This window comes from Lithobates pipiens, unplaced genomic scaffold (genome assembly GCF_037356315.1).
Source record: "Lithobates pipiens isolate NorthernLeopardFrog02 unplaced genomic scaffold, aLitPip1_a1.2 Scaffold_25, whole genome shotgun sequence".
Classification (NCBI taxonomy): Eukaryota; Metazoa; Chordata; class Amphibia; order Anura; family Ranidae; genus Lithobates; species Lithobates pipiens.
Window position 1 is genome coordinate 87,029,266 of NW_027507787.1, and position 144,179 is coordinate 87,173,444.

The 144,179-nt window shown below is 46.5% G+C and overlaps 1 protein-coding gene across 1 annotated transcript; it reads left to right on the forward strand.

Moving 5' to 3' along the window:
* The first annotated feature begins 17,542 nt into the window (after nucleotides 1-17,542).
* LOC143929766 (membrane-spanning 4-domains subfamily A member 8-like) lies at nucleotides 17,543-117,630 on the forward strand. Its single transcript, XM_077453742.1, has 8 exons — nucleotides 17,543-17,805; nucleotides 19,355-19,446; nucleotides 51,316-51,611; nucleotides 62,444-62,554; nucleotides 62,643-62,699; nucleotides 90,543-90,677; nucleotides 93,454-93,573; nucleotides 117,487-117,630. The coding sequence occupies exons 1-8, from the start codon at nucleotides 17,543-17,545 to the stop codon at nucleotides 117,628-117,630; spliced, it is 1,218 nt and encodes a 405-aa protein (XP_077309868.1).
* Nucleotides 117,631-144,179: the final 26,549 nt, after the last annotated feature.

Sequence of the window (144,179 nt, forward strand, 5' to 3'; positions counted from 1 at the left end):
CCAACTAAGGGCTAAGGGCTACAGTGGGCTAATCAGCCAGCACAGCAGTCATGTGACCTTCCGGCTGATGTTAAAGGGGGACATTGGCCCCTCCCGCTGTAGCCCCATCAGACAAATAGAGCAGCTAGAGGTCACGTGACTTGACCTATGCATTCGGTAATTACCCCTTCCGTAAATATTCCCTTTTACTACCCATACCTATTACCATTCCCATTTTACCTTCCCCATTCCCAATAAATAGACCACACCGGAGTTTGGAGTATAAATTGGCCATAGCAGCCTTTTATTTAACCAAAACTTTAACCAAAATAAAATAAATAACTTTAATGTTATAATAGAAACATACTTATATATATTGCAACAGCAATTGCAACTCCCAGTCGTTTGGTCTTTGACGGTACCTCGGTTCCATTTAACGTTACCTTTTTCCCAAACCACTGTGGGACCAAAATTTTACCATACCAGGCCTCTGGCCGTTTAACAGCCCGGAGACAACCCCACCTTCCCGCAGTGTCACCAAACCCGTATCCCAGCCTACCCTTCTGCTGGGATACACCAAAAGGGGCACATACCACCTATGAGCCCCCCACACACTTCCATCACCTAATTTCCTTTACCCCGTCAAAGACCAAAGACACCGCCTTCCACTGCTATGACGACCTCCTCCACCGAACCTGCAAGAAAAAGGAAAACCCAACAACAACCTGAAATCCAAACAACAGAGCAACTTAACCTACAGGGGCGGGTGGGCGGGCAACTTCCAGCTTGTGACCCCACGCTTGCTGATGTAGCTCCTCCGCCTTCTTATATAGTGCTCTGCCCTCTCTTCTTCCTCTCCTGCCGCTCCACCCCTTCCTCGTTCTTCCCTAAAATTAACCCTATAGGGGCTACCTTGCATCTGTCATGCCAGCCCTGCACCTCCGTCCAGCCTGCGTTTCCCGGCCTCCCTTGACCTATGCATTCGGTAATTACCCCTTCCGTAAATATTCCCTTTTACTACCCATACCTATTACCATTCCCATTTTACCTTCCCCATTCCCAATAAATAGACCACACCGGAGTTTGGAGTATAAATTGGCCATAGCAGCCTTTTATTTAACCAAAACTTTAACCAAAATAAAATAAATAACTTTAATGTTATAATAGAAACATACTTATATATATTGCAACAGCAATTGCAACTCCCAGTCGTTTGGTCTTTGACGGTACCTCGGTTTCAATTAACGTTACCTTTTTCCCAAACCACTGCGGGACCAAAATTTTACCATACCAGGCCTCCGGCCGTTTAACAGCCCGGAGACAACCCCACTTTCCCGCAGTGTCACCAAACCCGTATCCCAGCCTACCCTTCCGCTGGGATACACCAAAAGGGGCACATACCACCTATGAGCCCCACACACACTTCCATCACCTAATTTCCTTTACCCCGTCAAAGACCAAAGACACCGCCACTGCCCACAAGGATGACCACCTTAGCCTTAAGGGCCCCTCCACACCCGCAGAGCCCGTTCAATCCCATCTTGCACCCCCAGGGTCCAAAGGTCAGTTCCCACCGCCGTGAGATGCACACCATCCCCCCTAAGGTACATGCCCACATTCACCTCCAACTCCGTGTGCCGTATCACCAATCCCCCATTCCGTGACACAAACCTCCCCAGGGCCTTATTAACCTTAATCCTAGCTTTATTGAGCCGAACCACAGAGCGAGCCATACGCCACGCGGTCCGTGCAACGATGTCTGACCAGATCACCACCATACTCGGAAAATCCCTCCGAAGCATGAGAAAATCCCGTTTGACGTCCGCAACGAGGTCCCTAGTGGACCGGACCCCTAAGTCGTTACCCCCCACATGCAACACCAACACATCCGGGGGCCTATCCAGTCTGGCGTACCGATGAATTTCCGGCACCACCCTGTTCCATTTCAGCCCAGGGATCCCCAACCACCTTATGCTCGTCTCCCCACGAGAAATTTCCAGCTGCCTTCCTTCCTTCTGGCCTGACATCCGCTCTCCTGGCACCCCAAAAAACGTAGGAGTGCCCCAATATCCAGACGAGGCGTTCGCGACCTCCATCTGAAAGGAAAAGACAAAATACTAAAGCAACTATGCAACACCCGTCCGTGTCCCCCAAAACATCCGCCCCCCCACCTGTAAAGCATGAACCAAAAAAAAACCGAACTCCACCTACATCAAATGTGGCCGCACATACGACCGAAACCTCCGCGATTCCCAGCGCCCAATCCTCTTGACCACAGCCTCATCCAACCCGCACCTGGCCGCCTCAGTGGCTGCCCCGATGCGGAAGGAGTGGGAGGCGAACTGCAAGCAATCCAAACCCCCCGCCTGCAAACACCTCCGAAACACGGCCACAAATTGAAATCGGGATAAAAAGGTCCCGTCCCTATGCACCAGCAAAGCGCCCACCCCGTGAGGCCTAACCCCCAGAAACTCCGAGACCACCCGCACCGGGCACAACCCCGATCCCGGCAAAGCAAACAACCATATGTCCACCCCTTTCCCCGTCTGATCCGTCTTGGACCTACGCAGCCGCAAACGCACCCTATCGGCCCCCAAGGTCACATCCTGACCCAACAGGCCCCCCCCAACGGTCTTCGCCGGACTAACCAACTCCCCCACCCGAAAAGCCCCAAAGAACGTCCAACGAAAAAGCCGCTCGGAACAACCACACCTCATAACTGGAAGTGCACTGTTCCCCCAATTGCTCGCAAATGACCTGCAGGACCTGGAAGGTCACCGGCCTCCTCATATCACTCCGCGGATTGCCCTTCTTGTACCCCTTGACCGCCTGCTTGACCCAAAAACCTTTTGTGTGATCCACCTCCCCACGCAACTTAAACCAAAAGGCCAGCGCCGCAAGCTTACGCTCAATCGAGGACACCGACCCCGCGCGTTCCATGACCTTAGAAACAAAGCACAACACCAACAGCCCCTGATCACCACCCCCACCCAGCTCAGCGTCCGCCAGCCGTGTAAAATCCAGCCAGTCCTTCCACACCTTACTGTATGCCGCCCAGGTCGCACTGCTCACCGACCTCCTGATCCATTCCGTGGCGATTCCAACGCAACTTCCCAGAGCCACCCCGGGCAGGGGATCCCCTCTCTCGCCGCCTCCGGAGCCAAAGCCCGAAACCTCTCCCACTGGAATCGAGATAAGGCATCAGCAACGTTATTGTCCACCCCCGGGATATGGACGGCATACAAAAATATGTTCGCCTGCAAACACTGCAGCACCAGGTGACGCAGCAGCCGGATCACCGGCTGCGAAGACGCCGACATCCGATTGATCACCTGCACCACTCCCATGTTGTCGCAGTGCAACCTGATCTTCAGATCCCGGCACGTCCCACCCCAGAGCTCCATTGCCAGCACCACCGGAAACAATTCCAGCAGCATCAGGTTCTTCGTATACCCCGCCTCCACCCACGACCAGGGCCAGGCCTCCGCGCTCCATTGTCCCTGAAAAAAGGCCCCATAGCCCGTGGACCCTGCCGCATCCGTCACCAATTCCACGTCAAAATTACTCACCGGCCCCTTCATCCACACCGACCGTCCATTGAAGCCTTCCAAAAATGTCTGCCAAATCCGCAAGTCCTCCCTAAGTTCCCTCGTTAACCAAATGAAGTGGGTCGGAACCTGCGTACCTGCCGTAGCCGCCGACAGCCGTCGGCAAAAAACCCGACCCATCGGAATGATCCGGCAAGCAAAATTCAACTTACCCAGGACCGACTGCAACTTCCTCAGTTGCACTTTCCTCACGCCGACCAACTCCCGCAGCACTCGTTTTAGTCCCTCGACTTTGTCTTCCGGCAAGCGGCATTCCATGACATCCGTGTCTATCTCAATGCCCAAAAAACTCAAAACCGTGGCAGGCCCCTCCGTTTTGTCGGCCGCCAACGGCACTCCAAAGCGTTCCGCAATGTGCTGCAACGTGGCCAAAAGGATCACACACACATGGGAAGACGGGGGGCCCACGACGAGAAAGTCATCCAGGTAATGAATCACAGACGCCCAGCCCGACACATCGCGCACCACCCATTCCAAGAATGAACTAAACAGTTCAAGCAAGGCACAGGACACGGAACAGCCCATGGGCAAGCACTGGTCCTGCCAACAACACCCCAAGAGCCAAAAGCTCTCCGGGTGCACTGGCAACAGCCGAAACGCCGCCTCGATGTCAGACTTCGCCATAAGGGCCCCTTTTCCGTAATGCCACACCCAGCCCACCGCCGCGTCAAACGACGTGTAAGACACCGTGCAGGCCTCTGGGTCTATGGCGTCGTTCACGGAACCCCCTTTCGGGAAGGACAGATGATGGATAAGCCGGAACTTGTTAGGCTCCTTCTTAGGCACCACCCCTAACGGAGACACCACCAAAACCGGCAACGGTTGTTCCACGAACGGGCCACACATCCTCCCTAATGAAACCTCCTTAGCCAATTTTTCGCTGACCACCCCCGGATGCCGCAAGACGGACCTCAAGTTCTTGGCCACCGAAGGAACTACTTGCAAGGAACACGGAATCCGAAAACCCACCGCAAACCCCTCCCCCAGCACCCGCGCAGCCCCCTTGTCCGGGTACCTATTTAGAAAAGGCCGCATCCTTTCCACCCTCACCGGGGTTGTCCCTCTTGAACGCAGGTTCCCCGGCACGCTTGCCCTTTTTAAAACAACGGGAGAGGGAGTGAGTGCCACCGCAACCGGAACACTCATGTTTAAATTGACAGGACCCCCCGAACTTGCAGGCCCCTTCGTTAAACTGCCAGCACACGCCCATTTTTTCCCGGCCGGAAGTCCAGAGGCGGGGGTTCCCCCGCCCCCCCCCCCTGAAAAAACTGCGAAGGCGTCCGCGCCGGCGCCATCAACCGCATCCAAAGGCTGATATCCTTGTGATCCCACCGAATATCAGGCCGCACTGCCCTCCGTTGCCTAAACTGCTCGTCGTAACGCAGCCAAGCCGTACCCCCATACACCCTATGCGCTTCCCCGATGGCGTCCATGTAACAAAACAGGGCCGAGCAATGCCCCGGCGCCGTCTCGCCAATCACGCTGGCCAGAATGGCAAATGCCTGCAGCCAATTAGGGAAAGTCCGCGGTATCAGCCGATACCGCCTCTTCTCCTCATCATCTTTCTTAGAGCTATCAGGCTTGACCCTATCCAAATTGAACTTCTCCAAGGAGAGCAACGAAAAGATCTCCACATACTCACCCTTCTTGATCTTGTCCCGTACCTCCTGCTTGAGATGCGCTCCCAATGGCCCTTCATAACAGACATAAACTTCACACTTAGCCGCGTCCGCAAGCCGAACCAAATCGACCCGAGCCGCGGCCTCCTTTGCCGCCATGTCGCCCCCCGTACTTACCGAGGATGCTCCAGCCACCGGCGCCTCCTGTTGCGAACTTACCTCCACCGCCACACTCCCGGACGCCTGCACCTGAAACCCCGATTGGGAGCCTAAACCCAGCGACCCGAATGCCGCCTGCCCCGGGCCCGCCCCAAACCCCGGCCCCTGTGAGGCCCCTCCCCGTGGGACACCCCGCCCCCTGGAAGGGAACTCAAACCCAACCCCGCCCCCAGGCCTCCTACCCAAGGCGCAACCTGTGGGGGTCCCCCGGAAGCCCCGTCAGCAAACCTTTGCAGCAGATCCTTCAAACCCCCCAACAACGCCTGCAACGAGTCCTGGGTCCCGCTGGAGGCAGGCAGGCCACCCGCCTCCAGTGGTACCGCCGCCGCGCCCCCAACCACCCCCCCGACATACACCCCAAAGCATCAGGCAAAGCATTAGTAGTAAAATTAAGCCCCTTACCTGGCTGCGTGGGTCCCCTCCCGTCACCCGTCCCTCCGGATGCTCCTGCAGCCTCCACCCGACCAAGGACCTCCTCTTCGGAACCCGACAGCTCTCCTTCGGAACGCACATCTGCCGTGGATAGCATAGGCGTAGCAGACCCTCTGGTCGCAGGGCGGCCCGGGGGAGCGTCAGCGGTGCTGGTAGATGCTCTGTCGTCGCCATAGGCCCGACCGTCCCTCCTGCCGAGCAAGGCGCCCGCACCGCGTCCCCGTGCGGGCCCCGTAGGCCTGTCCCCGTCCACCCTCACGGCTCCACTTCCGCTCCACTCCGACCTGCCCGCCGCGTCTGGTAGCTGACGTGCAGGTGTGGCACTGGGTCTCCTCCGCTGGGTCTCCCCCTGCGGCGGCAGCACCGCGGCAGCAAGGGGAACCGTGCTCCGTCCATCTCCTGACCGCGCCGGTGGGGAGGGGGTGACCTCTGGCTCCAACCCCCCGCTCCCCGTGCCCCGCCCACAAAGAGGATTCCGCCCGGAACCCCCCCGAGCCCCCGCTGAAGACCGTTTTGCGGGGGGGCCAGCGGGTCCGCTATCGGGCTCCTGTTAGGGCGCTGGACTCTGGTGGAGGGGCCAGGCGAGAAGCGCTGCGGCGGCCTGGACCGCCGAGCGCGTGGTGTGACATCCCCCCTTCCACAGGCCCCCCCGCCGCTTCCCGCGTAATGGCCGCCACCTGTGCCTGCAGCCAGTCCGTCCCGTGTGCTCCCGCCGCCGCACGGAGCCGCTCCAACAGTTCTGCCACGTTCCCCATAGCGCCCCAAGTCCAGGAATGACCCACCCGTGGAAAAAAACCCGCCCGCGATCACCGCCGCACAGCCCTGCGCCTGCACTCAGCGTCCTCACCGCAGGCCAACTTCCAGCTTGTGACCCCACGCTTGCTGCCGTAGCTCCTCCCCCTTCTTATATAGTGCTCCGCCCTCTCTTCTTCCTCTCCTGACGCTCCACCCCTTCCTCGTTCTTCCCTAAAATTAACCCTATAGGGGCTACCTTGCATCTGTCATGCCAGCCCTGCACCTCCGTCCAGCCTGCGTTTCCGGGCCTCCCTGGTCAGTAGAGATCAAAGATTAGGTATTTACAGGCATCAATAAAAAATAAAAAAAATGTACAGAGAGATTAATACAACAGAGGAACTAGCTATAATTGTTCTTTACAACCATTTTAAATCTCTTTTCCTCCTCCAGATGTAAAGAGTGCCCCCTTGTCCTCTGTGATGACTTTAAAGTGACAAACTCAACACCAAGTTCACTATATGGACCCCTTATGTATATATACACATGTTGATGTCCTTAATCGCCTCTTTTTAAGAGAGAATAAATTCAGTTCCTCCTATCTTTCCTCGTAGCTGAGCTCCTCCATGCCGCTTATCAGTTTGGTTGCCCTTCTCTGCAATTTCTCCAGTTCCCCGATATCCTTTTTGTGAACTGGTGCCCAAAACTAAACTGCATATTCAAGATGAGGTCTTGCTGATGATTTGTACAGGTATTTTTTTTCTCTCTCTCTCTCTCTCTCTCTCCCTCTCCCTCTCCCTCTCCCTCTCCCTCTCCCTCTCAATACAAGAAAGGACTTTGCTGGCTTTGGAAACCACAGCTTGGCATTGAATGTTATTATTGAGCTTATGATCTACCAAAACTCCCAGATCCTTCTCCACTGTTGACTTCCCCAGTTGTACTCCCCCTAATAGGTTTGATGCAGTCATATTCTTAGTCCCCAAATGCATAACTTTACATTTAACAACATTAAACGTAACTCCTTTGCTTATTGTATTGAATGAGCTCAAACTGATTTAATGGAGTTGCTCTTTGGGGGAGAAACAATATATAAAATTGGATCAAATATCATTTTTTATTTTCATAAGATCAGTTCATAAGTTTTAAACCTCAAGATTTGGACATATTTTATACTATTTACAGTATATCAAATTACTGTATCATGTAATATAACACAAAATTGACAAAAGGGACAGCACAGATGAATCTGCTTGCTTTCAGAAGCTTTATATGGAGTCTTATAAACAGAGAAAAAAAGAAAGGGGAGGAGTCACTACTTTTATCAGTTGCTGCTGGAGCTATTGAGCTCTATAAACAGGCTGTTTCAGGAACTCAGGTAAGACTAATCTGGAAATTGTGAAAAGAAGCCAAGAGCCCCATTTGTTGAATGAAGTGAGAATCATACAGAAGTTTAGTACTTCCTTTCCTGTTATTAGTGCATAGCTTAGTAACTTCATATTCTCTTCATTACAGGTTTACCTGTTAAAAAATGGAGCCATGGTCCCAGTTTTAGCCTCAGCCACCACCTCATCACCTCTGACACAATATCCGATTCCTTACATTGTCCAAGGAGATGTCAAGAATCAGCCAACAATCACAATCACCCAAAGTCCCTGATAGTCCCAGGTGGAACTGCACAGCCTTTTGCACATATTAAATTGTATAAAAAATAAAGTAGCAATACCTTTTCCTTTACACATTTTGTTGTACTCTCTTGTCTGCTGTTTGTCCTCTAGAAAGGTAAGTTTCTGTATGTGCAGAGAGTGAAAAGTGCAGATGTTTTGCAGCTTTAGATTGTTCTACTTTAATTAAAGGAATATACAAGTAAGGTTCATTTTTTTAAATGGGTTTAAAGTGGTTGTAAACCCTTACAAACCACTTTGGCCTACAGGTAAGCCTAGATTAAGGCTTACCTGTAGGTCCAAGAAATATCTCCTAAACCTATACGGTTTAGGAGATATTTGTCCGAAGACAGGCACCGCTGTCTACGGCGCATGCGCCGTAGACAGTGGCGCACAGGCGCACTGAGCGCGGCATTGTCAATGACGAAATTGCCGCGCGTCGGCTCCCGTGCGCATGCGCGGGAGTGACGTCATCGCGGCTTCGCCAAATGACAGCGGCGGAGCTGCAAGACCCCACCGAGAAGATGGATGCGCCGGACTACAGGGAACAGCGGTGACATTGCTGGCTCCTGTGTCAGGTAAGTGATACATAATGGACTACTATGCGATGCATAGTAGTCCATTATGCTTTGCCTTTGCAGGGAATGAAAGAGGAAGTAAACCCTGATGGGTTTACTTCCTCTTTAATTCATTAAATTTTAAAATTTTTTCCGTTTTTAAGGAGATTGCAAAATAATAAAATATGGTCAAAATGGAAAATAAAATACATTAAAAGTAACTGGTAAAGAAAAGAAAATAGTAATTAATTTGTCTAGTGACTGGATTGAATAGGAATCAAAGATTTATCTTGATGTGATCACTTTCCAGTGCCTTATTTAAGTGAATCTCAAGTTTGAGGCTATTTTTATTTGTAAACGAAAAATTTCTTCATTGTACAATCGTTTTGTGCGAATGGGGGCATACACTAATGTTATTAAGATATTTTCCCGCCACGTCAAATGTTTTTATTTATACAGAAATGAGTGAATCAGGAAAAGAATATATTATGGCCACCAGATGGATCATATTAACCACTTAACAACAATGTCATAGCCGAATGACTGCCCAATTGTGGCTCGATAACTCTGGGAGGGCGTACTATGATGTCCTCCCAGAATCGTGCTCCTGCAAGCCCCCTGGGATGCGCACCCGGGAATATCTGTGACCGCCGGGTCCGGAGGATCACGGTTAATGGCGATGATAGTGGCCATTTACAATATGATCGCTCCATCAAATGATGGAGCGATTACTTGTAAACAAGACGGCGCATGTCTGGCTTAGCTCTTCCCCTCTCCGTACCAATCGGTACAGTTTGAGATGAGAGGGGGATAGATCGGTTACAGCAGCGCTATGGGCGGCATCTGTTGTGTCCTCCGCTCTGCCTTGTGATAATTCCTGCAATCTGCCTTCTATACTCAGCCTCCCTTATTCATGCTCAGTCATTTCCATCCATACTCAGCCATCCTCATCAATCCACGGCTCATTTATGCCTCATTCATGCTCATCCATTCCACTACAGTGCCTCACAAAAGTGTAATAGGTAGTCAGATTTTAAATTTATGCCCATAGAACACCCCACTCATTATGCCTCAAAGATTATACGTTGGGGTGTTTTCTTTACAAAATTAGGTAATTTTTTGGGTGTTTCCATTTGCTGGTGCTCCAGGGACTTCAAAATTGCAAGAGGTAATGAGGAAATTATATGTGTATTTTATGTCCGTAAAACACCTGATGTTGCTCTCTGCACGGTGGGCCTCTGTATGTGGCCAGGCTGTGTAAAAGTCTCACACATGTGGTATCACTATACTCAGGAATAGTAGAATCTATTTTGGGGTGTAATTTGTGGTATTCATATGCTGTGTGTGAGAAATAACTAGTTAAAATGACAAATTTGTGGGGAAAAAAGAAAAAAAAATCTTAATTTTGCAAAGAATTGTGGGAAAAAATGACAACTTAAAAAAACTCATCATGCCTCTTACTAAATACCTTGCCAAAAAGGGGTAATTTGGGGGGTATTTGTACTTTCCTGGGTTGTTAGTGTCTCAAGAAATGAGATAGGCCATCGGTACATCGATCAATTTTCAGTGATTGGCACCATAAATTGTAGACTTTCACAAAGATCAAATAATGTACACCAATTTGGGTTATTTTTACCAAAGATATGTAGCGGTATATATTTAGTCCAATATTTATGAAGAAAAATGACTAATTAGCAAAATTTTATAACAGAAACAAAGAAAAATGTTTTTTTCTTTTACAGAATTTTCGAACTTTTTTAATTTATAGCGCAAAAGATAAAAACCCAGCGGTGATTAAATACCACCAAAAGAAAGCTCTATTTGTGTGAAAAAAAACGACAATTTTTTACAGTATGAGTACAGTGTTGCATGAGTAATTGTCATTCAAAATGTGAAAGCTAAAAATTGATCTGGTTAGGAAGGGGTTTTAAGTGCCCTATGGGTAAGTGGTTAAATAAGTATTAATTTTTTTATGATCATTATCTAGTGGTCATAATGTGGTATTTCCTTGAGCCACTCTATTCTGTATGAATAACATTTGACCTGGAGAGAAAATAGCCTAATAACATTTGTTTTTGCCACTATTTGCACAGAACAAATGTACATGCAGTTTCACAGGTCAAATATCTCTGAAAAGTTTTTTTTTTTTCCTTATAAATACACCCCTAAGTGTATGTAAATCCAAGCACTTAAACCTCATGTCATTTTTAATATGCTTAAAGTGGACCTTTAGTATTTCCATCTATTAAATCTTCTGCCCTTGTTGTTTTAACTTTGGATAGTAAAACATTTTTTTTTTCTGCCAATAAATACCTTATACTGCCCACTTCCACTTTCTTGTCTGGTCATTAGCCTAGGCTTATGGCATCATGTACAGCTCTATCTCTCTCTCACTCTCTTGAGAGTTTGCCAGAAAGGGAGGGGGGTGAGTCATAAGAGGGCCAACATAGGCATGTGCAGCCTATTGGATTAAGGTGTGCACCCCAAAACTCAAACACACACGTGTGTGGGTATATATATATGACATACAGACACACACTTTTAAATAAATGTAAACAAACATTTTGAAATGTGTTAAAACTATTTTTAATAATTCAATATATTTTACATCTTATGGCAGAGCTGGTCAGAGGGAGAAATTGGGGGTGAGAGAGGGGGGAGATGGGATCAGTTGGCAGTGGGGGGAAGGCATGGGATCAGTGGCAGTGCTGGAGGGGGGTGATCAGTGGCAGTGCTGGAGAGGGGGGGGTGTGATCAGTGGCAGTGCTGGAGAGGGGGGGTGATCAGTGGCAGTGCTGGGGGGGTGATCAGTGGCAGTGCTAGGGGGGTGATCAGTGGCAGTTCTGGAGGGGGGGGGGTGATAAGTGGCAGTGCTGGAGTGGGGGGTGATCAGTGGCAGTGCTAGGGTTTGATGGGATCAGTGGCAGTTGTGGTGGGGGTAATGGGATCAGTGGCAGTACTAGAGTGGGATTAGTGGCAGTGGTGGGGGGTTGGGGATCAGTGGCAGTGCTAGGGAATTGATGGGATCAGTGGCATTACTGGGGGGAATGGGATGAGTGACAAGGTTGGGGGGGATCATTGGCAGTGCTGGGGGTTGATGGGATTAGTGGCAGTGGTAGGGGGGATTTGTAGCAGTACTGGGGGGATGAGTGGCAGTGGAAGGGGGATCAGTAGCAATGCTGGGGGGAGATAGGATAAGTGGCAGTGTTAAGGGGCATGATAGCAGTAGCAGCAGTGGTGGAGGGGTGAGATCAGTGACAGTGCTTGGTGGGGGCGATAAGATGAGTTGGAGTGCTGGGGGGGCATGGGATCAGTGGCAGCAGTGGTTGGGGTTGGAATTAGTCGCAGTGCTGAGTGGGGGAGATAGGATGAGTGGCGGGGATGGGATCGGTGGCAGTGCTGGGTGGGGGATGGATGGGATCGGTGGCACTCACTTGGCTCTCAGTGTGGACTCCATGCTTGCTGCGTCTCCCCCCCAGGCAGGCCTATGAGGGCCAATGAGAGCCTCAGGGCTGCAGAGCTGGAGGTGTGCCTCTGTGTGTCTGTGTAAATCCAGGAAGTGAAGAGGCAGCAGCTTCAGCTGCCCACAGTTAAAATGGTTGCAGCCAGACTCAGTGGAGGGAGATTTCTGCAGCATATTTGGCAAGTATAGAATCACAGTATATATAAAATAATGTGCAAAGTGGTTGTAGGGAAGCCTCAGAATGGCAAAGATGTTTTTATTACAAATTATGTGAGCAGGGGTGTGGCTTGCCTTGGAAGAAGATGGCTGCTTAACTCCCGAGCTCCGTCTGGCCCGTGACCTGTAACTCCTGATACTGGGGGATCAACTCACCGTCTTACCGAATAATCATGGGAACTTCATCCCGCGGACATTCAGCGACTCGTTCACGCTCCCCGAGGGACCTAGGCACCCACACATCGCCAACTATCCCGGAGCTCTTCAGAGGCCAGGGATCTAATATGGCGGTTAGCTCTCCCGCCCATGGTCACATCGGGATCACCCTCACCCCTACAGACCAACCGCCAACATCAGGGGACAGTCGACTACCACAACACCAACACCCAAGTCTCCAAGACCTAAGAGCGGTGGCGACTGATATCAAAGATAAGCTCACGGCCGCCATCTCGGATCTCCGCCGCGAGCTACAAGTGATCTCTGGCCGAGTGCAGGCGGTGGAAACTCAGGCTTCTTTTCAACAACAGGCGATACACAGGACCGATCGCCGAGTGGATACCCACACTTTGCAACTCCGCGACCTCCAGCGTCATGTCGAGGACATTGACAACAGAGGCCGCAGGCACAATCTCAGAGTGCGAGGCCTGCCGGAATCGGTCGACCAGGACCAGCTAGTGCCTGCGGTCACCTCCCTTTTCAATCAAATTCTTAACAGACCTCCTCAACCAGTCATAGCGATGGAACGCATCCACAGAGCACTCCGTCCCAAGGGCAAGGATGCAGACCCACCTAGGGATATCATTTGCCATATTGACAACTTCACAATTAAAGAGGAAATCCTCAAGAAGGCTCGAGAACAAACACGTCTACTATATGAAGAACACACTATCCACATCTTTCAGGACTTATCGGCGATCACGTTAAGGCACAGGAGAGACCTGCGTCCATTACTGGAGCTGCTAAAGAGCAGAGAAATACGATACAGATGGAGATTTCCATTTGCTCTCCAAGCCTCTCACCAGGGACGCACTGCTACACTACGGGTCCCTGAGGAATTAGACCTATTTTGCCGTGCGTTAGACATACCGTTTATTGACTTACCGAACTGGTATGCAGATTTTCAGATCCCATTCCGCGGTAGTAGCGGCTCAGAGAATGACCATATGGAGACCCAGGCTTCCAACTATCGCAGGCGCAGATCTCCCTCCACTGGCAGACCGAGAACGGGACCACACATTAGACTTCCACCTCCGAGCCCGACTGCAGCACCGCTGCCACGAAGAGCACGCAGAGACCGATAAGAGGACGATTCCTACTCTGCTCCTCAAACTTATAACTATAGCTCTTTACCTTCCTTCCCTCGATATCGCTCCTACCTGCGATTGGAATTTTATTCCACGTTCTGGTCCCCCACTAAAAATGTGATGCTCCCTGACCATTGGACTAATCCGTTTTTGCTAGGTCATACCGGATCGGATCTAACATGAGGACTTCCACGGCTCGCAGAGACAGGCCTCCCTTGAGCCTAATCAGTCAGTCAACCTATTGGACCGTGAGCGCTAGTCCCTTCTTCTACGCCGGGCTTGACCCCTTCAGATTTCCATGCACTCCTCTTACCTCTCACAGACTTCATAGACAGTTCCCACGACGTTCCAGCATGCTGATACAGACCTTCCCTCTAGCACACTGCTGTGATGAAAGAGTCGTCCAGACCCGCCAAACCATCGAATGGATTGCTTCAACGAGCGGATACTAGGACCTCCGTTCTACCCTCCATTACCTTCTAAGATAAACCGCCGATACACTTATGTACCACGCTTTCAGATCCTAAAAGAGGGATCCGACGTCAGCGGCTCAATTCTGAACTGTAAAGTTGATACGACGACTGTTATGAGACTACTGATCCATTTTAGAGGATATATAAGTAGGTACTTAGATAAGCTATGTATATGGGGAATTGATTTTAATGGAATCAGTTAATTGTGCCTTCGATTATCTACCTAGATATCCCGGTCTGGTCCTATCCACCCTATGCTCCTCAGGCTGGCGCGACCCAGCGATTCCTTTCCCCGGAGGAGAAAACGGTACAGATGCACGGTGCAGTCCCGCCCACCTGCTGAGATAGGGAAGTCTGTCCGAACAGATGTGCGCTACTTCACGGGGCCTTAAATCTACCATTAAGCACCAATCGGTGGACGCAGCATGGAGAACCGATTACATATGTAACATCAATATCGCTAAATGTCAGGACACGTATGTTTCTCCTATTATGATGTCCTATTCGGCCCCTGGGGCCAGGAAATCTTGTTTATATATATATGGGGGGAAAAGCTGGATCACACTGGATCTAGCTAATCCCTCAGGAGTATTATCGAGGTTTCATCTTTACTTTTTCACCTGTCTACTGTTTTGAATTATTTTATTTTTTTCTCCTTTCTAGCGGCAGCTATATAGTTCCTACGATTACCTGTTGAACTGGTCTTAACGTGTGGTAACACTGTGTTTAAATTTCCTCTGTCTGCAGGGTCTATGGGTTATTAGTTTGATCACAGAATCTCTTCAGACAGACGTTATCTTTCCTGCTTGCAGTACCTCGCCTCCTCCTTTTAGACCGATTTATCTCGTCCCATCATACAACACCCATATTTAATAAACAGATCTTATTAACACCCCCCACCCATAACCTTCACATTAATAATAGTTTCAGTTCGGGTTACGGGCAAGGCGGATCGTTGCCCAACCTGACACTTCACCCAGGCAGAGTTATGCCGCGTACACACGAGCGGACTGTATGTTAGTTCGTCATACAATCCGACGGACAGTCCGTCATACTTTCGACTGAACGGACTTGACCACACACGGATGCACAAACAGTCCGTCGAAAGCTTGCGCGATGACATGTACAGCACGTACGACGGGACTAGAAATAGGAAGTCCAAGACACAGCAAAGCACCCTTCCGCCGTGTAAATCCTTTCTGGGCATGCGCCATTCTTAGTCCGTCGAACTAGCATACTGACGAGCGGATTGTCCGCTGAAACCAAAGTACGACGGACAGAATTTCGAAAAATCCGAAATTCTTAGTACGCCGGACTGCACGCTGAAAAAGTCCGCTGAAGCCCACACACGAGCGGATTGCCCGCTGAAATGTGTTTCGACGGACTAAGTACGCCATACAGTCCGCTCAAGTGTACGCGGCATTAGACTACCGGTTTCTATAGTGAATAACTGAGACCGATAGCCTCACACTTGACTTGCACTTTTAACATTTGATCATACTTACCTATTCTCCTGCCTTCTTCCATAGTTAAGTCAACCCCTCCGCAGTGGTACAAACACGCATCACAATACGTAATTTCTACTGCCACCACTGATTCTCTCTGGCTTCTGTACATAGGTGGCCCTCTCATTCCTTTAGTGGTTTTAGAGGACTCCCCAACGCCAGTTATTTTAGTACTCGACGCTATATAGTCGAAACCCTCCAGTATACCAGAACAGCTCTGCTCTTTCTCCTCCTATTTTCCCGGAATAGACGACAACAGCTCTTTCCCCCAACAACCTACCCTCACTATATACGATTATACTTGCGTAAGTAACAGACACGGTCCCCACAGATACTTTTCTACCCCCCAATACTTAACCTAAAGATGTCCCCTCACCAAGGTTCGACAGACCCTCTCAAGGCAAAAATTGTCTCACTTAATATTAAAGGCTTGAACATTCCAGAGAAACGGTCTAAACTCCTTCTTACCATGCACAGGAATAAAGCAGACATAATTTTACTTCAAGAAACCCATTTCAAGACGAACTCAATCCCGAAACTACGTGATCACCGCTACCCCACTACCTTTCATGCAACATCCCCCCTGACTAAATCGAAAGGAGTATAAATTCTTTTCCACAAAAATTGCCCCTTCCAACTTACTGATCAACTCATAGACATCAATGGCAGGTATATATTTCTCAAAGGCCAATATGCAGGCACAAAAATCACCCTGGTCAATATATATGCCCCAAATTCTCATCAAGTTACCTTCTTCGGAGATATAATAAACTCCCTAATCTCCTTTCAGGAAGGGATTGTGATTCTGGGAGGGGATTTCAATGTCCCTCTTAATCCTCTCCTTGATACATCCTCCGGCACCTCCTCTCTCCCATATAAAGCCCTAAAGTCTATTAAATCCTCCTTGAATACCGTTCTTCTACATGACACCTGGCGTACCTTAAACCCCGATTGTAAAGATTACACATATTATTCTGCCCCTCATAACAGATATTCACGCATTGACTTTTTATTCCTAACACAGAATGATCTTCCATTATTAAAACATGCATCCATTGACCCGATGGTCCTATTAGACCACCACCCAATCTCGATGACGCTGCAATTTCCTGAGACTAGAGCCCCCACTCCTATATGGAGACTTGACTCCTTGTTACTTACAGACCCATCTATTTCAGCGGAACTCACTGCCCATCTAAAACATTTCTTCATCGAAAACCGTGAATCAGACACTTCCCCTCTTAATAATTGGGCATCTCACAAATGTGTGATCAGTGGAACCCTTATAGCATTGGCAGCCAAACGCAACCGTGAAAGGAAAAAAGTATATTCAGATCTCCTAGCCCAGATTCGGAAACTTGAGGCGGCACACAAACATACCCAAGCTCTAACTACACTTCAGGAACTCACGAGAACCCGCTCGGAACTCCTTGAAATTTTGAACAAACAAACCCAACGTAAATATATACTATACAAAAAATCTTTCTACGAATACGGAAACAAAACTAGCAAACTACTGGCAAGGGCCCTCCAAGCCAAAAGAGCGTCCAACACTATCCATTCTTTAACCGACACATCTGGTAGACGGATTCATAAATCGGCAGATATAGCACGTCAATTTGTTCATTACTATACTAAACTTTACAACCTCCCCCCAATGACCTCCCCTAACGATCAATCCTCAAGAATTGACAAAATTAAGGAATTCCCCCAACAATACAGCCCCAACCCCATTTCGGATGACACTGCGCGAGAATTAGACACCCCCTTGACGATGGACGAAATTACTAATGCCCTCAAACAACTCAAACCAGGCAAGAGCCCAGGCCCAGATGGCCTCACTGTGGCCTATTATAAAACCTTCGCGGACATCCTCAAACCACATTTTCTCTCAGCATTGAAATCATTCACCGAACCTATCAACCCTCCCGCAGAATTTTTGCAAGCCCACATTACTGTCATACCAAAATCAGGCAAAGATCCTTCAGTGGTGACGAACTACAGACCTATCTCCTTACTAAATGTAGACCTTAAATGGTATGCGAAAACATTGGCTAATAGACTGCTACCACTTCTACCCCAGCTCATTGGTCTTGATCAAGTCGGATTCATTCCCGGCAGGGAAGCAAGGGACAATACCCTTAAAGCAATAAATGTGAGCCATTGGCTCTCTGTTTCCCAAACACCTGGTTTTATGCTGTCATTGGATGCGGAGAAGGCGTTCGACAGAGTGGCCTGGGACTACATGTCAGAAGTTCTCAAAGCTATACATCTACCCCCCAAAATGCTAAACCTAATACAAGCACTGTATTCAGTCCCAACTGCGCAGATTAGAGTGAACGGCCACCTGTCGGACGCCTTCTCCATATCGAATGGTACACGCCAAGGGTGCCCTTTGTCCCCCTTGATTTTCATACTAACACTGGAACCCCTTCTAAGACGACTTAGAGCTAACCCCGACATCAGAGGAATTGACATCAAGGACCACACTTACAAGGTAGCCGCTTTCGCAGACGATATTCTCCTCTTCCTGTCTGCCCCCCTCACCACCATCCCTAATCTACTTCAAGACTTTGCTAACTTTAAAATCCTTTCGAACCTACAAATCAACCTCGACAAATCTAGTGCCCTTAATATCACCCTACCCAAACCTCTATGTTCTCTCTGCCGCACCAACTTTCCCTTTCAATGGAAAGATAGATCCATCACATATTTAGGTGTTCAACTCCCAGCCTCACTATCAGATCTATACAACTTAAACTACAGCCCATTAATGCAGAAGATTTGTGCTGACTTCAAATCCTGGACCCCTGAACGATTCTCCTGGTTCGGTAGAATTGCAATCATTAAGATGAATATTCTCCCACGTATTTTGTATCTAATGCAAACTATTCCGATAAAACTCCCTTCGTCCTTTTTCACCACATACCGTAAATTGTGCACACTGTTCATATGGAACAAACGTCGCCCTCGTCTAAGTTTCCTTAAACTAACCACTCCAAAACTTCAATGAGGAACCAGCCTTCCTGATATTCGCAAATACCAGGTAGCATGTCACCTTACTCGGATAATCGACTGGCACGTTCATGCCTCGCTTAAAGATTGGGTACGTCTTGAACAATCATTTTCTCCCGACCCACTGACTTCCCTTCCCTGGCTTAGCTATCGATACCAATCACGAACACACAAAACTCATCCCCTGATAGGACCGACCCTACATTCACTCCATTGGGCTAGTGCCCACCACAAGATTTCCTCCGCAAATGGACCAATGACCCCCCTTAGAGGAAATCCAGATTTCGCCCCTGGCTTGCACCCATCCTTTCTGACAGCGGGATGGCCACACACTACAGTTAGAGCATCTCACTTCTTTTGTAATGATAAACTCTTATCCCGAGCAGAATTAGTAACTCTCACGTCCCATGAGGCCTTCCCTTTCTGGACATACCTGCATCTTCGTCATTTTCTACTCAACCACAAACTCAGACCGAATTGGTCCAGAGCCCTGTCAACCTTTGAAAAGCTATGCTCCACTGAGGAACCCCAACAGCACCTGATTTCACTCACTTAATCTCTCCTATTCCAGGGTTGTACTCAGTTGGACCTCCAAACACGACAAAAATGGGCTAACGACCTTCACACAAACATTACTGATACAGATTGGGAAAATATTTTCAGGTTTGTCCATAAGGGAACAGTCAACGTTCATACACAGGAAAACGCTTTCAAAATCGCTTCTAGATGGTACAATACGCCTCATAAACTCCACCTAATGAACTCCTCTAACACCCAGACATGTTGGAGGTACAATACGGAGGTGGGAACATTTATACACATTTGGTGGACGTGTCCAATTATACAACCTTACTGGTCAGAAGTGCACAAGACAATATCTATCGTCACCACCTACCAGTTGGATAAGTCTCCGGCCCAATTTTTACTACATCACTCAGATAAGCCCATTCGCCCCTATTACAAGTCTTTGGCTATGCACATGGTAAACGCTGCCAGAATATGCATTCCACATAAATGGCGTTCCCCTAACCCTCCAAACATGCGAGACTGGTTTAACCGCATCGATGCTACTATGGCAATGGAGGACCTAATACACCAAGCAAGAGACACCCCCATGAAATTTACAGCTACTTGGGCTTGTTGGATACATTTCAAGACCACAGACACCTATAAACACCTTACACAAGTCTGATCTCCCCAAAAGCTACAACGGACCACTTTCACACTATTTCATTCTTTGCCTGTGAGACGTCCCCTCCTACAAGATCTTAGATCTATCTGGACCCCTGTATGTTAACATCACGATACACATACCCGCTCCTCCCACAGACATCCTTGGATTCGATACCTCCCCGCACCTAAACACCCTCATCACTATTAGTCATCAATCCCTTGTGTCAACCCCTATGGTGCGTACACCCAGAGAAACTGAAATTAACCACTTTCAGACCGGACCATTTTGCTGGTCAATGACCAGAGGTCTTTTTACAATTTGGCACTGCGCTCCTTTAACTGGTAATTGCGCGGTCATGCAATGTTGTACCCAAACAAAATTTGCGTCCTTTTTTTCCCACAAATAGAGCTTTCTTTTAAAGGTATTTGACTGACTCTGCGATTTTTATTTTTTGCGATATAAACGTAAAAAGACCGCAAATTTTGAAAAAAAATGATATTTTCTACTTTTTGTTATTAGAAAAATCCAATAAACTCAATTTTAGTCATACATTTAGGCCAAAATGTATTCAGCCACATGTCTTTGGTAAAAAAAAAGTCAATAACTGTATATTTATTGGTTTGCGCAAAAGTTGTCACATCTACAAACTAAGGTACCGTATATACTCGAGTATAGGCCGACCCGAGTATAAGCCGAGGCCCCCAATTTACCCCCAAAAAACTGGGAAACCTATTGACTCGTGTATAAGCCGAGGGTGAGATATGCCTGTCCATCCCTGTGTGTGTGTCCATCCATCCATCCATCCCTGTGTGTGTGTGTGTCCATCCATCCCTGTGTGTGTGTGTCCATCCATCCATCCATCCATCCCTGTGTGTGTGTCCATCCATCCATCCATCCCTGTGTGTGTGTGTGTCCATCCATCCATCCATCCCTGTGTGTGTGTCCATCCATCCATCCATCCCTGTGTGTGTGTGTGTCCATCCGTGTGTGTGTGTGTGTGTGTGTGTGTGTGTGTGTGTGTGTGTGTGGCCTTGTGTGTCCAGCCTACCTGTGTCCTGAGCCTCCGTCCGGTCCCGAGCCTCCGTCCGGTCCCGTCCCGTCCCGAGCCTCCGTCCGGTCCCGTCCCGTCCCGAGCCTCCGTCCGGTCCCGTCCCGAGCCTCCATCCGGTCCCGTCCCGTCCCGTCCCGAGACTCCGTCCGGTCCCGTCCCGTCCCGAGCCGAGCCTCCGTCCGGTCCCGTCCCAGGATCACCGCTCTTCGTCGGCGCCCATTCCCCTGTTCAAATGCCGCGCCTCCCTGTCTGTGATAGGCGGAACACAATTTCCCAGCAGCCTGTGTTCCGCCTATCACGGACATCGTCTCATCCTCGTCCGTAGTACGAGGATGAGACGATGTCGGTGATAGGCGGAACACAGGCTGCTGGGAAATTCAGTGTTCCGCCTATCACAGGCGAAGGCGGAGCCGGAGGCGCGGCTTTTGAATTATAGAATGGCCGCTGTCTGTCTGCTCGACACGCTGATCGAGCAGGCAGACAGCGATGACTCGAGTATAAGCCGAGGGGGGCACTTTCAGCCTCAAAAAGAGGCTGAAAATCTCGGCTTATACTCGAGTATATACGGTACGTTTTCTGGAATTTACGTAGCTTTTAGTTTATGACTGCCTATCTCATTTCTTGAGGTGCTAAAATGGCAGGGCAGTACAAAACCCCCCCAAATGACCCCATTTTGGAAAGTAGATACCCTAAGGAAATTGATAAGAGGCATGTTGAGCCCATTGAATATTTAATTTTTTTGCCTCAAGCGATTGAATAATGACAAAAAAAAAAAATTTTTTTTTTTACACAAAGTTGTCACTAAATGATATATTGCTCACACATGCCATGGTTATATGTGGAATTGTACCCCAAAATACATTCTGCTGCTTCTCCTGAGTACGGGGATACCACATGTGGTCGACTTTTTGGAAGCCTAGCCCCGAAAGCCAAGCACCGCCTTCAGGATTTCTAAGGGCATACATTTGTAATTTCACTCCTCACTACCTATCACAGTTTTGAAGGCCATAAAATGCCAAGATGCGATCTGCAATGCGATCTGCAAACTCGGATCGCATGGTGTGAACACCCATGCGATCCGATTCTGCTGCGGACCAAAAAAAGGGTCCCGTGCGAATTTGCGGCGGGTGCGGCGCGAATTCAGCCATACTATCTGTATGGCTGAACTCAAATCGCACAGAGATCGGATGTGATTTGCACTGCAGTGCGGTGCGAATCGAATCCGTTCTCATAAACCGCTGCAATGTGAACCCAGCCTTAGTGACACTGGCGACGGGGGGTGATCACGGGGTTAAACCTTTATTGGGGGGGTTAGGGGTAGTGATGGCCGAACGGTTCGCCCGGCGGTCGTTTCGCGGCGAATTTCCGACATTCGCGGTCCGCACGTTCGAACGCCTTTTTCCGTCGTTCGCCGCGGCGGACTTACGTGTTTAATGTATACAAGAACTTTAACCTTTGGTGACACGTTTATCATGTGATACAGGACAGCCAATTGAGACATGACAGCACATGGACACTTGTACATTCCCCCTAACCTATAAATACACCCGATCCGGTGGCCATTTTACATTCTTTCTTCTGTTACGATAGGGACAGGTTCCTGTGTGGAGTAGGGAGAGATAAACCACTAGCTATTTGGTACACAAAAGTTCTTTTCAGGACTGGTATAGGTGTTAGGTGTTGATAGGTTTGCTGTGCTGCTGATTCTTGCAGCAGCCTGAGTGTCTTTTGTTAGTTTAGAGAAAGGGAAAGGACGGTGTATGCTACAGGGACAGCCAGATTAGTCTTTCATCATCATCATCATCATCATCATCATTAGCTGTTACTATCAAGGTCCACAAAAGAGCTGTTCCAGTAACCACTAATCGTTCTCTTTTTTTGCCAATTTGTATAGGGACAGGAAGGAAGCAGTGTTGTCAGGCAGTGAGGGTAATTTTAAAGACTTGCTGTTATTATTAGTTCCACAAAGGTTCTTTTCAGGACTGGTATCAGTGGTACAGTAATAGGCTTGTACATGTATAATATTCTTTCTTCCAAATATAGAAAGGATATTATACTTGACTGCTGCCCTTCTGCTGCAGTCTGCTAAACATTCACAACTCACTTGTTCCACAAAAGTTCTTATAAGGACTGGTAACTTGGTATAGGGTGCTACGGTACATAGGCTTGAGTGCGGTACAGTCTGCTGTTCTGTAAGGACCGCTATCGGTCCACAATAGATAGGGTTGACGTGCACCACTGCTGACCGCTGCCCTATACTGCAGCAGTCCTTCAGCGGTATAGGGACTGACGTACAGTCTGCTAATCACTAACACACAACCTGCTTGTTCCACAAAAGTTCTTATAAGGACTGGTAACTTGGTATAGGGTGCTACGGTACATAGGCTTGAGTGCGGTACAGTCTGCTGTTCTGTAAGGACCGCTATCGGTCCACAATAGATAGGGTTGACGTGCACCACTGCTGACCGCTGCCCTATACTGCAGCAGTCCTTCAGCGGTATAGGGACTGACGTACAGTCTGCTAAACACTAATACACAACCTGCTTGGTCCACAAAAGTTCTTATAAGGACTGGTAACTTGGTATAGGGTGCTACGGTACATAGGCTTGAGTGCGGTACAGTCTGCTGTTCTGTAAGGACCGCTATCGGTCCACAATAGATAGGGTTGACGTGCACCACTGCTGACCGCTGCCCTATACTGCAGCAGTCCTTCAGCGGTATAGGGACTGACGTACAGTCTGCTAAACACTAATACACAACCTGCTTGGTCCACAAAAGTTCTTATAAGGACTGGTAACTTGGTATAGGGTGCTACGGTACATAGGCTTGAGTGCGGTACAGTCTGCTGTTCTGTAAGGACCGCTATCGGTCCACAATAGATAGGGTTGACGTGCACCACTGCTGACCGCTCACCTATACTGCAGCAGTCCTTCAGCGGTATAGGGACTGACGTACAGTCTGCTAATCACTAACACACAACCTGCTTGTTCCACAAAAGTTCTTATAAGGACTGGTAACTTGGTATAGGGTGCTACGGTACATAGGCTTGAGTGCGGTACAGTCTGCTGTTCTGTAAGGACCGCTATCGGTCCACAATAGATAGGGTTGACGTGCACCACTGCTGACCGCTGCCCTATACTGCAGCAGTCCTTCAGCGGTATAGGGACTGACGTACAGTCTGCTAATCACTAACACACAACCTGCTTGTTCCACAAAAGTTCTTATAAGGACTGGTAACTTGGTATAGGGTGCTACGGTACATAGGCTTGAGTGCGGTACAGTCTGCTGTTCTGTAAGGACCGCTATCGGTCCACAATAGATAGGGTTGACGTGCACCACTGCTGACCGCTGCCCTATACTGCAGCAGTCCTTCAGCGGTATAGGGACTGACGTACAGTCTGCTAAACACTAATACACAACCTGCTTGGTCCACAAAAGTTCTTATAAGGACTGGTAACTTGGTATAGGGTGCTACGGTACATAGGCTTGAGTGCGGTACAGTCTGCTGTTCTGTAAGGACCGCTATCGGTCCACAATAGATAGGGTTGACGTGCACCACTGCTGACCGCTGCCCTATACTGCAGCAGTCCTTCAGCGGTATAGGGACTGACGTACAGTCTGCTAAACACTAATACACAACCTGCTTGGTCCACAAAAGTTCTTATAAGGACTGGTAACTTGGTATAGGGTGCTACGGTACATAGGCTTGAGTGCGGTACAGTCTGCTGTTCTGTAAGGACCGCTATCGGTCCACAATAGATAGGGTTGACGTGCACCACTGCTGACCGCTCACCTATACTGCAGCAGTCCTTCAGCGGTATAGGGACTGACGTACAGTCTGCTAATCACTAACACACAACCTGCTTGTTCCACAAAAGTTCTTATAAGGACTGGTAACTTGGTATAGGGTGCTACGGTACATAGGCTTGAGTGCGGTACAGTCTGCTGTTCTGTAAGGACCGCTATCGGTCCACAATAGATAGGGTTGACGTGCACCACTGCTGACCGCTGCCCTATACTGCAGCAGTCCTTCAGCGGTATAGGGACTGACGTACAGTCTGCTAAACACTAATACACAACCTGCTTGGTCCACAAAAGTTCTTATAAGGACTGGTAACTTGGTATAGGGTGCTACGGTACATAGGCTTGAGTGCGATACAGTCTGCTGTTCTGTAAGGACCGCTATCGGTCCACAATAGATAGGGTTGACGTGCACCACTGCTGACCGCTGCCCTATACTGCAGCAGTCCTTCAGCGGTATAGGGACTGACGTACAGTCTGCTAAACACTAATACACAACCTGCTTGGTCCACAAAAGTTCTTATAAGGACTGGTAACTTGGTATAGGGTGCTACGGTACATAGGCTTGAGTGCGGTACAGTCTGCTGTTCTGTAAGGACCGCTATCGGTCCACAATAGATAGGGTTGACGTGCACCACTGCTGACCGCTGCCCTATACTGCAGCAGTCCTTCAGCGGTATAGGGACTGACGTACAGTCTGCTAAACACTAATACACAACCTGCTTGGTCCACAAAAGTTCTTATAAGGACTGGTAACTTGGTATAGGGTGCTACGGTACATAGGCTTGAGTGCGGTACAGTCTGCTGTTCTGTAAGGACCGCTATAGGTCCACAATAGATAGGGTTGACGTGCACCACTGCTGACCGCTCACCTATACTGCAGCAGTCCTTCAGCGGTATAGGGACTAAGAGTTTTGTCACAGGGTCATTTAAAAAATGACATGCAGAGGAAGAGGCAGGCCCTTCCGCAGGGGTGGTAGGGGTAGGGCAGGAGCAACAGGCTTGAGCCAAAGTGGGAAGTTGCAGAAGGTGCGTTCAATTACTTTAAAGGATGCACCAGACTTGGTTGAGTGGCTCGCTCAGCCTTACTCTTCTGCACCCTCCTCATCCTCTCGATCTGCACCCTCTTCTTCACTCTCTGCTATGTGCACCCCCAAAGACACTACCACCAACAACACGACCACCACCACCACCACCACATACCTTCCGCTTGAGTCACTGGAATTATTTTCCGATCCATATCAAGAGGACATTTCTGATGCGCAGCCACTCTTGGTATTGGATCAGGAAGAGGAGGTAGCAACAAGCGCTACTCAGCAGTCTGACGCCAGTACCCAGATCAGCCCAAGGAGGAGGTTGGTCCCCGGTGTTGCTGCCTACTCTACTTATAGCGGTGGGGAAGGTGACGTTGATGATGACGTGTCTAGTGATGTCACGTGGGTGCCCACAAGAGAGGAAGAGGAGGGGAGTTCAGAGGGAGATATGGACCAGCAGATAGGGAGGAGAAGCAGCAATGACTTACATTGCACAGCAGGGACAAAGCAGACTGCAAATGTATCAGGAGCGAGTCATCGACCATGTACGGTCACATCTGGCGCTCCCAGGACACCGGCACATGGCTCCGCAGTGTGGGCTTTTTTTAACGTGTCCGCTGCTGACAATAGCGTTGCCATCTGCAATCTTTGCAGTCAACGCGTTAGTCGCGGTAAGCCCAATACTCACCTAGGGACGACCGCCTTAAGAAGGCACATGAGCAGCCATCACCGAGCCCAGTGGGAGCAACGGAACACACAAAGCCACACTGCAGGCTCTCACCGTCCAGCCTCGTCTTCTACTTCTCCTTCTCCTCTCTCCTCACAATTGTCCTCCACTCCACCTTCCATCACGCCAAGCTCACATTTTTCTGCAAAAAGGCAGGCTTCCGTGGGCCTAATGTTTGAGCGTAAAAAAATGATGACGCCGGATAACCCTCTTGCCCAACGGTTGGCGGCTGGCTTGTCAGAACTCATAGCCCGCCAACTACTGCCATATAAACTGGTGGACTCGGAGGCCTTTCGCAAATTTGTGGCCATTGGAACACCACAATGGAAGGTCCCAGGAAGGAAGTATTTCTCAGAGAAGGGCATCCCAGAGCTATATGGCCATGTTCAGCGGCAAGTGAATGTATCTCTGGCACACAGTGTCGGTGCCAAGATACATCTGACCACAGACACGTGGTCTAGCAAACACGGGCAGGGAAGGTATATCAGTTTTACTGCCCACTGGGTGAACCTTCTGACGGCCGTCAAGCATGTAACCCGTGGCACCCGTGTAGATTTGGTTTTACCGCCACGGATTGCATGCAGGCCTGACTCTTCTTCTCCTCCTCCTACTCCATCCTCCTCCCTCTCCTCCTCAGCTGCCTCCTCCTTTTCCGCTGCTAGCGTCTCTTCCACTGCACCGCCCAAGCTCCCCAGAACCTATTCCACATGCCAGGTGAGACGTTGCCATGCCGTGCTGCGTCTGTTGTGCCTGGAAGCAAAGAGCCACACTGGCCCGGCACTCCTTTCAGCTTTGCGTTCACAGGCAGATGAGTGGCTAACACCGCTCAATTTGACAGTTGGTAAAGTGGTGTGTGACAACGGTGCCAATCTGCTTAGCGCATTGAAACAGGGCAAAATCACGCACGTGCCGTGCATGGCACACGTCTTAAACTTGGTCGTGCAGCGATTCCTTGTCAAATACCCTGGGGTCCAGGACATCTTGCGGCAGGCAAGGAAAATCTCGGCCCATTTCAGAAGATCTTACACGGCCATGGCTCGCCTTGCTGACATTCAGCGGCGACACCATCTGCCGGTCAGACGTCTTATTTGCGATTGCCCGACGCGATGGAACTCAACCTTCTATATGCTTGATAGGCTGCTCCAGCAGAAACGTGCAGTTAACGTCTACCTGTATGAACTCTGCGAAAGAAACGGTTCTGGGGAGCTGGGTTTTTTTTCACCGCGCCAGTGGCTGCTCATGCGCGACACATGCAGACTTCTGCGGCCATTTGAGGAGATCACCAAACTGGTCAGTCGCAGCCATGGCGCCATCAGTGACATGGTACCTTATGCCTTCTTTCTGGAGCGTGCATTGCGTCGTGTCATTGATCAGGCTGTGGAGGAGCAGGAGCGGGAAGATGAGGAAGTCGCAATGCTGGATGAATTCCCAGGGGGGGCTACTCTATCTGAGACAAGTCAACAACAGGAGTCTGATGAGGAGTCAGAGGAGGATGGTGCCGGGGCGGATGAGCAGGAGCAAGAAGAGCATGCTTTAAACCTTTCTGGGATCCCTGTTGTGCGAGGATGGGGAGAGGAGAATGAAGAGGACGACATTATCCTGGATGATGAGCAGGAGCCAGGCCACCACACCGCTTCCACTTTAGTGCAAATGGGGGCCTTCATGCTCCAGTGTTTTAATAGGGACCCCCGTATAAAAAGCATGAGGGTCAAGGACCAGTACTGGGTGGCAACGTACTTAGACCCCCGGTACAAACACAAAATGGCGGAAATGTTACCGCCGTCGCAGAGGGCTGTCAGAATGCAGCACTTCCAGGCCTTGCTTCGAGAAATGCTGCATTCTGCTTTTGCGTGCGCTGGCAGAGGAGCAATTCCCACTCCCAGAGAAGGATTTGCGGGTACCAATCCAACAGCGCCTGCAAGAAGAGGCCGGTTTGAAGATGTGTTGGTGACTTCGGATATGAGGTCATTCTTTCAGCCGACCCATCGACAGGTGTCATCCGGATCCAGCATCAGGGAACGCCTAGACCGTCAGGTGTCCGACTACATTGGGTTAACGGCCGATGTGGACGCTCTGAGGAGTGATGAACCCCTAGACTACTGGGTGGGCAGGCTTGACCTCTGGCCAGAGCTTGCCCAATTTGCAATCGAACTGTTGGCTTGCCCCTCATCCAGTGTCCTGTCCGAAAGGACGTTCAGCGCAGCAGGGGGGATTGTGACCGATAAGCGTACTCGCCTAGCTCACCACAGTGTTAACTACCTCACATTTCTAAAAATGAATGAGGCATGGATCTCGGAGGAATTCAACACATGTGATCAGTAGACCATGTATATGTCTATAAACAATTTTTGGAATCAAGCACACAGACCTTCTTAATTCATTTGGCTCACTTCCCTGACCCAAAAAAGCACACCGTACTATATGCCCCTACCCTCCTCTTTGAAGAGGTTGAGCGGTGTCATATTTCTACTGGGGCTGCTTATTATGAGGGGTTCCCACCATCCCTGTGCTGTGCTGACTTCCTCCTGGGTGTTCTTATTATGAGGGGCTCCCACCATCCCTGTGCTGTGCTGACTTCCTCCTGGGGGTTCTTATTATGAGGGGATCACACCATCCCTGTGCTGTGCTGACTTCCTCCTGGGGCTGCTTACGGTGCTGCTGTCAGCGCTGTATGTCACGGAGCTGCTGTCAGCGCTGTATGTCACGGAGCTGCTGTCAGCGCTGTATGTCACGGAGCTGCTGTCAGCGCTGTATGTCACGGAGCTGCTGTCAGCGCTGTATGTCACGGAGCTGCTGTCAGCGCTGTATGTCACGGAGCTGCTGTCAGCGCTGTATGTCACGGAGCTGCTGTCAGCGCTGTATGTCACGGAGCTGCTGTCAGCGCTGTATGTCACGGTGCTGCTGTCAGCGCTGTATGTCACGGAGCTGCTGTCAGCGCTGTATGTCACGGAGCTGCTGTCAGCGCTGTATGTCACGGAGCTGCTGTCAGCGCTGTATGTCACGGAGCTGCTGTCAGCGCTGTATGTCACGGAGCTGCTGTCAGCGCTGTATGTCACGGTGCTGCTGTCAGCGCTGTATGTCACGGAGCTGCTGTCAGCGCTGTATGTCACGGAGCTGCTGTCAGCGCTGTATGTCACGGAGCTGCTGTCAGCGCTGTATGTCACGGAGCTGCTGTCAGCGCTGTATGTCACGGAGCTGCTGTCAGCGCTGTATGTCACGGTGCTGATGTCAGTGCTCTGTATTACGGTGCTGCTGTCAGTGCTCTGTATCTCCTGCACCCTCTTGTTTGCCTACCCTGGTCCCTGACCTTCCCTCTCCTCCATTGCCTTCATTAGCTCCATAGTCCTGAATTGTCAGAACAATTTCCCAAATAAAAAAAAAATGCTTGTAGTTATCGATCCCAAATTCACCTCATACATGTATTATGCTATTGTCCAGGTGGTGGGACTACGTGCTACCCCCTAATAATTACCCCGTGGCCGCAAATTCGACCTAAAGGTTTGCGAAATTCGCCTCCCATTGAAGTCAATGGAGCCCGCGGCGAACGGTCGTTTTCGCGAACGTTTGTGTCCGTTCGCGTTTCGCGTTCGCGAAACGTCCCGTCGGAAGTTCGTCCATCACTAGTTAGGGGGGTACATTAGAACTAAAGGGGGCTAACCCTAACTGCCCTAACAGTTATTACAGTCACAAATGACACCAATGCAAAAAAAAATAAAAAATGCAATTGGTGTCACTGTGACTGGGGGGGCAGGGGTAATTGGGGGGGTGATCGGGGGGTGAAGGGGGGGTGTGAATGTGCCTGGCATGTTCTACTGTGAAGTGTCGTGTTGGTGCAACTCACCGATCCTCTCTCCTCGGAGCCGGAACGAAAAATACCGACACGGAGGAGAGATTACATCACTTCCTCTCCTGTGTTTACATTACAGGAGAGGAAGTGATGCAATGCTTCACTTCCATTCGTCAGGAGCGATCGCGAGGGGGTGGCCATGAATGAATGGCCGCCCCCTCATCCCGGATCGCTCCTGCACGGATACCGACCGCCGCTGGCACCGGGGGGGGCCCGATCGGGCCCCCCACCCGCGGGAAGGCAGGGACGTACAGGTACGCCCATATGCCTGCCCGTGCCATTCTGTCGACGTATATCGTCGTGCGGAAAGTGGTTAATACACTACAGTCTATTCCCTAAAGTTCACGATACGAAGATATTTGGTTCGTTTTGTTTTGTTCTGTTTTGCCTTGTTATGTTTAAATACATACAGATTGCTGGTATACTTCCTTCCACCCAGGTTAAGAAAACTGATGAAAGTTTGTTTCTTTACGTAACTAATGAGCACAGGCCCTGTTTTATCTGTCTACATTATAGTCAAATAGACTTTTTAAGGTTACCTATTGTCTGTTAGCGGCTGCGTCCGCATATATTTGATACCAAATGTAACCCTAACAACTGTTACTGACTTTGTACTGTTTCATCTACTTGTTTCGGCTTACTATCTTCAATAAAAATGTATTTAATATACAAATTATGTGAGCAGACTGCAGTTCCTCTTTAAACTGAACTACAGGTATGTTCTTAATTGCATACTTGCATTAGTCCAGCTTGGACCAATGTAAGTATGCCATTTTCATGCCTGAGGTACTGATGTGGAAGCTGGCAATTGTTGTAGTAGCCTGAGCTACTACAGTAATTATTCTCTAAAGCCTATTCCACTGGATACTGGATACCAGCAGGGGTAACTTGTTCAGCATTTATTGCAAGGTGTGAAGAGGAGCTGCTCCATGCAGTGCCATGCAGCCATCTCTGGAGTGCATATACTGTATACAGTTAGTGGCTCCAAAGAGCAGCATTGAGAATTAACAAAGGATGACAAAAGCTTCATTAACCATACTGAGTTTACTACGTGCAATAGTGCATGAGCACATAATTTAGAGTTAGTTCACTTGGATGTTGTTTTCTAAAATGCAATATAGTAGGGAGCAATGTACAATAATTTAAAAAAGAATGCTTTTAGTTATATTTTAGTTTCAGATAGAGTGTAAATTGATGTTAACAATTGGTGTATAAAATGGCATCACCGACTGCCTACTTTCCAATGGAAATTTTGGCAGCACATGTGGTCACCTTCCCAAATCCAGAGAAACAGCCAACCACTAATTTTCACAATTTTCCCTGTTTAATTCCAATGTCAAAATATACATGTAATGGCTCTTAGACATCTTACCCACCTAAACAAACCAGATCAACTGGGCTTTATCAAAAGTAGGCAAGCATCCGATGCCACCAGAGGCTTACTTAGTCATTGTTATGACTAATTTCTGATTGGGACTCTAAAACAAAGTTAATACTGCAGCTGCAGGAACAGATTCACAGGACTCAATCTCTGTGTTTAAAATGTCAGTTCAGTGTTAAAATGTATTATTACATGTTATTTTATACATAGATAAGAGAGGGGTGGCGTGAGATGTTATTAAAAACAAACAGTGAAGCTAGTGAATAGTGATGGACGAACTTCCGACGGGACGTTTCGCGAACGCGAAACGCGAACGGACACAAACGTTCGCGAAAACGACCGTTCGCCGCGGGCTCCATTGACTTCAATGGGAGGCGAATTTCGCAAACCTTTAGGTCGAATTTGCGGCCACGGGGTAATTATTAGGGGGTAGCACGTAGTCCCACCACCTGGACAATAGCATAATACATGTATGAGGTGAATTTGGGATCGATAACTACAAGCATTTTTTTTTTATTTGGGAAATTGTTCTGACAATTCAGGACTATGGAGCTAATGAAGGCAATGGAGGAGAGGGAAGGTCAGGGACCAGGGTAGGCAAACAAGAGGGTGCAGGAGATACAGAGCACTGACAGCAGCACCGTAATACAGAGCACTGACATCAGCACCGTGACATACAGCGCTGACAGCAGCTCCGTGACATACAGCGCTGACAGCAGCTCCGTGACATACAGCGCTGACAGCAGCTCCGTGACATACAGCGCTGACAGCAGCTCCGTGACATACAGCGCTGACAGCAGCTCCGTGACATACAGCGCTGACAGCAGCACCGTGACATACAGCGCTGACAGCAGCTCCGTGACATACAGCGCTGACAGCAGCTCCGTGACATACAGCGCTGACAGCAGCTCCGTGACATACAGCACTGACAGCAGCTCCGTGACATACAGCGCTGACAGCAGCTCCGTGACATACAGCGCTGACAGCAGCACCGTGACATACAGCGCTGACAGCAGCTCCGTGACATACAGCGCTGACAGCAGCTCCGTGACATACAGCGCTGACAGCAGCTCCGTGACATACAGCGCTGACAGCAGCTCCGTGACATACAGCGCTGACAGCAGCTCCGTGACATACAGCGCTGACAGCAGCTCCGTGACATACAGCGCTGACAGCAGCTCCGTGACATACAGCGCTGACAGCAGCTCCGTGACATACAGCGCTGACAGCAGCTCCGTGACATACAGCGCTGACAGCAGCTCCGTGACATACAGCGCTGACAGCAGCACCGTAAGCAGCCCCAGGAGGAAGTCAGCACAGCACAGGGATGGTGTGATCCCCTCATAATAAGAACCCCCAGGAGGAAGTCAGCACAGCACAGGGATGGTGGGAGCCCCTCATAATAAGAACACCCAGGAGGAAGTCAGCACAGCACAGGGATGGTGGGAACCCCTCATAATAAGCAGCCCCAGTAGAAATATGACACCGCTCAACCTCTTCAAAGAGGAGGGTAGGGGCATATAGTACGGTGTGCTTTTTTGGGTCAGGGAAGTGAGCCAAATGAATTAAGAAGGTCTGTGTGCTTGATTCCAAAAATTGTTTATAGACATATACATGGTCTACTGATCACATGTGTTGAATTCCTCCGAGATCCATGCCTCATTCATTTTTAGAAATGTGAGGTAGTTAACACTGTGGTGAGCTAGGCGAGTACGCTTATCGGTCACAATCCCCCCTGCTGCGCTGAACGTCCTTTCGGACAGGACACTGGATGAGGGGCAAGCCAACAGTTCGATTGCAAATTGGGCAAGCTCTGGCCAGAGGTCAAGCCTGCCCACCCAGTAGTCTAGGGGTTCATCACTCCTCAGAGCGTCCACATCGGCCGTTAACCCAATGTAGTCGGACACCTGACGGTCTAGGCGTTCCCTGATGCTGGATCCGGATGACACCTGTCGATGGGTCGGCTGAAAGAATGACCTCATATCCGAAGTCACCAACACATCTTCAAACCGGCCTCTTCTTGCAGGCGCTGTTGGATTGGTACCCGCAAATCCTTCTCTGGGAGTGGGAATTGCTCCTCTGCCAGCGCACGCAAAAGCAGAATGCAGCATTTCTCGAAGCAAGGCCTGGAAGTGCTGCATTCTGACAGCCCTCTGCGACGGCGGTAACATTTCCGCCATTTTGTGTTTGTACCGGGGGTCTAAGTACGTTGCCACCCAGTACTGGTCCTTGACCCTCATGCTTTTTATACGGGGGTCCCTATTAAAACACTGGAGCATGAAGGCCCCCATTTGCACTAAAGTGGAAGCGGTGTGGTGGCCTGGCTCCTGCTCATCATCCAGGATAATGTCGTCCTCTTCATTCTCCTCTCCCCATCCTCGCACAACAGGGATCCCAGAAAGGTTTAAAGCATGCTCTTCTTGCTCCTGCTCATCCGCCCCGGCACCATCCTCCTCTGACTCCTCATCAGACTCCTGTTGTTGACTTGTCTCAGATAGAGTAGCCCCCCCTGGGAATTCATCCAGCATTGCGACTTCCTCATCTTCCCGCTCCTGCTCCTCCACAGCCTGATCAATGACACGACGCAATGCACGCTCCAGAAAGAAGGCATAAGGTACCATGTCACTGATGGCGCCATGGCTGCGACTGACCAGTTTGGTGATCTCCTCAAATGGCCGCAGAAGTCTGCATGTGTCGCGCATGAGCAGCCACTGGCGCGGTGAAAAAAAACCCAGCTCCCCAGAACCGTTTCTTTCGCAGAGTTCATACAGGTAGACGTTAACTGCACGTTTCTGCTGGAGCAGCCTATCAAGCATATAGAAGGTTGAGTTCCATCGCGTCGGGCAATCGCAAATAAGACGTCTGACCGGCAGATGGTGTCGCCGCTGAATGTCAGCAAGGCGAGCCATGGCCGTGTAAGATCTTCTGAAATGGGCCGAGATTTTCCTTGCCTGCCGCAAGATGTCCTGGACCCCAGGGTATTTGACAAGGAATCGCTGCACGACCAAGTTTAAGACGTGTGCCATGCACGGCACGTGCGTGATTTTGCCCTGTTTCAATGCGCTAAGCAGATTGGCACCGTTGTCACACACCACTTTACCAACTGTCAAATTGAGCGGTGTTAGCCACTCATCTGCCTGTGAACGCAAAGCTGAAAGGAGTGCCGGGCCAGTGTGGCTCTTTGCTTCCAGGCACAACAGACGCAGCACGGCATGGCAACGTCTCACCTGGCATGTGGAATAGGTTCTGGGGAGCTTGGGCGGTGCAGTGGAAGAGACGCTAGCAGCGGAAAAGGAGGAGGCAGCTGAGGAGGAGAGGGAGGAGGATGGAGTAGGAGGAGGAGAAGAAGAGTCAGGCCTGCATGCAATCCGTGGCGGTAAAACCAAATCTACACGGGTGCCACGGGTTACATGCTTGACGGCCGTCAGAAGGTTCACCCAGTGGGCAGTAAAACTGATATACCTTCCCTGCCCGTGTTTGCTAGACCACGTGTCTGTGGTCAGATGTATCTTGGCACCGACACTGTGTGCCAGAGATACATTCACTTGCCGCTGAACATGGCCATATAGCTCTGGGATGCCCTTCTCTGAGAAATACTTCCTTCCTGGGACCTTCCATTGTGGTGTTCCAATGGCCACAAATTTGCGAAAGGCCTCCGAGTCCACCAGTTTATATGGCAGTAGTTGGCGGGCTATGAGTTCTGACAAGCCAGCCGCCAACCGTTGGGCAAGAGGGTTATCCGGCGTCATCATTTTTTTACGCTCAAACATTAGGCCCACGGAAGCCTGCCTTTTTGCAGAAAAATGTGAGCTTGGCGTGATGGAAGGTGGAGTGGAGGACAATTGTGAGGAGAGAGGAGAAGGAGAAGTAGAAGACGAGGCTGGACGGTGAGAGCCTGCAGTGTGGCTTTGTGTGTTCCGTTGCTCCCACTGGGCTCGGTGATGGCTGCTCATGTGCCTTCTTAAGGCGGTCGTCCCTAGGTGAGTATTGGGCTTACCGCGACTAACGCGTTGACTGCAAAGATTGCAGATGGCAACGCTATTGTCAGCAGCGGACACGTTAAAAAAAGCCCACACTGCGGAGCCATGTGCCGGTGTCCTGGGAGCGCCAGATGTGACCGTACATGGTCGATGACTCGCTCCTGATACATTTGCAGTCTGCTTTGTCCCTGCTGTGCAATGTAAGTCATTGCTGCTTCTCCTCCCTATCTGCTGGTCCATATCTCCCTCTGAACTCCCCTCCTCTTCCTCTCTTGTGGGCACCCACGTGACATCACTAGACACGTCATCATCAACGTCACCTTCCCCACCGCTATAAGTAGAGTAGGCAGCAACACCGGGGACCAACCTCCTCCTTGGGCTGATCTGGGTACTGGCGTCAGACTGCTGAGTAGCGCTTGTTGCTACCTCCTCTTCCTGATCCAATACCAAGAGTGGCTGCGCATCAGAAATGTCCTCTTGATATGGATCGGAAAATAATTCCAGTGACTCAAGCGGAAGGTATGTGGTGGTGGTGGTGGTGGTCGTGTTGTTGGTGGTAGTGTCTTTGGGGGTGCACATAGCAGAGAGTGAAGAAGAGGGTGCAGATCGAGAGGATGAGGAGGGTGCAGAAGAGTAAGGCTGAGCGAGCCACTCAACCAAGTCTGGTGCATCCTTTAAAGTAATTGAACGCACCTTCTGCAACTTCCCACTTTGGCTCAAGCCTGTTGCTCCTGCCCTACCCCTACCACCCCTGCGGAAGGGCCTGCCTCTTCCTCTGCATGTCATTTTTTAAATGACCCTGTGACAAAACTCTTAGTCCCTATACCGCTGAAGGACTGCTGCAGTATAGGTGAGCGGTCAGCAGTGGTGCACGTCAACCCTATCTATTGTGGACCTATAGCGGTCCTTACAGAACAGCAGACTGTACCGCACTCAAGCCTATGTACCGTAGCACCCTATACCAAGTTACCAGTCCTTATAAGAACTTTTGTGGACCAAGCAGGTTGTGTATTAGTGTTTAGCAGACTGTACGTCAGTCCCTATACCGCTGAAGGACTGCTGCAGTATAGGGCAGCGGTCAGCAGTGGTGCACGTCAACCCTATCTATTGTGGACCGATAGCGGTCCTTACAGAACAGCAGACTGTACCGCACTCAAGCCTATGTACCGTAGCACCCTATACCAAGTTACCAGTCCTTATAAAAACTTTTGTGGACCAAGCAGGTTGTGTATTAGTGTTTAGCAGACTGTACGTCAGTCCCTATACCGCTGAAGGACTGCTGCAGTATAGGGCAGCGGTCAGCAGTGGTGCACGTCAACCCTATCTATTGTGGACCGATAGCGGTCCTTACAGAACAGCAGACTGTAACGCACTCAGGCCTATGTACCGTAGCACCCTATACCAAGTTACCAGTCCTTATAAAAACTTTTGTGGACCAAGCAGGTTGTGTGTTAGTGTTTAGCAGACTGTGCGTCAGTCCCTATACCGCTGAAGGACTGCTGCAGTATAGGGCAGCGGTCAGCAGTGGTGCACGTCAACCCTATCTATTGTGGACCGATAGCGGTCCTTACAGAACAGCAGACTGTACCGCACTCAAGCCTATGTACCGTAGCACCCTATACCAAGTTACCAGTCCTTATAAGAACTTTTGTGGAACAAGCAGGTTGTGTGTTAGTGATTAGCAGACTGTACGTCAGTCCCTATACCAATGAAGGACTGCTGCAGTATAGGGCAGCGGTCAGCAGTAGTGCACGGCAACCCTATGTATTGTGGACCGATAGCGGTCCTTACAGAACAGCAGACTGTACTGCACTCAGGCCTATGTACCGTAGCACCCTATACCAAGTTACCAGTCCTTATAAAAACTTTTGTGGACCAAGCAGGTTGTGTGTTAGTGTTTAGCAGACTGTGCGTCAGTCCCTATACCGCTGAAGGACTGCTGCAGTATAGGGCAGCGGTCAGCAGTAGTGCACGGCAACCCTATGTATTGTGGACCGATAGCGGTCCTTACAGAACAGCAGACTGTAACGCACTCAGGCCTATGTACCGTAGCACCCTATACCAAGTTACCAGTCCTTATAAGAACTTTTGTGGACCAAGCAGGTTGTGTGTTAGTGATTAGCAGACTGTACGTCAGTCCCTATACCAATGAAGGACTGCTGCAGTATAGGGCAGCGGTCAGCAGTAGTGCACGGCAACCCTATGTATTGTGGACCGATAGCGGTCCTTACAGAACAGCAGACTGTAACGCACTCAGGCCTATGTACCGTAGCACCCTATACCAAGTTACCAGTCCTTATAAAAACTTTTGTGGACCAAGCAGGTTGTGTGTTAGTGTTTAGCAGACTGTGCGTCAGTCCCTATACCGCTGAAGGACTGCTGCAGTATAGGGCAGCGGTCAGCAGTAGTGCACGGCAACCCTATGTATTGTGGACCGATAGCGGTCCTTACAGAACAGCAGACTGTAACGCACTCAGGCCTATGTACCGTAGCACCCTATACCAAGTTACCAGTCCTTATAAGAACTTTTGTGGACCAAGCAGGTTGTGTGTTAGTGATTAGCAGACTGTACGTCAGTCCCTATACCAATGAAGGACTGCTGCAGTATAGGGCAGCGGTCAGCAGTAGTGCACGGCAACCCTATGTATTGTGGACCGATAGCGGTCCTTACAGAACAGCAGACTGTAACGCACTCAGGCCTATGTACCGTAGCACCCTATACCAAGTTACCAGTCCTTATAAGAACTTTTGTGGAACAAGCAGGTTGTGTGTTAGTGATTAGCAGACTGTACGTCAGTCCCTATACCAATGAAGGACTGCTGCAGTATAGGGCAGCGGTCAGCAGTAGTGCACGGCAACCCTATGTATTGTGGACCGATAGCGGTCCTTACAGAACAGCAGACTGTAACGCACTCAGGCCTATGTACCGTAGCACCCTATACCAAGTTACCAGTCCTTATAAGAACTTTTGTGGAACAAGCAGGTTGTGTGTTAGTGATTAGCAGACTGTACGTCAGTCCCTATACCAATGAAGGACTGCTGCAGTATAGGGCAGCGGTCAGCAGTAGTGCACGGCAACCCTATGTATTGTGGACCGATAGCGGTCCTTACAGAACAGCAGACTGTAACGCACTCAGGCCTATGTACCGTAGCACCCTATACCAAGTTACCAGTCCTTATAAGAACTTTTGTGGACCAAGCAGGTTGTGTGTTAGTGATTAGCAGACTGTACGTCAGTCCCTATACCAATGAAGGACTGCTGCAGTATAGGGCAGCGGTCAGCAGTAGTGCACGGCAACCCTATGTATTGTGGACCGATAGCGGTCCTTACAGAACAGCAGACTGTACTGCACTCAGGCCTATGTACCGTAGCACCCTATACCAAGTTACCAGTCCTTATAAAAACTTTTGTGGACCAAGCAGGTTGTGTGTTAGTGTTTAGCAGACTGTGCGTCAGTCCCTATACCGCTGAAGGACTGCTGCAGTATAGGGCAGCGGTCAGCAGTAGTGCACGGCAACCCTATGTATTGTGGACCGATAGCGGTCCTTACAGAACAGCAGACTGTAACGCACTCAGGCCTATGTACCGTAGCACCCTATACCAAGTTACCAGTCCTTATAAGAACTTTTGTGGACCAAGCAGGTTGTGTGTTAGTGATTAGCAGACTGTACGTCAGTCCCTATACCAATGAAGGACTGCTGCAGTATAGGGCAGCGGTCAGCAGTAGTGCACGGCAACCCTATGTATTGTGGACCGATAGCGGTCCTTACAGAACAGCAGACTGTACCGCACCCAAGCCTATGTACCGTAGCACCCTAGACAGACCAAGTTACCAGTCCTGATAAAGAGCTTTGTGGAACAAGTGAGTTGTGAATGATTAGCAGACTGCAGCAGAAGGGCAGCAGTCAAGTATAATATTCTTTCTATATTTGGAAGAAAGAATATTATACGTGTACAAGCCTATTACCGTACCACTGATACCAGTCCTGAAAAGAACCTTTGTGGAACTAATAGTAACAGCAAGTCTTTAAAATTATCCTCACTGCCTGACACACTGCTTCCTGCCTGTCCCTATACAAATTGGCAAAAAAGAGTAGGCTGGAACGATTAGCTGGAACAGCTCTTTTGTGGACCTGATAGTAACAGCTAATGATGATGATGATGATGATGATGAAGAAAGACTAATCTGGCTGAGCTGTCCCTAAAATAGCAGCATACAGCGCTCTGTCCCTTTATCTAAACTGACAAAAGAAACTCAGGCTGCTGACCTAACACCTATACCAGTCCTGAAAAGAACTTTTGTGTACCAAATAGCTAGCGTTTTCTCTGTCCCTACTCCACACAGGATCCTTTCCCTACAGTGACAGAAGAAAGAATGTAAAATGGCCACCGGATCGGGTGTATTTATAGGTTAGGGGGAATGTCCAAGTGTCCATGAGCTGTCATGTCTCAATTGGTTGTCCTGTAACACATGATAAACGTGTCACGAAAGGTTAAAGTTCTTGTATACATTAAACACGTAAGTCCGCCGGGGCGAACGACGGAAAAAGGCGTTCGAACCCGCGGACGGCGAAAGTCGGAAATTCGCCGCGAAACGACCGCCGGGCGAACCGTTCGGCCATCACTACTAGTGAATAGAACAATTGCAAAAGTAAAACATTGAGAAGGGAGGGGGAGTAGAAAGCGTTTAGTAGGAGATGTGTCTGTGTGTTAGGTAAAGGTTACAGAACATATTTCAACAGTGAGAACAAAATGGAGTCTCTTGTGCTTAAATGAACAGTACAGTGAATGTCCATGTCATTTCCCTCCTTTTGTTTATTTGACACCATTCTTCTCTGCATTACATTCAGTCGATTGCTGATAACTCCTGTTACATTGGCGCAGAGAGACGGCTTCCAGTTCAGCTCTCTCCTAGTTTTCTCACAATAATGGGTTCATCAGGGCTGGTGGACCATTTGTTGTTACAGCGGGTAGTCACACAGAGGAATAGCCTGATGAGGAAGTAAATAACAAGTAGGAGAAATAGGAACATCACAATGTAAGCGCCTAGTTTCTGTAACCATGTTGCAATGCCATATAAAAAGTCACCAAAACCTCCCAAACCCTTAAAGGGGTTCCATCCATCTTTAGCAATATCTCTGGCCTTATTTTGTAGTTCTCTTATCTTAGAAAGATGCCCTTTAATAATGTCCCCATTATTAGAAATGTATATACAACAGTCAGTGTGAAATACCTTACACATCCCACCTTGAGCTGCAGTGAGATAATTTAGCGTCAATCTGTTGCTCTAATACTACTTTTTTAATCTGAGCCATTTCTTCACTTAATAAATCTATATCAGTGGTAGTAAGGTTAATAATCTCATCTACAATTCTAGTGAAATTATTAATTATTTTCATTGCTTCAATTCCCCATCTTGTCCAGGAAGGGAACCATGACCATGCCATGTCACCTTCAGTGAACAGCTCTCTTCTGAACACTAAAGGGTATTCCGGATTTTGATCTGGTCACACTGTATCTTTGCGAACAGCCAAAGCAGGTGCTAACTTCCCAATATAACATGTACCTGTAACATTAGTAGGAAGACAGGCGTAAGCTTTATTTCCACATATATAATATAACCCTCTACGTGTGGACGGTATGCCTGCTCCTAAAAACTAGACGCAATAACATGGAATCTCAGGTAACCGATATTTTCACATATTGGGAACTGTGAGCAATTTGTACTATAAAGGGTTCTATTTAGTTCTGGATCTGGGATATAATAATATTCACCATATTTTCCTCCATAAACTGTAATTTTTACTCCGGTGCAATCTGAATTGCCCAACCGTGTACATTTAGTGTTAAACGGGCATGTAACATTTAAACAAATCTGTGGAGTGCCTATCTGTTTTGAAACTATCAAAGTTACTGATCTGTGCTCATTAGCTGTGGAGACGATGTATGAGCCATTTATTCTGGTTCTGTTTAGATCAGTGAATTTGAGAGGCATTGCTATCATGGGTATTGTTCCTGTTTGGGGATTTAAGTGAGAACACACCCAGCAGTAACTAGCGTTGCTATGGGTTGCATACAACAGTTCTCACAAACAAAAAAAATGAATTAAATTTTTTTTTTAAATGATGATGTTTATTTTCTAAGGATATCATCACTTCAGGATTTTCTTGCAGTGACTGGCGTGAATCCAGGTCGGCTTTCCTTCCAACTTGACAGCGGAACCGGTTGTCAAAAGCACCAAATGTGGTCCATCAAATTTTGGTTCTAGCGGCTTTCTGACGTGTCGCTTAACCACCACCCAGTCACCTGGTTGGATTCTGTGAATACCTGAAAGAGAATCTGGGTCGGGGATAGATTTATAAACACCTTCCTGTATTTTATTCAATGTTATTTGCAAACTCTGAACATATTCTAACAGACTAGAGTGAGAAGCCTGCAACTATTGGGGAAAATATAGCCCTGTTTTGGGTGGCCCTCCAAATAAAATCTCATAGGGAGACAGCCCATGTGGTCGTTTAGGAGTAGTTCATATAGAATATAGGGCTAATAGCAAAGCTTCCACCCATCCTTTTCCTGTATTTTCTTTAATTTTTGCACATCTATTTTTCAAAACTCCATTACGTTCCCTCAACTTTACCACTACTTTGTGGATGATAAGGTGTATGGAAAGCTTGCTGTAAGTGAAGGGTTGTCTATTTCATTACTTCCCCAGTAAAATGGGTTCCTCTGTCACTCTCAATAGTTTCAGGAACTCCATATCTACAAACTATTTCATTCAAAATGTTCTTTGTTGTTGTTTTTGCATTTGTTTTAGCTACCGGCCAGCACTCGGGAGAACTTGAGAATATGTCAACACACACTAAAGCATACTCATAGGTGCCTATTCTGGGCATCTAAATGTAGTCTATTAGAATTCTTTGGAAAGGGAAATCTGGCTTAGGAGGAATTCTTTTGGGGAACATGGAGAGGCCTCCCTGCATTGTACATAGCACAAGTGAGACATGAAGCACAAAACCGGTCTGCAAATGCACTAAATCCGGGTGCTATCCAATAGCAGTCAGTAAGTGCCACAATCACGCCCTTAGCAAGATGACTGATGCCATGTGCCAGTTGTGCTAAAACTGGGTACAAACTCCTGGGTAGACACCACCTGTTGTCAGCGCTCCACAGGCCCTGCTGATTTTGGGTAGCATTACATTTGATCCACTTATCCTTCTCTTCGTTAGGGGCCTCGTTCTGCAACTGAATTAGAGTTTCTACATCCCACTGCTCTTGACATCTGTCCCCGCTACCTGGGCGACCCCTATAGTGGGTGTAACTCCAAATGCCATAAGGGCAGCATCCTTTGCCGCTGGGTCCACTAAAGCATTTCCTCTGGCTGTCAAATAGCCGCTCTATGAGTTTTGCACGTCTCACTGGCTTACCTGCACTAGTCAGTAAGTTCCGTGCTTTCCAAATAGGCCCAAAAACATGAGCTATTCCAAATGCATATCTGCTGTCAGTGGAAACATTTCCCCTTTGATTCTCTAGGAGATGACATGCTTTGACTACAGCACACAACTCCGCTTCCTGTGCTGACATCTGGGGTATCAATACTTCCTGGTGTAAAATGGTGTCTGTAGTAGTTACAGAAAACCCTGTGTGTGGCTGACCATCATCAGTGTAAAATCTGGAGCCATCTACAAATAAATGTGTGTCACAATCTGATAAAGGCTCATCTTTTGCTGGTGTGACAGAAGCCCTTTCTACCTCCATCAGAGCCATAAAATCATGAGAAAAACTCTCTGATTAAACATCAGTACCATTTGTTGCATCTTCCTCATCAATTATAGGAAGAAGAGTAGCTGGATTTAAAGTAACACATCATTTGATTGTTAAATTCGATGGGGCAAAAAGAGCAGACTGGTACTTGTCAAATCTACTGGCAGACACATGCTTGATTTTTAATTGATTCATGATTTTCTGTGCTGCATGTGGCATATACAGGATCAGAGCAGAATCTAGTACAAGCTCAGTTAGTTTTCCCAGTAGCAAAATGCAGGCTGCTATGGCTCGCATACAACTTTGATGACAGGGTCTAATGAGGCTGATACATACATCACAGGCCTCTGTTGGTCTCCATGTAGCTGGGTGAGTACACCGGCAGCAAATCCATTGTCTTCATGACAGAACAACGAGAAAGTCTTAGTATAGTCAGGAAGTCCAATTGTGGGAGCTTCAGACAAAATTTTAATAAGCTCCTTCATCTGCAATTCATTGTCCCATGTGAGCTTGAAAGGGTTTCTAGTGGTAGCATCATATAAAGGAGCCATAAGTTCTGATGCATTTGGAATCCAGTCCCTACAATATCCCACTAACCCCAGGAAGGCACATAGTTGCCATACATTTCTTGGCTTTTCAAATTTTTGTAGAGTTTTAACTCGATCTGGGGTTAGGTGACAGATTCCATGTGAAATGCAGTCACCCAAAAAGATCACTTTCTGTTGGCTAACTTTTGGGTATCATGGGGAAATTAAAAAAAGTGGCAGCAATCTGGGTGCAGGGGCACCGAAAAGAAAGCATTTGCAAGATCAATCAGTGTAAAGCAGGTGCTGGAGGCAGGTATTCCACTTTGTAGGGATTGGGGACGATCGGGGTATCTGCCTCAATTATATTGTTAATGGCTCTCAAATCATGCACCATGCGATATGTCACCTACCCACTCCTCTTGTCTTGCTTCTTTGCAATTGGGAACAGGGGTGTATTGCCTTGGGACTTAACTGAAAGCAGCAAGGGTTGTTGTACCAATTGAGTGATTTGATCCTTTACCCTCTCAGTCTGAGCAATACTCAGTGGGTACTGTTTAATATGTGGGGGATGGGCTCCTGGTTTATTTTTATCATGACTGGGGTGCAATCCAGCAGACCTACATCATATTTGCAGAGTGGAGTCTTGGATTAAAAATACTCCACAGGCAAAATGTAAAACTTCTCCTGACAGACTACTGACCACTTGGACTCCTATAGGAGTGTAGTCTATGTTTGCTAAAATTTGGTTCAAAATGTCAGCTCCCAAAAGATTGGTAGAAACTGTGTCTGAAACTAACACTTTAGTGACAATTTCTGTTTACTGTCCTTGACTGATTTTAAGTGGCTTGGACGCAACCAAATCAGTAGAGGTCCCAGTTAGGCCAACACCAGAGATACCATTTGTAGATAATAATCCTGGAGGTAAGTCCTCTATATTAAAAACACTTCAGCTTGCACCAGTATCTATTAAACAGGTTAATTCTGTTTCTCCTCCAGGATAGGGGAGTTCTTGTAAAAATACTTTTACTCTGGCCTTGGGACCATTGTCTCCCCTATTTAACATGATTGATACTGGCATTCCATTTTCCTATGCCTGATCCACTGATTTTGTCAGAGAACTGGGATTAGCATGAGGTGGCGTAAATATTTATCGTAACATTCGCACAACAGTCTTCTTAGGTTGTTTCTCAATTTAAACAGAGTTGCTGAATTTCGGCAGCCCCAGAATTCCAATTCGGAAGCTAGGCTGAGCTGTAGGAGTGTGGCCTCTAGGCATTTCTTGAGGCAGAAGTTCCTGGAAAACACTTGCCAATCTGAAGCCACATGGTTGGGCATTTAGAGTGGAGAGAGGCCAGCAGGTTTCTGAACATCAGGTATGATGTCCCAGTTTCAAAGAATCTAGAGTCCCTTTTCCATAGATGATATGAGGCGTGGCTTCCCCCAGCAGGCGACACTCAGTTTGGCTGGATATTTTCATTGGTATTCGATTTTATGATTCTGTAGCGTCTTAGTGATGGAATTCAAATTTCATTGCAGAGTTTATTGAGAAAGGTCTGGAAGGATCTGTAGATTAATGGCCTGGGTGGGTAGTTGATCCACGCAGCCACAGGTCTCCAAGAGCTTTTCTTTAACCTCTAAAAAAAAAAGCACATGTAAGAGGATATCTTGTGGTATCTTCGAAGGAAAGAAGGATGGTTTGGGGATTTGATGCACCCTGTCAATAATAAGATCAGTATATGTGAGGTTAGGTATAATAGGTCTTGGGCAAATTGGGGCAACTGTTGTACATGAATGGATGCTGGTATTCCTCAGATCTTTAAGTTGTTGCATTCGTCCGCGATTTTGGCTTTCAGTTTGGAAAATTCATCCTGATGGGATGCCTGAGAATCCACTAACACATTGAAGGAGGAAGTAAGATCACACATTTTATCCTCTATATGTCCCACTCTGTCCCCCAATTCTATTATATATGCATTACACTGGTGGAGATATGACATAAGATCAGATTGTAGGGAAGCATGAAGGGGCAGCAACATAGCTGTCAAAGAGGCAGTAAGAGACTAACTGCCCTGTAGTGGGGAATGCCACCATGGGATCAGGCTGCATGATGTCAGGCTATATTTTGTGCTGAGAATTGCTCACCTCCATCAATGGATTAACATCCGAGGCATTGTCAGGATCACTTTGGGGGTTGCTATTTGACCAGGCTGCGAGTAGATGGAGTGGATTGTCTGAACTGCATGATGTCTTTTGAAGGACACATGTCTGGCTTGCAGTCTGCTGGCTATGACGCTGGAGCATATACTAAAGTTTCAGGACTGGCTCATGCCGGGCGGTCTCTACCACAAATTGGTTGAGGTTTGGGGAGCATGGTGGGGAAAAAGCGAGAGTTTCTTCATCAATGCAGGGTCTTATTGGTGGTGCTGCATACTTCCAGGAAGAGAGGGAGTTCAGCTATCTAAGTGGCTGCAAATCAGGGCTGTAGAGTGCCTAAAGAAAGCTGTGGATGTGGATTAGCCCAGGAGCAGAGCAGAGCTCCAGAGTTAAAGAGGAACTGCAGTCTGCTCACATAATTTGTAATAAAAACATCTTTGCCATTCTGAAGCTTCCCTCCAACCACTTATTTTATATATACTGTACTGTGATTCTGTACTTGCCAAATATGCTGCAGAAATCTCCCTCCACTGAGTCTGGCTACAACCATTTTAACTGTGGGTAGCTGAAGCTGCTGCCTGTTCACTTTCTGGATTTACAAAGACAGAGGCCCACCTCCAGCCCTGCAGCTCTTATTTGCCATCTTATGACTCACTTCCTGGCAATCTCTCAAGACAGTTAAAGAGAGAGCTGTGCATGATGACATAAGCCTAGGCTTTTTACCAGACAAGAAACAAGAAGATTTAATAGATGGAAAGTTGAAAAAATGACTGCAGGTCTGCTTTAAGCAACCATTTCGTGAGCAGTCACCATGCCCCCCTCATTTTAGTTTTCTTTTTGAGTCTCCCATTAAAGCCACAGCAGTACCAAGGATAACACTCTCCAAGAGGATAGTCACATCCGCAGTAGAAACATGCCTTTGCGCAACATCATTTTATTTCCCAATTAAACCAGCTGCCAGCTCGATATTTAAAAAAAAAAAAAAGGTCAGGTAATATATAACTGGGCAGAGTAATAAAACAAAGTCAACAGAATCATCCAAGCATCAAAAGCAGCAATCATATAAAGAATACTTTTCCAGTCACCCAGCAATCAATAGGATCCACGGTTAAACTGTGAGTATATGGGTGCAATGCTGTTATATCTATTTTTATTCCGCTGGGTGAGTACACATTTATATCAATATTTATATTCACCATAGGTATGGAACTAAGAGATACATAAAGCCAGAACTATTTTTTTTCCAATGGATTAAGTAGGGAAGGATTTTTAGCCATCTACATCCCATTGGAAAAGATCTCTCTTCTCGTCTTTTGTCCTTTCGCTTGCAACAGAAAGGCAGTACACTGTAAATTTCTTTAAAGCGAGGGAAAAATTTGGAGAATTATGGGTTGGGCTCATCTCCATTGTGTGTGTGCCTTCCTAATTGGTCACAATACCTTGCATCCACTTATAGTTGCGCTCAGGGTGCTTTGCTGGTAAAAAAAAAAATCTGGTGTCTCACAGAAATGAAAGGATGCGGGCTTTACTGCACACCACTAACTCAACAGGTGGAGAAGAATGTGAACTGCCTCAGCCTTGAACTCCTCCCAAGCCACGGCCAGCTAAAGCATTTTGCCCCATCCATTGGGGGGCTTAGTCATGCAACAAACGGGTGAGGCTTAGGAGTTCCAACCTGATGACATTCACATTTCTCTCCACTTATTGAGCTAGTGGTGCAATGTCTATTATCTCTCATACCTCCCTAATTAGGTTAGGTCATTAATGGGGTAATGGTTAGGTATCTTGGTAGTAAATTGTCCCGAAGGCAGTGTAGGAGCCGCTGGAGGTTTGGGCATTGATGTGGAAGTTAGAAGGCACATATAATTGAAAAAAAAGGCTGTATCTGTTACAAAGTTCTTTGACCTATAAGGAGGTCAGTTACTTATATTTTTGTTGTTCTGTTTTGATAATGTTGAATGTCATTTTGTAAACCGTTTGTAATGTCTTGTTATTTATAATAAAAGGCTGCTATTGTCATTGTATGAAAATTCAATTTTACGGTTTACTATTTTTTTTACACAAATAGAGCTTTCTTTTGGTGGTATTTAATCACTACTGGGGTTTTTATTTGTTGCTAAACAAACCTGTAAAATAAAAAAATAAAAATTTAAATCATATTTCAGAGTTTGTTATACAATTTTGCAAACAGGTAATTTTTATCATTCATTGATATGCACTGATGAGGCGGCACTGGTGGGCACTGATAGGCACACTTAATGTGGCACTGATGGCCACTGATAAGAGGGCACTGATAGGTACCACTGATAAGATGGCATTGACATTGATGGGTCCTGATGGGTGACACTGATAGGTACCACTGATAAGATGGCATTGATGGGTCCTGATGGGTGACACTGATAGGCACCACTGATTGATGGCACTGATGGCCACTGGTAGGCGGCACTGTTGGTGGAACTGGCAGGTGGCACAGGTGGACAAGAAGGAGCTGGTGGCAGCTCTCCGTGATCAGGACTGATATCCCTCTCACGGCCGCCAGTGATCAGCTTTTTTTTTCTCCTCACGCTGGCATTACCGGCTCTGTTTACATCACATGATCAGCTGGCTGACAGCTGATCACGTGGCAAGAGGTCGAGATCGACCCCTTACTCTGATCTGTGATCCAGTCAGTCTCATAGACTTGCAGATCACAGGGTGCGCGCAGACTGCTCAGGCACAGGTCGACGTTAATAGACGTACTTCCGGCAAAGAAGGTCCGCCCTGTAGCCGTCATTGGGCTATAGTGCGGATCTGAACAGGTTAAACGTTTTTAATGGGTGGGAGACATTTTACTTAAAACAATTACCCATTTAACCACTTGGGATCCGCGCTATTGCAAAATGACGGCAATAGCGCGGACCCACATTTTCGGGACTACGTCTATTGACGTAGTCCCGGTTACGAGCGGCCTGCGCGCCCCCTGAGGGGCGCGCGCGGCGCGCTCTGTGATCGGCGAGTCCGTGAGACTCGCCTGATCACCGATCCGTGTAAGGGGTCGATCCCGACCCCTTATCACGTGATCAGCTGTCAGCCAATGACAGCTGATCATGTGATAAAACGGAGCCGGTAATCGGCTAGTATTCCTCCTCGCGCTGACAGCGCGAGGAGAAAAAAAAAAAGCCGATCGCCGGCGGCCGTGTTCGGGACATCAGTCCCGATCACGGCCAGCAATTTAAAAGGACACCTGCCCCCTGCCAGTGCCCACCTGCCACCCGCAGTGCCATCCTGAAATAAAGTAAGTGCCCCCCTGTCAGTGCCACCCAGCAGTGCCCATAGTGCCCACAGTGCCACCCAGCAGTGCCCACAGTGCCACCCAGCAGTGCCCACAGTGCCACCCACAGTGCCACCCAGCAGTGCCACCCACAGTGCCACCCAAAATCTGCCTCAGGTGCTGCACCCCAGTGCCGCCCATCAGTGCCCAGCAGTGCCGCCCATCAGTGCCCAGCAGTGCCGCCCATCAGTGCCCAGCAGTGCCACCTATCAGAGCCACCTATCAGTGCCACCTATCAGTGCCCATCAGTCCCACCTATCTGTGGTACCTATCAGTGCCCATCCGTGCCACCCATCCGTGCCACTTATCCGTGCCACCCATCCGTGCCATCTTATCTGTGCCCATCTTTGCCCATCAGTGCCGCCTTATCTGTGCCCATCGGTGCCGCCTTATCTGTGCCTATTAGTGCCGCCTTAACTATGCCTATCAGTGCCCACCAGTGCAGCCTATCAGTGCCCACCAATGCAGCCCATCAGTGCCCACCAATGCAGCCCATCAGTGCCCACCAATGCAGCCTATCAGTGCCGCCTAATCAGCGCACTTCAATGAAGGAGAAAAATGACCCGTTTGCAAAATTTTATAACAAACTATTAAAACATGATTTTTTTTTTATTTTTTTTGCATCTTTTTTTGTTTGTTTAGCAAAAAATAAAACTCCGAGCTGTAACTAAATACCACCAAAAGAAAGCTCTATTTGTGGGAAAAAAATGATAAAAAATTCATTTGGGTACAGTGTTGTATGACCGCGTAATTGTCACTCAAAGTGCATCAGCGCTGAAAGCTGAAAATTGGTCTGGGACTGAGGGGGGTTTAAGTGCCCAGTAAGCAAGTGGTTAAATTCAACACACTCCACAATATTAAAAAAACAACTTTTATTTCTTACCTCTATTTACCCCCCTTTTTTTTCCTTTTGTTTGCACCCATCCCGTTCCGTGACTGTCACCCAGGTAAATATGACATGTCAGTCTCCTCCTGGAGTTTTCCGTGATACTCATGTCACACATCCCAGGAGGCAACAGGTTCACAAACAGATTTACTTGATATCTCTCTCAGCTAGGAGAAAGAATAAAAAAAGACTGCACATGTGCAAGATCTTGCACCGTGTCAACAGGGGGCTGACTGCAAGTATTTAGAAGAGACAACGGGTCCCCATAATAGAGAAAATAATTGTAGAGAGGAATGAGACGTACGCTATAAGGGGAAATGCTGGATTTGATGGCCTTGTAAGTATATTTATTCTTCTTAATTTAGGGGGACATTTATCACTTCAGTGTTTTTTTTTTTCTACAAGTGGTGCAGGGTCAGCTTTTAGACCAACGATATATGTTGAATGATTGTTAACAAGAACCAAGAATGCAAATCTGTATGATACAGTAGCTGCTGAAATATTTACTCTGTGCTTGAACAGTTTTTATTAATGTCAAGCTAATCTGTTCATATTCCATTTTGTCTATTTTAACTGAAACAATTTACAGTAGTTCCTTTTTACCAACAACCATGTACTGTATACAGAGGATTGGCTTATTGGTGTTACATTAGACAGATTGCTTTAGCTGTGTTTAGATTGTTATGGGTTTTGAAGAAGCACTTTTGACAGTATGAACCACATCACCTCTCCTGCGTCCTGTGTATTTGTCTTGGTGGCTGCCATTTGACTTTTTTTGGAACAACTTACACCGGATCGTTTTTGGTGGTGTGCAGCCTCCTTTTCTTTTCACATTAGAGAGATTGCTTTAGCTGTGTTTGGATTGTTAGGCTAACTGTGGTCCTTTGTACATTTCCAGAGTTGTCAAGACATTTCCCCTTCATTATGACTTCACCAATTTCAGACAGTGTATTCAGTTATGAGGCTGTGCCAACCAACATCTCATCTCATGAACCCGTTCTGAGCACTTCAATTCCAAATCCCATGGAGATCGTCCAACCAGAGTCCAGTGTGTATAACGTCCCTCAAGGTCCTCCCACAGTGAATATGTTTGCTGCCTCTCCACAATGGAATATCAATGTTCCTTTGCCACAAATTCCACTTTCAACCACTTTTCATCAGACCTTTCTGAAAGGGAAGCCTTTTGCACTGGGTGTAAGTACTAAAGTCTTCATGAAGAGACCAACTTATATTATTCTATACTCTACTTTGCTCTGATTGCAGTTAAAGAGTGTGTATAAGGATGAATTAATAATTATAGGTTGAGATTTTATCTGACAATGGCCCTCATTCAAAATACAATGGGCAAACTATAAATTTACATACTGAATGTAATGAAGGCTGCCTATCACAGTAACACTAGACTCTCTTTTTCTCAATAGCCCTGCAACATTCTGTAAATACCTATTGACCCTGCCAGTAGAACAATTGATAGGGTGAAACTCTTTTCCTTCTGCTGTGAAATCATTGCAGTGTTGTCACCTTTGTTGCTCCAGAAGCTGCTTAGATGTTGACACCAGTGATAGCATTCCTAGGGTTGCCCACAGCCCTTTAGATTAACAGCACTTCTCTCTATTTGCTGAAGCTTAGTGAAGTTATATAAAAGCTTTACTCCCTCCCATCACCTCCAGCACTGCCTAAAAAAAGATGCAGGCGAAATCCAGCTTCAGTACTGCAATGTTTTAAAAAGGTTAATTATATTTCTTTTAGACATTTGATAATGCCATCTTGCCATAAAAATGCCTGTTTATCACTCTAATGCCCTGTACACACGGTCAGACTTTCCGACGGAAAATGTGCGATCGGATCTTGTTGTCGGAAAATCCGATCATGTGTGGGCACCATCTGACGTTTTCCTTCGCAATTTCTACACAAAGTTTGATCGTTTAAATTCCAATGGTATGTAGACAATTCCAACGGACAAAGTGCCACGCATGCTCAGAATAAATTACGAGACGAAAGCTATTGGCTACTGCCCTCTTTATAGTCCTGCCGTACACGTTCTATGTCACCACGTTCTGAACGCTTGGATTTTCCGACAACTTTGTGCAACCGTGTGTATGCAAGACAAGTTTGGGCCAAAATCCGTCTGAAAAATTCTGATGGATTTTGTCATCGGAATGTCCGACCGTGTGTACAGGGCATGAGAGGAAAAAACTTAATGCTTTAAACCTTTTTGCTGCCATTTGCAGTCATTTTTGCGTAGATGCTTAAAGAATAATTATACCCACTTCTCTCCAATATGCTCCACAGGAGGGAGTGCAAGCAACGGCAACCAAGGGGTTGGAGGGACGCACCTGTAGCGAAATTCAATGTGAATGTGCAATTAGCACTGCCTGCTCAATAATTGAATGAGCAGGCAACCCGGCTAAAATATTTGTTTATAAAATACCTAAATGTATCTACAGGTATTCAGCATGGAAAAAAAAAAAAATAATATACCAGGGAACCCTCTAACATGCGTGGAAAAAGGGAATAGTGCACAATAATGCCCACACACTAAAAAGATAGAACATGTGTGTAAGAGAAAATAAAATGTGAACCACGAAAGTGAAAATATGTGTTAAATGACAAAAAAGTGCACTAAAAAATAATTGGTGAAAGAGGTGAGTGGTCAGTGCATTCTTAAATAAAGAAGGGGAAAACAGAACCAGAGTAATGCCCTGTACACACGGTCGGACATTCTGACCACAAAATCTGTCGGATTTTTTCCGACGGATTTTGTCCTAAACTGGTGTTGCATACACATGGTTGGACAAAGTTGTCGGAAAATCCGATCGTTCGGAACGTGATGACGTTCATTTGTTCGTTGCGACAGGACTACGTTGAGGCTAGTATCCAATAGCTTTGATCTCGTAATTTGATCTGAGCAGGCGTGGCACTTTATCCGATCGGAATTCTCTACAAATGATCGGAAAAGGTCTGATCGGATTTTTTTGTCGGAAAATTTGAGATCCTGCTCTCAAATTTTTTCCGTCAGGAATTTCCAACAGAAAAAGTCAGATAGAGCCCACACACAATCGGATTTATCCGACAATATAATCTGATCGGACCTTTTCCGTCAGAATTTACCGACCATGTGTACAGGGCATAAGACTTGGCAATACTGGTTAACAACAAACTAATGGCACCAGCCAGTGTTTAGCTGCATAAGCCAACATTCTTGAGATGAATAAAAAGGGATACAAAGATGGGATGCCAATACAGTATTATGTCTGTATACAGGGTAAATTAGATACAAAAGGAATTTATTGAAATTAGGAAGCTGGTTTAAACCTTTGTAGGGTGAGAAATGGCCCTCACCTCACCTAAAAGGATATTGCATTTAAGCAAACCAGAACCTTCAAGTGGAAAAGTGGGATTAACAATAAAGTTACATAGTTAGTCAGACACACGTCCATCTAGTTCAACCAAAAAATGAGATATATATATATATATATATATATATATATATTCAGGTCCATAAATATTGGGACATCGACACAATTCTAATCTTTTTGGGTCTATACACCACCACAATGCATTTGAAATGAAACGAACAAGATTTGCTTTAACTGCAGACTTTGAGCTTTAATTTGAGGGTATTTACATCCAAATCAGGTGAACAGTGTCAGTTTAGTTGCCCTTCTCTGCACTTTCTCCAGTTCCCTGATATCCTTTTTGAGAAGTGGTGCCCAAAACTGAACTGCATATTCCAGATAAGGTCTTACTAATGATTTTTACAGGGACAAAATTATATCTCTCTCTCTGGAGTGAATACCTCTCCTAATACAAAAACTGACTTTGCTCGCTATGGAAACCGCAGCTTGACATTGCATGCTATTATTGAGCTTATAATCTACCAAAACCTCAGATCCTTCTCCACCATTGATTCTCCCAGTTGAACACCCCCAGTATGTATGATGCATGCATAATCTTAGCCCCTAAGTGCATAACTTTACCTTTATCAACATTAAACCTAATTTGCCATTTAGTTGCCCAATTAGACAGTGCATTATGGTTGGCTTGTACGTTGGAGACATCCTGTAAGGACGTTATTCCACTGCATGTCTTAGTTTCATCTGCAAAGACAGAAATTTTACTTTTAATCTCAGACCCTATATCATTTATAAAAGATATTAAAAAGTAAGGGTTCCAGCACTGAACCTTGGGGTACACCACTGATAACCTTAGACCATTCAGAGTATGAGTCATTAACCACTACTCTGTCTTTTAGCCAGTTTTATATATATACAAATTGATCTTTCCAGGCCTGTAGATTTTACCTTTACACATGAGCCATGTGTGAGGAACTGTGTCAAACGCTTTTGCAAAGTCCAGGTATACCACGTCCACAGCCACCCCTCTGTCCAAGGTTTTACTTACCTCCTCATAAAAAGAAATCAGGTTTGTTTGACAATTTCTGTCCTTCATGAATCCATGCTGTCTGTTGCTTAAAATATTTTTTTCCAACAAGAACTCGTCCACCAAGAATAGGGCTTCTAGAGCAAATGGGATTCTCTTTCTGCAGAATCAACAACCAGTAATCTAATTAAGGTAATTGGGCAGAGAGTAGCCAGCATATAGTATTAACCAGGAGTACTGTATATACATTGATGGAAAAAAGTATTTGACCCCCTGCTGATTTTGTACATTTGCCCACTGACAAAGAAATGATCAGTCTATAATTTGAATAGGTTTATTTTAACAGTAGATACAGAATAACAACAAAAATATCTAGAAAAACACATTTCAAAAAAATTATAAATTGATTTGCATTTTAATGTGTGAAATAAGTATTTGACCTGTTCACAAAACATGACTTAGTACTTGCTGGCAAAACACTTGTTGGCAATTACAGAGGTCAGCTGTTTCTTGTAGTTGGCCACCAGGTTTGCACACATCTCCGGAAGGATTTTGTCCCAATCCTCTTTGCAGATCCTCTCCAAGTCATTAAGGTTTTGAGGCTGATGTTTGGTAACTTGAACCTTCAGCTCCCTCCACATATTTTCTATGGGATTAAGGTCTGGAGACTGGCTAGGCCACTCCAGGACCTTAATTCGTTTCTTCTTGAGCCACTCATTTGTTGCCTTGGCCATGTGTTCTGCATCATTGTCATGCTGAAAGACCCATACATGATCCATTTATTATGCCTTGGCTGGGGGAAGGAGGTTTTTACCCAAGATTTCATGGTATATTGCCCTGTCCTTTGTCCCCTTTATGTGGTGAAGTTGTCCTGTCCCCTTAGCAGAAAAACATCCCTAAAGCATAATGTTTCCACCTCCATGTTTGACGGTGGGGATGGTGTTCTTGGGGTCATAGACAGCATCCCTCCTCCTCCAAACACGGCGAGTTGAGTTGATGCCAAAGGGCTTGATTTTGGTCCCACCGGACCACAACACTTCCTCCCAGTTCTTCTCTGATTCATTCAAATGTTCATTAGCAAGCTTCAGACAGGCCTGTACATGCACATTCTTGAGCAGAGGGACCTTGTGGGCGCTGCAGGGTTTCAGTACTTCATGGCATAGTGTGTTACCAATTGTTTTCTTGGTGAATATGGTCCCAGCTGCCTTGAGATCATTGACAAGCTTCTCCCGTGTAGTTCTGGGCTAATTCGACACTATTCTCATGATCATTGGAACTCCACGAGGTGAGATCTTGCATAGGGCCCCAGACCCAGGGAGATTGACGGTTATTTTGTGTTTCTTCCATTTGCTAATAATCACACCAACTGTTGTCACCATCTTACCAAGCTACTTGGCGATGATCTTGTAGTCCATTCCAACCTTGTGTAGGTCTACAATCTTGTCCCTTAGACAGCTCTTTGGTCTTGGCCATGGTGGAGAGATTGTAATCTGATTGATTGCTTCTGTGCGCAGGTGTCTTTTATGCAGGTAGCAAGCTGAGATTAGGAGCACTCCCTTTAAGAGAATGCGCCTAATCTCAGCTTGTTACCTGTATAGAACACACCTGGGAGCCAGAAATCTTGAAATGCAAGATTAAAATAAAATAAATAAATAAAATAATTAAAATAAATGCAAATTAATTAATATAACTTTTTTTAAATGTGTTTTTTCTGGATATTTTTGATGGTAGGTTTGTTTTAACAGTGAGAGACAGAATAACATTAAAATTATAGACGGATCCCATGCTGGTTTTGTTTGTTTACCCACTAACAAAAAAATTATCAAATACTTTTTCCCCTCAATGTGCTGTCTATGCACACCAGTATGATAATAATACAAGCCTTATATAAGAAAAGATTGTACATTGAATTGTACAATTGTATGTCCTTGTATTAAACAGGTGTTATCTTTAAAAGGACCCAACAGTCCTGGAGGAATTGTGCACATATACAGTGGTGTGAAAAAGTGTTTGCCCCCTTCCTCATTTCCTGTTCCTTTGCATGTTTGTCACACTTAAGTGTTTCGGAACATCAAACCAATTTAAACAATAGTCAAGGACAACACAAGTAAACACAAAATGCAATTTGTAAATGAAGGTGTTTATTATTAAAGGTGAAAAAAATTCCAAACCATCATGGCCCTGTGTGAAAAAGTGATTGCCCCCTAAACCTAATAACTGGTTGGGCCACCCTTAGCAGCAACAACTGCAACCAAGCGTTTGCGATAACGTGCAATGAGGCTTTTACAGCGTCCTGGAGGAAATTTGGCCCACTCATCTTTGCAGAATTGTCCTAATTCAGTTACATTAGAGGGTTTTCGAGCATGAACGGCCTTTTTAAGGTCATACCGCAACATCTCAATAGGATTCAGGTCAGGACTTTGGCTAGGCCACTCCAAAGTCTTCATTTTGTTTTTCTTCAGCCATTCGGTGGTTGACTTGCTGGTGTGTTTAGGATCATTGTCCTGCTGCAGAACCCAAGTTCGTTTCAGCTTGAGTACACGAACAGATGGTCGGACATTCTCCTTCAGGATCTCTTGGTAGACAGCAGAATTCATAGTTCCTTTTATCACGGCAAGTCTTCCAGGTCCTGAAGCAGCAAAACAGCCCCAGACCATCACACTACCACCACCATATTTTACTGTTGGCATAATGTTCCTTTTATGAAATGCAGTGTTCCTTCTACGCCAGATATACTTGGACACACACCTTCCAAAGAGTTCCACTTTTGTCTCATCGGTCCACAGAATGTTGTCCCAAAAGTCTTGGGGATCATCAAGATGTGTTGTGGAGAAATTGAGACGAGCTTTGATGTTCTTTTTGCTCAGCAGTGGTTTTCTCCTTGGAACTCTGCCATGCAGGCCATTTTTGCCCAGTCTTTTCCTGATGGTGGAGGCATGAACGCTGACCTTAACTGAGGCAAGTGAGGCCTGCAGTTCCTTGGACGTTGTTGTGGGGTCTTTTGTGACCTCTTGGATGAGTCGTCGCTGCGCTCTTGGGGTAATTTTGGGCGGCCGGCCACTCCTGGGAAGGTTCACCACTGTTCCATGTCTTCGCCATTTGTGGATAATGGCTCTCACTGTGGTTCGCTGGATTCCCAAAGCTTTGGAAATGGCTTTATAACCCTTTCCAGACTGATAGATCTCAATTACTTTCTTTCTCAATTGTTCCTGAATTTCTTTGGGTCTCGGCATGATATGTAGCTTTTAAGGATCTTCTGGTGGACCTTACTGTGTCAAGCAGCTCCTATTGAAGTGATGCCTTGATTGTGAACAGGTGTGGCAATAATCAGGCCTGGGTGTGGCTATAGAAATTGAACTCAGGTGTGGACAACCACAGTTATAGTATGTTTTAACAAGGGGGGCAATCACTTTTTCACACAGGGCCATGATGGTTTGGATTTTTTTTCACCTTTAATAATAAACACCTTCATTTACAAATTGCATTTTGTGTTTACTTGTGTTGTCCTTGACTATTGTTTAAATTGGTTTGATGTTCCGAAACACTTAAGTGTGACAAACATGCAAAGGAACAGGAAATGAGGAAAGGGGCAAACACTTTTTCACACCACTGTACTTGGGTATATATATTTATTAATCAAGATATTTCCAGATGAAAGTTGCAGCAAAGTTCAGGTGCAGGGTTCCCTGAGGAGGGCTGTAATGTGACACCCATCTAGGTGTCAAAGACCTGATGACAAGATCAGCAATGATGAGGTGATCATCTAGCCATTGTCCAACCAGTCTGGAACAAAGCTTCTCACCAGCAGAAATGGAGGTGTGGCACTAAAACGTAGTCAGCCTATTTACTCTATGTCTTAGCCCCTAGTAGCTTTGAATCTAATGTAAAACCGAACCTCTAACTACCTAATGGGCCGAATGCCTAAGCTGGCTCTAGCCTATGCTGGTTATTGAGCCCTGAGCTAAAACTAACTATAGAATCCAGAACCAGAAGGGACAGCGTTAACTAAAATACAAAGAGCTGCATTTAAACTTTATTGTAATAAACAGGTTCATGTACTAAGATTCATGCACAGTAGTGACAACATTGTGGCTCCAGCCAATCACAGTGCTGGAGCCGCGAACCCGAAGGTAACTCCAGTGGAAGAGGTCGGCTGTGTACTCAGAGTGCCGATTCAGGGCATTACTCTGAGATAAGTATTTCATAATGAGCTAGCATGCGATGCATACTAGCTCATTATGCCTTCGTCTTGCAGGGTTTGTTTTTTCAGAGGTTTACAGCCTCTTTAAGGACGTTTGGAGCATTTTCACTCATCACACATAGGGCAGCCCATCGGCCTGAATAGGCTGCCGTGCATGCAGCAATCGCCCCAAAGAAGCGTCAGATTTTTTTTTTTTTAGAGCGGAGCTTGGTGCGTTTTTTACTGTGATTTTTCATCTATCATAGTGGGAGCGAACGTTTTGTGGTTTGTTTTTCTGGCTACACGCATAGGGCAGTCTGTTGATTTCAATTGGCTGCACTACTTGTGGTTAATGGGACATTTTGTGGGTCGTGTGTTTTTTACTGGGCGCTTTGCAGCATTTGCCACTAGTTTTTTTCACATGGCAAAATGTGTGTTTGCTTCTATGTTTGGTGTGCCTTTAATAATGGCACTGAAAGCGCAACTAGTAATTTAGGTGTATAAAGATAGCCATACACTATACAATTTGATGTGGTGTGAATGGGGCCTGAAAGTGAAACTGGTGCGATAACACAAGAACAATTATACTCCATTCACATTTCTTTGCATTTCAGAAATGCGCTGCACCAAAAATCACAGTAAAAAACGCATCAAGCTCTGCTCTAAAAAAAAGTTTTTAAGCTTTTTGGGGTGATTGCTGTGTGTAGAGCAGTCCATTCAGGTGGATGAGCTGCCCTATCTGTAATGAGAGAACATGCTCCAAAACGCCTTCCCCCTTGCTAAAGAGATGTAGAGATGTGAACGAGGCTTGACAGCTGGGTGTTTCTGTCCACTCCCTCCTATGTACTTGTATAAAGATGGCCATACACTATGTAAAACAAGTACATGAATGCTATATTGGTACATAGAGGAGCTGGAATTTATAAAAAAAAAAAGTTAACAAAGGGGAACTTACCCTTTTAAAGAGGTCCCGCTGTGTAAGTCTATGAAGCATGGCTCCATAGACACACAGCCTTAGAGCACACAGACACTGTGTGTGACTCCATAGCAAATGGCTTACTATGGGGACACACAAAGAAGAGGAGGAGCCAGGAGCGCTGCCAAGGGACCTGGGAAGAGGAGGATCAGGGCCGCTCTGTGCAATACCACTGCACAGAGCAGGTGAGTAAAGCATGTTTGTTATTTTAATTAAAAACATTTTTTGAGTTTGTTTCACTGCAAATAAATCAAAATTAAAGTGTTACTAAAGTCCATGCAAACACCAGCTCACAGCAAACATGAAATTACAAGTGAACCAAACACCCAGTGGCAGAATACCTGACTAATAACTAACAAACAGAAGCCTAACAACTAACTATATACACTACATATCAAATAGGGAACACCGAAAAGTAGGGGAAAACTGGGAGGTGCAGGGAGCAGATGGGAAGGGGGAAACAACATTGGGATCAGCAACAAGAGGTATAAGGCAGGGTACAGGGTACAGGGCAAAAAGCAAGAGCAGGATCTAGGCAAACAAAATCTGGAAGCAACAAAACACTGGAGTGAGAGGCACTTAGTAAGAGAGGACATAAATACTCTCCCAGTAGCCAGCATCAGGTGGAAACTGATTAATGGGGTCTGCTGGCTGCTGTGAGACACCTGCTGGTGGACACTGGAGACACAGTGCCACCAGCATGTGATCCAAGTCCTGACAATGGGATAGTAAAGCTTCACAATCAAAAATATGTTAGGAAGCGAGTAATCTCCGTATTTGCAGGTGATACTAAGCTAAGCAGGGCAATAACTTCTCCGCAGGATGTGGAAACCTTGCAAAAAGATCTGAACAAATTAATGGGGTGAGCAACTACATGGCAAATGAGGTTTACTGTAGAAAAATGTAAAATAATACATTCGGGTGGCAACAATTTGAATGCAATCTATACACTGAGGGTAGAACCTCTGGGGGAATCTAGGATGGAAAGGAACCTGGAGGTCCTAGTAGATGATAGGCTCAGCAATGACATGCAAAGCAAACAGAATATTGGCATGCATTAAAAAGGGATCACCTCCAGAGATAAAACAGTAATTCTCCCGCTCTACAAGACTCTGGTCCGGCCGTACCTAGAGCATGCTATCCAGTTCTGGGCACCAGTCCTCAAGAAGGATGTACTGGAAATGAAGCGAGTACAAAGAATGGCAACAAACCTAATAAATGGTCTGGAGGACATTAGTTATGAGGAAAGGTTGCAAGCACTGAACTTATTCTCTCCGGAGAAGAGACGCTTGAGAGGGGATATGATTTCAATGTATAAATACCATACCGGTGACCCCACAATAGGGATAAAACTTTTTTGCAGAAGGGAGTTTAACAAGACACGTGACCACTCATTAAAATTAGAAGAAAAGTGGTTTACCTTAAACTACGTAGAGGCTTCTTTACTGTAAGAGCAGCAAAGATGTGGAATTCCCTTCCACAGGCAGTGGTCTCAGAGGGGAGCTACGATAGTTTCAAAAAACTATTAGATAAGTACCTGAACGACTGCAACATACAGGGATATACAATGTAATACTGACATAATTGGGTACATTTACTAAAACGGGTGCACTCAGGATCTGGTGCAGCTGTGCATGGTAGCCAATCAGCTTCTAACCTCAACTTGTTCAATTATACTTTGGCTATAAAACCTGGAAGCTGATTGGTTTCTATTCAGATTTTGCACTCTCCAGCTTTAGTAAATAACCCCCATAATCACACACATAGGATGGACTTGATCGACTTGTGTCTTTTTTTTCAACCTCACCTACTATATAACTATGGGGATTATTTACTAAAGGAAAATCCACTTTGCGCTGAAATTGCACTTGGAAGTAAAGTCGCTGTAGATCCAATGGGGACATGCAAGGAAAATAAAAAAACAGCATTTTAGCTTGCACATGATTGGATAATAAAATCAGCAGAGCTTCCACTCATTTCAGATCTACCCCTTAGATTTAGAGTGACTGCACTTCCAAGTGCACTTTCAGTGCAAATTAGATTTGCCTTTTGTAAATAACTCCCTATGTACCTATGTAGGCGAGTTAAAAGGAAACAGTAATGGGTAGTATTAATGAGGGTAAGGGCCGGTTCACACAGCGAGGCGATGCGAGGCGACACGACTCGCCTCGCTCCCGCAAGTCGCCCCCGTTCTGTACAATGGAACCGTTCTGAGAGGAGCGTCTCGAGTCGCTCCGACTCAGAAAAAAGGTTCCTGTACTACTTCTGGGCGACTTCGGGGGCGACTTGCATTGACTTCTATACAGAAGTCCTCTGCAAGTCGCCGCTGAGGTCCCCGCAGGTCGCGGCGAGGCAAGTCGGAGACGCCTCGCCGCGCCTCGCTGTGTGAACCGGCCCTTAATAGAAGTGAGTACATGTGACAAAAGTTAGCTGGAGCCTGATGTATATTGAATTACCTAAAAACAAGAATTGCCTTTTTTTCTGTAGGTGGTGCTGATTTGTGCGGGCACATTTAATGTGATCATGGGAATTGCCATGATCTTCTCTATTTTCAGACTTTCTCTGATAAGTGGAAACCCCTTTTGGGCAGCAGTGGCTGTAAGTATCACAGTTTTATTCAACTGGTTTAGAGTTTCAATGTTATAACTCAAATGTTTATTATTACATGTATGTATTTATTTTGTAGTATATCATTACAGGAATCATGACCCTTTCAGCTTACTCTAAGATATCCCTTTGTCGGGTATGTACAATTTTAACAATTTTTCAAAATGATCCCTTTAAGGCTCAATTCTAATTTATTTTATTTTTTTATAAACAAATTTTCCAAGGGCCTAGTGATGATTTTTAGAGGACCTCCACCTATATTTTTTTGCATGGTCCCCCATAAAATGAACACCAGATCCAAAGGGTTGGGTACAGATTTCCTAGGGAACTTAAAGCGGGAGTCCGCCGTTTTTTTTTTTTTTTTTTTAAAAGCCAGCAGCTACAAATACTGCAGCTGCTGACTTTTAAAATAATGACACTTACCCGCCCAGCGCGCCCGCGATGTCGGCACCCATAGCCGATCTCTCGATCGTCTCTCGGGTGCTGCCGCCGCCATCTTGGGTATGGGAATCAGGAAATGGAGCCTTGCGGCTTCATTTCCCGGTTCCCTACTGCGCATGTGCGAGTCGTGCTGCGCAATAAGGATGGTCCCCGCTGTCTCTGGGATCCGTGTGTTTCCCAGCAGGCAGCGGGGGACCTTCGGAAAGGGGCGTAGATTCTGCGGAAAGGGGCATAGCTTCTGCAGAATCTACGCCGGAAGTGGGTGCAGATACCTGTACTGTACAGGTACCTGCACCCCCCTCCCCCCTGAAAGGTGCCAATTGTGGCGCCGGAGGGGGGGAGGGTTCCAGGGTTCCAATGAGCGGAAGCTCCACTTTAGGGTGGACCTCCGCTTTAATGCATATTTTCTTTGTAAGGCCCCTTTCACACTGGGGCGGTGGGTGCATCGGCGGCACCATTCAGCCACTAGTGGGCCGCTAGTGGCCAAGAAAGGGTTAAAACCAATGCAAAGCGCTGCTGCAACGCTATGCAGGCGATGAATGGGCAGGAGCGGTGAAGGAGCGGTGTATATACCACTTCTTCACCGCTCCAAAGATGCTGCTTGCAGGAGATTTTTAAACCACTTCAGCCCCGGAGAATTTGGCTGGCCAACGACCAGAGCATTTTTTGCGATTCGGCACTGCGTTGCTTTAACTGACAATTGTGTGGTCGTGAGACATGGGTCCCAAACAAAATTGACGTCCTTTTTTCCCACAAATAGATGTTTTGGTGGTATTTATCACCTCTGCGGTTTTTATTTTTTGCGTTATAAACAAAAAAAAAAAATCAACAATTTAAAAAAAAAAACTATATTTTTAACTTTTTGCTATAATAAATATCCCCAAAAAATACATAATTTTTTTTCCTCAGTTTAGGCCGATACGTATTCTACATATTTTTGATAAAAAAAAAAAAAAATAGCAATAAGCGTTTATTGATTGGTTTGCACAAAAATTCTACAAAATAGGGGATTTATGGCATTTTTATTAATAATAAAAAAAATTTTTTACTAGTAATGGCAGCAATCAGTGATTTTTATCATGACTGTGACATTATAGCGGGCACATCGGACACTTTTGGTGCAATTTTGGGACCATTCACATTTATACAGCAATCAGTGCAATTAAAAATGCAATGATTACTGTGTAAATGTGACTGGCAGTGAAGGGGTTAACTAGGAGGGGGCGATGCAGAGGTTAAGTGTGTCTTAGGGAGTGATTCTAACTGTGGGGGGGGGGGGGGGGGGGATGGTCTGTGTGTGACACTACAATGATCACAGCTCCTGATTACAGGGAGCTGTGATCAGTGACAGTGTCACTAGGCAGAACCAGAAAATGCTAGTTTACATTAGCATTTCCCCGTTCTTCCTCTCCGTGAGACGATCGTGGGTATCCTCGTGGACTAAGAGTCCGTGGGACCCACGGTCGGAATCACAGACCTCGCGGTGGGCACGCTAGCCAAGCCCCGCGAGATCATTTTGCGCAGCGGAGCCAACCTGCCGTAGTAAAACTGTGGCGGCTGTTCTGCAACCGGCTAATGTCCTGCAAGCGCACCACTCCAGTGTGAAAGACTAGAAAAATAAAAAACAAATATGATACTAACACACACCCTAAAGAGTTAAACTACATATATTTTATTAGCTATAAAAAGTAACCGAGAAAAGTTCTCTCTACTGATACAAATTGCTTAGAGGATGAAGTTGTAGGAACCTTTGCATATGGTTACTAGGATGGTATCTGTGAGATTGTTTCCATCGGTATAATACACCTGACCAGTATGGAAACGAAGGTCCCAAAGATCTACATAACTTACCTAGTGTCTGATTCCATTTACACAGTCATATGTGATTACCAGAAATAAACAACAGACAATTAGACTTTTTTCCCCTTCTTCTCTATGAAGAGGAGGAATGCTTTGTACCATCTATTATATAGGTCTATTGTTTTGGGGAATTGGTTGACCACTGAAGAATAATTCCCTGTCACAGGCATTCTTTTTGTGGGTTTTATAGGATATTGTTGGTGGTGCCTTTTTGTATTTCTGCTTTTCATAGCTAATAACTATATGTAGTTTAACTCTTTAGGGTGTGTGTTAGTATCATATTTGTTGTTTTTCTTTTTCTAGTCAGTATTTTGTTGATTACACCCCCCACAATATAGTCGGTGAATACTACTTTTTGATACTAGAGGCAGGAGTCCCTATTTGCTCATATTTTGTTTCACACTGGAGAGACAGGAGCGGCGCTTTACAGGCGCTATGCAGGAGCTATTTTTAGCGCTGTAACGCCTGTAAGGCGCCTCAGTGTGAAAGAGGTCTTTGCATCAGTGCTGCTACAGCACTTTCTGTACATGACAGAGATTCACCCTTTCACAGGCAGGATTAGGGCTTCCCCTTGGCATGTTATTTGAAGGAATTTGATCTTAATACTTTACTTTAAACATTAAAAAAAAAAAAATCACTGCTTCAGGTTGAATACATTTTTTTTTATATATATTTCCCAGGACATTGTCAACCCCCTTTTTTAGCCCATATGAGGTTTTATTTTTATATATATATATATATATATATATATATATATATATATATATATATATATATATACTGTGACGATCTGAGGGGGGTGATTATGCTCAAGTATATAAATATTAGTGCGCTAAAAAACTAGGCTGATCAAACAATAATTTAAACAAAAGATTGTGTCTGTGCACTTTATATATTTGAGATATCTTTGTTATATTAATGCACGTGATCACTTTATTATTGATGGTATGAAATCCATATAATATACAATAGGTACATTTTTTGCACTTTATCGATTAAGATTACAGTGGTTGCATTTATATACGTGAAAACCTTATCATTGATTGTATGAAGCACACACACCATACAATATGGGATTTTTTACATTTTTTACATTTTTAGTTTACGTGGTTTTTTTATTTGACATCTTTTTTTTCTCATTAAGTGTGTATTTTTGTTGAAAGTGTATCTAAGGAATTTTTTGGCACTTTATATTTATATTTATTTTTATTTGTATGTTTTGCACAAAATTATGCACGAGAGCACTTTCTCATGGATATAAGAAAAGGGTATATCCCGTAAATTCATGTAAAGTGAAGACACAATATTGTGTTTAAATTATTGTTTGATCATCCTAGTTTTTTAGCGCACTAATATTTATATTTATTTACTTTGATTAGTGAGGGATCATTATCATTGGTGCAGCTATTTCTTCATATACTAGGTTTATTTATATCAGCGCTTGAGTACATTGGCGCCCACAGGTAGGGGCAAGGGGGGTCAAGTGCCCCCCCTGGAATCAGGGATCAGATCTTAAATTCAGCACAGTTGCGTCGCTATCGGGGTGCAGGCAGCCCTCACCCTGGTGCCACCCGCCAATGGGGTGACACAATCAAGGTGCTGTCAAGCCCCCCATTAGTGTAGTGGGACTTTGGCTCTTTTCCCTGCTCAGTCCAGCAGAGAGCTCTGCGGCATTGTGACAGGCGAGCTGCAGGCTGTCAGAGGTTTCCCCCGCTCGTCCCTCCTTTCTCCTGTCAGGGAGAAGAGATGGTGGCTCTCACCAGGTTCCCCGCCCAGCTTCCTGCCTGCTCCTTCCCTTCGGGAGAACTGAAGGCCAATCGAAGGAGACTAGGAGAGGAGAGCATCATGGGACCTGTAGTCCCAAAGATTGGCGGCCCCATTTTCCACAGGCAAGAGGCTACAGCTCTTTCAAGAGAGAGATTGAGAGACTGCAGCCTGGAAAAAAGCAGAGGGAGAGAGCGCTACAGGACAGAGAATGAGGAGTGTGCTGGGAGCGGAAGCCAGAGAGAGAGCCACACTGCCCAGTGCCACCAGAGAGAGAGCCACACTGCCCAGCGCCACCAGGGAGAGAGCCACACTGCCCAGCGCCACCAGGGAGAGAGCCACACTGCCCAGCGCCACCAGGGAGAGAGCCACACTGCCCAGCGCCACCAGGGAGTGAAAGGCTGAGCCACTACCAGGGTAATGACATACTAAACTATTGACCAGAGTCGCCCCTGAGGGGAACCAAGAGTGAGCGATCATCCAGCTGGAGGGATGACTGCTGTAGTTTCGCTGGGTCTGGTAAGAGGGCCTGTTGGCCGTTATACATTACTTATCCTAAGGACTGTACTCTGTCTGCAGACTCTGACCATGATAATGTGATAATAATAGGGGCTGTGCATGAGTGACCCTAAAATGATGCCCTCCCCCTAAAAAAAGTTCTGCGGACGCCCATGCTTGAGTATTTTGTATACTATATTAGGCTCAAGTGGTGTATGCGTTTTCAGGAACAGCGGTCAGTCCAGAAAGGGCGTGGCAGCCCAATTTTATTTAAACAAAACAAACTTCACAGAAAGTCTTCCCTCGTAGGGGGTTCCACCATCATTGTATAACAGAAAAATGTCAGCATCCTAGCTCACTCACTCTTACTTCCTCCCTCCTTCAAACTCCTTCCATCCTAGGTGAGCTTACTTGCTCACCCAGCTTGGTCGCGGGCCACATCTGCCTCCTGCAGACATACACGCTCAGACTCCTAGAGACCGCCTGTCTCTCTTTCACTGAGCCGTCTCCCCCTGAAAGCCCCCCCGACTCCTACACCAGACCACCTGCCTGTAGAGTGGCGCTGTTCCCAAGTGTGAGCCCTGAGCTCTCTTCTTGAGGGTAATAAAAACCCACCCCACAGGTGTGCAATTAGCATGCCTGCCTTTGCAAAAACCAGCCTGAAGGTGCTAATGTACACCATGACCTGGGGTCGCCCCTCCACAGTATAAATACTATATTATATATATATATATATATATATATATATATATATATATATATATATATATATATATATATATATATATATACACACATATACACACACACACATGCTACTGTGCAAACATTTTAGGCAGGTGTGAAAAAATGCTGTAAAATTAACCCCTTCTCAACCAGCCACCATAGTTGTACTGCAACAGATTGGCTCCCCTGGCAAACCGATGTAGTTGCACGTCGGGTCGCCTTTGGACCACAAGGGGGCGCATGCACACGCTGCGACACCGGAGCCAATATGCGTGCCCGGAGGTTGCCATGACTGCCGGGCACCCATGATCGGATCACTCCACACAGAGACAGAACAGAAATCTGTCAATGTACTAAGTATGAACAATGATCGCTCTCTTCATCCAGACAGTCCCCCCCCCCCCAGTTAGAATCACTCCCTAGGAAGCACAGTTAACTCCTAGATTGCCCCCTTGTGTTAACCCCTTCCCATCAAAGTTACATTTACACACTAATCAGTGCATTTTTATAGCAGTAATCGCTGTATAAATGGCAATGGTTCTACAAATGTGTCCGATCTGTCTGCCATAATGTAGCATTTCCGATAAAAATTGTTGATCACCGCCATTATTAATACAAAAATAAATAATAAAAATGCCATAAATCTTTCCCCTATTTTGTAGATGCTATAACTTTTGCACACACCAATCAATATACGCTTATTGCGATTTTTATTTCCAAAATATGTAGAATACATATCGGCTTAAACTGAGAAAAAAATGATCAAATACCAACAAAAGAAAGTTAAATTTGTGGGAAAAAAGGACATCAATTTTGTTTGGGTACAAAATCACACGACTGTGCAATTGTCAGTTAAAGCAATGCAGTGCCGTATCACAAAAACAGCATCAGTTCTTCTAAGTACACTTGCACACAGTTTCTGAAGGAACCAGGCAGGTAGGTTGTTCCAAACATCTTGGAGAACTGACCACATATCTTCTGTGGATGTAGGCTGCCTCAAATCCTTCTGTCTCTTCATACAATGTCAGAAAGGCTCTATGATGCTAGGATCAGGGCTCTGTGGGGGCCAAACCATCACTTCCAGGACTCCTTGTTCTTTTTTTCGCTGAAGATAGATCTTAAAGAGGAGGTCCAGGCTCCTTCAGAAAAAAATGAAAAGTCAGCAGCTAAAAAATACTCTAGAAATTGAACCATCAGAAGGACAGCGCATCAGAGAGACTCATAGGTTGATGTAAAAAGCATAAAGACAATTTATTAAATGAGAAAGATAAAAGACTCAATAAAGGACGTTTGATCCTCCTGGGATCTTGAAACCTTTACATCAGTCAATCACGACAATAAAACAACAGTTGCTTGATGACAAATTAGCCCTGGCATCTTCTATTCGTGACTTTGAGATGTTGGTGACTACAGGGCTGTGTTACCAATGTAGTCTATTGTGCACGTAGATAAAAGGACTGTGGGTGATTAACTTCCAGAGGCAGGGGGAACCAGTAGAGTTCATATACAAATGAAAATAAATGATTGGAACTGAGTTCCCAAAGTCACTCACTTTTATGAATGGCTGGACTGTAGGGCTGGGGCACCGTCATGCTGGGCTGGAGGAGTGGAAGAGAAAGGGTCAATCCTGCTTCCTGTGCTCCGGGACGGGGGTGCAGTAAGCGCTGGAGAATGTTGGTCCAAGTTGAACACAAGGTGGCGTCCACCTTGTGTATCGGAGAGGCTTGGAGCGCAGCGCTCCGCTTCGCTTGCCCGAGCGGTTTGCGGGTCACTATTGGTCACGTGGGAGGCTCCGTAGCGAGGGGGGTTACCATGCCAACCGGCCTGCTAACATGTTTCGCGCACATGCGCTTTATCAAAGCTGAGGCGGCGTGTGGCACACAACAGGATATATGGCATCGGGTTGTGTGGAGGGGCGGGGAGTGTCGGAGTAGATTAAGTTAACCCCTTTCGTGTCAATACATATGTTTAACTCGTAACTTATGGAGCGATCATATCTATTGATGTGTAGACTTAACGGAAACCGAAAGCAATGGATTTAGTTTCGATTGAGGTATTAAGTGGGTGAAAAGAAATATGTGGGGTGGGGAACAAAAGAGAGATAATTATGTGAAAAAAGGGGGATAATTATGTGAAAAAAAGGGGGGGGAGGGGGAATGTATATGGAAAATGTATATTGGATGTAGCGACATGTTTGAATAAAAGTTTTTAACACTATAAAACCTAAAAAATGTAAAAAATATAAAAATAAAAATGCAAATAAAAATAAAATGGAAATAGGAATGTATTTGGATATGGAAATGAAAAGAAAAAGGTGAGAATAAAAAATAATAATAATGATAAAAATACAAAAAATAATAAAAAAATATAGTAAAAAAATATATATAAAAAAAAATATAATAATAAATAAAAAATAAAAATAAAAAATATTATAATAAAAGGTAAATGGTAAATGATAAATGATGGATAATAAATAATAAGTAATAGATAATAAATGATAAATAAGATTAAGAATAATCAAAGTGGAATGTAGAATGTATATATACATGTGTATTCACTCATTCGGGTACCTGGTACAATGGGGAGGGGGGGGGAAGGGGGAAGGGGAAGGGGGGGGAGAGGGGAAATTTGGGGAGAAGGGGTTTGGGGGGGGGGGGGAAGGGGAAAAGGCAAGAGGGGGAAAAAAGGAGAGGGGGGAAGGGAAGGGGGTCATGCTCTAGGTGCTGCCCTGTAGATGATACAATTTGTTGGGCAAGTTCGTGTGTTAATGGGGGATAATGCATTGGTGATGGTGATGGGTTGAAAATAACAGGCAGTGGGTTATGTTTATGTCTAACAGATGTGTATCAGGAGGTTATGCTAAGGATATCGATATCTTCGTTGAGGCCTTGTGGTGAGAGGGTACCCATGAGATATATCCAAAAAGTCTCTCTACGGCACAGGAGGGAGAATCTTTCGTTATCCGTTAGGGTACCCTTTGGGATGGACTCGATTGCAAGGACCTCCATTTTTTTTAAAATCTTTATCATGGAACTGGCGAAAATGGCGCGGGATGCTGTGTTTAATGCAACCCTTTTTGATTAGGCGGCGATGTTCGCCCACCCTAGTGCGTAAGGCCCGTATGGTACGGCCTACATAGAGGAGGCCGCAAGGACAACGTAGGACGTAGATCACATATTCAGTGGAGCATGTAATGAATTGTTTTATCTTAAAGGTTTTTCCTTGAGGTGTGGTGATGGTGAATTGGCCATTAGGGATGGATTGGCAGGTGAAACAGCCTCTTTTGCGACATTTGTATATCCCATGTCTATTGTCGAAATACATTCTAATATTGGGGAATGATTTATTACCATTTTTACCGGATTTTGTAAGTTTGCTAGGGGCAATAATATTCTTTATTGTACGTGAACGTCTGAAGGTAATTTGTGGTCTGGATGGGAGGGAAGATGCCAAGATCGGATCTAGCTTAAGGATATCATAATGTTTGAGAATTATTTTTGAAATATGTTTATATTGTGTGTTGAAAGTAGAAATGAACCTGACCGCGGGACTATTGTCTGTGGAATCTTTGGGACGCTTTTTGGTGGGTGAGTGCTTGGTTGTATGTTTCCTAAAGGCCTGTGTGATTAGGTCATCTGGGTAGCCTTTTTCTATAATTTTTTTGGCCATCTGCTGGCCTTGTTGTATGTAGTCATCAGTTAGGGTGCAGTTTCTCCGTAGCCTCTGGAATTGGCCACTGGGAATATTTTTCTTCCAAACTGGGTGATGACAACTCTTGTAATGTAGATAAGAGTTGCCTGACGTGGGTTTGGAATGATTGCTAGTGATGACATTATGCTCATTATGGGATAAGACCAGATCCAAAAAGACTAGCTGGTTTTGGTCAATGACTGATGTGAAAGATAGGCCCATGGGGTTGTTGTTACAGAAACTAACGAAGGAGGCAAAAATGTCCACGCCTCCACTCCATATGAGCAAAATGTCATCTATATATCGACCATAAAACACAATGAACTCGGCAAAGGGATTATTTGTCCAGATGTTTTGTTTTTCCCAGAACCCCATGTTAAGATTGGCATATACTGGGGCAAAACTCGCTCCCATGGCTGTGCCTTGGAGCTGGAGATAAAATTGATCGAGGAAAGTAAAATAGTTATGTCTCAGACAAAATTCTATGCTTAGTAATAAAAATTCGGTCTGTCTAGAGTTCATGCCTTCATTAATACTCAAGAAATGTTGAACTGCGGTTAGTCCAATTTCATGGGGTATGGAAGTGTAGAGAGAATTAACATCCAGAGAGGCCCACATATATTCCTCGGATCATTTATAGTTGCCCATGATCTCAATCACGTGGCTGGAATCCTTGATATATGAGGGAAGTTGTATTACCAGGGGCTGTAAGATGTGAACTATGTAAGCCGATAGTCCACTGGTGAAGATGTTGGTACTAACCACTATGGGTCTTCCTGGGGGGTTGGTAGGGGACTTGTGGATCTTGGGAAGGTGATAGAAGTAAGGAGTGCTACAGACTTTAGGCAAGAGAAAACACTTTTCTTTGGGATTGAGCACTCCATCTTTATGGGCTTTCTCAATCATAGAGGATAGGTCACACTGGTACATAGGGAGGGGGTCAGTTGTAAGTTTTTGGTAGGTGGTCGTGTCAGATAACAACCGAATGGCTTCACCAAGGTAGTCACCCATGTCCTGTATGACTATACTGCCTCCTTTGTCAGCTTGTTTGACTATGATGTTTTTGTTGGTGGTGAAATTTATGAGGGCCTGTTGTTCTGGTTTGGCTAAATTGGTTTGTTTTTTGTTATTATTGTTGGTGGTATTACATAGCTCGATAAAATCTTTGTAGACCGCTTGATAGAAAGTTTCGATATAGGGTCCCTTGGATTGTGTTGGGTTAAAAGTGGACACGGGTTTCAAATGGGTATGTAAAACCGCAGGCTCTGTAAAGGGATGTTGTGTCTGACTGGAGATGTTGCTCTCACTCCACAGCTCTTCGAGAATACCTAGGATCTCGTCGTGTGTGGTGACGTTTATATTAATTTTATCTAATTCTGGTGTCAGATCACATTTTGCGTTATTGGTTGTTATTTTAGTAAAATGTCTATTTAAGGTGAGGGATCGGACGAATTTATTTAAATCTTTGAAGAGGCCAAATTTGTTGGGTCCTGTGGATGGTGAAAAGCTTAGACCTTTTTTCAATAATGTTAATTCGTAGGGAGTTAGGGTATGTGTTGATAGATTGAAAATTTTTATGGTGCTATCTTCCACTAAATCTCTACCCGTTCCTTTTTGTTTTGTCTTGAGTTTTTGTCCTCCTCTACAACCTCTTCTAGTTTTCTCTTTTCTTTTGTGAACGTGACTCCCTTTGGAGAGAGGACTAAAAAACCTTCCTCAAAATTGGGAGGAGTAACTATGGTCCTATCTTTTGTCTTATTTACATCGGGGGCACATATGCTGTCGTTCGATTTGGGGCGAGCTCCTTCTTTGGTATACTTGTCCAGGTTCACCATCACCACACCTCAAGGAAAAACCTTTAAGATAAAACAATTCATCACATGCTCCACTGAATATGTGATCTACGTCCTACGTTGTCCTTGCGGCCTCCTCTATGTAGGCCGTACCATACGGGCCTTACGCACTAGGGTGGGCGAACATCGCCGCCTAATCAAAAAGGGTTGCATTAAACACAGCATCCCACGCCATTTTCGCCAGTTCCATGATAAAGATTTTAAAAAAATGGAGGTCCTTGCAATCGAGTCCATCCCAAAGGGTACCCTAACGGATAACGAAAGATTCTCCCTCCTGTGCCGTAGAGAGACTTTTTGGATATATCTCATGGGTACCCTCTCACCACAAGGCCTCAACGAAGATATCGATATCCTTAGCATAACCTCCTGATACACATCTGTTAGACATAAACATAACCCACTGCCTGTTATTTTCAACTCATCAACATCACCAATGCATTATCCCCCATTAACACACAAACTTGCCCAACAAATTGTATCATCTACAGGGCAGCACCTAGAGCATGACCCCCTTCCCTTCCCCCCCTCTCCTTTTTTTCCCCCCTCTTGCCTTTTCCCCTTTCCCCCCCCCAAACCCCTTCTCCCCAAATTTCCCCTCTCCCCCCCTTCCCCTTCCCCTTTTTCCCCACTCCCCCCCCCCCTTTTCCCCCCTCCCCCCCCCCCCCCTCCCCATTGTACCAGGTACCCGAATGAGTGAATACACATGTATATATACATTCTACATTCCACTTTGATTATTCTTAATCTTATTTATCATTTATTATCTATTACTTATTATTTATTAACCATCATTTATCATTTACCATTTACCTTTTATTATAATATTTTTTTTTTTTTATTTATTATTATATTTTTTTATATATTTTTTTTACTATATTTTTTTATTATTTTTTGTATTTTTATCATTATTATTATTTTTTATTCTCACCTTTTTCTTTTCATTTCCATATCCAAATACATTCCTATTTCCATTTTATTTTTACTTCACTTTTTTTTTTAAATTTAATAATGTTTATTGAAGATTTGCATCTGAACAGAACAACACAAAAAAAAAAAAATAGAGAAAATACTCCTCAATACAATACAAGCTAAATCCACTCATACATAGGCTAAGCAGAGCTAGACATATATGTCACTAGATCAGAATATTGACAAATTAAACAATAAAGCCAACAGGAAGTGCATTGTAAAAACATTAGTATTATCTTGTACCCATCCTAAGCAATTATGCCCCCGTGGGGTGTTATGTCTAATCAAAGCACACGAGCCACAGACCCCCTGGTGCCCCAAACGGGATCAAGCTGCAACCCAAGGGCTGGGCCCGCCCACAAAGACCAGGATACCCCCCCACTCATCTCAACAAAGTTCAGAAACCTGGAATACCCAAAAAAAATATATCGGGCCAAGACCGGCCTACAACTTCACTGCCATTTCCCTTAGGACCCCAATTGGGGCCCATCCCAAAACACCAAGGGAGGTGGAGAAGAAGAGAAGAGAGAAAACGTGAGAAAAAGGGAAACAAAAACGGGGGGGGGAAAGAAAGGCAATGTAAAAAGCTTAATCAAATGTTACCTGTCCTAGAAGACAAAGCACCCGGCTGCACTCCTGGAATAAGAGAGATATTACACAATGTCGCCCAAGGTTCCCAGATCAACCGGAATCTTTCCGTTTTGTCATGCCACTTGGCCACTATTTGTTCTTGCACCATAATCCATGTTACCTTGGATCTGAACATCTTGTACGAAACTGTATGTTTCTTCCAGGCCTTAGCTAACGTAATTTTAGCCCCAAGGAAAACAAAAAACGCTAATTGCTGTAAATGTTTGGACAACGCCGGGATGGAAAGATTAAGTAAGGCTAAACTGGGGTGCGGAAGTACAGCGGTCCCCGTAATTGTACTAACTGTACGAAACACTTTCCTCCAGAAGGAACGGATGCGTGGACAGGACCACCAGATATGAAACATATCTCCTCCCAGCTCACATCCTCTGAAACACCCTGGTGAGGAACCCGGAAAAATTCTTGCCAGCCTGGAAGGAACATAGTACCAACGAAACAGTACTTTGATACCTGCCTCTATTAGCGAGATATTAAGTATACCTTTGTGAGCTCTCATCGAGGCCCTGAACCACTGTTTCAGATCCCAGGAGCTGTTCAAATCAGCTTCCCACGCGAGAGCGTAGGGAGGTTTGTTGTTCTTCCCCATGAGAGCCGCGTAAATCAGGGAAATGCCCCCCCTCTGGTCCGTGACCTGCGCACACCATTGCTCATATTGCGTTATAAAAGGAGGAAGAGGTTTTGAAGTCCAAATGGAATTCAAAAAGTGTGAAATTTGTGTAAATCTGAACATTTCCGAATCAGGCATATTTAGTTTCTTTTGGCAATGTGATAAAGAAAGGGGGCCGGAAGGAGAAAAGAAGTGACCGATTCTGTATAACCCCTTATCCGTCCACCATTTAAAAGCTTCTATATTTTCCCCCGGAGGAAAATCCCCATTATGAAAAATGTGAGTCAGAGGTTTCAGTGGAGAGATCAAAGAGCCCCTTTTGAATAGGTTGGAAGAAAGCGCCAATGAATGCGAGAGAGTGGGAGCTAGAATCGCTGGTCTGCGTTTAGGACAACATCCCATCAGGAAATCTATTGTGTGGTGAGGAATAGATTGCCTTTCCATCAATAACCAGTCCGGTTTTACAGAAACCGAGAAAGCCATTGATATCTGGGCCAGTTGTGCCGCTTGATAATAACCCCATAAATTGGGAAGGCCCAACCCTCCTTGAGATTTCAATCGGTAGAGTGTGGCTGAGGAGCACCTATAGCCTTTCTTCCCCCAGACAAACCTCACTATATCCGTTTGCATTTTGTCAAGGAATGTTTTGGGGACTGGAATTGGGAGCGAACGGAACAAGTACAATAGACGTGGTAGAAGTGTCATTTTCACCGCATTAATCCTACCCATCCAGGAGATGCCACAACCAGACCAACGTACTAAATCCTCTCTGCATTTTTGCGCCATGTAGGGATAATTAGCTTTGAATAGAGTGTGTATATCTGAAGTGAGTTTTATTCCCAAGTATGGGAGCTGAGATTGTGCCCAGGAGAAGGTAAAATTATTTGAAAGTTGAGCTAGCACATCAGTAGGGAGCGTAACATTCAGGGCTAAAGATTTCTCCATATTGACCCGGAGTCCCGAGATCTTACTAAAATCTAATAAAATCCGATTAATGATGGGCAGAGAGGTCAGAGGTGATGTAACAAAAAGAAGAAGGTCATCCGCATATAGGGCGCATTTATGTTCGCCAGACCCACACCTGACCCCCCTAATGTCGGGGTTAGAACGTAAGGCAATGGCTAAAGTTTCTATGGCTATGGCAAAAAGAAGTGGAGATAATGGGCACCCCTGTCTTGTCCCCCTACCGATACCAAACTTGTTAGAATATCTGCCCAACAGACGCACCTGAGCCGACGGATTAGAATACAGAGCCGATATGAGGTTAAGAAAGTATTTACCGCACCCCCACCTCTCCAAAATATCCGTAAGGTACTGCCAATCAATAGAGTCAAAGGCTTTATGAAGGTCAATGGACAGCAGGAACCCCTGTTGCGGGGATCCCCCGTCCCATTGTGCCTGTAGGAGTGAAATAACATCTACTGCGCGTCTAATCTGGTCTGGTCCTTGTCTCCCAGGGATGAACCCCACCTGATCTTTGTGGATATACCGGGAGATAAAGCTTGAAAGCCTATTCGCCAGTATTTTCGTCATTATCTTAATATCATTATTGATAAGCGATATAGGCCTAAAATTGCCTACCTCGCTGGCATCTTTACCAGGTTTTGGAATCACCGATATAAATGCCGAGTTCATGTCCAGAGGCATGGCGGTACCATCCCTGAGAGAGTTAAACATTTTCACCAGATAAGGAGCCAGAGAAGGGCCAAACTTCTTATAATAACCGTTGGAGAATCCGTCCGGACCCGGGGCAGAACCCCTTGAAAGCGTTTTAATAGTGTCAAGTACTTCTGCCTGAGTGAACGGATCCTCCATAAGGTCCCTGTGATCCTCCGAGAGCTTGGGCAGTGGGAGATCACTCAGGAGCCTCTCCCGAACACCTTTGGAGGGACTAGACCCCTGCTTGTATAAGTCCGAGTAGAACTGCAAAAAGGCGTCCATGACTTTAACAGGATTCTGAGAGAGGTCCCCTGAGTGAATCCTGATCTTAGGGAAGGACTGAGATCGTGGCTTGGGAGTCAGTTTTACTGCTAGGCGTGAGCCTACCCTGTCTTTCTGTGCATAAAATTTAGCCCCCGTCCAGGAAAGATGTTGAGCAGCCGCTGTAGTTAAGGACATATTCAGTCGGGCCTTGACCTCGTCTAGTTTGGCTAATGAATCTGCCGTAGGACGCTGTTTGTGTGTTTTAGCTAGGGAACGGAACTCCTCCGTGAGTTTAAGGGTGTCAGCCCGATGTTGCGCTTTGAGATTAGAGGATAACTGGATTAATTTGCCTCTCATTACAGTTTTATGTGCAGCCCACAAAGTAACTGGCGATACCTCCCCGGTATCATTCAGCTCAAAGTATTCCCGAATAGCAGCCTCCAACACAGCGCTATGTGCAGGGTCACTCAGAATGGATTCCCGGAGACGCCAACATGGGCGGTTCCCGGAGCCCACAGGTCTCCTGGACACTACCACCACCATGGAGTGGTCCGATAAGGACGAGTCCAAAATCCTGGCATTAACTAGCAGAGGAACCGTCTGAGATTTCGTAAATATGTGATCTATTCTGGCGTAGGTGCGGTGCGGCGCCGAAAAATGCGTATAGTCCTTCGCCCGAGGGTTCATCTCCCGCCAAGAGTCAATCAGACCATCCGCGTGGAGCATGCGAGCTATGCTATTGCTCTGTTTGGACGGACGCTTGGGTTTTGACCCCCCAGATCCCGATTTATCCAGAGAAAAGTCAAATGCAACATTTGAGTCACCTCCAATAAACACCGTGCCCTGAAGATGGATCTGAAGCTTCCTCAGCATGGATGCAAAAAAGGAGCTTTGGCCCTTATTGGGTGCATAGTAGGAAACAAATGTGTAGTGTTCTCCGTCTATGTATCCCGAAACCAGAATATATCGCCCCTGTGGGTCCTGAACAATCTCAGGTTGAGAGAGGTTTATATATTTGGAGAAACACACTGCCACACCTCTAGTCTTGTTTTCCGCGGAGGCCAAAAAGAACTGAGGATAGTGCTGATGTAAAAATGTGGGTTTGAAAGAGGAAGGGAAGTGCGTCTCCTGTAGCAATAAAATGTCTGCATGTATGGATCGGTAATGTTCTAGAATCTTCCTGCGTTTTAGTGGAGAGTTAAGGCCCTGAGTGTTATGCGAAACTAGTTTAAGGGTGGGCACTTTAGCAGGTGTGTCAGCCATGGACCAGAGGGGGGGAACCCACGCAACTGAAAAATAACTCACCGCTCACATGAGGAGAGCCACGCTGTGTGCGAAGTAAGAACCACCAAGAGATCCTATAAATGTCCAGGAGTGCAGGCCGGATGTAGTATGTGAAGTTGTCTTGTCTGCAATAAACATGAGGAGAAAGGAGAAAGAAAGAGATGAAAAAGAAAAAGAATAAACCATCATAGAGAGAGAGAACATCAGCATGAGGAAAACCATGTTGTAACATCTTTGCGTTGACAGAAAAATACATACAGGGGACCCCCGTCCCCTTTCTCCCCCCTGAGTGATCGGAACCCCTCCAATCAACTCTCCTTCGTAAATGAACGGGACAACCCCAGAAAGGGTTACCCCGAAAATGGCCCAGAAGCGTAAACATTACCTCTGAGCCAGGGGGAGCGCACTAAATCCACCACCGCCCCGCCACCTTAAATATATAAACTGTGGAGCTGTCACCAGCTCCTATCTAGAATTTAAACCGAGCGCCCCTCAAAAATTATGACCATGGAGTAACACTCCTGTACCTATGGCAAAAATAATGGCAAAAATAATGACCCAATCTCCTATTCAGACCCATCTTCCCCCACCCCCCCTCCCCCCAAATAGAGATGGAGGAGAAATGACCATACCCTTGTCATACCAGTATCTAATGGCCGAAGAGGACTTTTCAAAACAAGGATTGTGAAAATGAGCATATCCCCGAAAACATTCCCTGCTACCTTATACAGTTAAGTAACTTTCCCAATAATGCATATACTGTACAGGCCCGTCTGATATGAGAAGAGTTCGTTGTACCGGTCATTCGAGTCCATAATAGCAAGACCTGAGACCTCAACCTGAAACTAAAAAAAATTGTTAACCCGGACCAAAGTTATTATGCAAAAAGAAATTTTATAACAAAAGTTATAAAAAATACCAAAAGTGTAAAAAAATGCAAAAAGTGCCAAAGCCCTCCTCCATACAGATACATGGCGAAAAAAGAGCAGAACATCAGGCAACTTAGGGAGGGGAAAAAGTCCCCCAACATGGGAAGACTTCCCAACCATAACCCTCTAGGTCGAGGAGGGGGCCAAGAGAGTCCCGTAAGACCCCCGAGTCCCGTGGCCCGGGCCTCAACCATGGGAACCCCAAAAAAGTGTGAGTTCAGCCCCCATATGGGAAAACTAAAATAGTCTCAAGGTGGTAGATTTTCTTTGGATCGTTTGGAGCTTTGCGTCAGCCAGATCTGTTGCAGCGGGCTCGCTGGGGGAGGCCTCTTGGTTGAAGCTGGGGTGCCCTTGCTGGAAGTTTCCATTGCGGGTTCCAGTTGTATCAGACCTAGTCGAGTCAAAAGTTTTTCGCCTTCCTGGAATGAGGAGAATCCAAAGCTTTTGTTCTTGTAAGAAAAGTTCAGCCTCAAAGGGAACGACCATCTGTATGCGATTTCCTTGTCCATCAAAACTTGTAGTAAAGGTTTAAACGACCTTCTCCTCTGTATAGTGTATGGGGAAAGGTCAGTGAATAGCTGGATCTTGTGACCCTGGAACGATAGATTTTCTGCATATCTGGATTTTCGCATGACCTCCTCCTTCACCGAGTAATAGTGCGGCTTGACTATAATGTCCCTGGGTAAACCGTCAGAGCGGGGGGCCTGGAGAGCCCTGTGTGCTCTATCCAGTTCCAGATGGCGATCTGGGATGTCAGGGATCAAATTCTTAATGAGAGATCTCACCACCTTGTGAACCTCTTTTTCAGATTCTGGTATCCCCCGTACCCTAAAATTGTATCTTCTTGACCTGTTTTCGAGGTCATCGATTTTTGCAAACGCAGTCTCTAGTTGGTCCTGAACCTCCTCCAATCTAGCAGAATTTTGATTGATCCGTAATACAGCCTGGTCAGTTTTCCGTTCCACAGTGTCCAGTCTCAGACCTATTTGCTGCAGATCTGCATGTATGGAGGTAGTGATCTGAGTAGCCTGAATAGCAAGGCTTTTGGAAAGCATATGTGAAAAAGCTGTCATCATGGAAGGAAAGTCTGTGGGGGGAGGGAAATCTTCCTGTGCCTCACTGACTGCCAGCAGCATGCCTGTATGGGGATCCCTCATAGGTGTAGTGGGATATCCTGCACTCAATCCCCCTAGCAATGACTCAGTGGAGGAGGGAGAATGAACTGAAGGTAGAGGGGCACAGTCTGTACCTTGAAAAGGCATCCGATCCTGGTCCTGGTCCGCTATGGATTCCTCCTGAGGAGCTGTGACTGGGAGGCAACGTGTAGCCGCCGCCATCTTGGCGTAACTGACAGGGCCGGTTTCGGCCTGCATACGGCCCGATAAGTCCTTTCTGGCGCTTGGGGACGCCATCCGCGGGTTCCCTGAGTGTTCCCCCACCAGGATTAGCTGTCCGGTAAGGCGTGGGGGCGCTCGGAAGGCTCCGGTAGATAGATCAGGGCGGCGGTGGAGCGGAGCTCTAGATGCCGGCGGCCATCTTAGGAGACCCCGCGCATGCGCTCCATTTCCATTTTATTTTTATTTGCATTTTTATTTTTATAATTTTTACATTTTTTAGGTTTTATAGTGTTAAAAACTTTTATTCAAACATGTCGCTACATCCAATATACATTTTCCATATACATTCCCCCTCCCCCCCCCTTTTTTTCACATAATTATCCCCCTTTTTTCACATAATTATCTCTCTTTTGTTCCCCACCCCACATATTTCTTTTCACCCACTTAATACCTCAATCGAAACTAAATCCATTGCTTTCGGTTTCCGTTAAGTCTACACATCAATAGATATGATCGCTCCATAAGTTACGAGTTAAACATATGTATTGACACAAAAGGGTTAACTTAATCTACTCCGACACTCCCCGCCCCTCCACACAACCCGATGCCATATATCCTGATGTGTGCCACACGCCGCCTCAGCTTTGATAAAGCGCATGCGCGCGAAACATGTTAGCAGGCCGGTTGGCATGGTAACCCCCCTCGCTACGGAGCCTCCCACGTGACCAATAGTGACCCGCAAACCGCTCGGGCAAGCGAAGCGGAGCGCTGCGCTCCAAGCCTCTCCGATACACAAGGTGGACGCCACCTTGTGTTCAACTTGGACCAACATTCTCCAGCGCTTACTGTACCCCCGTCCCGGAGCACAGGAAGCAGGATTGACCCTTTCTCTTCCACTCCTCCAGCCCAGCATGACGGCGCCCCAGCCCTACAGTCCAGCCATTCATAAAAGTGAGTGACTTTGGGAACTCAGTTCCAATCATTTATTTTCATTTGTATATGAACTCTACTGGTTCCCCCTGCCTCTGGAAGTTAATCACCCACAGTCCTTTTATCTACGTGCACAATAGACTACATTGGTAACACAGCCCTGTAGTCACCAACATCTCAAAGTCACGAATAGAAGATGCCAGGGCTAATTTGTCATCAAGCAACTGTTGTTTTATTGTCGTGATGACTGATGTAAAGGTTTCAAGATCCCAGGAGGATCAAACGTCCTTTATTGAGACTTTTATCTTTCTCATTTAATAAATTGTCTTTATGCTTTTTACATCAACCTATGAGTCTCTCTGATGTGCTGTCCTTCTGATGGTTCAATTTCTGCTTTCTTCCACCACGTCCAAAGTGGTCTAGCAGCTGCACATTGAGACTATTTACAGGTCCTCTTTGAGACAACAATTAACCTAACATTTGGACAAAGCGTTCTCTACAAAAGGTTTTATTCATTTGTGCGCCAATAACTTTTGTTTTTAATAAAAAATACTCTAGATGCTGGCATTTAATATAATATTATTTAACTGTCCAGGGATCCTTCGATGTCTTCACCTGAGCCAATTCTTCAGTCAGCACTGGGTTTAAGCGCCAGCACCTCTAGTAATGGAAAGTGGAAATAGGAAGTAAAGCCATGGGCAATTTGCACAGCACCTTGTGAATGACCCCATAGTCTTCTGGGACCTGTGATGTGTCCCAGAAGATTGCAGATGAAGGAGCTGGAATCTGAGCCAGAAGTGGAGTGGGTACATGTGCAAATCAGGTACCCACTCCCCAAAAAGTGCTAAATGTGGCATTGGAGGGGGGGGGATGCAAACACTGACATTGGCTGTATGTTTGGGGTTCTTATACTGCTGCAGAATACATTGGGAGGCAATAACATGCCTCCCTGATGGTATGGCATGGTGGATAACTATTTGCCTGCATTTGTCAGCATTGAGGACACCATTGATCTTGACCAAATCTCCAACTCCATTTGCAGAAATGCAGTCCCAAACTTGCACGGAACCTCCACCATGCTTCTCTGTTGCCTCATGACACTCATTATTCTACCACTCTCCAGCTCTTCTGCGAACAAACTGCCTTCTGTTACAGCCTAATATTTAAAGTCATTTTAACTCATCAGTTCAGACCACCTAATGACATTTTTCTGCACACCAGTTCCTATGTTTTTATTCATATCTGAGTCGCTTAGCCTTGTTTCCACGTTGGAGGTATGGCTTTTGGCTGCTATTCTTCCCTGGACAGTAGATGGGTGTACCTGGGTCCCACTGGTTTCCACCAGTTATGTGGTGATGGCACTGCTGGACATCTTCTGATGTCAAAGTGAAGAAAGAATGATGTGTCTTTCATCTGCTGCTTTAAGTTACCTTGGATGACCACTGCAGCTACTCTCCTCAACGTTGCCCATTTCTTTGAGCTTCTTCAAAAGGGTTTGAACAGCACACTTGAAATCCTAGTCTGCTTTGAAATCTTTGCCTGTGTCTTTTTGCTGTTCTCAGTCAGATCTGTGACATGAAACTCTTGCATAACCTCACCTTCGTAGCAGAGTTTGGCTGTTCCTCACCTAGTTTTAAGCCTCCTACACAACTGTTTCTGTTACAGTTAATGACTGTGTTTCAACCTACATAAAAAAATGAATGATCATTAGCACCTAATTGGTTAATCATACATCTGACTTACAAAATCCCTGACTCTGTGCAAATGTAAGAATTGATGCTGGTTTGAGGTCAAAGAGATTTAGATTTTTCTTCTGTTCACTCACTTTTCAATTTATATCGATAAAAATAAACAATTGAAATATATATCTGTTAAAGCATTTTTACTTTACAGCATTTCTTCACACTTGCCTGAAACCTTTGCACAGTATTGTATATATACACATTTTCTCCAACAGCATCTATCCTATTCCTGAAAAAAAAAATTGTCATTTTCTCATGAGCACCAACAGAAACAACTTTGCTAGTACAAGTAAATGTCTGGTAGTCCCTGGTTATGGTACAATAAACGTGCATACAATTACATCATTAAATACTTACCTTAGAACGATGCCCTCCAGTGGTGCGCTGTCACCTCTGACAGGGCTTCCATCTTCCCCTGGTCTTCCTTTCAGGTTCACAGCATGGATCTTCACAGACCTTCAGAGCACATGCGCCAGTGACGTCACCGGCTGCATGCAGTGTGAATATCTCCTAAACACTGCACCCATAGGTACACTTGTACCTATGGGTAAGCCTTATTATAAGCTTACCTGTAGGTACAAATACAAAAAAGGAGTTAACTACCAATCCTAATTTTATTTATTTGATATGTTTTATATTTTCTATTGTGAATAAAATAAGGGTTTATGAGATCTGCAAGTTTATTTTTAGATTTTACAAAGTATACCAACTTTTTTGGAACTAGGATTGTAAAGTGTTTTAAATGAAAAGTTTTCGAATAATCACCAAATGGCCATAACTGATTGTGCAAAACGAGCTGCTCAGTGGAGGTAAGTATGACATGTTTGTTATTTAAAAAAACAAAAAAAACGGAGTTACTTACCGGTAACATCCTTTTCCAGGAGTCTTTCGGGACAGCCACCATAGAGAGACCCTGGCTCCTCCCCTCTTAGGAAACACCGCCTTCCATTTCACAATTTAAGGCTCATCCTCCCTCTGTCCCCTCAGTTCTTCCAGAGTACCTCTGGCCAAATGGGGAGACACAGGAACACGTGAAACAAACAAACTTTTAATCTTACCTGACGGTCTCATGTGATGAGTTCCCAAAGATATCCAAAAACCTGGGTGGGAACCGGTGCTGTCCTGAAAGACTCCTGGAAAAGGATGTTACGGGTAAGTAACTCCGTTTTTCCCAAGTCCGTCTTTCGGGACAGCCACCGTAGAGAGGATAAGCGAGCACCTTACCTTAGGGTGATACTACTGCTTGCAGCACTTTACGACCAAAAGCTTGGTCTTTGGCTGACAGAAGATCCAATCTATAGTGCTTTCAAGAACGTAGAAAAACTGGACCACGTTGCAGCTCTACAGATCTGTTCAGGAGAAGCACCAACCCACTCTGCCTGAGAAGTTGCCACTGCCCTGGTTGAGTGTGCCCTGATCCAAACTGGGGGTTCTAACCCCACTGTCAGGTAAGCCTGCCCAATAGCTGACCTTAACCATCTGGCTATTGTACGTTTAGAGGCTCTGGAACCCTTCCTAGCCCCTGAAAATAACACAAAAAGTGAATCAGACTTCCTGAACTGACTTGTGTAACCTAAATAATGAAGAACACATCTTCTAACATCCAATCTATGAAAAATGTGTTCCTGTTCTCTCACCAGATTTGAATAGAAAGTAGGCAGCACAATCTCCTGGACTCTATGAAAACTAGAGGCTACCTTAGGTAAAAAGGCCGGATCCGTCTTAAAAATCAAACGGTCCGGAAAAACCTGAAAAAAAGGTGCCCTAACAGAAAGGGCTTCGAGTTCACTCACTCTCCTTGCCGTAGTGATCGCCACCAAAAACACAGTTTTGAGAGTGATCAATCTTAACGAGCAAGATTCCAATGGCTCAAAAGGTTCTCCTGTGAGAACCTGTAAAACGAATGAAAGATCCCAAACTGGGAAGGGGGAATTTGTAACGGGTCTCTGCCTACTTAAGGCTCTAAAGAACCTCACTATCCAAGGGTCTGTTGCTAGATGCCTTTCCAGAAATATGCTTAAAGCGGATACCTGACCCTTCAAGGTTCCAAGGGCTAAACCTTTATCTGGCCCTGCCTGCAGGAACTCTAGAACGGCTACCGAGTTGCGCACATCGAAGAAGTTCTCTGAGCACCAGCTATTAAACCGCCTCCATACCTTCAAGTAAATGGTCTGAGTTTCCTTTTTCCTGCAACTTAGGAGAGTGGCTACTAAACGATCTGAGAACCATTTGCCCCTCAGCAATTTCTCCTCAGTAGCCAAGCTGCAAGGTTCCACCGCTACACCTGAGGACAGCAGATTGGACCCTGAGAAAGAAGATCCTCCTGGACTGGGAAAAACCAGGGGGGGTTCCACAGACAGGCCCTTCAGAATGCAGAACCACGGCCTCCTGGGCCAGTGTGGCGCGATTAGAATAAGAGTAGTGTTCTCTGCCTGAAACTTCCTTAACACTGCAGGGATCAGAACAGGAGGGGGGAAAGCATAGCACCTGGAGAATCTCCAACTCTGTGCTAGTGCATCCACCCCCAATGCCCCATCCCCTGTTTATGGAAAAGAAGATGAATACCTTTGCATTTTCCCTCGAGGCAAAGAGGTCTATGGAAGGAATCCCCCACCTTTGGGTGATCATTTCGAAAACCTCTTGCTTGAGAACACAGTTGCCTTCTCTCAGTGTTCTCCTGCTGAGGAAATCTGCTACCTGATTTTGCTCTCCCTTCAAATGTATCGCTGAAAGGGACAGGACATTTGCTTCGGCCCACCTGAGGATGGCCTTTGCTAGGGCCCATAAGGATCCGCTTCTGGTGCCCCCCTGCCTGTTGACATAAGGCACAACCGAGGAATTGTCCAACCTGACTCTTACATGATGTCCCCAGAGTTCCCTCTGAAAGGTCCTGAGTGCCAGATCTACTGCCCTCAGCTCCCTCCAATTCGAGGATCTCTTTGACTCCCTCCTCTCCCAGGTACCCTATACCAAACGGGAGTCTAGGTGCGCACCCCAACCTGAGCCGGTCACATCGGTTGTAACCACCCTGGATACTGGTAAAATCCATTCTAGACCTTGCAACAAATTTGCCCCCTTTCTCCCCTTCACCAAAGTGACCTCTTGACCTGAGTTGAAACCGAAACCAGAGAGTCCAGAGACCCCTGGCTGTGGTCCCAAACCTTCAAGATGAATAGTTGCAGAGGACGGTAATGTAACCCCGCCCACTGAACTGCTGGGAGCATGGATGTTAGCAAGCGTAAGGCCGACATGACCTTCCTCACTGAGATCTGACGGCTGCCCTGGAGAAACAACAATGCTTTGTCTACCTTTTGGATTTTCTCTCAGGGAAGGAAGACCTTTTGTTCTGTTGAGTCTAACACATACCCCAGGAAAGTGACCCTTTGGGATGGAATTAAGTTGGACTTCTCTAGGTTCAGAAGCCAAGCCAGGCTCACTAACAGGTCTTTTGCTACCTGTAGATCCCGAATCAACTGCGCCGGAGAAGTAGCAAACAGGAGAAGATTGTCGAGATACGCGATCACCGAGATTCCCCTGAGACGCAGGATTGCCAAAACTTCTGCCATCAGTTTGGTGAAGATACGGGGGGAAGAGGATAGCCCAAAGGGAAGTGCTTTGAACTGGAGGTGTAGCACCCCTACTGAGGTTTTCACTGCTAACCTGAGGAAACGCTGGTGGCTCTCTGCGATGGGAATATGCAGGTATGCATCTTTTAAATCTATTGATGCCATGAAACAGTTTGGTGGAAGAAGTGCCTTCACCGAGTAAACTGAATCCATCTGAAACCTCCTGTAGGTGACTGAGACATTCAGAGGCTTCAGGTTCAGGATGAGCCTGAACTTTCCCGAAGGCTTGCGAACCACAAAAATGTGAGAATAGAAGCCTTTGACTGTCTCTCCTGCTGGGACCCATACCACCACATCCTGTTCCTCTAACTCTTGAAGAGAGGAATGAAGGGCAGACGATTTTTCTGCACACTTTGGCAGCTCGGTGACAAGAAGTCTCAGAGGGGGGGGCTCTGAAAACTCCAATCGGTAACCTCTTCTGATGAACCCCAACACAAACGGATTGGAGGTGATCATCTCCCACTGCGGGAGGAAGGCCCCCAACCTTCCTCCAACCGTGACCCTGTCATTGAGACTTTTTGGGCTGTTCAGGAGCGCAAAAAATCACTCCCCCACGCCCTTTGCCCTTCAGCCCCTAACTTTTTTTCTGCCGATCAGTTCTAGGGGCTTCAAACTTTTTCTGAGGACGAGTCTTTCTTTTTGATTGTTCCCCATATTTCCTCTTAATGGGAAAGGCCTTTTTCTTATCAGCCGTGCGATCTAACACTGCTTCAAGACCTGGCCCAAACAGCAATTCCCCTGTAAAAGGGATCCCACAGAGCTTTGTTTTGGACGCATTGTCCCCCTGCCATGTCTTCAGCCATAAGGCCCTCCTGGCTGAGTTGGTCAGGGCCGTAGACCTTGCAGACATTCGCACTGATTCAGCCTTAGCATCCTCAATGTATGATACCCCCTTAAGCAGCATGGGAAAGGAGGATAGAATAGTCTCCTTTGCCGTCCCTGCTTCAATGTGTGCCTTAATCTGGGTAAGCCAATACTCCATATTACGAGCCACCGCTGTGGCTGCCATGGCAGGCTTAAGATTTCCATGTGATGAATCCCAGGCTTTCTTCAGAAGTGAATCCATCCTTCGATCCATAGGGTCTGAAAGTACCCCCATGTCCTCAAAGGCCAGATAAGTATGTCTGGACACCTGAGAAAAGGCAGCATCTAACCTGGGAGATTTATTCCAGACAAGAGCCTCCTCTTCCGCAAAAGGAAACCTTTGTTTCAACGCACCAGAAAAGAAAGGTTTTCTTTCGGGATCCTGCCTTCCTTCTTGATAGCATCGATCAAGACGTCATGAACCGGTAAACACCCGCTTTTTCTGTTCCCCCAGGCCCTTGTACATCTGATCGTGGAGTGACAATGCCTTCCTTTCCTCTTGTATACCTAAAGTGGTATGAATAGCTCCTAAGAGCTCCTCCACTTCTTCCAGGGAAAGTTTATACCGTGAGGTTCTTTTGGATTCCCCATCCAATCCCTCACCATTAGATTCCCCTTGGGAGTCTGAGGCGGCACTGTCAACTTCTTCCTCAACTTCCTCTCTGGAACCCCCTGTATTCTCCCCACCCACTGGAGGAACATCCCCTGGGCTAGGTGGTACACTCTGCTGCGCTGGTGGAGGAGTGCTCTGGGGCTGAGGCCACTGCAAACTAGAAAAGAGTGTTTTGAAGGACTGGAAAGTACTAGAGAGTTCCTTCACAGAAGCCGCCAGGTCTGCACCCTGTTCTGCTGCCTGACCAACCCCTCAGTACACTCCTTACAAAGTACCTTGGTCCAGGAATCCCCCATAGAGGCTCTACACGAAGGACACTTCTTCCTAGAACCATGGGGGGACTTGCTCGTGGCTTTCTGAAATACAGAAATAAAAGAGAGGTCAGCATAAGTTTTAAAAAACACCAGCGCTAATTAGAGGACCACCGGGAGTGCCCCCCCAGGACCAACCACCACCAGGATCCCAGACACACTCCCCTTCCCCCTGACCACCAAGGGGGAATAACACCAGTGGAGCTACTGGTTACAGAGTAAGGGAACACCTCCCCAGGGTTCCCCTTACCTTTGAGTGGCTGGTGCTGCTGTCCACAGGAGTTCTTGAAGCCTCTGCTTCGGACATTCTCTTGTTGAGGAAGAGTGGCACAAACGTGCCTCCGACAGCTGACTGTACAGCTTAGAAAGAGAGGCTGCACCAGCCGAACGCTTGGTCCCCTTTCACGAACCGTGTCCGGAACCGGAAGACGCGGATCCAACGAAGATGTCCGCCCCCACCGGAACTGACGTCGCCCGTCATCCGGTCCGGCCTCCAGCTCCAAGCCGACTGCAAACACAGGGGGACCTAGGACATCCTGCTGCAGCACCCCACTGGGCGAACGAACGGATGGACCTCCCCGAACTTCTTGCTTTCCCCATGCGAAGTTTGGAGTGCGTGGAAGATGGTCAGTACAAAAGTCCAGCTCCCCAGCCGACCGGACTGCCGAATGTAGTCCGATAGACGATCGGACTGCCGAGTGGAGCCAGAGAGACCACTGTCTCCTCCACTCAAGATAACATAGCCTCAGTCTCGCTGACTGTTTAGCTAAGGTTCCTTAGCGGTGTCTCCCCACCGGAGGAAACACCATAACTATGGGGACGGAGGGAGGATGAGACTTAAATTGTGAAATTGAAGGCAGTGTTTCCTAAGAGGGGAGGAGCCAGGGTCTCTCTACGGTGGCTGTCCTGAAAGATGGACTTGGGAAAAAACACAATGATTTACAGAGTGGCCCCCAATCGTCCTATTCTGGCTCTTCCTCGCATCAGATAACTCCCTAGGAGAAGCGCTCTCCCAGGGGTTAACTTGTGGGTGTGCTCCTAAGTCCAGCATTTGTGTCCATGGACATGAATGCCGAACTCGGCCCTGCCCTCCCGATGCCCACATCATTGGATTTGATTGACGGCAACGCAGCCATTGGCTCCCACTGCTATCAATCTTTCCAATCCAGAGATGGGACCCAGTTCAGAGAGGGAGAGCATGTCTCCGCAGAGGGAAATACATGGCTCAGGTAAGTAAAGCAAGGGGGCTGGGGGGCCGGTCACTGCCAGAAGTTTTTTGTGAAAAAACATGAAGGTTTACAACCCCTTTAATAATATAAAGTCAAAAGCCTAACGTCTTAATTTACTTTTTACCTTTGTAGGTGAGAGGTTCTTTCGCTATGAACGTCATAAGTGCTCTCATGAGTGGTGTTGGCATTATTCTTGCCTGTCTGGATCTATCAGCATTGTCATTTCTGAGGTGCAGACAATATGGCTCATACTACTGCTCAGAAAATGTAAGCATATCTTTGTAATCAATTAAAATACCTCTCAACTTTCTGAGATGGGAATGGGGGACACCTTTTAGCAAAATGATGTAGGCATAGGACAAACTCCCTGCTGCACCCCCCTTAAAAAAGAGAATTGTACAAAAATAAAAAAAGATTGGTTAAATCCACAAGTGCTTTTTCACCACTACTATTCCTTTATAATGGCCATTGGAATTTACAGATACAGTAATTTAAAATTTGGATGAAATGTTTAGCACTGGGAAACACTTTTTGAAAGGTAAATAGTGCATTTTATATACAACTATATAGATCAGACCAAAATGAGGGACATATGAGGAGCAAAGAGGGACAGAGGGACTTTTCTCTGAATGAGGGACAGTCCCTTGAATTCAGGGACAGTTGGGAGCTATGTGATAGGAGAGAGCAGAGTGACAGAGAGCTGAGCTCATCAGGACTCTGCTCCTTCTTTTAATGCCTAGCCAATTGTTGGGGGTGGGAAGGAGACCTGTAATGTCGCATACACACGACCGGACTTTTCAACGGACTAGGCCCGATGGTCTTCCCGACAGACTTTCGGAATGGACGGACTTGGCCACACACAATCGCACCAAAGTCCAACGGATTTGAACGTGATGACGTACAACAGACTAGAATAAGGAAATTTATAGCCAGTAGCCAATAGCTGCCCTAGCATTGGTTTTTGTCCATCAGACTAGCATACACACAAGCGGATTTCCTGATAGGAACTGGGTCCGGTGGAGTTCTGGAGAAAAAATTTGAAACAGGTTCTATTTCTAAAGTCCGTCAGATTTTTGGACAGCAAAGGTCCAATGAAGCCGACACACGATCAAATTGTCTGATGGATTTGTTCGATCGGAACCTTTGCTGTCGAAAAGTCCGGTCATGTGTACGCGGCATAAGTGAAAATAAAAACGCATCGGAGAAAGACCAGATCCTCTCCCCTGATAGGAAGAATCATGCTGAATGTAGAGCTGTGTAAATCTCATAAATGGATGGAATAGGATTCTCTTTACTTTCAATGGTTTTTAATAGTTTTCAAAAAGTAAACATAGCATACAGATGCATGAACATAAAGGATAGCAGTACGTTATCATATGAGTATGAGTGTTAGGTATAGCATGCGGTACAGAGCTAGCAACTCGGGTATTGAGGAGCCAGTTAAGGTGACACCTCACAAAGCAGGTACCTGGAGGATCCTGGGGTGTAACTTAGTTCCCTTTAGGGGTGCAGGAGGTGGAGGGGACAAACTGTGCAGAAGGGGAGTGGGTGGACCCCTTCATCCCAGCCTCCACCTTCTAAGACTCCCCAGTAACTGTGGTGGATTATGGGGGCTCCATGATCAACATGTATTAACACTGTGTTAATGGACCACTTATGGTTCTGAGCTGTATAGAGGGGGTAATGCCTCCCGGACAAAGGAGTAGCAGTATGTGTCCGATACAGGACAACGGTATGGGGGGACATAACACAGGCAGTATAGGTAGGGGTGGGGGAGAGTAAGGGGAAAGAGAAGGAGGAAAAGAAGAGTAGCGGCATACGTTTCCAGCCTTTAGCTATGGCGAGTTTAGTTTTTAACTAGGCAAGGATATTAACCATCACATTTAACATATAACTATAAATGTCTATGTTAACTCCATTGGGGTGGGGTTGAATGTAGGAGAATATCCAAAAATTTTAATTTTAACCAGAATAGATTTTCTTCACTTTGGTGAGATTTTCTCTCACTTTTTGCTGGGTCTCTGTGACAGATAGTGAAGGGAAAGCTTGCCAACATGACGCATTTGGTATGAAAAACTGATTCCCCCACTCTATCGAAAATCAAACTGGAAAAAAGTCTATTTTTCTCCTTCACTGATAGGCACTGATATGCTGTACTGATTTTCAGTCTGCATGTCTGAAAATATATTTGTTGTATATTTTTATCTTTAACTTACTGTTCATGCTATTTTCCCACGAGTGATAGATAATAGTAATAAGAAGGGGTTCCCTGAGACCAAAACTATTTCAAGGGGTCTTCTCTGTAAAATTGGTGGAGAAAGCCTGCTGTAGACAGACATCAGTCTTACCATACATCAAACATTTTCACAGAATATATACTTTAGGATCCTGCAGAGGATTGATCAGACAACACAGGCAATGAAACTACAGTAAAACCTTGGATTGCAAGCATAATTTGTTCCAGAAACATGCTTATAATCCAAAGCACTTGTATATCAAAGCAAATTTCCCCATAAAAAATAGTGGAAACTCAAATGATTTGTTCCACAACAATTTATTCATAGGTCCTTCAGATTATAGTTCAAATAAAAAGATTATAGTAATGTGACCAGGTTGTGTAACCGATAAAATGTCCATCCACGAATGGCCACGGCCACAAGGGGATTAGAAGCAAAATTCAGCAGGACCTATAGAGAATAAAAGAGAAGAGAGGCACCTCTAAGTGTAGCAATATGTTGCTAAATGTTGTACCTTCATTAAATGTAACCATATTGCTACACTTAGATGTGCCTCTCTTCTCTTTTAAACTCAGTTGTGACGCTACATGTATATCAAGACATCGCTTGTATATCAAGTCAAAATTTATTACAAAAATGTTGCTTGTCTTGCAAAATGCTCTCAAACCAAGTTACTCTCAATCCAAGGTTTTTACTGTATTGACCAAGTCATGATACTGAAGCCATTAAAATGTAAACTGTGATATTAAGGTCAAGTAGTCCCTTGTTTATTGATTTTCTTTAATCCAAGTCCATTTATTTGACAGGTTGGTGGCATTGTTGTGCATTCTCTGACTCTGGTCAACAACCTGCTAATCCTCTGTGTGTCCATATCTCTTGGTATTTTTGGGTGCCTCTCCCTAGGCGATGTTCCAAGTATTCAACAGGTAAGAGAGAGCCAAAAACCATCATTTGAGGATGACCGATATGGGTTTTTCTCTGGCCGATGCTGATATTTAGAAATCGCGGCGGCCAATGGCCAATATATGATGGCAATTTTTTTGGGCCGATATGTTAGGCCAATTTCTTTCTTTCCCCCCCTCATCTCATAAAATCTAACAGTTAAACCCTTTTCCTGACGCCTTCATGGCAGCACACACTGGGTTGTGACTCCGCCCCCACAACCTGACAGGATTGGATTAGCTATAAATTTGAAGGGGAGACCCCCCGCTGCATTCTCTTTTTTATCCTCACCTGACAGGTTGGTCGGACACGTTTCCTTGTTACAGATGAAAAAAGCCTCTACCGCATTCGCCCCAGCAGGTTCTAGCCTCTCCTGTTTGGAAGTCCCTCCTGTTCAGTCTCTAAAGGAGCTTCTATGGAGGGAGCCCCCCGCTCTGGTGGTCTCAAGGGGTGTTTTTACTGGCATTTTGATAAAGCTTTAAAGAAGCTTTCTTTGCAGTGGATTCCCTTTTTCTTGTCTTTTCTCCCTTTTTTTCTTATTTACTTTCCTTTCAGAATTCTGCTACTGAGACTAGAGCTCAGGTTTTATTTAACTTTGAAAATTTTTTATATACCTTCTTTATCTCCAGCGGAGGGAGCAGGTCTTGCTGATACCTATTATCCCTCCCGTGCGCCGTTCGTTCCGCCGCACTGCGCATGCCCAGTCTTAGGATTTTTGTTCCTAGGCTTTCCTTGCTGCTTCCCTCTTCCTGCTTATGTGTTCCTTCTTACGTTTTAGACCAGGGATCCTCAAACTACGGCCCTCCAGCTGTTGTAGAACTACACATCCCATGAGGCATTGTAAAACTCTGACATTCACAGACATGACTAGGCATGATGGGAATTGTAGTTCCTGAACAACTGGAGGGCCATAGTTTGAAGACCCCTGTTTTAGACCATCCTGTACCCTTTCCTTATGGAGTCCACTGCCCACGCAGACCACCATCAGCAAGTTAGGTAAGAGGCTTTACCGGTTAGGTACGTATTGAAGGGGAGATCAAAAGAGTGCCAGATGCTTAGTGCTGCCCTTTTTTATTCCGACAGCCCGGCTGAGTCAAGAACGGCAAGTTCTAGAGAATATCCAGCCATACCTCAAGCAGGAAATCTCGTAGAAGCCGCTCAAGATCCCCTTCATGCCACCGGAGGCATAGCCATTCACGGCATAGCCACTCACACCGCAGCCAGTCAGGGCGTAGAAAATCTCCTCCCTCGCACCATCAGAGTCGCCATGCTCGCCCTGCACCAAATGCCTGCTGGGTATGTGGTGCCCCGGCTTTGCCAGACAAGCTTGCTTGTCGTTCCTGCTTCAGTGAGGCCACTAGAGAAAAATAAGAAGATGCTAGAATGGCCACGGATCTCATTAGGGAGTCCGTACGGGAAACATTGCTGGAGTCAGCTGCACCGGCTATGGATAGAGCAGTTCCTAGCACATCTTCTGCGGAACCTCGTATCACCCAAGCATCAGAATCCTCCTCGGAGGACGAGTGTCAGGATATGTCAGCTGGCTTTGACGTTTCCCTGGTGGAGCCTTTTGCTAAATCCGTTAAGGAGGAAATTGGCTGGCAGGAGGACGCCGCTAATCCTCCGAAGGTACGGAAATATTTTCCGAATTTAAAGAGGGATCCAGAAACCTTCCCTTTTATTGAGGAACTTGAGGACCTCATCAATGACGAATGGGAAAGATCGGATAAGAGAGCTTGCCTCTCCAATAGACTGGCGAAAATGTATCCCTTGAAGGAAGCGAAAGTGAGACCCCTAATGAACGCCCCCGTCGTTGACTCTTCATTGATGCGCCTGGCCCGTCACGTAACTTTACCGATCGAGGATGTGGTCTCTTTCCGGGATGTTTTGGATCGAAAAATGGTTCTGGAGTTAAAAAAAGCTTATTCCACGGCTGGAGGGGCCTGTAAACCAGCAATTACTACGGCGGCAGTGGCCAGGGCCATCTCAGGATGGGCGTCCGAAGTGGAGAAGGACCTCAGAGACGGCGTCGAGATGGAGAAAATAATATCTTCCCTGCAGGAGATCAGACTCGCAGGGGATTTCGTGGCCTCGGTAGATGTTATTAGATCTTCTGCAAAGTCAATGCTGGCCTCGGTGACGGCGAGAAGAGCTCTATGGCTCAAGCCTCAAAAACTAATTGGTGTCGGATTCCATACGATGGTTCTAACCTGTTCGGTGCCAAACTAGATTCATCCATCTCCAAAGTTTCCAGAGGGAAGTCAGGTTTGATCCCCTCCGACAGAAGACCTAGGACACAGAGAGGTCCAGCCTTCAAGCGTAATTTACCAGACAAGTACCGGGAATCCAGATCCTGCTGTCCTGGTAGGGAGTTTAGAAGGGACTGGAGGAGCACAAAACCCTCCTTTCTCAAATTACAAAAATCCAAGGCCAACCCGGCTGGGGATCAGCCAAAGTCGTTTTGAAGATCCGCCTGCCCACCCGGCCCAGGTGGGCGCCAGGCTGAAAAGCTTTTCCAAAATTTGGGCAAGACACATAAAAGACTCATGGACACTTTCCACAATAAAATGTAGTCACAAATGGAAGTTCAAGAACGGTCTTCCACCAAGCTACTTCCGTGCAACCAGGCTTCCGTCTTCTTTGTCCAAGAGGAGCCTGCTAGTGAAATATATAACGGAACTGAGACAAAAGGGTGCAATCCTAGAAGTACCATCACACCAAAAAGGGAGAGGGTTCTATTCCCCTCTTTTTTTGGTGAAGAAGAAAATGGGCGTCTTGCGACCCGTATTGGACCTCAAGAGACTCAACAGAGGCATCCAAGGGGAGTCCTTCAAAATGGAGAGCTTACAGTCTATTCTCCTAGCAATAAACCTAAACGACTGGATGCTTTCTATAGATTTATTGGACGCCTATCTTCACGTGCCAGTTCATCAGTTTTTTCAAAAATTCCTACGCTTCGCCATAAATCAACACCACTTCCAATTTCAGTGTCTTCCTTTCGGCATCTCCTCGGCTCCCAGGACGTTTACTAAAATTCTGCTGCCACTAGTAGCTTTCCTCAGGGAGAAAGGGTTACGAGTCCACCACTATCTGGACGACATCCTGCTGTTAGCGGAGGATCAAGAATCTCTGACTCTCCACCGGGAGATTCTCCTTGCGACCCTCCAGAAATTTGGGAGGTTAGTCAACTGGAGGAAGAGCAGTCTGCAACCTACTCAGAGGATGGTCTTTCTGGGGGCAGATCTAGATACCAAATTAAACAAGGTACAGCTTCCACAGAAGAAGGTCAGACCTCAAGTACGGAAAATGCAAAGGCTATTGTCAACTAGACATGGGCGCCGTCAATAAATTTGTTTCGTTCCGTTACGGTTCGTATTAGAATTAATTCGTACTTCGTATTTCGTGTCTGAAATTCAATTTCAATTCGTACGAAATACAAATTGTCGTTAGGTTCGTTAACTTGTACGAACGTTCTTTATGATGAATTTAAAGGAAAAAATATATACCTCAATATGACAATATGTCCAAATTTCGTTACTATGGAAACAACATGTGACTTGATTGACCAATCAGAGGTTTTCTTCTGCTGCTGGGGCCTACAGGGCAGGCCCGATCATGTGACTTCCCTTTGTGGGTTAGTTAGTGTAGTGGAGCAGATCACACAATTATTTGTCTGTGCATCTGAGTGAATATCTTTGCAATCCTTAGTTTTTCATTGTTCATTTTAGTTTATATCTGTTGTAGTTTGCAAGTGTATCATCTCTTAGTGTTTAGTTTCTGGTTTTATTCGTTTTTTGGTTGGTTTTGAGAGATCCTTTTTTTTTTCATTTCTTGTTTCATTTAGTTAATATTTAGTTATTTTCTGTTTGTATAATATTTTTTTGTACATTTGGTGATTTTGGTGTTAGTTTTCTGCAATCAAAATCATATTTTTTTTGTCTACATTTTTCTAACTTTTAAAGGAAAAATGAGCAGCAAACAAGGCCAAAAAAGCAGTAAGAGTGCTGCTGGGAGAGGGAGAGCTATGAGCTGTGTACATGAGCAGCAGGTGGGACATTCTGTCTCTGCGCCCTCTGAGCTCAGCTCACCTCCCATAAAGCTGAGGCGACTGGGAGTGAAGACTGCTGGTGGTAAAGAGCCTGGCAAACAGCAGACATTTGCATGTCGCCAGCTGTTCCAGGATTTACCTCCTAGAACCAGCAGCACAATTCATAGCAAAAGTGGCGCTACCACCTCTGCCACTGCTGCTGGTAACATGCTGCCCATTGGTACCTTTTATGGAAGAGGACAGGCCAAAGGGGTTCCCAGTGCACATACATTTGTGCAGCCAATCCTGGCCATGCAGCAGGAAACATGTCAGGAGGCGGAAGCTCATGATGATGTCACCACCACCATTGCTGCCAGTGCCATCACCATCAGCACTACAGGGAGCTTGGCAGTGGTCAGCAAGGAGACAGAGTTTATTGCTTCTAATGATCACTGTTCCCTTGGCAATGTGAAAGAGGTGGAAGCAGGCTTTCCTGACATTGTTGTAGACAAATTTAATTTTCAGCCCTCTACCCATGTTGGCACCATCGACAGCCCAGAAAGTATCTCCCCTCAGTCCCCACTACTTTTTTCTCCTGAAAAGACCCCTGCCCAAGTGCTTTCTAAGCCTCCAGCATCAGAATGGGCCAATGCAACCATTAGACCTCAATCCATCACAGAACCCAAAATACCTGGGATGTTCAGGTCTCTTCCTACCGCTCCTGCTGAACCTCAGAAAGAGAGTGTGACCACTGCAGTGGAAGGTATTCCATCAGGCAGTGTCCGAGGTGGTGGCTGCCGTTCCAGCATTTGGCAGCATTTTAAAAGAAGTTGTGTCGGTCAGAAGGCCAAATGCAATCACTGTGGCAGGGAGGTCAGCCTGGGCCGAGACATAGGGCATCTCAGTAATAGTGGCATGAACCAGCACATGCGTGTGCACCACCATGCAGTGCTGTTAGGGGAGAAAAGTATTATGGCCACTCCTCCAAACACCAAAAGGGGAACCAATAGTGGCACCGCCACAGCCACCATGAGTGCCAGCACCACCAGCCAGTATAAGGCAGAAAAGAATGCTGTTACCATCCCGCATCCAATCCATACTAGCCAAGGCACCCTGGAAGATTTTGGTGGCTTTCAGAGTAAGGGTATGTCTCGGGCGCAGGTGCATAAAATAACACGCCTGATTGGCCAGCTCATTGCAGTTGGAGGAGCACCTTTCAACATGGTGGAAGGTGAGCCCTTCAAGCAATTGATGCAGGCTGTTGCACCACAGTACCGTGTGCCATCACGTAAGACCTTCAGCCAAACTGTGGTGCCAGCCTTATACAGGTCTTGTGTCGGGGTGCTCAAGGAGGAGATTGGAAGGGCAGGTGGACAGGCAGTGCAACTGACTACTGACCTATGGAGTGCGTGTAGTGCCCAGCATGCCTTCCTGTCCCTGACGACACATTGGTGGCAGGCCAAGGTGTCCCATGATGTAGTTCAAACATCTGGATCCTCGTCAGCAGTTGACAAACATGGGCACCGTTCCTTCCTCCTGCACGCTGAGGTGCTTGATGAAAAGCACACAGCGCAAAACATCCTGCAAGCCCTGCAGAAAATGTTGTTGCAGTGGTTTGGACAGGCATACAGCAACTACCGGATTGGCTATGTTGTCACTGATGGAGGCAGCAACATGGTCTAGGCTGTAAGGGATGGCAGCTTTGTGGGTGTGCGCTGCTCAGCCCACCTTCTCCACCAGGTGGTAACTGACAGTTTTCGGTTGGTGGAGACCATTTCTGGCGGCGATGGAAGGCTGTCCAAAGTGGTGGACTCTTGTCGGAAGACAGCTGGCCACTTCCATCGGAGTGTGAGGGACAGCCACCTCCTCAGGGTGGAACAGAGGAAGGCAGGCCTTCCAGAACACTGCCTAAAACAGGATGTGGGGACTAGGTGGAATTCAACCCTAGCAATGCTGGAACGCATCCTTGAGCAGCAGAAGGCTCTCCATGCCATGGCCTGTGATCATAACATTGGCATAGAGAGACCTTTAGGCAGGGAGGACTGGGCCATAATCGGGCAGATTGTGGCAGTCCTCAAACCTTTCCTCTCTGTCACAGAACACCTAAGCCGCGAGGATGCCAGCATTGGTCATGTGCTCCCACTCTTCAACCACCTTCAGCGCAAATTGGAGCGGTTCAAGTCGGCTGAGGAACCTTTGTCTGGTGGTGGCCCTCAACCTGATGTGTTGGCTCTGCTAAACACATTTCTGGTGGAGTTGGGCAGGCGCACGCAGGAGTTGACCGCCTCTTGCCCAGAACTGATGCTGGCTGCCATGTGTGACCCTCGCATCAAGGGCAAAATGGCTGTGCAGTGTAGTGATCTGACAACATGGCGGGACAGACTAATCGACAGGGTGCGTCAGAGGGAAAGGCAGATGGTAAGTCTGGGAGAAGAGGAAGAGGAGGAAGAAGATATTGAAGACCCCCTCTCCCATGCATCATCTACATCTAATGAAGTGAGCAGAGCTCCTGCCAGCGGAGCATCTTCTTTCTTGGCTGAGGCACTTGACACCCTAATGGGAACCTCCAGCATAGTGCACCCCAAGAAACCCATATCAGCAAAGGAGGTTGTCATGTCCTATTTGTCAGCCCCACCAGTGCACCCCACCACAGATCCAATGTTTTTTTGGCAGGGGAAGAGCGAGGAGTGGCCTGCCCTCGCAGATATTGCCAAGGAGCTACTGTCCTGCCCTCCGACAAGTGTCCAGAGTGAGCGGGTGTTTTCTGTGACGGGAAACATCCTGTCACCCCAAAGATCCCAGTTGCCCCCTCAGCTAATGGAATAGATAGCATTTTTGAAAATCAATTTGCCAAAGCTGGGGTACCCCTCCCTCACTCTGAACATTCCTTGAACTGACTGTCTGCAGCAGAGATGGCCATTTGGTCTTAGTAGTTGGTCCCTGTCCCTCCACACAATCCCTCCCCTCACTTCTCATCTACCCTTATTTGCTTGTGACATCATCTGGGATGGACGAGAAGAGAGGCGGTGCCACCAGGGAGGAGAGAGAACTTATTACACGCGCTTCCTGCGCTACTCTGCATGCTGGCTGGTAAACGCTGTGCCCTGATGTTCCCCAATGTTCCCCAATGTGCTCCAATATGCCCTGATATGCCCCGATGTGCCCTGATGTGCCCCGATGTGCTCCAATATGCCCTGATGTGCCCCAATGTGCCCTGATGCTCCCCAATGTGTCCCAATGTGCTCCAATATGCCCTGATGTGCCCCAATGTGCCCTGATGTTCCCCAATGTGTCCCAATGTGCTCCAATATGCCCTGATGTGCCCCAATGTGCTCCAATATGCCCTGATGTGCCCCAATGTGCTCCAATATGCCCTGATGTGCTCCAATGTGCCCTGATGTGCTCCAATGGGCCCTGATGTGCCCCCACCATTCTTCTCATTTACACATATGACTGCTAGAACAGATAAAAAGACATTTAGGGAAATTGATCAAAATTGGAGAGAACAGAATCTGGAGCAGTTGCCCATGGCAACCAATCAGCTTCTCTTCAGTTTGTTCCGTTAAGATTTGAAAATAAAAGAGAGAAGCGGATTGTCTGCCATGCATAGCTGGTCCAGTTTTCGCCTAATCACCCCACGCTGTTTGGGGTCACCGGGGATGTGCGGAGAGCACATGCTTGGTAACACCAAACAATTTCCAGTGACCGCGCACATCCCCGATGACCCCGTACAGTGCAGGGGATCAAAACTGGAGCAGCTGTGTGCTCATTATGAGGGGCTCCCACCATCCCTGTGCTGTGCTGACTTCCTCCTGGGGCTGTACCCCTGCTGTGCTCAGTATGTCAGCACAGGAACGGTGGAAACCCCTCATAATGAGCACAGCAGAGGTATAGCCCCAGGAGGAAGTCAGCATAGCACAAGGATGGTGGGAGCCCCTCATAATAAGCAAAATGACTGAGTCGTTGATGCGACGACAACTGATCCGAAATTCGTAAACAAAAGTTCGTATTGCGTACAAAATTCGGATGCATGGCAATTCGTGTTTCGCATCCTCCAGAACGTACGAATTTAGGGAAATTCGTATGAATTAGTGATTCGTACGAAACTAATCACACATGTCTATTGTCAACAGACCAGTTGCCAGCCAGAGACTGCCTGAGTATACTGGGATCCATGTCAGCAACAATACCTATGATACAGTGGTCCCAGTGGCACATGAGACCTCTCCAGAACTCGTTTCTCAGGCAGTGGGATGCAGTATCGATGCCTCAAACCATCTTGGTCTCCAGTACAGTGAAGCAGTCAATATGGTGGTGGACACACCACAGAAATCTCGGGAAATACAGGCCGATAGTCCCTCCAGATCCAGAAGTGGTAACTTCGGACGCCTGCCAGACGGGTTGGGGAGCCCATTTTCGAGACCTGGCAGCCCAGGGGCAGTGGCTTTTTCAGACTTTGGGCTTAGTCTCCAACATCTTGGAGCTCAGAGCGGCTTTCCAAGCCTTGCGAGCCTTTGCACCACTCCTAAGAGGCAAGAATGTAGTTATCCGCATGGACAACAAAGTGGCAGTGGCCTACATTCAGAGGCAGGGAGGTACCAGGAGTGTCACTCTTATGGAGGAAGTTCGACCCATTTTAGATTGGGCTCAGATACATCTTTCAAGCCTGAAAGCAATTTATGTTCCAGCAGTGCAAAACATGTTAGTCGACTACCTGAGTCGAGAGACTTTTTCCAACAACGAGTGGTCCCTGAACCCTCGAACCTTCGCTCTTTTGACGGAACTTTGGGGAATGCCGAAGATAGACCTTGCAGCTACCCCAGCGAATACCAAATGCCTCAGGTTCCTATCAAGAGGGTCATTCCCATCAGCAGAAGGGGTGGACTGTCTGAGTCACCCATGGAATTTCAGGCTGGGATACATTTTTCCTCCAATTCCATTGATCGCGAGGTTTCTATCCAGACTCCGGAGATCCTCAGCGACGGTGATCACAGTTATACCATCTGGCCAAGGAGACCATGGTTCACGACACTTCTCCAACTCAGCCTTCAACCTCTTATTCCCCTTCGGGTATCTCCGGATATTTTGTCCCAAGGTCAGTTCCTGCACCCAGCTCTGGAGAAGTTGCACCTGATGGCCTGGAGATTGAAAGGGCTAGGCTGAGAGCCCAGGGATGTTCTCAAGAGGTCATATCGACTCTAATGCAAGCTAGGAAATTCATGAGCAATTCTATTTATTCTAGAATTTGGGAAAGATTCTGCTCCATGGCTCAACAGAAAGGATGGGATAGCGTTTCTCCAGAGCCTGCTCACATTCTGGAATTCCTCCAGTCAGGGGTAAACAAGGGCCTGAGTCTAAGTACCCTCAAGGTTCAGTTGTCTGCCCTATCAGCCAAAACAGACACGAAGTGGGCCTTTCATCCTCTAGTTGTCCAGTTCTTAAGAGCCTATCTGAAAATCAAACCTCCCAGGAAGCCGTTTTTTCTGTCATGGGATTTATCAGTAGTTCTTCATGCCCTTTCTTCACCTCCATTTATTCCATCTGAAAAAATCTCTCTATGGGACCTGACCTTAAAACTGACTTTCCTGATTGCAATTACATCAGCAAGAAGGGTATCGGAAATACAAGCATTAATGATCTCGGAGCCTTATTTAGTCCTTTTTCCTGACAAAGTGGTTCTAAAATCCTCGGAGCGGTTTATACCCAAAGTAGCCCCTCCATTCCACTACAACCAGGATATCATTCTTCCATCCTTCCGTAACGATCAGGGGGATCCGCACCCTCTGGATGTGAAGTCAACCATCATTAATTATCTATCCGCTACTACCTTGTTCAGAAGGACGGATTCTCTCTTGGTCATCCCTCACGGCTCCAAGCGGGGTCAAGCAGCCTCTTCACGCACCATCGCATCCTGGCTGGTTAGGATCATTAAAAAAGCATATTCCTCCCAGCAACTGACAATTCCTGAAGGCATCAGGGCTCATTCTACAAGGGCAGTGGCTACCTCCTGGGCAGCATATTGTAGAGTATCTCTGGAGACGATATGCAGAGCAGCATCTTGGTCCTCCAGGCATACCTTTATTTCCCATTACAAAGTGGATTCAGCTTACTTGTCCATGACTGACTTCGGCAGATCTATCATTAGAGCAAATTCTTCTGCGTTATAAGGAATTAAAGTTTATTTTTTACTTGCACCCACTCGACTGGCGAGTTATTTCCCAGTGTGTGCTGCCATGAACGCGTCAGGAAAACGGAAAATTGTATACTCACCTTCCGTAATTTTCCTTTCCTGGCGCATATTCATGGCAGCACACGATTCCCTCCCTGACTCTTTGTGATGATATATACAGAGAATGCAGTGGGGGGTTTCCCCTTCAAATTTATAGCTAATCCAATCCTGTCAGGTTGTGGGGGTGGAGTCACAACCCAGTGTGTGCTGCCATGAAGATGCGTCAGGAAAGGAAAATTACGGAAGGTGAGTATACAATTTTCCGTTTTCACACTGGGGCATTTTCAGGTGCTTTTGGGCTAAAAATAGCGCCTGTAAAGTTCCTGCAAAATAGCTCCCCTGCAGTCTCGGTGTGAGAGATCGAGTGCTTTCACACTGAGGCAATGCACTGGCAACATGTTAAAAAAGTCCTGCAAGGAGCATCTTTGGAGCGGTGTAGCGCCACTCCTGTCATTGAAATGAATGGGCACCGCTGCCAAAGCGCCTGCAAAACGCTTCGGCAGCGACGCTACATGGACGCATTTAACCCCTTCATAGGCCACTATCTGGGTTATAAGCACCCCGCTAGCAGCCGAATAGCGCTGCTAAAATGACGGTAAAGCGCCGCTATAACTAGCAGCATTTTACCGTCAATGCCTGCCCGCTCCAGTGTGAAAGCAGCCTTAGTTATTTAATAAGTGATACAGAAAATTTCTCACATTTAAACATTTATTAAACAAAACAAACCTCCAATCACTTGTATGTATAATTTAAATGAAAAAAAAACCTATATCTTAAATATTAAATTCACAAAACTTTTGGACGAAAAAAACTTTACTGTTTTCATTTTTTTTTTATTCATTAGTGTATTTTTTCCCCAACAAAATGCATTTGAAAGACAGCTGCGCAAATGCCGTGTGACATAAAATATTGCAACATTGCAACAACCGCTATTTTTGCTAAAAAAATATATATTAATATATATATGTATATATATATATAAATATATATAATGTTTGGGGGTTCTAAGTGATTTTCTAGCAGAAAATACATGATTTTTACTTTTAAGCAAAACATGTCAGAAAAGATTTAGTCTTTAACCACTTCCCACCCGGCCAATGTATATATACGGCCGGGTGGGAGCCGCCTGCTCCTGATAGGACGTTCAGGAACGTCCTTCAGGAGTAGCGGGATCGCGCGCGCGCGCCCGCGCAGCGGCGCGATCCCGATGTGCTCGTGTCACCCGGACACGGCACATCTCAGATCGGCAGGAGGGCTCTGTGATTGGCCCTCCTGATCACATGACGGCCGTGTCCAATCACGGCCGTCATGTGATGTAAACAAACAGCCGGTTGCTAGGCAATCGGCTCTCCTCTCCTCACACGGAAGTCATCGCAGAGGTGAGGAGAGCGGATCGCTGCAGCCGGCTGATGATCAGTGAGTATGGGCTGCTTTTCACAGCTTTTTACTCACTGATCATCAGTGTAGTGTCAACACACAACACACCACACAGTACAAACACAGTCCCCACATATGTCCCCAAAACACACATGTCCCAAAACATACATGTCCCCAAATAATAAAAACACATGTCCCTAATAATAAAAACATGTCCCCCACATATGTCCCACTAAAATCACATGTCCCAATGATTATCTGCACACATATGTACGTGATCACCTGCACACATATGTACATGATCATTTGCGTACATATGTCCGTGATCACACAAACCAATTATTATACACTTAACGGAATTTTTTTTACCAAAAACATGTAGCAGAATACATTTTGGCATAAATTTATGACAAAATTTGATTTTATTGGATTTCTTTTCAAATAGAAAAAAGAAAATATAGTTTTTTTCCCAAATTTCCGCTTTTTTTGCGCTTATATCGCAAAAAAAAAAAAACGGAGTCGTGAATAAATACCACCAAAATAAAGCTCTATTTGTGCGAACAAAATGATAACAATTTCATTTGGGTACAGTGTAGCATGACCGCGCAATTGTCACTGAAAGCGCTAGAGCGCTGAAAGCTGAAAATTGGGCTGGGAAGGAAGGGGGTGAAAGTGCCCTGTATTGAAGTGGTTAAATGGTTAAACTGAGAACTCCAACACCAGTTCAGTCCATTAATAAGTATAAACATTGTATCTCTTTGCTTCTTTTCTCAGACTTGGCAGGCTGCCCAGATAGGAGAGACAAGTCTCCACTGGAAGACTTCAGGCAACTTACATTGACTTCTATTACAGAAGTTATTTGCAAGTCACGCTGAAGTTTTAAATCAGCCTTTTTATCAGCACAATCGGCCAATGCCGATTAAAAAATGCCAAATATCGGCTAATATATTGGTCGACCTCTAGTCATGATGTGTCATTGAGCTACATCCTGGGCATGCTGTTAGCTACTCTTAGCTACCCTTGCTCTCAATCTTTAATGAAGCTCCATTTCTACAGAAGAAAGTTACGATTGGACTTTTCGACAGAAAGGTCAGACGGAACTAATCTGTCGGACAATTCGATCGTGTGTGGGCTCCATCGGACCTTTGCTGTCCAAAAATCTGATGGACTTTAGAAATAGAACATGTTTCAAATTTTTCGGCTGGAAATCCGCCGGACCCAGTTCCTATGAGAAATCTGTATGCTAGTCTGATGGACAAAAACCAACACTAGGGCAGCTATTGACTACTGGCTATGAACTTCCTTATTCTAGTCCAGTCGTACGTCATCACATTCAAATCCATCGGACTTTGGTGTGATTGTGTGTGGCCAAGTCCGTTCATTTGGAAAGTCCATCGGAACTCAGCCGAAAGTCCGTCGGGAAGACCGTCGGATCTAGTCTGTCGAAAAGTCTGGTCGTGTGTACGTGGCATTAGTCAAACAGGAATAAAGCACAAGTGCCAAAACTCATAATAACCAGCTAAAGTTTATTTTAATGAAGGCAAACAAGATATATTCTAATTGTTTGCCATTGCTAGTGTACTTTGCTTCTACATAGTCTGGTTGAAAGAAGACACAAGTCCATCTAGTTCAGTTATACGCAATTAGCGGACCTCCAGCTGTTGTAAAACTAAAGGTCCCATCATGCCTCTGGGTGTCATGCTTGTTGTAGCTGTCAGAGTGTTGCTATGCCTCATGGAACTTGTAGTTCTGCAACAGCTGGAGGTCTGCTGATTGCATATCCCTAATTTAGTTCAACCAATAAAAAGGAAAAAATAAATACAATCCCATACTCAAAGTTTATCCAGAGGACGGCAAAAATACCAGCAGAGCATGGTCCAATTTGCTCCAGCAGGGGGAAAATATTCCTTCCTGATCCCCTGTTTTGCTTGTGTGTATCTAGCAAGGTTACTCTGTGGTATAACCCTTTCATGACTAAGCCTATTTTCTGCATTTGGTGTTTACAAGTTAAAATACATATTTTTTGCTAGAAAATTACTTGGAATCCCCAAACATTATATATATATATATTTTTTATCAGAGGCTCTAGAGAATAAAACGGCGATTGTTTCAATATTTTATGTCACACGGTATTTGCGCAGCGGTGTTTTAAACGCAACTTTTTGGGAAAAGGGACACTTTCATGAATTAAAAAAAAAAAAAACAGTAAAATTAGCCCAATTTTTTTGCATAATGTGAAAGATAATGTTACGCCGAGTAAATAGATACCAAACATGTCACACTTTATAATCGCACGCACTTGTGGATTGACGACAAAGTACGGTACCTAAAAATCTCAATAGGCGACGCTTTAAAAAATGTTTACGGTTACCAGGTTAGCGTTACAGAGGAGGCCTAGTGCTAGAATTATTGCTCTCGCTCTGACGATCGCGGCAATACCTCACATGTGTGATTTGAACACCGTTTACATACGCGGGCGCGACTTCCGTATGCGTTTTCTTTGCTTTGGGAGCTTGCGGGGACGGCGGGCGCTTTAAAAAAAAAAATTTTTCTTTTTTTATTTTTTTTATTTATTTTAAAATGACTAAATTGTTTTAAAAAAATAAATAAAATATTGATCACTTTTATTGCTGTCACAAGGAATGTAAACATCCCTTGTGACGGTAATAGGTGGTGACAGGTACTCTTTATGGAGGGATCGGGGGTCTAAAAGACCCCCCACCCCTCCTTTACACTTCAATGTATTCAGATCGCCGAAAACGGCCATTCTGAATACCGTATATTTTTTTAAAACCGGCGCCATTGGCAGCCGAGTAAACGGGAAGTGACGTCATGACGTCGCTTCCGTGTTTACTATGAGGAGACTGGAACGAAGCCGATTACGGCTTCGTTCCAGTTCCTCCCCAGCAGCCGGAGGCAGCGCAACTTGAATCGGTGCTCCCGATCGAACGGGAGCACCGGTAACAGCGGCGGGAGGCGGCGGGAGGGGGGACGTCCCCTCCCGCTCCTCCGGCATAACAGCCGAGCGGCTTTTAGCCGCATCGGTTGTTATGGCTGGAAAGCCAATCGCCTGCTGAAGAAAACGGTACCGGGATGATGCCTGCAGGTGCGGGCATCATCCCGGTATACCCCCGGAAGCCGAGTACGCATATTTGCGTACGCTCGGCGGGAAAGGGATAAGCAAGGAAGCTGAGACTTTTGCAGTGTGTAAATGTGCTTTTACTATACAAAGATGCTGTACATACAAAACTATTACAATATTAGGAATACAATATAAGACTGACAGATATCTATAACAAGCAAAAGCCCTAGCAAATGATCAGCCTATAGTCTATACCTGTCAGGAAAGGTTCCCTCCGCTGATATCGATTATTTGGCGTGCAGTACTGAGATCCACCAGCAGGTGTCTCCTGGCAGTTTGGAGCTGTCAGAAGAGCTTTTCCCTGCTGGAATTATGTCACCTCTGGTCCGCAGTACTGGCGTCCACCAGCGGAGGGATCCTGGCAGTGTGGAGCAGGTATTACCTTCTGCAGTCAGGCGTCACATGACTGATAGCAGCCATTGTATAAATACAAGGCAAGTGCACACACACCTTGCCCTGGTATTGTCCTTGTGCCCTGACCTGCAGCCTGTATACCTGATACCTGATCCTTGTTTTCGGCATCCTGCCTCCTGAACCTGTTGCAACCTGATCCCTTTATGACCCTGGCCTGGCTTGACTAGGATTCTGGTACTATTGTTTGTTTATCTTCACTGTCTGGTTGTTTGGTTTGTTCACTCAGTTTGTATTGGTGGTGTGTTCACATTTATATGCATTTACTCGAATAAACTTACTTTCACCTATTTACGTCTGGTTCACTCTGTCGCAGTCACATTCTGGTCACTTCTAGTTCATGACTAGGGATGAGCTTCGTGTTCGAGTCGAACATACGTTCGACACGAACATCGGCTGTTCATCCGTTCGGCGAATACCGAACGTTATGGACCGTTCAGGCCAAATTCGTGTGGCACTCATGGCCCACAATGCACTGCGCCATCGTAGTGCATTGCTGGCTCATGATTGGCCAAGCATGCACTGTGACCCCGCATGCTTGGCCAATCATAGCGCTGGCAGCGAGGAGAGCCAGGATGCCTGTGGCCAATCATAGCTTAGGCTGTGTAGTACACGCCCCACACTATATAAGGCTGCCAGCGCGGCGGCCTTGTGTAGTGTGTTGGCGTCTGTAGGAGTTAGTGGGTGTTCTCTGTGTACCTTCAACACAGTATACACCGTTCGTTATTTATCGGACTATTTTGCGTTCTTGCTCTTCTGTAGTGGGTGTTATCTGCGTGCCCTGACCGCAGTATACACCGTTATATCCACCTATATAGCTAGCTATATTGCTCTTTTGTAATAGAGCTTGCAGTCAGTTGTAGGAGATTGTGCGTGTTGTCTGCGTTCCCTAAACCGCAGTATACACCTTTATATCCACCTATATAGCTCTTCTCTAATTGAGCCATCTGCCATCTGCAGGAGTTAGTGGGTGTTGTGTGCCTCCAGCACAATATACGCTACCAAATTGCTGGTTTTCCCATCTCTCTTCAGGCCATTACCATGTCTGAAAGGCCAACAAGGAGAGGCAGACAGGCGCGAGCCGATAAAAGAGGGCGAGCAGGCTCTGTGTCTAGAGACAACAGTGCTGGGCGTGGACGTGGTGCATCGTCATCATCCGCACGTGGCCATGGGACACGCTTGTCCTTCTTTTCGGCAGCTGGACATGTTGAGCCGCAACATGCCGAAGACTTGGTAGAGTGGATGACCAAGCCCTCTTCATCCTCCTCATCCTCTCTCACCCAGGCTCAGGGTACTAGCAAAGCAGCTGCCAACGCATCGTCTTCCCTCCTCTCAATGTCATCATCAGTGACTCCTTCCTTAGACCCACCACGTGCTCCTGAGGAGTCTCCTGAACTCTTTGAGCACAGTGTTGGGTACATGCTCCAGGAGGATGCCCTGTGTTTTGTAGGCTCTGATGATGATACTCAGCTAGAGGAAGGCAGTAGCGTGAGTGCAGAGAGAGGGGATGCTCAAGAAGGACAGCAATCTGGCAGTCATGTTCCACAAGCTGCAGCATACTGCCAGGTTTGCTCCAGCGATGAAGAGGGAGGGGATGATGAGGGCACTGACTCCACGTGGGTGCCTGGTAGGAGGGAGGAGGAGGAGGCACATGTCCAATGAGGCAGGATGCCCTCCGGGGGCTACCTTAGGGGCAGCACACCGACTGAATCACACCGCAGAGCTCCGCCTGTGCAGGGCACTGCCTCTGCGCGTTAATCTAAAAGTTCTTTGATATGGGCCTTTTTTGAGATGAGTGCATCAGATTGCACTGCTGCTATTTGCAACATATGTCTCAAGCGTATCTCACGTGGCCAAAACATCAGCCGCTTGGGCACCACATGCTTGACCAGACATATGTTGACCTGCCATGCAGCTTGTTGGCAGGCGTACCTCAAAGACCCACAACAAAGAACAAAGCGGACCTCTCCTTGCTCCTCATCAGCTGGGATCTCCAACCCCACTAGACCTTCAGTCCTCTCTGAAACCTGCTCTAAAAGGAATGAAGGTGTAGAATTAGGTGTGTCACAGCCAAGTGCTTCCGGGCACTCTGCTAGCAGTATACCCACGTCCGATTATAGCAGGCAAATTTCCCTGCCCCAGCTGCTGGACCGTCGAAAGAAGTTCACTCCCAGCCATCCACATGCCCAGCGGTTGAATGCTAGCTTGGCTAAATTGCTAGCACTTCAACTGCTGCCTTTTCAGTTGGTAGACTCGGCCCCCTTCCGTGAGTTTGTACAATGTGCGGTTCCTCAGTGGCAGGTCCCCAAACGCCACTTTTTCTCACGGAAGGCGATTCCGGCTCTCTACCGGCATGTGGAAGGCAATGTCCTTGCCTCGCTGGACAGGGTGGTCAGCGGTAAGGTGCATATTACCGCTGACTCATGGTCCAGCAGGCATGGACAGGGACGTAACCTGTCTTTTACGGCCTATTGGGTCACTCTTCTGGCAGCTGGGAAGGATGCAGGACAAGGTGCAGTATTGTTGGAGGTTGTTCCGCCACCACGCCTCCAAAATGCTACTATTGATTGTGACACACCTCTCTCCTCCACCCCCTCCTCTTCTTCTTTCTTCCATGGCCTCTTCCAGTGCTCTGTCCTCAGAACCAGCGGTGCTCCGTAGGCGTTCCAGGGGCTATGCAAGTACACAGTCAAAACGATCCATGCCGTGCTTGCGCTGGTTTGTTGGGGGGCCAGGAGCCACACTGGGGCAGATATTTTGTCAGCTCTGCAGGGGCAGGCCGAGAGGTGGTTGACGCCATGCCAGCTTAAGCCAGGAATGGTGGTTTGCGACAATGGCACCAACCTCCTCTGCGCCCTCCGACAGGGACAACTGACCCATGTGCCCTGTGTGGCTCACGTCCTTAAGATGGTGGTGCAGCGGTTCTTGGGCAGGTACCCGGGCTTACAGGATGTCATGAAGCAGGCCAGGAAAGTTTGTGTGCATTTCCGCCGATCATTTAAAGCCTGTGCTCGGCTGGCTGAGCTCCAAAAGGAGTTGAACCTGCCCAAGAACCGCCTTATATGTGACATGCCCACCAGGTGAAACTCAACGTTGGCCATGCTGCAGCGGCTGCACACGCAGCAGAGGGCCATCAATGAGTACCTGTGCGACTACGGCACCAGGACAGAGTCAGGGGAGCTCGGTTTTTTCTCACCACGCCAGTGGGGCATGATCAGGGATGCATGCACTGTCCTGTCACCGTTTGAGGAGGCCACAAGGATGGTGAGCAGTGACAGTGCATGCATCAGTGACACTGTACCTCTTGTCCACCTCTTGGAGCATATGTTGCGTGGGATAATGGACGGGGCACTTGAGGCAGAACAGAGGCAGGAAGAGGAGGACTTCCTTGCCTCTCAAGGCCCCCTTTATCCAGACAGTGTTCCTGCTGTCCCACCCATCACACAGGAAGAGGAGGAGGAGGAGGATGATTGTGTCAGCATGGAGGTGGAGGCTGGCACTCAGCATCAGCAGCAGTCTTGTAGGGATAATTTACAGTCCCAAGAAATGGCTGGGAGGAGGTAGCTGCGGATCATGTTGTCCTTAGTGACCCAGAGGACTCCGGACCGAATGCCTCAGCTAAATTACGCTGCATGGCCTCCCTGATCCTGCAAAGCCTGCAGAAGGATCCTCACATTCTTTGGATCAAGGAGAGGGACCATTACTGGCTGGCCACTCTCCTTGATTCACGGTACAAGGGTAAGGTTGCCAACCTTATCTTGCCGTCGCAGAGGGAGCAGAGGATGAGACATCTCCGGGAGGCATTGCAGAAATGTCTGTGCAACGCGTTCCCAGAGACTGGGAGGTTACAAACTCCTGGTCCTGGACAACGTGTTGCTGAGACATCGGTCAGAAGGAGCGGTGGAGAAGGTGGCCGTCTGACCGATGCGTTCAGACAATTTTTTAGTCTGCAGCCCCAAGGTATGATCAGTTCCAGCAACCATCGCCAGAATCTGATTTACATGGTGCAGGAATACCTAGGGGCAAGGTCAGACTTGGACACCTTTCCCACCGAAAATCCACTGGCTTACTGGGTCTTGAGGATGGATCACTGGCCAGAGCTTGCACAGTATGCAATTGAGCTACTGGCCTATCCTGCATCCAGCGTTCTTTCGGAATGCACCTTCAGTGCTGCTGGTGGCTTTGTAACTGATCACAGGGTGCTCCTGTCCACCGACTCAGTTGATCGATTGACCTTCATCAAGATGAATCAGTCTTGGATCACCCACAGCTACCAAGCACCTGAAGCTGATGTAACCGAATATTTTTTTTTTGAAATATCACATCCCTTCAAGACTGCCTATGCTGATGCTGAGTGACTGTCCTGTTATGTTGATTGTCTATCCTCTTCCTCCTCTGCTGATATCTTGGAAGAACATTTTTAGTTCTGGGTGATGCCACCAGCCCAATTTTTCTGCCCCTGCCCCCAGGGGCGTTTAATTACAATTTTTGATGCAATGCTTTGCAACAGGGCTAATTCCTGCACTACAACTAGAGTATATGGGAGAGGTTGCAGTGTCGTGGCACCAGCACCAGTGCCTAAGGCCTAATTTTTCTGCCCCTGTTTAACAGGGGCATGTAATTACAATTCTTGATATAATATTTCACAGCAGGGCCCGTTCCTGTGCCCACCGAGAGTAACTGTGAGGACTTATAGTGTTGTGGCACCAGCACCACAACCACCAAAGGCCCAATTTTTCTACCACTGTTCAACAATGGCATGTAATTACAATTCTTGATATAATCGTTCACAGCAGGGTGCTCCAGCGCCCACCAAGAGTCACTTTAAGGGCTTACAATGTTGTGGCAACACCAACACCTTGTTCCGCCATTTCTGCAGATCATATAGGGTAGGCCCCTACTTTCAAACATACAACTTACAAACGTCTCCTACTTGCAAACGGAAGGAGACAACAGGAAGTGAGATGAAAAAAGACGGACGGCAAAACAAATTATACAGGGGTGATAACCCTTCCCTATGTTTTCCAAAAAGCTTAAAAATAGTTTTTTTGACTGGAGATACACTTTAAAAATGTACCAGTTCAAAATTACACACAGATTCTACTTAACACAACAAATCTACACAGTCCCTGTCTTGTTTGCACCGCCTGTATACTGCTGTTCTGAGTATATAGGGCCTGGGGGCCCCACGTATTTGCTTTTTTTAATATGGGTACGGGGTTCCCCTTAATATCCGTACAAGACCCAAAGGGGCTGGTAATGGGTGGGGGGGGCAATGATTTGCATCCATATTGCCGGAGCCAGATATTACATTAAAAACGCAAGCAGTTTGAAATGACTTTTTTTCCGTTAAATGTCATTTTGTGCAGGGACTGCTCTAAACATGGGAAACACGTGGCACTTCACAGGCATACTATAGACACCCCCCAGGCACAATATTTAAAGGAATATTTCACTTTTTTTTCACTTTAATCATCATTAAAATCAGTGTTCCCGCCAAAACTGCCATTTTTAAAAACATTTTAGGCATTGACCCATGTCCCCTGAGGCAGGAGCCAGGTCCCCAAACCCTTTTTAGGACAGTATCTTGCATATTAGCCATTAAAATTAGCACTTTTTATTTCGAACATTCGAGTCCCATAGACTTCAATGGGGTTCTAACGTTCGTACAAATTTGCGGTCCGTTCGAAAGTTCTGGGGCGAACCGAACCGGGGGGTGTTCGGGTCATCCCTATTCATGACAATACCAGTACAAATACACTTAAATACACTTATCTTCTGTTATTGTATGTTTGTGATCTGCATTGGCAATGATTCTTCTGGAGGATCAGGCTCTGTTCTTGTATCTTGAGTGGCTTCTGATCTTAAAGAATCCTGATGCGTGTCTGTCCCAGTCTCTACTCTAATCCCTTTCATTTGTACAAGTTTGTTACCAAAAGTTAATGGTTACAAACTTGTTTCCATAACAACTGACTAACAGTCATTCTTTCAGTTTAAGAGCTGAAAGAATCTCAAACAATTTGTTTACTGTAGCTGTAGAAACAATGGACTGTTGAAAACTGTCAATTGAATACAACAATGGTATCTATGTAAACCATTGTCTACTCAAGCCAAGACAGTAATCTATGAGCAACCACTATTGTGTAATGGTATGTCTGATTAAGTTAAAAAAATCATATTTTTAAAAATGCAACACATCCTCCGAGAAACAATCGGATATTTCCTGGATCAACTTTACCTATAAATGTTTGGAAACCACTGCTTGGCCTTGCATGCTATTATTAAGTTTATGATCTACCAGAACACCCAGATCCTTCTCCATCATTGATTCCCCCAATTCTACTGGTATGCAAGATGCATGCATATTCCTAGCCCCCCAAGTGCATAACTTTACATTTATCAACATTAAAGTGAATGCAGAAGGTTTTTTATCCTAACGCATTCAATGCATTAAGATAAAAAAACTTCTTTGTGCAGCAGCCCCCCTAACACTGAACTCCCATCCCTATCCAGCGATGTTGCAGGAGTGTCTCCGCTGCCCAGGACTTCCCTCCTCATTGGCTGAGACAGCAGTGCAGCACCATTGGCTCCCACTGCTGTCATTCAAAGTCAGTCAGCCAATGAGTAGAGAAAGGGGTCAGGACCCGTGTTGCGGCTCTGTGTTGGAATGGACACAGGGAGCTGTGGCTCAGCTCGGGTGCCCCCATAGCAAGCTGCTTGCTGTGGGGTCACCCAACAGGAGGAAGGGGCCAGGGGCACCAAAAAGGGACCAGCGAAGAGGAGGATCCAGGCTGCTCTGTGCAAAACCACTGCACAGCGAATAAGTATAACATGTTTGTCATTTTTAACTAAAAAAGTATGAGACTTTACAATCACTTTAAGCTAATTCAATATAATATGCAAAGGAGTTAAGTTTAAACAGATTTAATTGGGTTGCTCTTTGCAGGGTAAACAATATATAGATTTGGATCAAATATCTTTTTTTTTTTTTCATAAGTTCAGTTCATCATCTCACATTTTAGACATACACTATATTACCAAAAGTATTGGGACACCTGCCTTTATATGCACTTTAATGACATCTTAGTCCATAGGGTTCAATATTGAGTTGGCCCACCCTTTGCAGCTTTAACAGCTTCAACTCTTCTGGGAAGGCTGTTCACAAGGTTTAGGAGTGTGTCTATGGGAATATTTGCCCATTCTTTCAGAAGTACATTTGTGAGGTCAGGCATTGATGTGGACGAGAAGACCTGGCTCGCAGACTCCACTCTAATTCACACCAAAAGGTGTTCCATCAGGTTTAGGTCAGGACTCTGTACAGGTCAGTCAAGTTCCTCCCCCCCAAACTCGCTCATCCATGTCTTTATGGACCTTGCTTTGTGCTCTACTGTTTCCACAAAGTTGGGAGCATGAAATTGTTCAAAATGTATTGGTATGCTGACACCATATAGGGGTTGGAAAGGTGACTGGACACCCAGCCAGTGTGAGTGACTGGCCGCTCAACCCCCCCATTTTACTTACCTGAACCCTCTAACTTGTCCCACGGGGATGCGCTCTCTCTCTGCTTGGGGTTCTCGGCTCTTGATTGGATAGATTGAAAGTAGTGGGAGCCAATGGCTGCTCTGCTATCAATCAAATCCAATGACGTTGGTGTCGGGGGCGGGGCCAGGTCCTGCATTCGGCGTCTATGGACCTGGCCCCGCCCCCGACACCATGGAACCCAGAAGAGCAGGTTTGGGGCCACTCAACTGCAAAACAAGCTGCACAGTGAAGGTAAGTATATGTTTGTTTTTTTTGTTTTTTAAAAACCTGAACCTTTAGTATTACTTTAATGCCGCGTACACGCGACCGGAGTTTCCGGCAGACTAGGTCTTCCCGATGGAATTTCGGAGCAGTTCTGATGGACTTTCCGAATGAATGGACTGTTTGTTCAAAAGTCCGTTCATTTTGAACGTGATGACATAAATGGGACTAAACAAGGAAGTTCAATAGCCAGTAGCCAATAGCTTCCCTTGTGTTGTATTTGGTCCGTTGGACCAGCACACAGACTAACGGTTTTGCCGATTTTAGTCTGTTGGAAATGAGTCAGTCGGATAGATTTAAAACATGTTCTATTTCTAGGTCCGTCTAGGTCCGTCTGATTTTTTTTAAACGATTGGGCTAGCCCACACACAATCGGATTGTCCGACGGACTAATCCCTTCGGACCTAGTCTGCCGGAAAGTCCGGTTGTGTGTACTCAGCATTAGAGTTCCCTTCACTGGAACTAAGGGGCCAAGCCCAACCCCTGAAAAACAACCCCACATTATAATCCCCCCTCCACCAAATGATTTGGACCAGTATCCAATGATATAGATACTATCTAAAGTATATAAAATTATCATTTAATATTATAACACAAAATTGACAAAAGGGACAGCGCAGCTAAATCTGCTTGCTTTCAGATCCTTAATCTGATTGATGCTTTATATGGAGTCTTATAAACAGAGAAGAAAGTGAAGGGCAGGAATCCCTACTCTTATCATTTGTTGCTGGAGCTATTGAGCTTTATAAACAGGCTGTTTCAGCAAATCAGGTAAGAATAATCTGGAAAATGTGAAAAGGAGCCAAGAGCCCCACCTGCTGAATGAAATGAGAATTATATAGAAGTTCAGTGCTGCCTTTCATTTTATTAGTGCAAAGCTCAGTAACTTGGTGTTATCTTGATTATAGGTGTTCCTGTTACACAATGGAGTCATGGTTCCAGTTTCAGCCACAGCCACCACCTCACCACCTCTGCCACAATATCCGATTCCTAACTTCGTCCAAGGAGATGTCAAGAATCAGCCAACAATCACAATCACACAAAGTCCCTGAAAGTCCCAGGTGGAACTTCCCAGCTTTTTGTGCACATAAACATGAAATAAAGAATAAAGCAACATTGCTCTTTCCTTTACACATTGTATTTTGCAATCTTTTCTGCTGTTTGACCTCTATAAAGTTTATTATGTAAATTTCTGTATGTGCAGAGAGTAAAAAGTGCAAAGTTTTGCAGCTTTACATTTTTCTGCTTTAAAAAACATAAACCTTATTTGTATATTTCTTTAATAAAACTATTTTAAAAACAGAAAATTAAAAAAATGTAAAGGTAATACATAAAAAAAAAAAAAAGGGAAATAAAACACATGAAAAGCAAGTGTAAAGTAAAGAAAATAGTCATGCATTATTCTAGTGACTGCATTGAATAGGACTCAACAATTTGGTTTGATATGATCACTTTACAGTGCCTTATTAAGGTGAATAAAAAAAAAAAAAAAAAGAATAAAATTGCTTAATTGTACATTAATTTCGTGTGAATGTGAGCAAAAGCTACTGTTATTAAGCTATTTTCTCGCCACATTGAATGTTTTTATTCATACCGAAAAGAGTGGAATGTTTTTATTCATACCGAAAAGAGTGGAAAATAATGTATTATGTCTGCTAGATGGCGGTAACAATCATAATAAAGAAGTATTAATTTTTTTTTTCTGATCATCATCTAGTGGCCATAATGTGGTATTTCCATAGCCTAATGAATTAGGGTGTGCACCCCAAAGCTCAAATCACACATGCCTTTCTCTGCAGCCTCAGCTGCACTGGACAGTGAATGAATGGGGAGTGCTCTGTGCTGAGCAACTTCCTGTTCATCGCAAACTGCAGCATTGTAAACATAGATTACTATGTTGCAGTTATGAATGAACATAGTGAGTGTGTTCATTTAGAAAAGGAAGGGACCAGTAAATTATATATTAATTAGCCCTTTCCCTGCTCTCCATCCTGAATCATCCCCCACAGCAGCAGAGGGGAGAGGAGAGATGGCAACGGCATTGAAGTGGGGTGGGGGTTAACACAGGGGGAAGCCCAGGCAGTAGGGGGAACCTGAGTAATAACGGTGTGCCCAGGCCCAGCTGACACACCCCCTGTGAATGCCTATGGGTATTTTCTTGAGTCACTCTATTATGTATAAATAACATTTGACCTGGGGAAACAAAAATGCCTTATAATATTTGTATCTGCACAAAACAAATGTACATGCAGTTTAAAAGGTCAAATAGCACTAAAAACGTTTTTTTTTTTTTACCCCTACGTATATGTAAACCCAAGCACTTAAACCTCATGTAATGTGTAATATTATTAAACTAAACTCCAGGTATGTTCTTAATTACATTCTTACATTGGTCCAGCTTGGACCAAAGTAAGTACGCACATTTCATGCCTAAGGTACTGCTGTGGAAGCTGACAATCATTGTAGTAGTCTAAGCTCTGTCTATCCTCTGAATCCTATTTCAAGTGGTTGCTCCAATGAACACTGACCAGAAGGGGTAACTTGATCAACACTGATTGGAAGATGTGGAGAGGAGGTGCTCCATGCAATGTCATGCAGCCAATCATCTGTGAATCTAGTGATAGTGCAGTGCGAGTGTAGTTTGACCATTCATTTTTACTTTAGTGTCAGTTTATTTTCTCAGGGCAGGTTTCATGCAGTATATTTCAGTGCTTTACTGCACGTTTAACACAGTATATTTCAGTGCATTACTGCATGTTTAACGCAGTATATTTGTAATAAAGGATGAAAAAATCTATAATAGCCAAACAGAGTTAACTTTGTGCAATAGTGCATGGGTATATAATTTAGAATTAGTTTACGTTGGATGTTTTTTTTTCCAAAATGTAATATAGTAGGGAGCAATGTACAATAATTTAAAGTATAACTAAAGGCAAACTTTTTTAGTTCTGGGTAGAGTGGAAATGGATCAGAATACTTATTGGGTTTTTATTGCTGTTTGTGCCACTGCTAGGGATATGTACTCCCTCTGTTTGTCCTGTTTACCATTTACAACGAAAGAGAAAGAAAAAGAAAATCTCAAATGCTGGGTTGTCCCCAGAAAAGTAATAGAGGAGAAATCTTCCAATGGGGCACTCATTCTGGTGATCTGGAGGTCCCCAAAGGATTCTTCTTATTTTCAGGCATTTCCCTCACTTCCTGTTTTGGCTATGGGACGGGAAGTGGAGGGACATCTCCCAAATGGGACACAGATGGAAATAAAAATGGACAGGGGTTATAACCCTCCCTTACTCTAGCCAAACTGAAAACTAAAAAGTTTTGCTAAAATTCTACTTTCTGCATCCTATTTTATATAAACTGCCAAAGAAGGGTTTTAATACATGGGGGAAAAAAACACTTAAATCCCCTTTCGCAAGCAGCACACACTCTGTACAGCAAAGTACAGGTTTGAAGTAAGCAAATCAGCCCAATTGAGCTAGAAATCTTGAGGGGAATATTTACACAATTTATTGTGTGAAGACTTTCAACTGCTTAGGTATCCAATCATGTGCAGATGAGATACAGTAAGTAAACAAGAATTTTCTTTGGCCTGATTGGATGATTGAAGTGAATATTCAATCAAAATTATTGCTGTGGGTAAGGTGGCATTTGGCCCCTGGGCCACTACCTTTTCAATGCATTTGAGCTACTTGGTACAAACCTCAATCAGAGTAGGACAGCACATAGAGTAACTTGTACAGTCACGTGAAGGTAGAGTTGGTAGAGGCATTCATAAGTCTTGTACACACGATCGGACTTTAACTAGATGCTGACCGCCGGCCATCAAATGACGGCCAGGCGGCGCACCTATTGTGGCGGGAGGCCGTCATCGTGCGCGCGCATCCCTGTTTCTTCGGTGGCGGCGTGTCACGGAGACACCGCTCGCCACCGAAGGGGGTGAACAGCCATTGGTTATGGCTGTTTACCACGTGATCGGCCGTGACTTCATCACGGCCGATCACAGATGGTCACACCCCGACTGTGCACGGCGCATGCACGTGATCGTGAGCGCTCTGCGCGTGCACATCGGTGGCGGCGTGTTCCCCGGGAACACTGCTCGTCACTGATGCTGGTAAACAGCCATTGACCGGCTGTTTACCCACGTGATCGGCTGTGATCCTTTCACAGCCGATCACTAAAATGTAAACAAACCGCGGTAACGCGATGTTACTGGGTTGTTCTCCCCCTCACACACCGATCGTGTGTGAGGAGGAGATTGCGGTAACATCTCGTTACCGCCTAGTGTACACCAATCACACTGATTGCCTGCCTGCCTGCCCCCCCCCCCCCCCCAATAAAGAGGACCTGTCATCACCCCTCATAGTACCTGACAGTCACAGTCCATCAGAGTACCTGTCACAGTCCATCAGAGTATTTGAGTACCTGTCACAGTCCATCAGAGTACCCGAGTACCTGTCCCAGCCCATCAGAGTACCCGAGTACCTGTCCCAGCCCATCAGAGTACCCGAGTACCTGTCCCAGCCCATCAGAGTACCCGAGTACCTGTCCCAGCCCATCAGAGTACCCGAGTACCTGTCCCAGCCCATCTAAATACCCGAGTACCTGTCACAGTCCATTAGAGTACCGAGTACCTGTCACAGTCCATTAGAGTACCGAGTACCTGTCACAGTCCATTAGAGTACCGAGTACCTGTCACAGTCCATTAGAGTACCGAGTACCTGCCACAGTCCATCAGGGTACCCGAGTATCTGTCACGGTCCATCAGAGTACCCGAGTACCTTTCCCAGCCCATCAGAGTACCCGAGTACCTGTCCCAGCCCATCTGAGTACCCGAGTACCTGTCACAGTTCATCTGAGTACCCGAGTACCTGTCACAGTTCATCTGAGTACCCGAGTACCTGTCCCAGCCCATCTGAGTACCCGAGTACCTGTCACGGCACATCAGAGTACCCGAGTACCTGTCACGGCACATCAGAGTACCCGAGTACCTGTCACGGCACATCAGAGTACCCGAGTACCTGTCACGGCACATCAGAGTACCCCAGTACCTGTCACGGCCCATCAGGGTACCCCAGTACCTGTCACGGCCCATCAGGGTACCCAAGTACCCGTCACGGCCCGTCAGGGTACCCGAGTACCTGTCACGGTCCATCAGGGTACCCGAGTACCTGTCACAGTCCATCAGGGTATCCGAGTACCTGTCACAGTCCATTAGAGTACCGAGTACCTGTCACAGTCCATTAGAGTACCGAGTACCTGTCACAGTCCATTAGAGTACCGAGTACCTGCCACAGTCCATCAGGGTACCCGAGTATCTGTCACGGTCCATCAGAGTACCCGAGTACCTGTCACGGTTCATCTGAGTACCTGTCACGGTTCATCTGAGTACCTGTCACGGTTCATCCGAGTACCTGTCACGGTTCATCCGAGTACCCGAGTACCTGTCACAGCCCATCTGAGTACCCAAGTACCTGTCACAGCCCATCTGAGTACCCAAGTACCTGTCACAGCCCATCTGAGTACCCGAGTACCTGTTCCAGTACATCTGAGTACCCGAGTACCTGTCACAGTTCATGTGAGTACCTGAGTACCTGTCACAGTCCATATGAGTACCTGTCACAGTCCATATGAGTACCTGTCACAGTCCATATGAGTACCTGTCACCGCCCTTTAGAGTACCCAAATACCAGTCACCAAACCATCAGAGTACCTGTCACCAGGTCATCAGAGTACCCGAGTACCTGTCACCAGGCCATCAGAGTACCCGAGTACCTGTCACCAGGCCATCAGAGTACCCGAGTACCTGTCACCAGGCCATCAGAGTACCCGAGTACCTGTCACCAGGCCATCAGAGTACCCGAGTACCTGTCACCAGGCCATCAGAGTACCCGAGTACCTGTCACCAGGCCATAAGAGTACCAGAGTACCTGTCACCAGGCCATCAGAGTACCAGAGTACCTGTCTCCAGCCCATCAGAGTACCAGAGTACCTATTTGCAGCCCATGTCTCACAGAATATACGTTGGGGTGTTTGCTTTCCTGGTGGTCCAGGACCTTCAAAAGTGTGATAGGTAGGAATGAAATGCTCCTAGGGTTTTTATTGCTGTTTGTGCCACTGCTAGGGATATGTACTCCCTCTGTTTGTCCTGTTTACCATTTACAACGAAAGAGAAAGAAAAAGAAAATCTCAAATGCTGGGTTGTCCCCAGAAAAGTAATAGAGGAGAAATCTTCCAATGGGGCACTCATTCTGGTGATCTGGAGGTCCCCAAAGGATTCTTCTTATTTTCAGGCATTTCCCTCACTTCCTGTTTTGGCTATGGGACGGGAAGTGGAGGGACATCTCCCAAATGGGACACAGATGGAAATAAAAATGGACAGGGGTTATAACCCTCCCTTACTCTAGCCAAACTGAAAACTAAAAAGTTTTGCTAAAATTCTACTTTCTGCATCCTATTTTATATAAACTGCCAAAGAAGGGTTTTAATACATGGGGGAAAAAAACACTTAAATCCCCTTTCGCAAGCAGCACACACTCTGTACAGCAAAGTACAGGTTTGAAGTAAGCAAATCAGCCCAATTGAGCTAGAAATCTTGAGGGGAATATTTACACAATTTATTGTGTGAAGACTTTCAACTGCTTAGGTATCCAATCATGTGCAGATGAGATACAGTAAGTAAACAAGAATTTTCTTTGGCCTGATTGGATGATTGAAGTGAATATTCAATCAAAATTATTGCTGTGGGTAAGGTGGCATTTGGCCCCTGGGCCACTACCTTTTCAATGCATTTGAGCTACTTGGTACAAACCTCAATCAGAGTAGGACAGCACATAGAGTAACTTGTACAGTCACGTGAAGGTAGAGTTGGTAGAGGCATTCATAAGTCTTGTACACACGATCGGACTTTAACTAGATGCTGACCGCCGGCCATCAAATGACGGCCAGGCGGCGCACCTATTGTGGCGGGAGGCCGTCATCGTGCGCGCGCATCCCTGTTTCTTCGGTGGCGGCGTGTCACGGAGACACCGCTCGCCACCGAAGGGGGTGAACAGCCATTGGTTATGGCTGTTTACCACGTGATCGGCCGTGACTTCATCACGGCCGATCACAGATGGTCACACCCCGACTGTGCACGGCGCATGCACGTGATCGTGAGCGCTCTGCGCGTGCACATCGGTGGCGGCGTGTTCCCCGGGAACACTGCTCGTCACTGATGCTGGTAAACAGCCATTGACCGGCTGTTTACCCACGTGATCGGCTGTGATCCTTTCACAGCCGATCACTAAAATGTAAACAAACCGCGGTAACGCGATGTTACTGGGTTGTTCTCCCCCTCACACACCGATCGTGTGTGAGGAGGAGATTGCGGTAACATCTCGTTACCGCCTAGTGTACACCAATCACACTGATTGCCTGCCTGCCCCCCCCCCCCCCCCCAATAAAGAGGACCTGTCATCACCCCTCATAGTACCTGACAGTCACAGTCCATCAGAGTACCTGTCACAGTCCATCAGAGTATTTGAGTACCTGTCACAGTCCATCAGAGTACCCGAGTACCTGTCCCAGCCCATCAGAGTACCCGAGTACCTGTCCCAGCCCATCAGAGTACCCGAGTACCTGTCCCAGCCCATCAGAGTACCCGAGTACCTGTCCCAGCCCATCAGAGTACCCGAGTACCTGTCCCAGCCCATCTAAATACCCGAGTACCTGTCACAGTCCATTAGAGTACCGAGTACCTGTCACAGTCCATTAGAGTACCGAGTACCTGTCACAGTCCATTAGAGTACCGAGTACCTGTCACAGTCCATTAGAGTACCGAGTACCTGCCACAGTCCATCAGGGTACCTGAGTATCTGTCACGGTCCATCAGAGTACCCGAGTACCTTTCCCAGCCCATCAGAGTACCCGAGTACCTGTCCCAGCCCATCTGAGTACCCGAGTACCTGTCACAGTTCATCTGAGTACCCGAGTACCTGTCACAGTTCATCTGAGTACCCGAGTACCTGTCCCAGCCCATCTGAGTACCCGAGTACCTGTCACGGCACATCAGAGTACCCGAGTACCTGTCACGGCACATCAGAGTACCCGAGTACCTGTCACGGCACATCAGAGTACCCGAGTACCTGTCACGGCACATCAGAGTACCCCAGTACCTGTCACGGCCCATCAGGGTACCCCAGTACCTGTCACGGCCCATCAGGGTACCCAAGTACCCGTCACGGCCCGTCAGGGTACCCGAGTACCTGTCACGGTCCATCAGGGTACCCGAGTACCTGTCACAGTCCATCAGGGTATCCGAGTACCTGTCACAGTCCATTAGAGTACCGAGTACCTGTCACAGTCCATTAGAGTACCGAGTACCTGTCACAGTCCATTAGAGTACCGAGTACCTGCCACAGTCCATCAGGGTACCCGAGTATCTGTCACGGTCCATCAGAGTACCCGAGTACCTGTCACGGTTCATCTGAGTACCTGTCACGGTTCATCTGAGTACCTGTCACGGTTCATCCGAGTACCTGTCACGGTTCATCCGAGTACCCGAGTACCTGTCACAGCCCATCTGAGTACCCAAGTACCTGTCACAGCCCATCTGAGTACCCAAGTACCTGTCACAGCCCATCTGAGTACCCGAGTACCTGTTCCAGTACATCTGAGTACCCGAGTACCTGTCACAGTTCATGTGAGTACCTGAGTACCTGTCACAGTCCATATGAGTACCTGTCACAGTCCATATGAGTACCTGTCACAGTCCATATGAGTACCTGTCACCGCCCTTTAGAGTACCCAAATACCAGTCACCAAACCATCAGAGTACCTGTCACCAGGTCATCAGAGTACCCGAGTACCTGTCACCAGGCCATCAGAGTACCCGAGTACCTGTCACCAGGCCATCAGAGTACCCGAGTACCTGTCACCAGGCCATCAGAGTACCCGAGTACCTGTCACCAGGCCATCAGAGTACCCGAGTACCTGTCACCAGGCCATCAGAGTACCCGAGTACCTGTCACCAGGCCATAAGAGTACCAGAGTACCTGTCACCAGGCCATCAGAGTACCAGAGTACCTGTCTCCAGCCCATCAGAGTACCAGAGTACCTATTTGCAGCCCATGTCTCACAGAATATACGTTGGGGTGTTTGCTTTCCTGGTGGTCCAGGACCTTCAAAAGTGTGATAGGTAGGAATGAAATGCTCCTAGAACGCCTGAACGTACTACTTCAATGTCCGGCCTCTCTATGTGGCCAGGCTGTGTAAAAGTCCTACACATGTGGTATCGCCATACTCGGGAGGAGTAGTAGAATGTATTTTGGGGTGTAATTTTTGCTATATACATGCTATGTGTTAGAAATATCTTATAAATTGACAATTTTGTGTAAAAAAAAATGTGTTTTAATTTTTTTCCACATATTCCAAAAACTTCTGGAAAAAAATTAACCATTCAAAAGACTTATTATGCCTCACAGATTATACGTTGGGGTGTTTGCTTTCCAAAATGGGGTAATTTTATGGGAAATTCCATTGTCCTGGTACTCCAGGGCCTTCAAAAGTGTAATAGGTGGTTGAGAAATAAGATGCGTCATTTTTGCTCGTAGAACGTCTGAAGGTACTACATCAATGTTGGTGTTCTGTATGTGGCCAGGCTGTGTAAAAGTCTCACACATGTGGTATCGCCGTACTCGGGAAGAGTAGAAGAATGTATTTTGGGGTGTAATTTGTTGTATGCATATGCTATGTGTGAGAAATAACCTGATAATATGACAATTTTGTAAAAAAAAAATAATAATAATAAAAAAAATCTTCATTTTGCAAAGAATTGTGGGAAAAAATTACAACTTAAAAAAACTCGCCATGCTACTTACTTAATACCTTGGAATGTCTACTTTGTAAAAAGGGGTCATTTTGGGGGTATTTGTACTTTCCTGACTTGTTAGTGTCTCAAGAAATTAGGTACACCTGATGTACTGAAGGCCTGATCAGAAGTGATCAATTTTCAGTGATTGGCACCATAGTTTGTAGACTCTATAACTTTCACAAAGACCAAATAATATATACTAATGTGGGTTATTTTTACCAAAGATATGTAGCAGTATAAATTTTGGCCAGAATTTATAAAGAAAAATTATTAATTAGCAAAAATGTATGACAGAAACAAAGAAAAGGGCATTTTTTTCACAAAATTTACGTTTTATTTTATTTATAGCACAAAAAATAAAAAACCCACTAGTGATTAAATACCACTAAAAGAAAGCTCTATTTGTGTGGAAAAAAGGACGCAAGTTTCATATGGATACAGTGTTGGATGACTGAGTAATTGTCATTCAAACTGTGAGAGCGCTGAAAGCTAAAAAATGGTCTGGTCAGGAAGGGGGTGTAACTGCACTGTATTGAGGTGGTTAAACAAACTTTCCTGTGGATTTCTGTACAAAGGGTGTTGGCCGCGAACTTGTTAAGCATACACACGGCAAGACTTTTTCAGCCAACTTTCACCAAATCATGTGGTTTTTCTGCTCTTTACCGCCACCCTTTGGTCAATTTCTGTATTGTCTGATCTTTTGCATTGGTTCTAAGCATGCGGGTTTGTACTTTGGACTAAAGTCTGATGGTTTTCTGTACACATGATCAGACTTTGCTCCATCTGATTTTTGTTGCCGAAAAGTTTGTCTGTTTGCAGTGTGAACTTTTGTCCGATGAAAACCGAAAAACTTTGTCCGATAGAGAGTGCACACGGTCGGATGTTGCCTTAAAACAGCTAATTTGCATGTCTGTTGTCAAAAAGTCAGGTTGTGTGTATGGGCCTTTATACTATTCATTACTATGCAGCTCTAGGACACAGAATGCCACAACAGAACTGAAATATGAATAACACAAGTCTTTATCTTCCATCTCTAACTATTGATATCAGGACTATAGTAAGCCCTTGTACACACGATCGGACATTCTGACAACCAAATCCGTTGGATTTTGTCCGATGGATTTTGTCCGAAACTGTTGCATACACACGGTCGGACAAAGGTGTCGGAAAATCCGATTGTACGTAACGTGATGACGTTATTTCGTTACGACGGGACTACGTTCAGGCTAGTAGCCAATAGCTTTGGTCTAGGAATTTTATCTGAGCATGTGTGGCACTTTGTCTGTAGGAGTAGGCTACACATGATCGGAGTATGTCCGATCGGAGCATTTTGACGAAAAATTTTACCGTCAAGTTGGAAAAGTTGGTCCGTTAGATATTCCGACATAAACAGTCCGATGGAGACCACACACAGTCGGAATATCTGACAAAACGCTCCGATAGGACACATTCCGTCGGACTCTCCGACCGTGTGTACAAGGGCTAAGAAAAAATCCCAAATTTTGAGTATTCACTGTAACAGAAGCAAAATAAAAATCTTCCACTTGGGGAAAACAAAACTAACACAAATGACTGGGACAGAAAGTGAAGGGAAATTTCCCCACACAGACAAGGGATTTAACCCTTCACTACTCCATTGAAATCTAAAAGCAATTTTTGGGCTAGACATAGCTTTTATATAAGAACACTAAATCAAAACTAGAAAAAAGGAAAGCAAGGTTTAAAAAAATAAATAAATAAAACGGAAAAAATTGTATACTTACCTTTCCGTAATTTTCCTTTCCTGTCGCATCTTCATGGCAGCATACACTCTGGGTTGTGACTCCGCCCCCACAACCTAATAGGACCACATAGCTATAAGATGAAGATACGCCCCCCATCCCGGTATTCTCTGTATATATGAATCACCTTTGTGGGTGGGATATTGTATGCTGCCATGAAGATGCGACAGGAAAGGAAAATTACGGAAAGGTAAGTATACAAATTTCCGGTTTCCTGTTGCATCATGGCAGCATACACTCTGGGGATTAACTCGCAGACTGGGTGGGAGATGCAAAGGTAAACGTTTATTAGCAAGGAATAGAAGAGTTGGCTTGAATAATGAACTTTCCAAATTCTACTGTTGATAGCTGAGCTGAGTCCACCTTGTAGTGAAAGATAAAGGTGTTCCTGGAGGACCAAGTGGCCACTCTGCAGATGGTTTCCGCTGAGACCCTACAATACGCTGCCCAGGAGGTGGCCACTGCTCTGGTGGAATGAGCCCTCAGGTATTCAGGAATTTTCAGCTCACTCAGCAAGTAGGCCTTTTTAATGGTCTTCACCAACCAGGAGGCAATGGTTCGGGCCGATGCTGCTTGACCTCTCCTAAGGCCGTAGGGAATGATGAAGAGGTTCTCCGATCTTCTAAAGGATTCGGACATGGAAAGATATTTTATGATGTTGCCCCTTACATCCAGAGGATGAGGGTCGCCCGGGTCTGTGTTAAGAGCTGGCAAGTTGATTTCCTGGTTGAAGTGAAAAGAGGATGCCACCTTTGGGATAAAGCGATCCGAGGGTCTTAGAACTACCCTGTCCGGATGGATGATCAGATACGGCTCCTTAATCAGTAATGCTTGCATCTCTGAAACTCTCTTCGCTGATGTGATTGCGACCAGGAAGGCAACTTTTAGTGTCAGGTGCCAGAGGGAGATGTTTTCCAGTGGAAAAAAGGGTTCTTTGGATAGCACCTCTAAGACGACTGATAGGTCCCATGTTGGAAAGGAGGGCATCCTAGGTGGTCTTAGTTGAAGACAGGCCTTCTGAAATTACATAACAAGGGGATCATGAGCCCATTTTACCCCTGTCAGGGCGGATAGAGCTGACACCTGAACTTTCAGAGTACTAGAGCTAAGACCTTTGTCTAAGCCTGATTCAGGAACTCTAGGATCAGAGGAGCCAAAAGGGAGGACAGATCCCGGCCAAGGTCCTGAGAGAAGGTAACAAACTTCTCCCAGACCCTGCGGTAGGTGCAGTTGGTGGTAGGTTTTCTGGCCTGGCGCAGGGTATCAACTACCTTCTTTGAGCAGCCCTGACCTAGATACCTAGCCCTCTCAGCCTCCAAGCCATCAAGTGCAGCCTCCCCGGATCTGGATGTAGTAGCTGGCCCTGGGAGAGCAAGTCGGCTGACAGGGGAAGAGCAAGAGGGTCTGCCGTGCTCAGTTGTAGGAGGGTGGTGAACCATGGCCTCCTGGGCCAAAAAGGAATCACCGCTATCACCAATGCTGTTGATCTCTTGAGCCTTAAGAGAAATCTCGCTATCAGGGGAGTTGGAGGGAAGATATACCCGAGATGGAAATTCCAGGGATGCTGGAGGCAATCTGTCCCCTCCGCTGAGTGAAAGGGAAACCTCGACAGGAACCTTCAGCACTTGGAGTTTGCCGGAGTCGCAAGGTCTATGTTTGGTTGACCCCAGGTCTGGCAGATGAGGGAGAATGCCTGAGGGACCACTCGTTGTTGGAGGAAAACTCCCTGCTGAGCATGTTGGCTAAGATGTTCTCGACCCCTGGGATGTAAGTCGCCCTCAGGTCTGACAGGTTCAACTGTGCCCATTCCATCACAGGGAGAACTTCCTGCATCATGGAGGGACTCCTGGTCCCCCCCTGTCTGTTTATGTAGGCGACAGCAACCTTGTTGTTCATCCTTAAGGAAAGCCAGGAGAGCCTGGAGGGCCGCCCTCATCTCCAGTGCGTTCAATACCGAGTCCCGTACTTCGAAAGGCCAACGTCCTTGCGCTACATAGGACTGGTAGTGGGCTCCCCAACCTTCTAGACTGGCATCCGTGGTCACTACCTCCTGAGGAGGGATGACTATGTGTTTGCAATTGTTTAAGTTGTGGGGACGAGTCCACCAATGCAATGAGTGCCTGACTGTCTCAGAGATCCTGATTGTCTGGGTCATGGATGAACCATCCCACTGATGTAGGAAGGAGTTCTGCAGAGGTCTGGTGTGCCACTGCGCCCAACGTGGTTTAGCGAAAAACTGAGGAACTTTTGGAGTTCTGAATGGATAGGGATATGGGAGGTAGGCGTCCTGTAGATCTATGGAGAGCATCCAGTCCCCCAGATTTATGGCCTGGAGGATAGACTGGAGGCTCTCCATTTCGAAAGCTTCTACCCGGATAGAGCGGTTTAATTTTTTTAGATCCAGGACCGGACGTAGGTCCCCTGATTTATTTTTTACTAGAAATAGAGGGGAATAGAACCCCTGACCTTTTTGGGATAGGGGCACCTCCATAAGTGCTTCCTTTTGGAGCAGATCCTGAACGTATCGAGCCAATGCTAACCTCTTTTGCCGGGATGACGGGAGGTTTGTTGGGCAAAAATGGTCCCCCGGGGGAAGTCTCCTGAATGACCATCTGTGCCCGACGTGAATGGTGGTTAACATCCAGGGGTCGCTTGTCATTTCCGCCCAGACCAGCTGGAACTTTGAGAGTCTGCCCCCCCCCCCCCCCCACTGCTGGCTGGGTGGACGCATCTTCAAAAGTACTTCTGGTCAGTAGATGCCGGGATCCTGGGCTTCTGGAACTTCTGGAAGGATGTTTGAGGGGCCTTCCAGTTCCTTCTGTACTCCCTACCAGGCCTGTAGGACTTGGCATCCCTGTACCTGTCCGGGAGGTTACGCTTAGAGGGAGGAGGCCTCTTAAGCTTTGGCTTTCTATCCGAGGGGATAAGCCCTGATTTTCCGCCAGTAACCTTAGAAATAGCAGAGTCCAATTTGGCGCCGAAAAGGTTCTCGCCATCATACGGGATGCGGCACCAATTGGACTTGGAAGCAGGATCTGCCGCCCAGGGTTTGAGCCAGAGAGCCCGTCTGGCCATTACCGAGGACAACATAGCACTGGATGCAGACTTAATACCATCCACAGATGCCTCTGCCACAAAATCCCCTGCAAGGCTTAGTTCTTGCAGGGCCCTAACTATCTGGTCCTGATCAGCGCCCTCGGATACAAGCTTTTCTGTGCTTGCTGACCAACTGGCAATCGCCTTACCCACAGCTGCAAGAACCACTGCTGGCCTGCATACGCCTCCTGCTGCTAGGTAAGCTCTTTTAAGATCAGTATCGATCTTCCTATCTAGGACGTCCTTGAATGACACGGCGTCCTCGATAGGGAGCGTAACGTGCCTGGCCAGGCGCATGAGGGATGCATCCACCACTGGCGGGGACACAAGAGATTTAATTTTAGCCTCCTTTAGAGGATATAGTTTGGCAAGCCGATTGTTAAGACTTGCTTTGTTCTCAGGTCTCTGCCACTCGTCTCTGATAAGTTCCTCCAACTCATCAATGAAGGGGAAGGCTTCGGGTTCTCTCTTCAGGTACGGGAAATATTTTCTCTTTTTGGGTTGGGCCTCCTGGGGTTCCTCCCAGCCAATGGCCTCCTTCACTGACCTCACAAAAGGCTCTATTAGGGAGAAGTCAAAGCCTGCTGAAGCCTCTAGTTCTTTCTCATCTGAAGGAGAATCATGCTCTCTGGAAGTACTTGGGGGAGCTGGTGAAGCACCCCGTGGAGATAACTCCGTGTCCAGAGCGACACGTGGGGCAGAAGACTCTGTGAACTCTCTGTGTTCTTGCCCTTTTTCTCTGGTGGCTTCTGCGGCATGCCAACCTGTCTGGAAGGGCTATGGCCCCGCATACCCAGCAGGTATTTTCAGAAGGATGGGAGTGGTGTGCTGGTGAATGGCGCCTCCAATCAGGGGATCTTCTTCGGCGGGAATGGCTGCGCCTTGAACGAGACCTGGAGCGAGTCGCCTCCGTTTCCCTGAGCGACTTCCGTTTCCCTAAGCGACTTCCTCCACCCGAATGGCTCCGCCTATGGCCAGAGCGGCTTCTTCTATGCGAGGAATCTTTGCGAGATGATCTTGCGGACCTGATGGGGCTAATCACTTAGGTAGCGCTAGTGCATCCTGCTCTCTTTTTCGATCTTCTCTACTTACCAAATTCCTCCCCTCTTACCTAGTATGCTGGTGGTGATCTGCTGGAGCAGTGGTCTCCATGGATAGGAAACAGATGAAGCCTGAAGACACAGGTAACACAAAAAGGGTAAGGAAGAGAAAGCCATAACAGAAACAAGAGGGGAATAGAGAGAAGAAAAATACAGGGGAGATACTTACCAAATAGAGAGGCAGCACTGGGGCAGAAAAACAGGCATCTGCATTAAAAAAAAGGTATCTTCCCCTTTTAAAATTGGAGCCGGGTTCACGACCCGCCCGCACATGCTCAGTAGCGCCGTGCGGCCGCCGGCGCCATCTTGGAAAAGGGAAAAGACATAGATAGACATACACAGGCTGCCCAAAGTGTACAGTGAGCATGTGCAAAGCGGCAGAGTGACCAGGAAGAATGCTGATGCTGATGCTGCTATGGGACTACAGGAAAAAGTAAAATATGGCAGAGAGGCAACATTGGGGGAAAGGCACCAGACAACCTAAGGTGACAAGAGATACTGAAGGCAGAGAGTATGCTGTCAAGCTGCAGACAGAGTGACACCAGGGAGGAAGAGGAAACCGGAGACCACCGCAGGTACTAAGCCTGTTTAAGGCTTAAAGACCAATCTTTTTGTTATATGCCTTCAGCCTGTTTAAGGCTTACTTCCAACGGCTATAGAGGCAATGCTCTGTTTGCAGAGAAAAAGTATTCATACCCCTGAGATCACCAGAGTGGGGTTCCTTCCATTTAGCTTCCTTTAGAGGCTGTACTGGTAAGGACTTCCACCCAGGAGAGGCTAGAACCTGGCTGGGGCGAAGGGGTAAGAGGGTGATGATCCGTGCGGTCCCAACAGGTGAGGAAAAATAAGAGAATACCGGGGCGGGGGGCGTATCTTCATCTTATAGCTATGTGGTCCTATCAGGTTGTGGGGGTGGAGTCACAACCCAGAGTGTATGCTGCCATGATGTGACAGGAAAAAACATTTACCTTGAACCCTGGTTTCATTCACTTCCTGGAGGTGGCAACGGTGACATCAATGTACCATGCCACTGCATCCTGGGTGTTTAAAACCCTGTGATGAAGCATGTTTGTAGGATTTTAATAATCCAGTTTTTCAAAATAGGGAATTTATGCAGTGACCAGGAGTAAGAGGTCTGTTCACAAAAAGTCCAGCCTTTGTTAATATAACAACAAACAGTTTCCAATATGGGGCAGGATTATTATTATTATTATACAGGATTTATATAGCGCAAACAGTTTACACAGCACTTTACAATATGAAAGGGAGATACAGTTCTAATACAAATAAAATATTAAGAGGACCCTGCTCAGAAGAGCTTACAATGGGGGTATTAGCTAAAAGGCATTTTCTGTTTGGATGGGGTGGAGAGAAGAGGTAATTATTATTATTATACAGCATTTATATAGTGCCAACAGTTTATGCAGCGCTTTGCAATGTAGAGGGGGGACAGTACAATTACAATACAGTTCAATGCAGAAGGAATAGGAGGGCCCTGCTCATGGAGATTGCAATCTAAAGGGAGGGGGAGGTAATACAAAAGGTAATAGCTGCAGGTATGATCTGATGAAGGTAACTCGGGCAGAGTTCTTAGGTCAAGATGTGATAGGGTTCCCTGAATAAGCGAGTTTTCAGGGATCGCAGACAGGGTAGGAGCTGACTGAACATACTGGGGCAGGGAGTTCTAGAGGATGGGAGAGGCTCTGGAGAAGTCCTGGAGGCAAGCATGGGAGGAGGGGACAAGGGAGCTAGAGAGCAGGAGGTCCTGGGGGGAGTGGGGAAGACGATTTGGGCGATATCTGAAGATGAGATTGGTGATGTAGCTGGGGGCGATGTTGTGGATGGCCTTGTATGTTGTGGTTAGCATTTTGAATTTTTTTATGGTGGGGTAGGGGAAGCAAGTTAAGGTATTGGCAGAGAGGAGCAGCAGTCATGGATCAGTTAGTAAGGTATATTAGTCTAACAATTCTTCACCTTGTCCAATCACACAAAGCCTTATTTAAATGGTGACAGTCCTGAACTAGCAAATCCCTGTGGTCAGTGTTTAGAGGGGAAGCCACTTGGTGTGGAACCTGAAAAATTGGAGCTATCAGTGTACTAGCTCCAACTCCAGTCCATCAGCTTCCCCAGTGGACCCTGCTGGAAGGTGAGCCTCTGGCCCAGTCTCAAGTCTTTTGCAGACTCTAAGGCCGCGTACACACGCGGGGACTGTTCGCCCAACTTTGTCCGTCAAACAGTTTCGGCAAACAGTCCGCTCAAAATTAGCATGGACGGACATGGCCACACACGACGGACGAACAGTTTGCTGAAACCGTGCGCGATGACGTGAATGGCACGTACGACGGGACGAAAAATACGACGTCCTATACACTGCATTATAACTTTCGGCGTGTAAATCCTTTCTGAGCATGCGCGGAACTTAGTTTGACGAACAAGCCTACACACGAGGGGACTGTTCGCTGAAACAAGGTTTCAGCGGACAGTTTTTCGGAATTTCCGAAAAACCTTGTTCAGCGGACTGTTCGCTGAAACTGTCCGCTGAAAGCCCACACACGAGCGGACTGTTTGCCGAAACACTGTTCAGCGGACAAAGTTGGGCGAACAGTCCCCGCGTGTGTACGCGGCCTAACAGGTTTTCTTCTAAGATTGCCCTGTATTTGGCTCCATCCATCTTCCCATCAACTCTGACCAGCTTCCCTACAACATGATGCTGCTACCACCATGTTTCATGGTGGAGATGGTGTGTTCAGGGTGATGTGCAGTGTTAGTTTTCTGCTAAACATAGTGTTTTGCTTTTAAGCCCAAAAAAGTTAATCTGCCCACAACACCTTCTTCTACATGTTTGCGAGAATCCATGTGGAGAACACAGCAAACGGCAAATGGGACTTCTTATGGCTTTCTTTTTAACAATGGCTTTCTTCTTGCCACTCTTCTATAAAGGCCAGATTTGTGGAGTTCACATGTCACGATCAGGGGTCAGGCTCGAAGACCAATTGCTATAGCAGTTGCAGGATTACCACTAACCAGCAGGATAGGAACACTGGCCGTCACCCTGGCAGATGACACAGGCTCACCTGAGGTGCGGAGTCTAAGTACTAACCGGTCTTCACCAGAGCTCCAGATGGTAGAGATGGATTTAGCTGCGTGTTAGTACCAGGTCGCGGTCCTCAGGATCGCCCCACCAGGAGGTGAGCAAGCCGGGGTTCAGTAGTGGATGAGCAGGTAAGGATTAAACAGAAGCGTGGTCAGTAAGCAAGCCAAAAGGTCGGTAACGAGTTGTTGCAGATTGGGATCAGGCAGAAGCGTAGTCGTGGAACAGGCCAAGGGTCAATAACGACCAGTAGTAAATATAAGCGGCAGCAGAGAAGACGGGAGCTAGATACAGGCTGGAGATGGCACAAAATTCTGGCAAGGAGGAAGTGCAGAGACATGGCTTATATCAGGAAGTTCATGGGAGGAGCAAAGAGTTCAAGGTTCAGCTGAAATCAAGGTACAAGGCAGGGTTGTCAAAAGGATCTGACAAGGAACTGTCCAGCATCTCAGATAGCTCAGAGAGAAGATTCATGGCCAGACACAGCTGAGGTCCCAGGTTCAAGTCCATGTCCTGACATCACAACTAATAGTTCTGTGGACAGACAGATTCTCCTACCTGAGCTGTGGATCTCTGCAGCTCCTTCAGGGTCCGTTCACACAGGGGCAACTTGGGATCCGACTTCAAGTCGCCCCAAGTCACCTCAGGTCGGACAACATGTAGAACTCAATGTAAGTCAATGACAGCCGTCTTAATGGACACTACTGAAGTCGTTCCGACTTCAGAAAAGGTTCCTGTACTACTTGTATCCAACTTCTAGGCGACTTGCATCCATTGAATTCAATGCAAGTTGCCTCCAAGTCGGATCACAGTTCATACTGAGGCGACTTAACAGGAAACTGAAGGAAAAACAAAGTAAATTTACATACAGCCAGCCCCCTCCTTCTCAAACACAGAATACCTTCCATTTTTGACGTGTGCTCTGTGATTTCCCTGTTCTGTTACTAAGTTTTTTTAAATGTCAAACAGAGCCAGGGATACTAATACCCGGGAGGTGGTAGATAATGAGGCCTTGATAAGGTATATTAGGGCTAGAAAATGCCTATACGACAAACAAGATCTGAGTTACAAGGATCATCTAAAGAGGGACCATGCCTGGCTGGAAATCTGTTGGCTATTCTTCCCAGATTGGGATCTATTGTCAGAGACCGACCGCAGTGACAAATGTAAGTTAAACATTTTTATATTTCTCTCTGTTATCTTTGACTTGGCATGATGTTTGTATTTCCATATTTATCTGTGCAGAATAGGTACCTGCCAGAAGTTGTGTATTGTCCACTTGCCACGACTCCTGCCACAAGTTGCGTATTGTCCACTTGCCACGACTCCTGCCACAAGTTGTGTATTGTCCACTTGCCACAACACCTGCCAGGATTGCCACATGACCTGCCACATGTGCCACATGACGTGCCACGTGACCCGCCACGTGTGCCACGTGATGTGCCACGTGATGTGCCACGTGACCCGCCACAAGTGCCACGTGATGTGCCACGTGTGCCACGTGACCCGCCACATGTGCCACGTGACCCGCCACAAGTGCCACGTGATGTGCCACGAGTGCCACGTGATGTGCCACGTGACCCGCCACGTGTGCCACGTGACGTGCCACGAGTGCCGCGTGACCCGCCACGTGTGCCACGTGATGTGCCACGAGTGCCACGTGACATGCCATGTGTGCCACGTGACATGCCACGTGTGCCACGCCACGTGTGCCATGTGACATGCCACGTGTGTCACGTGGCCCGCCATGTGACGTGCCACGTGACGTGCCATGAGTGCCATGTGACTAGCCACAAGTTATGGATTGTTCACCTGCCACGTCACTGTCCACACCCCTAGCCACATGTTGCTTTTTCAAATCTAGCAATATATGTGGCAAATTCCAATTAGACTTCAGATAACAGCAATGCTAGTGGTGCATTGATTGGATCAAGGGATCATTAATTAGGGTATTTAAATGTTCTATGAATCATTGCAAGCAATTACAATTGTTTCAAATATTTTTTAAGTTTATCATCATTTGTAATTAACTATATAACCATAGCCAAAGTAATTCTTACAAATTTTTATGTCAAAATTTACAATAAGACATTAACTATAACAGAACATATCGTGAAATAAATGTAAAATCAATACCTGCAGGCTCTAGAGAACTATACAGAAAAAACAACTGAACGTAATAGCAATAAAGTTAGGAAATGGCGTCCATTTGCCATTCTATTTCGCCAGCCGGTGAAACAAAGTATGAAGTAAATTGATTGCGCACAGTGGCACCGTCACTGGATCCCCTCGTAGCAGTGAGGTGTGCACTTTCCAGGTTGTGCATGAGTGAATCCTCAAAACAATAACCATCACGTATTCGAATATAATTGTGCAGCACACATGCTGCTTTAACAGCAGTAATTGCATTTTCTATGTGCAAGGCTATTGGTGTATGTAAAAAAACGCCATTTATTGGCAAGAATGCCAAAACTGCACTCAACCACCCTTCTTGCCCTTGTTAAACGATAATTGAAAACCTTCTTCTCAGTAGTCAGGTTCCTATTGGAATATGGCCTCATAATGTGTTCTCCCAAGGCAAAAGCCTCATCCGCAACAAACACATATGGTAGCGGGGGTTCAGTTGTGCCTGGAAGTAGACAGTTTACAGGAAGATCGAGTTGATCCTATCGTAGCCTTTGACCGAAGGAGGAATTCGCAAAAATACGAGCATCGCAGGTACTTCCATAGGATCCTATATCTATGTAGGTGAAACAGTAATTTGAATCTGCCACGGCAAAGAGTACAAAGGAGCAATATTTTTTATAATTAAAGAACATACTTCCGCTTCCAATAGGCTTAATGACACGCACGTGCTTCCCATCAATAGCTCCAATACAATTGGGGAAATTGCACCGACTCCAATATAGATTAGCAATATCCCGCCAATTCTCCTGTGTAGGTCTCTTCATAACTATGTTGTTCAGAACGTCCCATAAAATTTGGCAGGTTTCACGGATAATATAGCTTATTGTTGACTTGCCCACCATGAACTCGAAATGAAGGCTTACTATAGAGTGACCGGTTGCCAGGTATCTAAAAGAAAAAATACATAAATGATTATGTTTCTGTTTATATTTTGCAGTGTCCATTTTACAAACCAGATGGAAGGGTTTGAGGGACTGTTTCAAACACCACCTTCGTAGACTGCATGAGGGCAGAAGTGGCTCTGGAAGTAGGCGTTTTGTACCATATGTACATGCAGAGGAGCTGCAGTTCCTGTTGCCTTTCATGGAACTAAGAGAGTAAGATAACATCTTTCATATTTCACAAGTGATATACTATAATGTTCTATATAGAAATTGTGCTAAAATTTGTATTATATGTTTAATGCAGAACACAGTCAAGTTGGGGTGATGGACAGCGGGCATGTGGAGAGGCAGCATCTGCATCAGGAGCAACTCTGTGTACGGCAGCACATCAGCCACTTGAGGCAGCTGAAGAAGATAATATTTTAGCGCCTTCTCCCCAGCTTGAGCTGCAAGTAGCGCCTTCTCCCCAGCTTGAGCTGCAAGACATCCAGGTGTCCCAAAATTGACCTGCCAGATGTGGAGCAGCCCCAGGTGGAGCAACCACCAACCCAAAGGCCTCCCTTGCCAAGATCCAGCCGGCCTGTAGGGGGAAGGGGAGCCCAAACAATGGAGCGTTTCGCCACCCTGATGGAAAAATTAGACAGAAAATTAGATGCCCTTGAAAATGAGGAGAGTGCTTTTGGAGTGATGGTGGCCTCAATGCTAAAAAGAGTAGCAGAGGACCGGAAACATGTGGTGAAAAAAGAGATCATGGACATCTTAGAGGCGAACATAACAAGTCAAAATGCCAGCAGCCAAAGAGTATTTTTGGAAAACCCACCATGCCCATCAGGCCCTTATTATGATGTTCCCAACCCTCCACCACCCCGTACCCACCCCTACTACCCCCCTCGCTTCCGTCCATACACGGATAAATATGGCAATGCTGTCAACTCTACAAATGCCCCGATCCCCTATCCGTCACCATCCCCGATTCCTTGTACCCTTGGTGCACCAGGCAATTCCTTTATGATGCCATCCACACCATCCCCAAGGCCTTCCACCAGCTCCAATCTGACCTACCACCAGTTATGATTTGATTGTTTTAATTGTTGAAAGTTTGTTCTATTTTTTTTTCAACTTGTCTACGTTTGTCTTGTTTTTCCTGTTTGAAGAATTAAACATTTTTTTGGCGATTAAAATGTTTAGAACCTACTGTTTTCTAAATCTAAAAATATATTTGGAAAGATAGTGTTATTATAATTCCCAAAAATTTGAGCTTTCAAAATGTTTGTTTTGTTGGTGTGCTAAATTTGGAAATCGGTATTACACAATATGTTTTACAAAAAATAGAATTAACATAGGTGGATGCAACATTGCAGCGATGCAACATCGGTCTGTCTATGGCTCGTTTCTCTACATTCCATGAGCTGAGAGCTGCTGACTGTCAGTCATCAGCTCTCCTGCTCTGCTCCTCTATGCTCAATTAGAGTGCTGAGCTGTGAAGGGGTGGAGAGTGTCTTGCTGAGAGGCTGGGACTGCCATCAGTCAAGACAGTTGCACTCATTTGACCCGTAGGAGAAGAGTGGACAAATGAGCACAGTTTGGACTTTATTAATGTGGAAAATATGCTACTAATGTGCATATAAAATACTTTACCTTAGTGTAATAATAAGTCTTTCAGTGCTTGAGATACTCCTCCTGTATAAAGTATTCTGTCGCTGAAGATGGATGTCAACCAGACCAAGCAATTCGTCAAAACTGCAATACAAAACCAAAAAAAATTTCATTTACAATATTGAAAATCACAAATATAAACCAATGGTAGCTACACACACACACACACACACACACACACACACAAACACACACATTGCCGCTTAGCCAACCATATGCAAATATGCGGCCTTACACACACCAGGGTTTCTGCTGGGGGAAGGTGACGTGGCAAGTGGACAATACTCAACTTTGATGCCGAAAGTGCTTGACATTTGGAGACACATATCTCGGGGTCACTTGTAGTTATAGATCCCAAATTTGGATATATTTTAGTGCTAGATCTACTGTGTTTGCAGAAAGTTGAGGTTTCTAGCTATACTTGGCCCCGAGATACATGGCCCCAAAGTAGGGTCGCAAAATGTCATTCTCTGCTACATAAAAGTACTTGCCATATTGTCCATATTTTGGGGTCACTTGGTGCTTGGAATCTCACAACTTGTGTCCGGTCACGTGGCTCACGCGGCACATTACATGGCTCACATGGCACATCATGGGGCTCATGGGGTGGGTCACGTGGCACATGTGGCACGTCACGTGGCACATGTGGCGGGTCACGTGGCACGTCATGTGGCTCACGTGGCACATGTGGTGGGTCACGTGGCACATGTGGCGGGTCACATGGCACGTCTCGTGGCTCATGTGGCGGGTCACGTGGCTCGCGTGGCACGTCACGTGGCTCATGTGGCACATCGCATGGCACATGTGGCGGGTCACGTGGCACATCACGTGGCACATGTGGCGGATCACGTGGCTCACGTGGCACATGTGGCGGATCACGTGACACATGTGGCAGGTTCACGTGGCACGTCATGTGGCTCACGTGGCACATGTGGCGGGTCACGTGGCACATGACGTGGCTCACATGGCACATGTGGCGGATCACATGGCATGTCTCGTGGCTCATGTGGCGGGTCACGTGGCTCACGTGGCACGTCACATGGCTCACGTGGCACATCACGTGGCTCACGTGGCACGTCACGTGGATCATGTGGCGAGACACGTGGCAAGTGGACAATGCACAACTTGTGGCAGGTGACGTGGCAAGTGGACAATGCACAACTTGCGGCAGGTGACGTGGCAAGTGGACAATGCACAATTTGTGGCAGGTGACGTGGCAAGTGGACAATGCACAACTTGGTGACATGGCTCACCTGGCGGGTCATGTGGTGGGTCACGTGGCGGGACACATGACAAGTGGACAATACACTACATGTGGCAGGTGACGTGGGAAGTGGACAATGACATGCAGCATATGTACTTGCCTTGCGATGGACATCTGTGTATAGTTTAAAAACTTGTCCTCAAAACCACACAAGTTCTCATACATAGCTCAGAACTGCCCTCTGTTAGGTCTATTGACAATGAGTGGATGGATCCAGTAGCGACGTCTTCTTCTCATCCTTATCCTTCGCTTCCTTTCTTCCTCTTCCTCTTCCATCAACACTGCCAACCCAGCAGTTATGACAGCTGACATTAAATAACGCAACAAGAGCATTTTGGACACAGCACCAGGAAACAGGGAACAAGGAAGAGAACAGGAACAAGAATTATGTCACAAGAGCAGATAAGCTCTAATTGGCCACTTGTACAGTATCCCTTTGCTGGAGGCGACTTGTAAGTCGCCCCAAGTCGCGTTGAAGTCATCACAAGTCGTGTTGAAGTCGTCCCAAGTCGTGCTGTGATCTAAACTCAAGTCGTGTCCAAGTTGCCTCACTCAAGTCGCCTACAAGTCGTGTTGCCCCTGTGTGAACGGACCCTCAGAGTTACCATGGTCCTCTTGGTTGCTTCTCTGATTAATGCTCTCCTTGCTTGACCTGTCACATTAAGTGGACGATCATGTCTTGGTAGGTTTGCAGTTGTGCCATACTCTTTCCATTTTCAGATGATGGATTGAACAATGTTTCATAAGATGTTCAAAGTTTGGGATATTTTTTATACTCTAACTCTGCTTTAAACTTCTCCACAACTTTTCCCTGACCTGTCTGGTGTGTTCCTTGGATTTCATGATGCTATTTGTTAACTAACAAACCTCTGAGGGCTTCACAGAACAGGTGTATTTAAACTGAGATTAAATTACACACAGGTGGGACTCTGTTTACTAATTAGGTGAATTCTGAAGGCAGTTGGTTCCACTAGATTTTAATTAGGGGTATCTGAAAATTGTGGCGTGCACTTGTATTCAGCCCCCTTTACTCTGATATTTATTTGTAAAAAAAAATAAAAATAAATGGAAAAAACATTTATTATAGTCCTTCCACTTCACAATTATGTGCCCCTTTGTGTTGGTCGATCACATACAATCGCAATAAAATACATTTGTGTTTTTGGTTGAAATATGATAAAATGTGGAAAATGTCAAGGGGTAGGAATACTTTTTCAAGACACTGTAAGATATGCATATCCAAGCTAGATTATGTATGTATGCAATCTATATCACATCTGGAGTTCAGCTTTGAACCTGCATGAAAAGTAGAGCACATATACTCCAACAAAACCAATATTTAAAAAAAAAAAATTGTAATTAAAGCAGCGTTCACAGCAGGCAGCAATTTGTGATTCCTTACTGTGGTGTTTGACGTCATACTGTTTATCAGTGGTGTGTGTCCCTTTAATACTGGTGAGTGGACAATTGACCCCTTATTGCTGGCTAGAGGACAAGTACCCCCTTGCTACTAGACAGTGGATAAATGTCCCCTTGTTGCCAATGCCCCTCCTGCAACTGGTCAGTGAATAACAGTTCCAGGAGAAAGAAAGTCTTTTTTTTACCGTTTCTCTAAAGCAGTAGAGATCCTATGAGATATATCATCAAGTCCATGATTCCATGTGCATTATTTCTAATAACAGTAACCAGTGTTGGGACAAGGTCATCCAGTGCCCTTGGTGAAGATGGAAAACTGTAACCCCACTCCCCCCCATAGCAGCATTAAATTGTATGTAATGTTTGTGGAATGTGATGGTATGGTATCAATGTTTGTAGTACACTGAAGCAAGCTGGACAGTTTAAAATTGGTGCACAAATATGGGACCAACAGTGGTGTAGGAGAAAATGTTCCCGAGTTGGTGGTGTCACTGAAAGGAAACAAAAGAATGGCCCGGGAACGGTACGTAGCGCAGTGAGGGATAGTGGAGGGCCAGCATGACGTGGGAGAAGGGCACAGGAAGGGCTTAAAGTTTTGAGAAGGTAGTGAGAGGGGGGTGGCCAGAGAAGAAGGGGAGGGGAGGTTTAAGTAAGTTAGGCAGGAAGAGGAGGAGTGTAGTGAGGAGAGAGTGGAGTTTAGAGGTAGGGCAATATGGCTGATTTGGAACAGATTTTCACCCAGCTCAGAGCGGTGGCCGACTGCCATGGACCGGACTATGGCAGGTGGCGCCACTTCTTAGCACACAGGCTGAGCCTGGGGGGTTGGCTACGCCACACGCTCGGAGGTCGCGGCCTCCGGAGCGTTTTTCTCCGGACCTTTCTCCATGAGCTGCTTGCACTGACAGAAGCCCCCCTGGAGGCCCCCCCTGGCAGGGTCCATCCCTGGTCGGCCCGGTGAGTCAGTTTCTGTGTCTTTGTCTTCTGTGGTCCCTGTTGTGTCTGGGGTTGTCGGGGGTGGGACGGGGCCGAGGGGTGTGGGTCGGGGTCCGGGGGGCCCCAAGGGGGGCTGGTTGGGTCGGTCGGTGACAGGTCTGCTCCGGTGGGCTCTGATTCTCAGCTGCAGGCTCTGTCAGGGGGGCTGCGGGATTTGGTGCAGCGCTTTGCGCAGGACACCAGTGGGAGGGCGCCGCAGGCAGCAGTGTGGGGGCCGCTGGTCTCGGGGTCCACTGGGGGGGAGAGGGTGGGAGTGGAGGCGGTGGCGGCGCCGGCCGCGGTC

Excerpts from the sequence above, each read along its gene's own strand:
- LOC143929766 (XM_077453742.1), top strand. The coding sequence starts at position 17,543 with ATGGACGAAATTACTAATGCCCTCAAACAACTCAAACCAGGCAAGAGC. Across the intron at positions 19,447-51,315 it reads GATTGGGAAAATATTTTCAG|AGTTGTCAAGACATTTCCCC; the intron begins GTTTGTCCATAA and ends GTACATTTCCAG. Across the intron at positions 62,555-62,642 it reads CCTTTTGGGCAGCAGTGGCT|TATATCATTACAGGAATCAT; the intron begins GTAAGTATCACA and ends TTTATTTTGTAG.